The sequence below is a fragment of the Furipterus horrens genome, unplaced genomic scaffold (assembly GCF_987537825.1).
Source record: "Furipterus horrens unplaced genomic scaffold, mFurHor1.1.pri manual_scaffold_11, whole genome shotgun sequence".
Classification (NCBI taxonomy): domain Eukaryota; kingdom Metazoa; phylum Chordata; class Mammalia; order Chiroptera; family Furipteridae; genus Furipterus; species Furipterus horrens.
Genome location: NW_028327181.1, coordinates 11,929,625 through 12,051,520, shown reverse-complemented (window position 1 = coordinate 12,051,520; position 121,896 = coordinate 11,929,625). Strand labels below are relative to the sequence as shown.

Genomic DNA, 121,896 nt, shown 5'->3' with positions numbered 1-121,896 from the left:
CACTTCCATCACGTGCAGCAAAAGAACAAACAAGCACCCACTCTGTGCCAAGTCTCACACTGAATGCTGGGATAAAGATTTGTTTCACAGCCAGTGCCCCTAACTTTTTGGACATTCACAGCCCGCAGCGAAGATCTTCTGGAGCTAGAGAAATACGCAAATCTGTTCCCAGGCAGAAAGGTAGAGAGCACGGTGGCAAGAAGGTCAACACCTGGGGTTTAATTGTAGCTCGGTAATCCCTATTCATGCCTTCTCCTACCCAGGGAACACCACTCCCTCACCCATCGTGGTTGGGACTGGCTTTTCCCTCTTTGCCCAACTTGTTGACTTAAGGAACTGGGAAGAAATATGTGCGCACACACACAGCTTATCACACACCTGGGCTTTGCTCACCGTTTCCTTCAAAGGGAAGGGACATCTTACGAGGTCATAGACTTATATCTAACATGGGAGCCTGAGCAGAAGAGACCACGTTAGAGGCTCCTGACCTGCAGTGTGGTGAGTCTGGAAGGAGTTTAAATTTAGAGGTCAGGAGGGGGGGAGAGGAAAGTACTAACCAGGGGCCATATTCACTATTGTGTGTGTGAGGCTGCAGTGGCAGGAGGGGTGACTACCCATGCACCCCAGGAAACGTCTAGGGTGTTTGAATTTAACATCACTTCGGGCTTAGGGCCCAGTCAGAAGCCTGATTCCCTGAGTTTAAGCCCCTAGTCCACCCCTCACTCTGGCAGGTGTAACATTAACCTTCATTTTTGTCATCGGTGAAATGGGAACTATGGTTATAGGACTCACCACCCAGTGGCCATGAGGCTTATATGAAACCAGGTACTCCGGGTGTTTAGCGTGGCGCTCGGTGAGTGCTCAAGAACCGTTGGCCACCAGTCACAGTTAATGCTGAACTGGAGGAGAAAATCTGCAGTCCGTTGCAAGCTCCCTTTAGCTGGATTCCAGCTAATTGGGGCCTGGCCGGATGTGGTTTTGGGTTATAATGCCTCATTTAGCTTTCTGGGCACCTGGACAGTCAGCGTGATTTTCCCAGGTGACACTGAGCACATTATCTAGAGAACAAAACTCCTTTCAAGGTCAGAAACGCCCGCAGAGCCACTGGGGCAGCCAGAGAGACGCAAAATCACGGGCCTCAGTCAGCTCTGGGCTCCCCAGCTTCCTGGCTGGAATTACACCCCTTGGGATCCTGCCAAACCCCAAGGAGAGGCCGATTTTGGTGGAGGAAGGGATAAAACCCATCTTCCTTCATTCAAAGGGCCACGTTTCACTTGCTGGTTAGAAGCCATGAGGTTATTTTAATCCTGGGAATAAAAAGTCTATGCCATGTAACCCTGACCTATCTGCCCAGGTTTATCTCTCCCTCCTCCGGCAACACACATGTGATTTTATCCCCTTTAACCTTCACAACAACCCCACCCCCATTTTTCAGAGAGCTGAGGTGACATCCCCAAGGTCATAGCACTGGGAAGGGGAGGGTGTGGTCTGTCTGCTTCTTTCTACAACATCACTCTGCTCAGTGATTGAACTCAATGCCACCTGCCCCTTGGGATTTCTAATCTGCTTTCACAGATGGAGAAACTGAGGCCCAGAGAAATGGGACAAGTAGGCCCAGTCACACAGCTGGGAAATGGTAGAATGAATGGCTGGCTTCCGAGCCCAGGAGTCCTGCCATGTTTAAATCACCGGCCAGGCTTAGCGTCCCAAAGTGAAACCAAGGTTGAAAAGGACTGGATCTGGGAAGTCTGCTGTGTAGGTGCCCTTGGCTGCGCTGGCAGCTCAGCTGCTTTTGACCTTGGGTGCCCTTGGGTAGGCTCAGACCATCTGGGCTCACTTCTGGCTAGCAATGACAGCGTGGGCATACCACCTTCCTGCCTCTTTATTATGTAGGCAAACCTTTACACTGACTCACTTTTTCGTTAAAATGAATTTTAGTTGTACAGCCAGTACCATACCAAGACATGAAACAGAACCACCACTGTAAATACAAGGAAATCCAACTGCATCCTCAGACTCTCACTGACTGCTTGCTCAAGGCTCCCTGTCTTTTTTAAAGGGAGAGCCTGACAAATGCTTGGGAGGTTTTAAGACCAACCAGCTTCAGCAGAGACTTTGTCTTTGACGTGGAGAGAGAGAGTGAAGGGGATAGAGAACTAAATAATTCCCGGCATTTTATGATTGAGTGACATTGAAGGCTGTGTCCAGGTGCCACCTGAGTATCTCCCCCAAGGGCCACCTGAGGCACCGTGGCATCCACATTCTTCATCTGGAAAACTTGAGAGCAGTTATTCTCCAGAGGCCCTTGCAGTGCTAGGTTATGTCATAAACCCTTTGTATTTGTTGATGTGTGTTTGAGAGGTTGTGCGTGCACGCGCGTGTGTGTGTGTGGAAGGGTGTCATGCCCACCCCTTCAGGGAGGGGTTGAGGGGACTCCAAGGGGTGAAGTGTTGGTGAATTAGTGGGGTCTCACCTCCCCTTTGAACAGTTTGCACTCTATAATCTCACTCTCCCTGTCCTCTTTGCTCGTTTTCAGTTCCCCGTCCATCACTGGGGTCCTTCCCTTCCTCCCCACCCTTCTGCTTGGGGAAAAGCAGATGTAGGGATATGGCTGCGGGAGGATGGGGTTCTTCTTCTGGGGCAGGAGTACTGGCTTCTATTCCATTTTCCCCTGATTATCCAGGGGATCATGGGCAAGTCACATAACCTCTCTGGGTCTCCATTTTGGTTTTCATCTGTTAATCCCAACTGGTATGAGGAAGCAAAAATAAAAGGCATGTAAAACAAAACTACAAATAATCAAATAATCACCACCACCATCACCACTATAACCATCACCACTACCATGGTCACCACCATCACCACCACTGTTATGATTTATTGGGGAACTACTGTGTGCAGGGCACTTCACAAAGCACCTCCTACACATTCTCATTTAATCCTCTCAAGAACCCAGGAGACAGGTACAGTACAAGGCTTGGTTTACAGGTGAACGAACCGAGGCTCTGAGGCTCACACAGCCGATACCTATGAGAGCCAGAAATGGACTCTCTCTGGTCTCCAAACCTGTATGCCTCCCCAAAGTGAGAACATCGTTAATTGCGATGTAAACAGTTGGGACACTGGTTCGTTCCTGGGACTTTCAGAGACGCGCTGGGGGGTGGTCTTCGAGCAGTGGAAATGAAATTCTTTGGTAGAAGATGACATCACCAGCCCAGAAGAGCTTTCTTGGCCTCACGAAGGTAGCAGCTGCCCCTGAGCCAAAAGGGACAAATATTCAGCCCTGCCTGGGAAGGGAACCAAGAGCTGGGGAGAGGAGGACAGCAGGAAGACTAAAGATTGGGGCTGAATGAAACCGAGGAAGGAGACGAGGAAATAATATACCTAAGGGCACAGGTTTAAGTGTAGACAGATCTGGGTTAAAGTACTAGTGTTCCACATCTTAGCTGTAAGACCCTGGGCAAGTCCCTTCGCTTCTCCAAGAAGTCACTTACAATAGTGCCCGCCCCACAGCAGGTGGATGGTGCATGATAACTATTAGGATCATCACCTTAGGTCACTCATGAAGGGACCGCTCCCGGGCCTGCATATGAGTCCCCAGCCCACCCCCTGTGTCCTTGAATTCAGTCGCCCATACCTCTCTGAGCCTCGGTGTCCTCCTTCGTAGAACAGAAGGACATAGCCCCTACCCTCTGGGTAGCTGTGTGGCCCAGCAGACCCACAGGCCAAGAGGGGCCTCTCCTCCGGCCAACAAAGATGAGCTCACTCCAGTCCTCTGGGCTTGCGGCCGAGGAACCATGGAGCCAATGAGTTGTGTGTGATGTGTGTTAATTCCCTGGCGTGTGATGGTGTGTGGACAGTAGTGGCTGTTATTACTAGAGAGAATGTGCATTGGTACAGCCATCCTGGAGAGGGACCCAGGATTTCTCATTCAGTAGACAGGGACATGCCCTCTGAGACAGCGAGTATGTTCCAAAGTGTACACCCCAGGGACGTTCCTGCATAAGTCCAAGCCCCGGATGTTCATGGCAGAGCTGCTCAGTAGAGGGAACAGGAGGCCCCCTGCCCTGCAGCAGTGACATGTGGAGGGTGCGTGCCATGGAATACCACGTGGCAGCTGTCGGTGACAGTGCGGCAGGTTCGGTCAAGGTCTTGCTCTTTATTTCTCGTCCTTATCACACCACTGCACATCAGCGGACTTCTGTCACCCGCGCTGCATTTTATTGCCTGTGGATTTTCTATTCCTGCTGGAGCCTATCTGGCCCCCGCACTGCTGCGGCCCACTGCCGGGGACATTGCCCAATGGCCAACAGGAGCTGGTGTGCAAGGACCACAGCTCCCTCGGCTCTCGGGAGGGATAACTCCGAGGTGCTGCTTGTCCCCCAACTCTTAAAAGCTCCAGGTGTCCCACAAGGACAGCTGGCTTCATAACACTTTTAACTGGCTGCCTTCTCCTCCTGTCTCACCTCCTCCTCCCCAGTAAACTACTTACATCCAAACCCTGGTCTCAGGATCTGCCTTAGGGAATTCAAATCATGACAAAGGGAACAGGCATACACACAAGCACATGGATTGACCCTAAAGACATGATGCTTCGTGCCCCAAGCAGTAATGCAACATAGAAAATCATGCCATTTACTTAAATGAAAAGTACGTGCATACTGATCGATACCGATTTTGCAAAAATACCTCCAAACAAAATGATGCGCATTAAATGACTAAAATGGTCGCTAACTGGCAGGAGTTCATGGGCAGGGTGGTTGCTAGAAACACAGCATCTCTGTGTGATTTAGAAAGGTGCCCCCTCTGGGTATGAGCAGTCCTTTTTGAATAGTGCAAGGCCTGCTGGGTAGAAAGAATGACTGCATGAACAAACGAGGGAAAGAAAGAAACAGAACTGAGAGGGGCTGTGCATGGAGCACTGATGATGATGTACAAGGCAGGGTACGATTATTCCAAGGTTTGGGGTTTCCACTCCCAGAGCCCATTAGGGCAAAACCCTTCTCTACACCAGCTGTTCACATCTCCTGCTGCACCACAAGGTCAGAGAGGCTGATGACCTGGGCTAACTAAGAGGGTTAGGGACGCCTCTGAAGCCCCCGTTTCTCTCCTTGCCCTGGAAGTCTCCGCCACTAACCTTGCTTGGTGACCCCCAGGTCACTGACACTCGTGATGGGGGCCAGCGTGTGGGCAGCTCTGGGACTCTCCCTCACGTGCATCTCGGCCCTTAGCCTCATCTCCCCTGCCTGGTTCCAGAACCCCGTCTTCTCCTTCGGCATCGTCACCTACTGCTCCTGGCCTCAGGGTGAAAGCTGGAACCAGAGCTGTGGGACCTTCAGGTCCCTGGATGATATTCCTGACTTTGCCTGGAAGGTGAGTCCTCAGCTCATCAATTCACTGGGACCTCGGGGGCACTATCAAACCCACGAGAGCAAAACAAGGCCAAGTTCTGCACCCCCACCCCTAATCCCTCCCAAACCCAACCTGAACCTCTGACTCTGGAGAAGTGGGGCGGGGTCTGGCTATTTGCATTTTACCTAACACCCAGGATGATTCTAAAAGCAGCTGTCAACCCATATAGCACCTTTGTACACATTTAGAGAAGTTGCCCCTTCATCAGGACACTATAGTGCCATCTGATGGAGAATTACTGTAATCAATACACAAATCTAGGATGATCTGCACACACCTACCTGGCCACCCTGTCAGCACTGCTAAGGTGTTGGAAGTCTCTGTTAATGATGCACGTTACCAAATTTGACAATGGGGACAATGGGTCAGGACTCCCAGTCCAATACCTCTAAGGGAAATTATACAGCCTTCAAAACTAGTCATAATTACAAAGGTGCCTCTCCTGGTGATCCCACCATATATCAGGTTGTCAATACAGGAAGGGTATGGTGGTTGTAGATCTAGATCTTAATTCTGGCTTTACGACTCATTCAGTGGTGCACCCAAGGCAGATGACTCTATCTCCTCAGACCTCTGTTTGTTTTCATGTAACACGGGGACAGTAATAGCCCAGACCTCATGGGGTTCCCAGAACTCAGCGGTTGGTCAATAAGCAGAGGAAGCATCTCCTGCCCCCACCCCACTCAACGCCCTCTCCTCTCTCTTCCCGGAAGGTCTCAGCTGCGCTTCTGCTTGGAGGCTGGCTCCTGCTGGCCTTAAGTGCAATTCTCCTCCTGTCCTGGGCCCTGGCCCCCAGGGAGCTGTGCCCAAGGAGGGGCAGTGGCAGAATGCTGGGGCTGCAGGCAGCTGCAGGTAAATCCACTGTCACAGAGTAAGCACTGCAGACATGTTTGTGGAGTGAATGAATGATGAATGAAAGAAAAAAACAAACCTGTGAGCAGAGTCTGGCCTCCTGGGTCAAATATCAGAGATAAACCCTAGGATTGTAGACTATTCCTGGTCCTGTAGCAAGCCAGAAATGGGGGGAGGGAGGAAATGATATCTTTAACATCACCCTCACCTGCCCTTAGCTGAACCCAGTCCTAATAGTCTGCCCCCCTTTACTCCTTTCCTATCCATCCACTGTGCATCTTTACCTGGACCACCACACACAGTCGGGCAGGGTGCCCAGCTGCAGGCTGATATGCTGAAATTGAGCCTATGCCCCCCCCCCCCCAAGCTGTGAGGCTGCAAGGTTGCATGTGCCCTGAAGGGTTGCTTTTCTCCAATTCCCGCTCAGTCTCTGGATGGCCCAGCCCAGGCCTTGATGGCGAGCCTCTCCCAGTTCATTCCCTACCATCTCTCTCCTGGGCTGGAACAATACCACCTCGTGTCTCCCTGCTGCCACCTTTGCCCCTTAGCATCTGTTTGGCACACCCTGGCCAAATGGGTCCTGTGAAAGCTGAGATCAGATCCTGCTACTCAGGTTTATCCACCCTTCACTGGCTTCCTGTTCCACTCAGAGCAAAATCCAAACGCCTTACGGTGGCCTCGGAGGCTCCACCTGACCCAACCCCCCTTCTCTCTCCAACCTCCTCTCTTCCCTCTCTGCCAGGCTCAGCATGCTCCAGCCACCCTGGCTTGCTTTCAGTTGCTCCTAGGCACCAAGCTTGTCCCCTCTGCCTGGAATTCTCTGTTCTCAGATCTTCTCCTCTTGCTTCCCCACTTCATTAACACCTGGGAGTTAGCCAGATGCAGAAGGGCATTTCAGGTAACGGGAACACCAGGGTCAAAGGCATGCAGACAAGAGAGCAAGGCACGTGCCGGGAACTGCAGGCAGACCAGTGTGGCTGAGCAGCAGCAAGGGAGGCGGAGGGTGCATGTGATGCTCCTGCTCTGGGAGTGCCTAAGGGCAGGGGTCCGTCTCTTTAGTATCATCAGTGCCCACCACAGCACCTCGAATGGTTTCCATGAATGAACAGTGGGTTGGTGAATGAGTGAATGAGTGGGTGGCTGAGCGGATGAACTGAGAGATGGATGATGGATATATCAGTGGATGGATGGATAAGAAAATGGGTCGACTGGAACATGGTTGGATGAATGAAAGATGGGGGTTGATGGACGGTTATGGGGGACAGGTGGCTAAATGGGCGGCAAGGGATGGGCATCTGAATGAGCAGGTGGACAGGCAGGTAGAGGGATGAAGCGAGTGAGTTGATTAGAATACAGCTGAGTGGATGGATAAGGTGCAAGGGTAGTTGAGTGATAGGTGGATAAAGATGAATTATTATGATATTAACTTCGCATGGTGACAGATGGTTACTAGTCTTACTGTGGCGATCACATCATAAAGTACATACATGTCAAATCACTATGTTGTACACCTGAAACAAACATATTAAATGTGAACTATACTTTAATAAACAGAAATTTTTAAGGATAGATGAGCTGATAAGTTAAGTGAATGGCTGGGTGGGTGGACAGGAAGGTGGGTAAGTCGGTGAGTCTTGGGATGGAAAATGAGCCCGGAGCCCCCTGACCGACACCCTGGTTTTCCTTCTTGCTGTCTCCAGCAACCAGCACCGTGGCGGGCCTGCTGGTCTTCCCCGTCAGCCTGGCCTCCCCATTTGCCAAGGAAGCCTGCGGAACCTCCTCTGTGTACCGCAGTGGACGGTGCCAGCTGGGCTGGGGCTACGTGACCGCCATCCTCAACGCAATCCTGGCCAGCATCCTGCCCGTGATCAGGCGGCCCCGCGCGACCCAAGGACGGGGCAGGACCATCCTCTTCTCCGGCGACACTGAGAAAATCATCGTTATGCCAGAAGTGAGAAAATAAAATTTTCCCAGGAGGAGCAAAAAGAGCCCCTATGACAGCGATGTGAAATTACCACACGCCCGTACTCAAATCCCCGCTCTGCTACTTCCTTGTGACCTCAGGCAAGCCACTTCACCTCTCTGTACCTCAGTGTGTTCTTCTGGAAAATGGGGGCTGAAATACTACCTGCCTCATCTGGTTGTTATGATGGGAACTCGGGGAAACTGAGGTCACTAGGAAATCATCCCCATCTGGGGACCCCTCTTGTGCATGACTGAGGTACATGGTGAACACTGTTTGCAAAATGGCCTCAACAATTTCCCTTCCTGTATCCGTACCTCTTTTCAAAGCCTCCCATCAAGTGGGGAGTCTGTTTCCCCATTCTCTGACTCGGAGCTCAGCCATGAGCCTTATTCTGATGGAGAGAATATGGTAGAAATGACTTCATGCCAATTCCAAGCCTAGGCCTCCTGAGGCCTTGCACACTTCTGCTTGCTCCCTTGGACCCTGCTACCGCGGCCATGAAAACAAGCCTGGGCTTGCCTGTAGGAGGACCCTTGGCCGAGCCTCCCCCATGGCCCCAGCCCACAGCCAGTCAAGCGTCAGGAGCCACGTTACCCAGCTGGCCATCAGCTGATTCGGACACACGAAGACGTCCAGCCGGGACCAGAAGAACCTCCCAGCTGAGCACAGCCCATGTTGTTGACACAGAGAATCACAAGCTAAATATCTATCTATTTTCAGCCACTGAATTTGGGGTGGTTTATTATGCAGCACTACTCTTGGAAACAGCGAAGATACAGGGGTGAGAAGCGATCCCTCTGCCCTGAACTCTGTGGGGAAAGACCAGGCAGCTGCTGTGAGACTCTGTCCCCACCCAGGCATGAGTCACTGCAGCAGGAGTGGGAGGACAGAGTCCCAGAAACAAACATTTCTTTCTTCCAAATCAAGAAAGTTCCCCCAAACACAGAAACAAAAACGACTCAGATTCACACGTTTCTCTGTTTATATATATTTTCTCTCCTTAGAGACATAACTTTTCAGTAAACAGGTACGAGATATGCTGGTAACACTGAGAAGAGGAGGGCACTCCGAAGACAGAACGACTCCCACACAGCCGACGCCAGGACACAAGGGCACACAGCACACGCGACCTGAAGCAGCGCAGGAAGCTGAATAAATAGGAGTTATTCTGAACCACGACCACGGACGATTCTCTGCAACACCACAAGAGAAGGCAGAAGGGAAATCTTGTGCTATACTGTGACTAGTCTGTCAAAAAATAAGAATCAGAAGATCCAGGACCTGGGTCTTGCTAACATTACATCCCCTGTAAAGAACAGCTATGTGGCAGATACACTTTTCTCTGGAGGGGCCTTCTGCACGTTTCTTCCCATCTAAGGAAGCTCGGGGACCAGGGTGAGAAGGTGTGCAGTCTTCAGAAGCAAGGGCCACCTGGGCCTCGCCCGTCCTGCCCAAGCGGCGCCATCTGGGGGAAGGAAGGTGGGGATTCAGACATGGCGGCAGGTGCTGCAATGGCGGCAGAGCCCTCGCCAGCACGCAGGGCAGGGATTTCTCGGGTCCTGGTTCGCTCAGGGTTGCAGGACTAACGCTCCCCCGTGCGAGCGCCCCATGTGCTTTACGTGTCTCCTCCCCTCGCCACGGCCCAACCTGCAGTTCCTGCCCGACGCTGCGTCTCCCGATTCCGGTGCATCCTCGGAACAGAGTGGGCAGGACTGCTTTCCTGAAGCACAGGCGGGCAGGTGAACCACCTAACCCAGGAGCTGTTTGTGAGTTGGCGACCCTTTGTGAGAAGACGTGGCGGGGACCGTTTCCAGGCCTAGTTGCCATGGAAAACACACACACATCCACCCTGGCTGACCTCTGTCTTCCTCCTCCGTCCTGAGTGAGCAAGGGCACTTGGGGAAAAGCTGGCCTCCCTGACCACATGGCTTTCACCAACACACGCGTTCCGAGCTTCTGGAGCACCAGAGCCAACGTGTGGAAGGAGAGGCAAGGTCTTTGCCAGGGGGCGGGGAAGGGGATGAGGGTTCTGCCCCGCCCAGGAGGCTCGGGCCAGACGCAGAAGAGCCTCTGACTGTCTCATGCCTGCAGATACTTCTCCAATTCCGAAAACACCTTTCTTGACAAGAAGAAAAGTCGTCTCTTCTGGGGTGAAACGGAGGAGAAAAGAGAGAGAATACGACAAACGGCACCCCCAGCCTCCCGGGGAGAGGTGTGCAGGGCTCCCGTGTGCTTTTCCTAAATGGGAGGGAGCCTCAGGACACAGGTAGCTTAGGCAGAAAGGGAAGGGGCTGGGAGGTACATTGGCAGACCCTCCTCCAAGCCAGGAGGTCCCAAATGAGGACATCTGGCAATATCTGGGTTGTCACCCCTGGGGCGGGAGGAGGGTGCTAGTGCCACCTAGCCGGTGAAGGCCAGGGGTGCTGCTCTACTCCCGACAATGCATAGGACGCCCCCACCTGCCCCAAAAGAATGACCGGCCCAAATGTCAATAGTGCTGAGGTGCAGAAACCCTGCTCCAAGCCCACTTCCAGCCGTGCTCTGGAACATCGCCAAAGGCCCCTCTCAGAGCATAGAAGTAGCCTCAGAGACATCTCCTACACCAACTTCTAAAACAATTCCATCCCCAAGACTCATGTGACCAGACAGTTTGCAGGGATGGGGGAAACAAGAGAGGGGAGACCACTCTGGAGACCTCGAACAAAGATGTTCGCCCCATCCACCAACAACTCCTGCAAAGGAGAAATCCAGACATGGGCAATCTTTGGTCAAACAGGAAAACGTAAGGCTGAACTCAAAGGACCACCCTGTGACCCCATCTGCCTGGCGGCCAATGTCGGGCAGTTTCTCTTTGCACAGAAGTCCACGCTTGTGAACAGACACCAGGACCTCGCTCCCGGGGCGGCCGGGAGGAAGAGTGGGGAGGACAGGCAGGTGGAGGCTCAGCCGACGCCCTCACTTGTTCTCAATCAGAGTCTGCACCTTGTACACGAGGTCCCGGGCCAGCTTCAGCACCTGCTTGGTGTTGTGTCGCTCGGCCATTTCTGAAAGAGCAGAAGGCGACACCTCATGAGCCTCCCTTTGTGTCCACCCACAAGGCACACTACCCGCTCCTGGAGGAGTCTGAAGGGTGTCCCCATCATTGTTATCTGGCATCATCCCCAGAGGGGCCCTGGAAGCACAGCCCTTGGGGAAGGCCAGCACCCCTGGGCCTCAGTTTTCTCATCTGTAAAATGGGGGTTGTAACAGTACCTACTTGACAAAATTACTGTGAAATCAAAGGAGATGATGTTGGTTCGGTGTATGCTTAAAAGTGTTAGGTCTTCCCATCCCCTTGCTACAGAAACAATGACTGGGAACTTTTTAAGAAAGCAGTGTTGGGCACATAGTAGATGCTCAGAAGTATAAAAGGAAGGAAGGAACAGAAGGGGAGGGGAGGGGAGGACAGAAAGTAAAAATAATAATTTTGTCAAAAGTCACACAAAATGATCAAAACTTTAGGGCAGAATAACCCTACACGAAGAAGACGTGGTATCATAAAGGAGTCAGTGGAGCGAAAAGGCAGCAAGACCATGGTTCCTGAACTGGGTGCCGAGGCCCCTCCCCACGCCACCGAACTCACAGAAATGTTGAGGGAAACGCAGCGATACCCACATCGGCGGGGCCTGGGCGTGAGCTCACAGACAACCTCACATTCCTGCCCACGACTCTCTAGCTTCGCACAGCCGGGTTTTCAGCAAGCGGCTGCTGTGACACACAGCAAGCACCACGTGCGGTCGCCCAGGCACAGGACGCGGCGGTGGCGGTGGCCACCCTGACTCCAAGGTTCAAGAAGCCGGGTGAAGCCCAGCAGGGGCACACATCCCATTGGGAACTGCACTTATTTGAGAATGAAATAAACATCTTATTTTCTTTTGCGTTGTACGTACCATTTTTTCAAATGGCTGCTAGGTTGTTACGGGGTGAATGCTACAGAGTCTGGACTCACGACGTGCTAGTGGAACGTCTGGCCTGGAGTGCCGTGAACTGAATAGTGTGAGGGCCTCTACAGTGAGTTAGGAGTCACTGTGGGTTCTCGATCACACCCTCAAACTGATGGCAGCCTAGATGCCCAATGGCAGGGGGGGTCGGTAACTTTTAGACAGTCACTTGAAGCATATTCTGCAGTCTTAAACACTGATTATTAAGAAGCCAGTTTCAAAACAATTAAGTGGGGAAAAAAACTAGCTACAACTGGATTCGGTGATGGTAGTAACATAAAAACATACAGGACTGTGGAAAAGTCCGAGTGGAAAATCTTTTCTAAAAACGAACCTACTGAATGTAACGTGGTTTCCTGGGTTGGATCCTGGAGCAGAAGAGGACATGGAACAAAAACTAGGTGAAATCAAATAGTCTGTAGTTTAGTTCCCAGTAACATATCAGTGCTAATTTCTTAGCTGTGACAAGTGTGCTAGGATCAGCGAACATTAACGTTGGGGGTAGCTGGGTGAGGGTATTAGGAACACTTTGTATTCTATTTGCAACTTTTCTGTAAATCCACACTTATTCTAAATTAAAAGTTTATTTATAAAAAATGCTTCCAGGGGAAGGTCTCAGAAAGCTTTTTGCTTCTTTTACTTTTTCCCAAAACCTTCTTTAGTTTAAAAAAATTAAAATAAGAATAGTAACAACAGCTTCCAGCTGTGGGGCCCCTCATATAGGCCAGGTATCACGTGATGGGCTTTATTCGCCTTATTTAATTCTCCTGATGTCTCTGTGATTGAGGTCTTAGCATCATTTTTAGTCCCTAGGAATCTGAATCCTGAATCCCAGAGGCATGAAGTCACTTGCTCAAGACACCCCACCTCCCGAGGGGCAGAGCTGGACTCGGAACCCACATCCCATCTGATTTCCAAGGCTCTGTCCCTTTCATGTCACCTCAGCTGCCTTCCTTTGCCTGCTTTGCCTATACATGTCGATCCTCTGAAGCAGACACTGCTACCCCATTTTACAGATGACAAAGCAGATATTCAGAGAGGGGAAGTGACTTCTCCATGGGCGGAGCCAGGGTTTGCCCTGAGCTTGATTTCAACACCCATGCTCTGTCTGGCAGATCCCAGAGAAAAACATGTCCTCAGCATTTCAAGATGTCAACCCATCCATTTGGGAAGAGACACAGGGAGTGGGCAGACCCCCCCGCCACCATCCCCTTCATTGTGTATCAATCTCAGTAAATCTCCATCCCTGCTGAGGCCCCCGAAAGGGGCCCGCTAGAAGCCCACACCCCTCAGATGAGGCCCTGGTCGTGTGGGTACCGTTAAAGAACTTGATGATGTCTGTGAAATCCATGTTGTTCTCCAGGATGATGTCCCGATAGACCTCCACCAGAGCCAGAGCGATGAACAGGACGTAGTGGGCGGACGAGACGTGTTTGGCTGCCCAGATGGTCTCCCAGACAGAGAAGACATCATCGTAGACGAGTTCTGCCAAGACACCAACGTGCACACGCGCAGGGAGGGTGTGAGCCACAGAGCTCATGGAGCTGCCCGTGCTCTGGGAAAATCCCAGGCCAGCTGCGCTCTGAGCTTCTGTCCTGGTGCAGCAGACAGAGCTCAGGCCAGGAGCTGGGAGACCTGGACTCTGTCATTTGACCATCAGAAGCCTCCGTTTTTCCTATCTGTAGACTAGGCCAAGCAAATAAGGTGAGTTATAAGTTTCTAGCTCCAACATTCTGCAAGTGGAAGAACTGAGCATGTGCAGGTTTGACCAATACTGACCTGTCTTTGCTCCGCCCCTTGACCAGTGTCCCCCTCTCTCCCTGTACCCACCTCTACCTCCTGTAACACCCATGGGCAGTATCTCCCCTCCCCGCTGCACACAGGGTGGCTGCTGCCTCTGGGTCTAGTGAAGAGATAGAGCAGAGCAATAGTTAAGAGCAAGGCTCTTTGTGTCCAATAGACTCAGTTTGACCCCTAGCTCCATCACCTGCTAGCAAGGAGACCTTGAGCTAGTTACTCTCCCCCCTCACCTCTCATGGGGTGATGCTGACAGGAGTAAAAGACTAACGAGATAATACATAGACATGGCACAGCACTGTGCCTGGCACTAATAAACACCTCCATGTGTGTTAGGTATTATTCTTGGCATCACCCCACATTCGCACAATAGCAATGTACTGTGTTATACATGATTTCTAAGTCCCACGTGAGGCATGCTCCATGGACAGCGTAATAGAATGGGAGGGAACTAGCCTTAGGAGGTAGACAGAGCGGGGCTCAGATCCTGATTCTATTCCTCCTAGCTCTGAATTCGATTTTTCTCAGCCTTAGTTTCCTCATCTGTACAATGGGGACTATAACAATACCTGCTCCATGGTGTCACTGGAAGATAAGGCAGGTGAACCAATAACAGAACTCAACACATGGGTGCTGCTCTCTTCCACCAGCTCTTGCTCTGTGGTATCTTTCCCCCTGAGGTTCTGCTACAAAGAGTCAGGGAACAAGGCCCCAGTTTGAAATCCGTACCTCGCTTGAAATCCAACAGGAACCAGCGGTAGCAGAAGTAGAAGTGGGTGTAGTCCCCATTCTGATGCATCAGCTCAAAAAGCTCTGAGTCCAGGATCTGTCAGAGGAAGGAAAGGTGGGTATCAGCCTCCTGGGAAAAGGCCAGACCCAAGGGGGCAGCTGAAATCCCCCTACCGGACACCATATAGCCCTTAGCAACTAGGTAAAGTTAAAAAGAAAACGGGCAAAGGATTTTAAGTGGAAATCAACCTAGCTCAACGTTGACAGTCGTTTCTGCAAAACAGATATGCAAATCGCCAATAAGCACATGAGAAACACTCCGTGTCATGAGTCATCAGGAAAAAGCAAGTCAAAACCCTAAGGAGATACCACCTCACACCCACAAGGACGGCTAGAACAGAAACAACAAGGCAGACAAGTGTTAGTGAGGAGGCAGAGAAACTGGAATCCTCGCACGTCGCTGGTGGGAATGTGAAACGGTGTGAATGCAACTCCCCTCCTAGCTGTATCCCCAAGAGAAATGAAAACATATGTCCACTTAAAAACTTAAACATGAATGTACAACGTTATTCATAATAGCCAAAAAGTGGAAACAACCCAAAAGTCCACCAACAGATGAATGGATAAACAAAACGTGGTCTACCCACTCAATGGAATGTTATTCAGCCGTAAAAACGAATGCTGTACTGGCGCATGCTCGCTGTGGATGAACTGTGAAAACATTACGCTAAGTGAAAAAAGCTTGACACAAAGCAACGTACTGCACAGACTAGTGTTTCTAGGAGCTGGGGAGAGGGGCTGATGTTCCTGGGTATGGGGTTTCTTTGGGGGAGGATGCAAGTATTCAGAAACTGGGTAGTGATGATGGCTTCACAACTGCAAATATTCTAAAAACCACTGAATCGTACATATAAAAAGGGTATATTTTACGGTACATGAATTACATCTCAATAAAGCTGTGTGTGTCTGTGAGCACGAAATATACCCAAACATTACTTAGAGGAAAAGGACCAATACAATCAGACATCCTTTTAAGAGCCAGGGCTGCGTGTTGTTCGTTGTGTGGTCAGAGTACCTGGTCTGAGTAAATACTCAGTGAGAATGAATCTGGTAGGACCGACTGGAACTCTTGAGTTAAGGTTGAGCTGAACTGAGTTTTTCAGTTCAATTCAGAGTTTTTGAGTTCAACTCACTCAGCTGATGAGTTGAGCTGATGAACTGAGTTAGGGCTGAGTTACTGAGTTGACTTAAACTAGGCGTGGCTATTCCGCTGACCTGAGGTCCATTGGGCTGAGTTGGAATAAGTTCTGTTATTGGATGGGACTGAATCATACCTGGATCAGTGACCTCATGTTGGCAAAGTGTGTGTCCATGGCGCCCCCGTGGGGGAAGTTCTGGTTCATTCTCTTCATGAGCTCCGTGAAGCAGCTGAAGGCAAGGGCCTCTAGGGAAAGAGCACAGGAGAAACCATCAACTCCGCTACTGCCCAGGAACCGGAGGTCCCAGAGGGATGATCTAAGGCCCCAAGCTGGTTCTCAAGGTCCACAGACAAATGAGGAACAGACAGACAATGCAGTGCTAGTGCATTCTATTTCAAGACATGCTCGTCAACCATTTTGCAGGGAGGAAAGTTGGCTGAAGCCCTATTGCTTTGGGGTGGGGGGGTGGATGGTGCTAAAGAGCTCTTGGTGGTAGGACCACTTCCTCTTCATCACAGGCCTCAAGGATGGCGGCCACGTGCAGATCCAGGCAGTACCTGTCCTTGCAGATCACGTGCTGGACGCTGCACAGGGTAGCCTGGGTATTCTGGTTGATGGTGGAACAAGAGGACTTTTTGTTTTACAAGGACCTTGATGAGTTCACCAGACAGGTCTTCTGAGCCCCTTGGAAGGGGACTCACAGAGTGAAGTTAACCACCCTCCCCTGCAGTAAGAAGGAAGCTGCACCCCCAGCCCTTGAGCAGGGAGAACATACTCACCGTCATCCAGAACGACCAGCAGTGGAGCCAGGAGGTCACACATGCCCTGGACATAGCCGATCTCAATGTGTTGCCAGATGTAGCTGCGGGAGACACAGTGGCTCAGTGCAGATACACACATCCTGCCTCTCCAGCCCACTCCTCCTCTGCCTCCTCTGCGGTTCGGTCCCTCATCCCTCAGCTGGACCATGCCCTCCACCTCCTGCCTGCATCCCCATACCCAGTCTCACGCTCTTCAAACATCACATGCTCAGCGACCAGGATGACCTTCCTAAAGTCCTGCATGCTCAAAAATCTTCACAGGCAGCCACTGTGTGACAGGACAGTGCCCAAACTCCTTAACTGGGAGTACAAGGCATTTACAGTCTCTTCTCAGTCCCTCTTCACATTCTCACCCATCACTTTCCAGCACGTCTTCCTCTCCGGCTACACGGAGGTATTTACCTTTGTACAGATAAAGCACACACTCATGTCCCTATGCTTTTGCCCTAGCAGTTCCCCTGTCTGCAATTCCCATAAATGATAGCTAATATTTAATGAGCATTTACTCTCTATTCAGCCCACTACACATGTATTACATCATTTAATTTTCATCATCATCCTACAAAAAAGGATCCCATTTCACAAATGGACACAGGCACAGAGAGATACGTGACATGCAGAGTCACATGCCTAATAATAATCGACAGAGGCATATTTTGAACCCAGATGACTTCACCCCAGGGTATGTGCTTCTAACCTATAGGCCAAATGGTTTCTCCAGTTTCTCTTAATTTTGCCACAGTCCACCGTGAATGTCACCACCTCTCTGAGGCCATCCATGATTTTCCGCGATGCCGTAACCAGGCAAAAATCAGTCTATCCTTCCTTCTCCCCAAGCACTTTTTCACTTTAATGTAACATTATATTTGAATCTCCTAGACTAAATTCTGAGAGGCAGTGATCGCGTAGTTAAGAGGTGGTGCTTATTCATGAGTTAGAGCAAAGTTTAGAAAACCTTTTCCGAGAGGTTTCCAGCTTTGTAGGTCACGTGTTCTCTGGCTCAACTACTCAACTTTGCAGAAGCAATTGTAGACAATATACAAACAAATAGGTGTGGCTGTGTTCTAATAAAGCTTTATTTACAGAAACAAGTGATGGGCTGAAACAGCCCATGGGCCATCATAGTCCTTTGCAAACCCAAGTCAGAACAGAATGGAAAGGGCCCAGAATGTATATTATTGAGCGTGAAAAGCAAGTTGTAGAAAAATAGTTTGTAGTATACTCCCATGTAGGTAAAAACTTTAAAACATGTATGCTACTATATTATATATCATATAACAGCAGCCCCCAACCTTTTTGGCACCAGGGGCCAGTTTTGTGGAAGATAATTTTTCACGGACCAGGGTAGGGGGGATAGTTTCAGGATGATTCAAGCCAATTACATTCAAGCTCACCTCCTGCTGTGCAGCCCAGTTCCTAACAGGCCCGGACCACTACCTGTCCGTGGCTCCCAGGCTGGGGACCGCTGTCATATAATATACCAACTGTTCTATAGTATATGCTTTATACTATATATATATATAGCTTTGGACGATTGTTCCCTAATAGGTTAGCAGCAGTTACTTCTTCTGGGTGACTGGCACATGGAAGAAGTTTCTCTTTAGACCTATGAACTTCTGGTTTCCTTGGCTGATTTAGGTTTTTAATATGCATGGGTTACTTTCATATTTTCAGAAACAAAAGGAATGATTTTTAATGAAAAGTAATAAGCAGCCCCAGATCTTGGCTTAAAGAAATAAAGCATAGATTCTAGAGGCCGAGAGATGCGGGAATGAGTCCCCGCTCAGCCACTGCCCAGCGGAGAGACGGAGCAATGCGGTGGCCCTTGCACCTCCACCCCTGGCCTGTGAAGGGAGCCAGTGCTTCTCTCACGGGCTGGTTGTGAGGACTAAGCGAGACGGTGTTAGTAAAGGGCTCAGGAGAGAACTTGCTGTACAGTAAGTGCTTAATAAATGTCCTTTGTTATTATCATTACTGGGACGGTTGTACTGCTGTCCATGGGGGCTGGAGTCAGACCCCAGGGGGGCGTGGCGCCAGCCGCAGGGGCTGCAGTTCCCACCGGGCTCCCTGCCATCACTCTGCCATCCCCACCGGGGCCCCTACAGACCCAGCGCCGCCCCCGCTGCAGCCACCTGCACATGATGTTGCGCAGCTTCTCCAGGTTGCCGGGCGTGAAGTACCAGTAGTTGCGGTCACACCTCTGCACGTCCTTCTCGATGCGGTGCAGGTTCACCGTGTACAGGTCCAGCAGCTCCGGCTGCCGCCCGGCAGGGGAGATAAGAAGGACAGTTACACCCCAACTCCTCACAGAGGCCATCTAGGTTCTCCCCCAACTCCTACCCCTCTCCTCGTCTCACTGGAAACAACATCCTCTACCCCGGGCCAGTCCGGTGTTAGACGTGGTTTCTGCTGCTGTTTTTCACTTTGGATAGAACAACCTGTAAGGAGCGAGGACTTAATTTTCCCCGTCTTATAGATGAAGACACTAAGAGAGAGTTACTCCTGCAGCTGGAAGGAGGCCCCTGTCTGCTGAAAACTGGTTAAGAAGAATGGAAGAACTAAACAGGCGTCCAACTCTGGAAATGCACCAGGCTTGATGCCTTGACCCAGGGCAGGACAACAAGAGCATTTAAAGACCGAACATTAACCCCAGAAGGCAAGACAATACCAAAGCCAGCTTCTGCCTTGAGGGAACCTGCCAAAACGGGAAAATTTAAGCTTGGATTTAAGGGTGTTGTGGTCCCACACTCCTTAAGGTAAGCAATCTAGTAAGAGACCTCCCCATATTAAGGCAGGACCCCAAAGAGCCACCCCCCAGTGAGGGGAAACCAGAAAAACTAACATCCTGGGGTCTCAAGGACAGTTGCCCATCTTGATCATGGAAGCCAAATTAAGTGTAAAAGATATCTCCCTGGATAATTAACAGACTCAAATGAGGTTTATAACTTACGCAAGTTGATAACCCAAATCCCACTACCTAGGCAGTCTGAGAAGAGCAGAGGATCTACTTTAAAGCGGCCTCAGGTTGGTTATACCCCTGGGTTCTAGGAAGAAGCTAAAGAAAGCCCTCTCTCGAGGAATCCACCTTCCACCCAGGCCTCAAATAACTTAACAGATAAAAGTTCCAAGAATGTTTCAGAAGAGATTTAGGAAACGGGCAGAGAGCCTGGGGGTGGGGAATTAACAATATATATATGTATATATATATGCAGCAAACTAAGAAAAAGGAAGCAGAGACTGGAAAATGAAAACATTTAAGTAAATCACAATTTTTTACAGGCGAAAAAAAATAAACGCAGGTGGGAAAATGGTGCATACGTTATATTATTATAATGACAAACTACTAATTAGTCGTTAACTAATATACGGCATAATATGACATGTAACATTCAATGACATTGCACGGTTGGGAGTGGGAAAGGTTCCACTTATGTGCAAGGGCCTGGGGGTGGGGAAGGAAGAGGACTAAATGCTCTTCTTCCATAGCTGGCAGTCAACAGATAATGTCTAAAATGGAAGAAAAGCTAAAAAAAGATAAAAAAAATAGCAATACAAGCATGTTATTTACAGACACAAGGGTAAACCCCAGATAATCTGGGCAGAGTAACTGCCCTTGCCTGTGGGGAGGGCACCCGGGGCAGTTGGGACAGACAACCTGTGGCACGTTTGTACCCAGCCTCAACAGAGTATCTGGCCCTTCCTACTACCGCCGTGTGTACCTTTGACAGAAATAACAAGTCCTTTAATGGACGCAGGGGGTTCGCAAACCTCCCCTGGCTCAGACCTGAGTGTGAGGCAAGATGCTCCTCACCGACGTTGCTAGTGCTTGAGTGCTCGCTCTGTGCTAGGCACAGGGGCTGCGACTCAGTCATTTTGAAAACAACTCAGAAGACAGACTGGGAAACTGAGGCTCAAAAAGAAAAAGTGGCCCATATGAGCTGGTCACTTTGAACCCAGGGCTGTTTGACTGCAAAGCCCGTGTTCTTTAGTATCAGGTCATCTTCTCCCCCGAGTGGATTTCCACAGAGAGCACTCCGTGGTGGGAAGAAGCAATGACCCAGAGGTCATCTGGATAATGGAGGTTTGGGGGTGCACTCCCTCCCTACCGCAGCTGTAGAAAAGTGAGTGGGGGAGAACTCTAGACACTTACGGAGTAGGTGACGCCGCTGGAAGACACAGGGGATGCCTCGTTGTTGGCAGACGTGCTCACGGCCAGGGAAGCCAAGGCAGGGAAGAGACTCTCCATCTCAGGCTCCTCGGAGAGGTTGTCCTCACTGTCCCCCTGGCTATGCTTCTCCGCCTCACCGCCCCCCCAGCCCTCCAGCAGGGTGCCCTCCTTCTCAGGCAGAGCCACATCCATGCTGCCTGGGATGGACATGAACTCGTCCATGCTCTCATTGGCGAGGAGGTCACTCTCCAGGCTGTCCTGCACGACCAGCTCCTCACGAGGAGCCTCATCCCGGGACGTGGTGGCCTCGCTGCTCTGCCCTTCGTCCACACTGCTGTCCCCAGGTCGTAGCACCAGGGAGGCATTCCGCTGGGCGTCCATGACGCTGTCTTCTGTACTCAGGCTGGGCTCTGAGTGCTCCGAGAGGCCAGAGGAGAAATTGTGGGAGGAAGGATGGCCGGAGTCTGGGGAACAGGTGCCATTCACCAGGTTCCCATTGGGGATCTTAGGCTGTTTCTCTTCCAACCTGCCTTCTGTCTCCACCTGCTCCACTTCGTCCACAGACTCAAACACCTAAAGACAAGGTGCACAAAGACAGGTGGACTAAGATGAGCATTGGTGCTGCTTCCAGCAGTAACCTAAATATTCATCAACAGGGGACTGGTTCAAATGTGGAACGTGCATGTAATGGAATACTACACAGTCAGTAAAAAGGAGCGGGGCAGAACAAGCTATAATACATGCTCCCACTTGTGAAGAATAAAAAAGTGATCTCTATGCATTAAAATGCACAGAACAATCCAGAAAGAAACAAGGAAGCATTGCAGTTGACTATGGAGGGATTACTACGGAATTTAAATGGAAGGAGAATACTTTCATCCTATAAACTTATGTGCACATGATTTAAGTACAATATAGTCAACAACATAAGGATGAGTCTAAACAGAGTACATTTATATCCATGGGGTTGACTTTTATGGATCAATTTTCAAAAGTACTCCAATACACATATGACCCTTGACGATGTCGGGTAGGGTGATCGACCACTCGCACAAACTATCACATGTAACTTTTGGCTCCCCCCAAACTTAATACCTTACTGCTGACCTGAAGCCTTACCAATAATATCAACAGCTGATTAACACATTTTTATGTTATATGTATTATACACTGTATTCTTACAATAAAGTAGACTATAGAATGAACATGTTTTTAAGAAAACCGTAAGAGGAGATGTTTACAGTACTGTACATATTTGTTGAAAATAACCCACATGTAAGTGAACATGTACCATTCAAACCCCATGTTGGGTCAACTATACATAAAAATCTCAAAACATGTGTTTCTTTCTGTCCCCTGAGCGTATTTCATCCAAGGATAGACCAGATAAGACCAAGGCATCTGAAAGGTTTCTGCTCCGTACAGCTGTGTCACCAACTTGATTTACTTCTAGTTTCAAATGTATCTGTTTTTTAATTGCTTTCACTTAAACTGATTTAAATTATGTAAAAAAAAAAATTTACCTAACTCCAAAGTCAAAACTAAAAAACAAGGTATATTCAGGGAAATGTGGCTTCTTTCCTACCTCACGTCTGTAGGGAACCATCTGACTGGTTTTTGGTTTATCTTTCCATTTGTTTTTGAAAACAGATGCAAATACATGCAGATATTAATATTTCTTCTTTTGACACAAACAATGGCATAGTATGTACATTTTTTTTGCACTTGGCGTTTCTCTTCAATATTGAGGAAGATTCAATGAACATCCTTTTTCAGTGAACGAAGTGGAAAGTTGTTGAACAATATTTAAGTATAACGGTGTTTACGTAAACATTTTAAGACTACGAACACTGCAATATATTGTCTACCTACCGTCTACGTATTTGTGTGCCTGTAAAGTCTTACAGAGGGTCTGGGAGGAGACACAGCAAACTGATAGCAATGTTATTTCTAGGGATGGGCAAAGCCAAATTTAACTTTCGCTGCAGCATTTTAATTATTTTCACAGGGAGAATAGATTCATATGTTACTTGTGTAATTAAAAACTCAATCTTTACCGCTAGTACAAAAGCAAAAACAAATAAACCAAAAGGGAACCCCCAGATGATGGATATCCAAGTCCATTACCGCAGGTTGGAGGGAGGGGATGGGCAGGGCGGGAGCGGGGCCTGGGGAAAGTCACCTGAGTGCTGCTGCTGGAGTCGCTGGGCAGGCGGATGTTCTGGGGGCCAGAACTGCAGCTCTGCGAGGACTGAGGGGAGAAGAGGCGGGGGGAGCAGGTGTGAGGCCACACTGTCCTGGCTCAGGGGCCCTGTACTGAGCTCAGGCGGGGCTGCAGGGCTGAGGGTCAGGAAGTCCTGTTTTATTTCTATTCCTGACTTAAGTCCCCTCTCAAGGCCTCAGGTTCCTATCTGTAAAATGACAGAGGGTGGGGGGGTCTCACTCCCTGCTCCCTGCAGCCTCCTTGGAGGCCATACTGGCCTCTGGGCTTCTGCCTTCCACTCCGGTAACCCCTTCTTTAATTGCTCTGTACTTGAGACTGCTAGCTAACGTTTTAGTTCAAATCACAGTAACTTGTACGAATGGTTCGATTTTCTTACTCCCTTGTTCTATACGTGTTTTTTGCTTCTAGTTCCTGCCTACTCTGATGCTAGGCTTGGCCACGTGACCTGCTTTAGCCAATGGGATACTAGCAAAGACCACAGGGCAGAGACTTAAATGCTTCTGTATGCCTGTCCTTACGACCTCTGTTCGCTGTGATAACATACCCAGGTGAGCCAGCTGAGGATGAGACGTGGAGTAGTGCCGAGTCACGCCAGGCATGTGATAGGGCCCCGTGAAGGTCCACAAAACTTCTAGTTGACCTTCACAGTTCAGAACTGCCCTGCTGACCCTGACTCAGGAGTGAAAGTAAATGCGTGTTGCTGGAAGTCACTGACCTTTGGGGGTGGCTTGTTACACGATATTAGTGTGGCAATTGATGGCTGATACGTCACTAGTACAGGGAATTAACTTTCTTCTCAGCTCCTGCTCTGGGCCACTAAACTAGAGATTCTGTGACAACAGGTATGTCTGAGTTGGTCACTGAAGTATTCCTGATATTCCAGAACATTCTTGACAGTGCATGGCACATGGCAGGCACTCAATAAGCATTTGTTGAATAAATGAAAGTCTAGCACTGTGGTAGATGCTTTATATACACTATCTTCTTTAAGCTGCACAAAACCTCTCCTTATAAATGATTATTTCCACTTGACAGATGAGGAAACTGAGGCCCAGAATATGAGTGTTTGCCTGAGTCCCCAGAGCTAGGAAATGGTGAGGCTGGAGTTCAAACTCAGGTGTGTCAGACTCTAGAGTCACCTTCCACCCAAAAACTAGGGGTGAGACTCTGTCCCAAGGTCCCAGATACTAGCCCTCACCGTTCCTACCTCAGCCTGATGGAGCGGATCCTGGCTCTCATACCTTCACACCCTACCCTCACCACATCCCCGCTCCGAGGTGACCCGCCCATCACCTCGTTGCTGATGGTGGAGTCCCGATGCATCATCCGGTGCAGGTGACCATCCAGGCTGGCCCCTGATGAGCATTTGGCCAGGGCAGCCGCATGGGACTCCCGCTCCCTCTGCCGCACAATCGCCTCGCAGCCCAGCCATTCAGCCATGGTCTGTGTGTAGCAGGCATGAATCTGCTCATCCACCTGCCAGGGCAGATACAAGGTCACCTGAAGTGCTGGGACCCCTGGGGAGAGTCAACTCCACCAGGAAGACCAGGTGGCTCTGACCTGGGATCCTGAACCCTGGGAACACCCACCCAACATTCATAGCATAACATCCCACAGACATTAACTGAGCACCTACTATGTGCCAGGTACTGGCTAGACCCTAGGGATACAGAACAGTGAGCAATGCTACTTCTTTCTTTTGATCCTTCCTCTCTTCCTATCTCATTAATAACTTTTCTATTGCTACATGTTGACTTGACAACATAGGGTTAAACAAAAGTATATTATTAAAATTAATGTCACTTTGATTAGAAGACTCACACATGTGCCACACACATGAGCAGATGCAAAGACTGGTGTTACTAATAGAGTGTATTCTAGCTAGTGATATTCTGTTGATATTCATGTCCTGGTATGATAATGCACTACAGTTCCATGTTTTCATTGGGGAAAGTGGGTGATTCCCAGTGCCTTAACTAGGAATTGAACTGGAGACTCCTCGGTTTACAGGACGATGCCCAACCCATTGAGTCACACCAGTCAGGGCACCTCTATGATATTATTATTACAATGTGAACTTTTAATTATTTCAAAATAAACATAAAATTATTGTGTATGTTTCATTTTACTTTTAAAATTGCAAAAGTTTGGCAGTTTCTTATAAAACCAGGCCTGCAAAAACATTTATAAGTTTCTTATAAAACTAACCACAGGACCCAGCACTTGCACTCTTGAGCATTCATCTCAGAGAAATGACAATTTATGCCCATATGAACACCCATACATGAATGTTCATTGCAGCTTTATTTGTAATAGCCAAAAAACTGGGAACAACCCATCTACCCATCGACAGGTGGAGAGGTAAACACGCGGGGTGCACCCATACCATGGAACACTACTCAGCCATGAAAGGAAACCAACTATTGATGCATACAACACCTCGGACAGATCACCAGAGAATTATGCTTGGTGAAAAAGTCAATCCGAAAAGGTTGTATACGGTAGGATTCCATTTACTATATATAACATTCTAGAAATGGAGACTAGAATAGTGGTTTCCTGGGTCAGGGAGGCAGGGCTGAGTGGGAGGCACGAGGGCCCTCGCAGCACCAGAAGTGCTCAGGGTGTTGACTGTGCTGGTGACACACAAACGTACACGTGTGATAAAACTGTAGAGAACTAAACACGCACACGTGCGCACACACAGACAAACGAGCACCAGTCAATCGGGGAGCCTAAGTGAGATCGGTGCATCGCACCAAACCAGTGCCCTGGCTGTGACGCTGGGCTGTCTAGCTTCACAAGGTTACTGCTGCGGGAAATTGGATGAAGGATACATGACATCTCTCTGCATTATCTCTTAACACTGTACGTGAATTGACAATTATCTCAAAATAAAAACTTTTTAAAAATGACACCTGTGGCTTGTGCTGTATTTCTACCAGACAGCGCTGCCCTCGTGCTTCCTTCCTGCCCCCCGCCCCACCTCCGGCCCCGCCTTGGTCCAATGTGGGACCAGAGCCCCACAGTGCCTGGCTCCTTTTGATGCAAAAGACCCCACTGTCCATTGGGGGGAACTAACCTCCTTCCTTTCTGTTTCTGTCATCCCAAACTGGTAGTGGCCCAGCAGGAAGGGCCACACAGCCTTGCGGATCTCGGGCTGGATGCCCCCGTAGTAGATCAGGCGCAGCAGCTCCTGCTCCTCGTAACTCTGTAGTGGGGGCAGGGGGAGAGCAAAGGGTCTGGTCAACAGAAAACTGGGGGCAGACTCTGTGACCCAGCAGTTCTGCTTTTCAGACGTCACTCTTAGAGATCCTGGCATGAATGAGCAAAGCTGTATGTCCCCAATATTCACTATGATATGCTATGGAAGAACAAAACCCTGGGATCCCCTCAACTGCCCACCAACAGGAAAACAGTACACCCCTAACATGGGCCTATCACAGAGTAAAAAGGGCAGCGGGTGCACCTATTAGCACCTACACTAGGAGATGTTCAATGTGCATTGTTCAGTGGAAGAAAGCGAGATGCAGATCATGTCTAGTGTGAACTCATTTTTGTTAAAAAAAATAAAGCAGCCAGTGTATAATGAACTTATATTTCTAGTTAATCTTCAGTCAATTTTTTATACTGTGCTTACGTGGGAACATTGTCTTGGAGTTTTTAATCTTGACTAAGCTCTAAGAAAATTGTTTTAAAGCAAATTAATCCACAACGAACATTTGCAACTTGTTCTGCATACACTAATAATTTGGGAGTGCACTAGGATAACATTAACAACTGTTCTATCATGGAGCAGATTTTTCTCTGCTATTTTTTAAAAATTCATTTTCAGGCACAAGCTTTGCAGGTACAGTCAGTGAAGCTGAAGGACCAGTAGGTCGTGTGTGTGTGTGTATGTGTGTGTGTGTGTGTATGTGTGTGTATGTGAAGCACCAGTGACTGCCGCAAGGCTGCTCTGAGGGCACTGGGATCCTGTTTCCTCTCACTGCTTTACTTCACATTCCAAGATTAAAAGCATATTTCACATCTTAACGCTAGTCTTAGATGTATCCAACCACAAGGGCAAAGCCAGCCATTCTTTTCAAAATTTCCGCTGGGAATTTTGGTTTGTATTATGTAGACAACCTTGTCAAAGCTGTTTAAAAATCAGAGAATTGATTTGTGGCTGAGGCTGTGAACTCTTCATCAAAAATCCACGTCTATTTTTCCAGGAGTCCACAGCTGGACTCCATTTCCCAGACTCCCTTGCAGTGAGAAAAGGCCACGTGCCTGGGTTCTGACCAATGGGATGAGAGAGGAAGTGATGTCAGCTATTTTCAGGCCAGGGCTTGGAAGAAGCAGGTGTATTTCCCTCACACTCTCCATTTCCCCTGTGCTGCCTGGAGGTGGAGGACCATGAGTTCCTGGAGGATGGTGGGGCCACAAGACTGGCAGACCTCGCTGGAAGGTAGAGAGGCACCCACTCAGCAGGAATGCCCACCCAGGAGTGTTAAGTGAGCAAGAAATAGACCCCAGTGGTATCAATCAACTGAAATAGCAGACTATTTATTTTTGCAGTTCAGTCTACCCTAATAAAACAATGAAACCAAGAACAGGGAAAACATGGCAAACAGGTTGTAAAAGGACTGCAAAAACATTAGATGGAAAATATTCATTTTTGACTAATTTATTATTTCAACCAATTTGTCCTCAAACGAGTACCTCCCAAACTGGGGAGATCATTAGAAGTATTTGGGGAACTTTAAAAAAAAAAAAAAAAAACAACTCTTGGGCTCCACTCCCAGAGATGCTAAATCAGTAAAGCTGGAGTGGAGCCCAGAAGTCAATAAATCTTTTAAACTCCTCGGGAAATGTGTACTCTCATCGACTGCGGGGAGTATGAGCACCATGACCTTTGAGGAAGCAGGCTGGCACATCCATTTAAATTTTAAATGCACATGAATCAATTTTATTTCTAGGAATCTACTCTCAAAGCACCCATACAGGAAGGATTATGCTTATAAAGATGTCAACTACAGCACTGTTTGAAATAATTTTTTGAAAAGGAAGAGGAGAGATGGCTATCATTACGGAAAAATTAGAATTATGGTTCACCCATATATGAAGTGCTAAGGTTCTAACATTCGGTATTTCACCTAGAGATTTGAAAATACAACCTTAACACAGAAGTAAGCTGGTCACTTAAAAGACAAATATGTCACCTCCTTTAAAAGAAATAAATTTACAGATACATCTATATAGATATATCTATGGATGTGTAAGTATAGAAAATGTACAATAGGGTCTATGCCAAGGTAATCCTATTCAATGATTCAGGGGATGAGAACTAGAGGAATGCAGCAGAGGTATGTATTCTTAATTGTATTGTAAAAGACTCCCTCCTTCAGAGTCCAACTTCAGGCAAGCTCCAGGGAGCCCTCTTTTTGACTAGACTTCATCCTCAGGCCCTGTCGTCCACCTGCCCAGGTCCGTTGTAGCAAGAATCCTGTTGTTAGTTTAGTGAGAATCTGCACCTTGATCTGATCAAGATCCTCACCCCAACACTTTATGTACAGATTATTGGCCTGTTTTTAGCAAGAATCCCCCACCTTTGATATCTCCTGTTAATAAGTTTCCATCCACTGGCCCCCTCTCTCTGCTCATTGGCCATCAATCAACAGCTATCTTTACTGTATTTGGAATTGAGCTAAACTCTATTCTGATGTCTCTTTCCCCTCTTGCAATAGTACTGAATAAAATTTGTCTTTACAGCCAAAAAGTAAAAATAAAGGTACAAATTTAAAATACTAAAAATGTGTATTCTATATATAAAATTTGTATTCTTCATTCTTGGAATTATTATAGTACATAGGCATTCCTCCTGTACAGAAAAACAACTGTTTTTGGCAAAAACGTAAACCAACCCTTCTGTTTGTCCAGATTTGGAAACTAGTTTGTTTTTCTCACCAAGCCCCCCAACAATCCCAGATCGGTACACAGAACAGCACCTTCCCCCAACGTGGGGAGGCCAGTGAGAACCTAGTGCTCACCAGCGTGGCCTCCCCAGGTCCTGGGTGGAAAGGCACAGGGCTACCTGAGCCACCAGGTTTATCCGGCGCGGAGGAAACGGATATGTCCTCCAAATGCCTGCTCTTGGCAGCTGTTAAACCAGTGTTTTTCAAAGTGGATTCCACCTTCCACGACCCATGGGAGGTGCTTTTCTAACAAAGGCTTCTGTAGCCAAATACATTTGAGGGAGTGTTTGACAACCCCCCCTCCCCCCACCGCCAACACCCCCAATTTCCTGAGAGTGACAAGCATATTAGCATAGTCAAGATTCAAAGAAGTCCTTCAGGATACTGAAAGCTTTTTAATCTTATTTCCCAAACTATTTGACTATGACACTTTCTTCAAACGTAAGCATTTTCCTTTCAAGGACATGTGTATCCTAATAAAAAGTCTCAGAAATCTATCTCTATGTGAAATATCCAAATGGTAGAATCTCAGGTGCTAACACACAGGTGGGAGAGAGTTTTGAGCAGCAGTCTTGTGTTCTTGGTCGGGCTGTCTCCCTCTAACTTAGCTACTGTCAACATTCTAAGTAGATGCAACTGGATTATACATTCCTTCCCACTGGGGACTCACAGCACCTTGTGCAGGACTGAGAGTACAGCTGGTGCTTAATAAATGCTTACTGACTGATTGATTTTTACTCCTTCTAGATGAGCATGTGCATTTTCCATTGTCCTTGATCCTCAGGCCATGGGCCTTGGAACTCTCAAGAAGAGGAGGGGACCTTCAATTGGGGTATGCAGAACTCAAAGATCACAACATCCGAGTCCCCACAAGTAGGTGGGTCTATTCCCTAGATGACAAGATGCCCTCCCCACGCCCTGCAGTCTGTCTGTCTCACCGCAGGCTAAGCCAGACCAAGCCTTACTGTGCTGTCCTGAAGGTACTGCTCCCAGATCCCGGCCGTCAGCCCACGTCCAGCATCACAGGGCAAATCTGGAGACACAATCCTGTGGTTGACCAGGGCTGACAGGTGGGTCCTCACGGTGGACAGGTGTCTGCAGTAGGCAAGCCCTGCAGGGCAGAGGGAAAGGGTCACCATCCACCATCCAACCCTCCTTGCCTTGTTACACGGAGTCTCCCACGGCCTGTCCACAATCTTACAGAGCCCCCACAGCCCCACCAATTCTCACCATCCCGTCCTTTCCAGGTAAGGAAGGTTAGGCTCAGAAGGCTAAAGTCACTTGCTGGCTCTGTGACCCTCGGGAGGTCCTATCACTTTTCTCAACTTTGGTCAGGGTGACACCACCTCCTCTGCTGGAATCCAAGGTATTTAACTCACAGGCTGGAGGCAGAGAAGGAGCAGGCAAGAAGGGGCTAGGGATTCTGCAGGTGTATTGTGCTTGGGGGTGAGAGAAAATGGGAGCGGTGGAGCTGAAGCAAGAGGGTCCTGGCAAGTCATAACCGAGAAGATGCTGAGGGTACCGGTCTGCTTTCAAAGATAGGCCTGCCTGCCAACCTTCACCCAATCCATCCTGGGCACCTGGAGGGCACAGAGCCCGGCACACAGGCTCCTGTTTGTGTTGACTGTGTACCTCTCTTCTGGCTCTCCCCACCATCGCATCCTAAACTCCCAGAGAGGGCCTGAGGAGTCAACCCTACCAACAGTGGGGTAACCACGATGATGATGGTGATGATGATGATGATGATGATATAATGACGAACCCTTACACAGCACAGATTATGTGCCAGGGAGTTGTCCCTGGAGCTTACACAACCTCACCTAATTCTCGCCCCAGCAGGTGGCCCCACTATCTCTATGTCGTAGATGAAGATCAACTGAGGCACAGGCTGCTTTCATCATTTGCTCAGGCCACACTGCTAGGAAATGTAGACTTGGGATTTGAACCTGCCTGGCCCCAGAACTTGAGCTCTCAACCACCATCAGGGATGAGCCACGTCGCGTATGATATCATTCAAGACTTCTCTCCACCCCCGCCCCTTCCTCCAGGAAGCTCTTCCCTTTGGGTTCTATAACTGCTCACCCAATGCCTGCTCCATGCCTGGCCCTGCATCGGGCACTGGGGATGGGCGGTGACAGAACAGGCAGAAACCTAGATCTCAGAGAGCTCACGCTCTCCCTGCCTCTCCAGGCATTCTGGGATACGACCTGCATGGCTATGTCACAGGCCAGTATAGGATGTGTTCATACTTTTCTAGAATCTTACACCTGCCATGAATTTATATGGCAGAGTGGAAAAAAACAGAGCCTTTGCAGTCAGGCAGGCCTGGGTTTGAGTCCCAGTTCTGTTGTTTATTAGCTGTGTAAACTTGGGCAACTCACTGAGCCTCTCTGTGCCTTAGTTTACTCATTTGTTAAAATGAGATCATCGGAGCACTTATATTATGAATGGAATTTTTAAGTTATTGGGGAGATATCAGGCCACCCTTCTCTTCTGCTCCTGCCCAGAGGAAAAGCACATGGACAGTTACTGAGCAGCTGTGAGGTGCAATGCTAGGTGCTAGGGGCTTTATTCTGCTTGTCATTCAGTCTTGAAAACAAACCCTCTAAGGTGGGCACCAGAAATGTGACAGTGATTAAACCAAACCCCTGCCACCAAGGAACCCCACTGTTCACTGCCCTCTCTTAGGACCAAAGGATAATCTTCATCCTCAATCTGTAGATGAGGAAACTGAGGCTCAGAGAAAATAATGTAACTTCACCAAAACCGGGCATCTAGGAAACAGAGGAGCAGAGGTCCAAATGCCAGAGCCAGGCTCCCTCCCATTATTGCTGGCATGTAGCCAGCACTCAGTGAGTGCTCCCGGGGGACCACAGTGACAAATAAGGTCAATACGCACATCCATAGAAGGCTCTGGACAGGATCTGATACTTCATGTTGTCACAGAGAAGCTTCAGGGGAGCCCTGCAGGTGGAGGAAAAGGGAGACACTTAGAGTAGATCCGCACGCAGCCCAGGTTTCCCGGGGAGGAGCACAACTCGTTATCTCTAGGAACAGATTAGAATGAACGGATCAAGGGGACTGTCAGGGCATTGTTTCTACCCATACAGTATCACTGCCCCTTCTGCTATCAGCGTGGGAGTCACTGCCCAACTCTGTCCCTGTGGTTTGGGTGGGGCTGATTCTACCCAGTACTTGACTCAGACTGGAGTTACAGAGATTTGGTCAGAGGTGGTCATGTGATCCAACCTAGGCCAATGAGAATCAGCCCTGGGATTTTTGTTTGAACAACTGGGAAACAAATGCTCTTTCCCCTGATTGTGTTCCTAAGCCAGTGGGATATGGGGCAGTGGCAGCTGGGATCCATTTTTGCTACTGCATAGAAAGACCTGCCTGAGAATGAACCATCATAGTGGCAAACAGAGGCAAGAGATAAAGAAACAGAGAGGTTCCTGTTTTGAGCCACTGGACCCAGCCAGACCTGAAGCCACAGCACCTATGGATTCCTCATTTCTGTCAGCAGAGTTTCCTTTTCACTTGAACCAGTTTGAAGTTGGTTCCTGACACTTTCAGAAAGAGTTCTGACTTCTAAAGTCACCCAACTAACCCAAGCAGAGCCAAACTGGGATTCAGAGTCTTTGACTGCGAAGTAGGTGATGCCTCAGAGATTCCCCTTGCTTGGGAATTTGGAGGGTGGGTGGCTTTTTGGCTGAAAGAGGAGAGAGGAATAAGACCCCAGCATTGCTGGAAAAAAAGAAGGACTCCTGAAGGGAGTGTTGTGCATTCTTGCAAAGAACAGAGTAGAGCAATATTTGCTTATGTATCCTTAAGACATCCAGGGGACACCCAGCAAAATCCAGGGAGACTGAGGAGGCGGCATGGCTGAAGTCCTCTAGTTATACACGGAGGCATTAAACTTTAAAGTCTCCCTCTTTGTGCCCTCGGGTTGGTGAGGCTCAGGCTTGCTCAGATTACATACGAACAGCATCTCTCTGACAGCTGTCCCACAGTGTACTTGGCTATCTGCAAAGTGGTGAGCTCGCTGTCACTAGAGGTGTGTAAGAAGATTCAATGAGAGAGGGTACTAGGTTAGAGCAGCATTTTTCAGTGGTCCATGGACTACCAGTCCATGATCACTTGGAATTTCTCTAGCATGTAGATCCGTAGGCCCCACACAGACCTACTCAAGCAGACATCTAGGATGTAATCCAGGAACCAGTAGGCTTTGCTACCTCCCCCAGGTGATTCTGATGCACGTTAAAATGTGAAACTATCCAGTGATATCAATGCTTCTCAAACTTAAAAGTACACACATATCTTGGGATCTTGCTAAATGCAGATTCTGCTTCACCAGGTCTGGGATGAGAAACTGAGAATCTGATCAGGTAATAATGTTTCCACAGACCACACACTGAAAGCCAGGGCTTCGGAGACTTCAAACATTTAAATCTAGCCCCCACCCTTTATGTTCCTACGGCTGAAGACTGACCACCCACTGGGGCAGAGACCCGGCAAGAAAAAATGGATTCCATTCTCCCAGGCCAGGCAGGCTGGGTCAGGGGGAAATAAGACCATTCTCATAAATGGGCTGACTAGTTCCAAAAAGACCAAAGCTCTATGTGCACGGGAAGAATTGAACTGGGGAGTTAACTTTATACAATAAAACAGTGCATCATTTATCGAACATTATCGTGTGCCAGATACCACATGTTGGTCATGTTAAACCATTATCTGATTAGTCCTTACAACAGCTATAATAAAGTAAGCATTAGTGTCCCCATTTGGTGGAGGAGCAAACCGAGGCATGTGTGGTTGTCATTAAGTAATTATTTCTGGTTTCTGCCTTCTAGGGGCACAAGAGAACTGCACTTCCTGGTCTCCTGTGAACAGGGCCAATGAGCTGTGAGTGGAAATAACAGCGGCCCCATTTGGGCTGGAGCACTTAATTGCTAGTTTGACTCCCTCCCAAGTCACCTTTCCCTTGATCACTGTAATTGGCAATATTCAAAATGGTGGTGGCTCCATCAGCGGGGACCTTTCATGTGGACAAAGCAGAGTCCCCAATGGACCCATAGTAGACACATGACATGCATGACAAAGAAACCTTTGGTGTAACTGCCACTGAGATTTTTAGGACTGTTTGTTACTGCACCATACCTTGTTTATCCTGACTGATACATGTAAGGAAGCTCTGACAGCTAGGACTTCACAAGAATGGGATTTCACCCAGACCTGGATGATTCCAAAGCTTCTAAAGTCAGTGCAGGGCAAGTAACGGGTACGTCCAAATCTTTGGTAAATCCTTCCATTTCCTCCATCCACAACTCAAGCCCCTCATACCTCTCATGGTTGCAGCCATTGGTTGAGCTACCATCAGCCGAGCCACTCTGTGAACAGGATGAGCAAGAGGTTCTGCGAGGACTGGGCTGCCACAGGGATGGCAGGCTGCTCACAGAGACATCCATCAGGTCCTGGGGCACTGTGGTGGGTAGAAGAGGCAGAGGAAGAGCCCTGGTTGAGCCTACGTGTGTCACAGGAACCTCACCCCAAAACAAGCAGCTCACTCCTAGGCCAGCACAGGGATAGGAAAAGTCCCTGAATGTCACAGTAGGAAACAGCAACCCCAATCATTGTTTGACCCAAGTCCTTGAGCCCACCTGATCCAATGAAAGCCACCACCAAGATTTGGGGCCCGCAGAAAATGGGTAGAGCTGGTGACAGTGAAGAGAGAGAGGAAGAGAACACGGAGAGACCAGAGCCAAGAAAGGAGGCCCAATCCCAGAGCAGGAGGCCAAGCCTCACACCATGTTGTCATTCAGCTACCCTCACAGGAGGCTGACGTGAAGGACAGGGAGCTGCTGGGGGTTTCTGGGGAAGCCAGAGTCTCCAGTCCCCAGAGGTAGACTCTCTGGGTGACAGAGTCTCTGGTGGTGAGACAGAGGGAGCCTGACTCATCTGATGAGACAAGGCCCACAAGGGCAAGAACCCAGAGGCGTCCTCCAGGGATGTGGGCACCTGCGCTGTCCATGGTCCTGAGCAACACAGCCGCTCCACCAGCCGGGGCTCATGTGGGAGGCTTGTTAAAAAGCCGTAAGCCTGTATCCCACCCTGACCTACTGAATTAAAACCTTCTGGTGACACAGCCCTTGAGTCTGTATTTCAAAAACCATTTTATGTAGCAGCCATGCTTGAGAACCAAGGAGGCACAACTGCTCTCCTAACTCCTGGACTTCGGTGATGCCTGACCAGCTGCTCCCAGGCCACGGCACTGACAGGTTCCCTTACTGCTTTCTCTCCCAGCTCCATGAAAACCGCAGCATCTGTAATGCTGCAGAGCAAACATGCCGGGCACATATACATTATAATTTCTGCAGTTTAACTTCCTGGCCGCCTGGCAGATTGAGACAGGTGCCAAAAATATTATTTTCTCTAGGACAGGGCTCAGTAAATATTTTCTATAAAGGGCCAGGAGGAAAAAATTTGGGGGTTTACGAACCATTTGGTTGCTATTGTTACCACTCACCTCTGCTGTCACGGTGCAACTGCAGCCATAAACAAAATGCCAACAAGTGAGCATGGGTGTGTTCTAATAAAAGTGTATTTACAGGCGCTGAAATGTGAGTGTCATATCATTTTCACCTGTCACAAAATATATTCTGCTTTTGATGTTTTTTTCAATTTTTAAAAAATGTAAAAACCATTCTCAGCTCCCACTGTCACATGAGGCTGGATGTGGCCTGCAGGCCCTAGTTTGCCAAGACCTACTCCAGTAGGTCAGGGGGGTGCCTATGTGCCCCAAGTGCCACATGTCCTTAAGGACCCCTGGTCTCCTCCCTCGGGCTCCAAGGGGGTGAGGGTGTTGTGGACTCAGCCCCACTTGTCATCTGGGCTCAATGGCTGCCCACCTAATGGCAGCAGACAGCTGCCTCCAGAATAAGGTTTTGGGGGCCACCAAAAGTGGCTCGTTACCCTACTCCCCCTCCCAAGCAGACTCACCAATGAGCTCGCCGAGAAAGACCAGCAAGCACTGTATGTTCTAGAAAAATGGCCCCAGTTCTTAGTCAGTCTCAAGGAAGTATAGGTAAGCTGTGCCCACATGTGGCAAGCATGCTCTTGCCACCCTGCAGATGTCACCAATGGGTCCCTTTCCTACCGAACCCACAACACTCCACGCTGCACCCTGCAGGGGACAGGCAGGACAGCACAAGGACATCGATTTGTCTTTTGCCTCCATCTCCCTTGGGACCAGCACTCAAATGACAACATGGCGGAGGTGGCCGGCACCCAGACCAGGGGGATGGGGGTGTCCAGACATTACTGGGGGGCTGCTGCTTCAAGCTCGGCGTGGGGAGGGTGGTGGCCCGTCTGGTTTGTGCCCACTGGCTGCCCCTGGCCACCACCAGCGTGGACCGGCCCGCAGGAACCGCCATCCAGGCAGGGCCCATGGAGACGGGCGACGTGCGGCCCAGTGGGTCGAGAACAACTTGAGACATAAAACAGAAAGCACCAGTGAGAGGGGAGGTCTGCGGTGGCAGCACACGGCAATGACCAGAAGAAACACCTCCTTGGGCCTGACCCTCCCCGCGCCCCCCCAGCTCCCGGGTGTCACGCGTGACTGATTGGAGGAAGAAAGAACGGTGATGTTTATGAAGGGCCTCCGATGTGCTGGGGCAATGCCAGGCAGAGGCGTGCCTTACCATCCTTAATGGCCGGCTCAGGGGTGCATTTCCTCTCTCCTTTTGTAGAAGAGAAAACTGAGGCTCAGAACGATGGCACAACTTAGTCTCCCAAGGTCCCCCAGACGGTAACCGGCATAGCTGGGCTTCCTGACTTAAGTCCCCGCTCTCCCCTTCCACTAACAACAGCTACCGCTTACTGAGCACAAGTGCTACCGCTGCCCCCTTTTCCAGCTTAGGAAACTGGGGCCGGGAGTATTTAAGCAGCGTGCCCAAGCCCAGCCAGCTAGTAAGTGGGGGAGCCAAGATCCCAACCCAGAGGGTGAGACCCCGAGATCCTAGCCAAGCTCTCAGTGTTTCCCCTCGGCTGCCATCTCTTCATACTGTCCTCCCTAGACCGGCAGTCCTCGAAGGAGGCAACTTTTGTCCCCCCAAGGGACATTTGGTGATCTCTGGACATCTTTTTGGTTGTCACAACTTGGGAACCAGCTAGATGCTACTAGCAACCAGTGGAAGAGGCCGGGGATCCTGCCTAACACCCTGTAAGGTATGAGACAGTCCCCACCTCCACACTAACAGCTCTTCAGCTCCATCGTCAACAGAGCCAAGGCTGAGAAACCCTGCGCCAGGCCAGCGCTACATGCATAATTTAAAATTTTCTAGTAGCCACACTAAAAGGGTGAAAACAAACAGCAGGCTTCTGCAAACTCTTTCTCTAAAGGGCCACGCCGTAAATATTTTTGCCTTTGTGGGCCATGTAGTTGTCACAGCTATTCCACTCTGCTGCTGTGGCGTGGAAGCAGCCACAGACAACATGTGAATGAATGAGTGGGCTTGGCCATGTTCCAATAAAGCTGTATTTACAAAAACAGGCCGCGGGCCGCACTGGGCCATAGGATGGGGTTTGCCGATTTCTGATTTAGGCACTTCCCCGGAAAGAACTTTAACCCTCTCACATAAGCATAAAGATTATTGTTGTTAACTCTCTGTGGCTCAGGCCGCTGAGAAAAAAGCAACCAAGAATGGGGTCACCATTTCCACAAGAGCTGAAGCTGACCTTGAGGATGAAGGGAGTGAAACCAGACGGACTTCTCCTCCCCAAACAATCTGCATGGAGTGGCAGTCAGAGGCACATGCTCTGGAGCCAGACCACCTGGGTTCAAATCCCAGCCATGCCAAGGATCAGCTGTGCGAGCCTGGACCAGTTTCTTAGCCTTTCTGTGCCTTAGTTTCCTCCTCGAAAATACGAGGGACAGTGATGACAATGGTACCTGTCTGGGGAGCTGTGGTGATGATTAAATGAGTTAAGACACAGGCAGCACAGAAGTGGGCCTGAAACACAGTGGCACTCCATACACAACACCTACTACTGCTCATTGAGCACCTGTCACGTGTCCCGTTAGGTGTTTGATGTATCATCGCACTGACTCCTCAGGATATGAACCTGGGTAGGGGGCACTGTTCTATTCTAAAGAGAAGCAATGAGGCCTGCAGGTGCCAGGACACTTGGCCACACCGCAGTGGCAGAGTTGAATGCAGTGATGTGAGCTTTTCTCTACACCAGTGGTTCGCAAGGTGGGCAATTCTGCCTGCAGAGGACACTTGGCAATGTCTGGAGACTCTTCTGTTTGCCACAACTTGGTGGGGAGGGGGCAGATTTGCAGCTCGGCACCTAGTAGGCGGAGACCAAGGATGCTGCTCAACATCTTATAATACACAGGACACACTCACCACAAAGAATTGTTCCACCTGAGGAGTCTTGTTCTAAATACACTGACTTGGCTGGGGTTTCCTCAAAGGCAGGCAAGGACTGGAGCACATGTAGTTTATCTGGGAGGTGTTCCCAAGAAGCATGGGTAGGGGAGAGGTGAAGTGAGACAGGAAGGGGAGGCGGAGAGCCAAGGGTTGGTTCCTACGTAAGTTACCACCACGGGCAACTCAGGCTTGGTCTCCTGGGGGGCCTCCCGGAGTTGCGCAGAATACACACTTCATTCAGAGTGTTCTCCCTGAGGGTGAGTGAGCCGGGCACCGGTACACCACCTCCTGCCGGCCACTGGCCGAGGGCTGCTCCAGGGAGCACCGATTCCCTGACACTTCCTTGTGTCTCACCCACGGGCAGAGGAACCTTGGTGGCCAGAGAAAGTCCTCAGGCAGAGACCCTGAGTCTGGGAGCTAGCAGTGGGGTGGCGTGCACCGAAGGGCGTGGATGGGAACAGCTAGCGTCTCTCCCGCTGGCACATGCTGGGTCCTAAGAGGCTAATATTGATCTTCCCCAAATAAGGGACATCCAGCACCCAGCCTGGCTTCCAACAAGAGCCTACAAGAAATCTGTTGGAGGATGAGCACCTATGGAGAGCGTTTTCTGGGAAGGTGGCCACAGGGCCATCTGGTCCTCGCTGATGCATCAGCTCTCTGGTGGGGCTGCAAGCCACGGCCAGCCTGGGACGGCTCCAGACCCTGATCCGGGGCAGGAACGGACATGGTGATGAACACTTCAGGACACTCTTTGGTTCTTAATGATGCAGCCACACAAGCATTGGCTCCCAACTGGCCATAAATGGAAACACACTAACTCAAGCCACGTGAGGCCTTACAGCCCCACACCCCGGATCCAGCTCTGTGCTGGACAAGAGATGGGGTACTAAGAGGCCGGGCACAGCCAGTTCAACCTTGCCAGGAAGCACATCTGCTCCCAGAAGAACCTCTCACTGCCCAGCCAAGGTCACTCAAGCAAAGGGAGGCTCAGAGCCATTATCCATCAATGGGACCAACGGGGCCGCAGAGGGTGAAATAAAATGAGGTTAACAGAAAGAACCCATAACTTAACCCTGATTTGTTTAGCAGACATCCATGTAGTGCTTAATAAATGCCTGATCTCCTTCCAAGAACTTTTCAAATATTAATTCACTTAATCCTAACAATAGCCCATAGTAACGATTATTTTAATAGCAACAGTCTCTACTCACTAAGCATCTGTTTCACGGTAGTCACCAGCCACGTCGTTGGGATATATTAATAGAGTATCATCTCCTGTGCTAGTGCCAAGTGTCTGCTTCCCCTCCGTGGCTCCGTCATTTAGTGAGTGCCTACTGTGTGCAAGGCCTTATTCTACAGGCTTCACGCTGATTACTTCAGTGTCTCATTGGACCCTTACAAGAACATGCTGAAGTACAATAACTTACCAGCAGGTAACATTTGAGTGTTCTCTGTGTCAAGCACCTTATCTCATTTAATCCTCCCCAAAGGACTATGAAGTAGGTGCTATCAACATCCTCATTTTACAGATGACGAAACTGAGGCACAGGGTTAAAGTGACTTGTCCAAGTTCAACCAGGATTCCAGAGCCCATGTCACTGCCACTACCCCATGCCACCTCCTGGCCGGAGGCATCGTTATTAGCTAGGTAGAGAGTGGGTATATGTTCTCATTTGGGGTAAAACCAATGCCGCCAAGATATAAACTTCCTGATTCCAGGCCCCCCTGTAGGTCCCAGAATCCAGAACTCTTGTCCTCTATTTCCAGCTGCCTCAGTCATTTTCAGGATCAGCTAACTGGTGGCTCCCAGGACCCAGGAACGGGCCAGCTTACCGAACTCGGACTGCAGGCTGGGGTAGATGATCCTGAACACGTAATCTGTGGCCTCGTCGTCCTCCTTGTCTGAAGACGTGGACTCGGCAGAACCCTGAGGGCTTCGCTTGCGCAGTTTAGGGAATACTTTGCCCTGAAAGAACATGTCCCAATGCACAGTCCCTGGGACACACCCGTCCCCCAACTGCATGGCCTGAGGGTCTCGATGGGGTGTGCAGGAGCCCACAAAGCCACATAAGGGCTCACAGGTAAGAATGACCGCTGCCCATGGCTGACGCCCCCCCCCCACTCACCTTCCCCCGCTGAGACCAGAGTGGGGGGTCCAGCTGTCCATGAGGGAGCAGCCCGTTCTCCAGGCACGAGAGGAACTGCAGGAGGTGTCCTCCCTTGGGGAAGTGGAAGGGCGGCCTCTGGATCCCATCCTGGCTGACCAGCACCACCGTCCCGCCGCTGTCCACTGCCACCGTGACCCAGTCACAGAAGACCCAGCAGGAAGTCACTATGAGGTATGGTGACGGGGCCCTCCCGGCCAACACATCCCCCCAGGCATGCCGAGCCAGACACGTGAACCTGCTCTGAGGCTCTGGGAAGGACCTGGGCAAAAGGCCAGGGACAGTTTTACCTCCCGAGTCCCTTCATTCCACCTACCATCGCTGTTGACTGGGGACTGCAGGACATAGTCAGGGAGAGTGCGGCTCGCCACCCTTCAGCAACCCACCAAAGGAAAAGGATGCCCCCAAAGCACCCCATGCCCCTCAAGCACCCTCTACAAATGTACCTGACCTATTTTTGTGCGGAGGCTTTTAGATCTACCCCTTCTCAGGGCAGTAATTATCTATCACTAGCATGTACTGAGCACTTACTGTATATAAGCACATCATGTTAAAGGTACAATCTTATTGTAGTACTCAAAATATAAGACATGTTATTGCCTATTTTATAAATGATAAAACCAAGGCTCAGAGAGGTTATGTATCTTGCCAAGGGTCACACAGCTAGTAAGTGGCAGGGCGTGCATTTGAACCCAGGCCTATCTCATTAAATAAGCTTAAATGTTTTGTGCCTCGGTGGGCCACAGATCCCTTGTTTTCTAAAGCAGGATAACTCTCTGCTTGTAATGAATATACTTCCTCTGAGCTTTAAAGGGGAACTCTAGTTATTAATCCCAGATCCGCAGAGCACTGACTTTGGAGTGACAAAGACCTGGGTGCAAGTCCAGACTCTGGAACTTACAGGTGTGTGTCTTTGTGCCGCGCTGCTTCCCCACCTCTGAGCTGGGCATGACAGAGCCCCTATCACGGGGTTGTCGTGGTGATCAAACAACAGGCATGTAAATTTTCAGAACCATGCTTGGCACATCATCAACACTGAGTATTAGCAACTACCGCCGCGGGTTTGATGTTGAGCTCTTACATACATCACTTGAGCCTCACGCTAACCCCACTGAGAGGAAACTGAGGCTCAGAGAGAAGTCACTTGCCTGAGGTGGCACAGGCAATAAGAGGGGGAGGCGGGCAGGGGATCCAGATGGACCAGCCCAGCCCTGTGCTCCCCACCGCAGTCCCTACCTTGCTGGTGGCAGTGCAGATACACAATCTCCTCCAGGCGGATGGTCATGGCGTAGTCCCAGTAGACGCTGAAAGGGGAGGGGAGGTTAGACCTGCAGGATGTCTGCCCACTTCAGCATTCGGAAGGGCCCAGGAGGCCACAAGACCACACCCATAAGCTCCCCTACCATTCTTACCAGGACACACTTGTCCCCAACATCTGTATCACGGTCTTCCCAGGCTCTTATCTCCCCTTCTTTAGGCCCAATTTGCTAAGGACTCCCTCCTCCCTTGCCCCCAGGCCATGTGGCTGAGGCCGACCTCACCCAGGAATGGCCACCTGACTGAGGTCTGACCAATTAGCACACGCCCCTGCGCTGGCTACAGCGATTGGTGCAGAGATGGCCCCACGGCACAAGCAGAACCAGTAAGATTCTGTTTTTGGATTTAGGTTACAATTACTGATAAAGAGATGCTCCTTTGTGCTGGGAGAGCAGTGGTAAGGATGCTAGAAGCCCGGAGGAGTGGGGGGCCGTGACAAGAAAAAGCCTGCCGGAGAATGGCGTCAACAGTCAGGGAGCAGAGCCAAGAGATGGAGAGTGTCCAGGTCTTCCTCCTTCAAGTCCCTGGATCCAGCCCTACCTGAAGCCACCGCCCCAGGGTTTCTCAGTTTCCGTGCACAAATGCTTACGTCAGCTTGAGTTTGGTTTCTGGTATCTGAGCCTGGACTAAGTCTGACCTAACTTCAGGCCACTCCATGTCCATGGGCAGGAGTTACGACCGCCACTCAACAGCCTTGACTTCATGGGCCACAGCAGTGTGACTTGAAGGCTTCTATGAGCTTCAGTTTCCTCCTCTGAAAACAGGGATGATATTAATGCCTACTGCATAGTGTTGCTGTGAGGACTGAAATGAATCATGTGCTGGAAAGGGCTCCACACAGCACTGATACCTTAAACAAGCACTTGGTTACTGGTCCCTGTGATTTACGTGAGGTTTGCCATTTCCAGCCCAAAGCCTACGGCTGTCTGAAATAGATTGCTTTTCCCCTCTGAACACAATGGGAGGCGGGGCCACAGGAATGCGGGCTTGGTGGCAGCCACAGGAAGGCACGCTTGGGTCTCCTTCATGAGACCTCGCTGTGGGGAGCAGAGGTGGCCAACAGCTGCAGAGGCCACCCTCTGGAGGCCAGCATGTTTGTGCCAAGGTGACACTTGCTCTCAGCCAGGACTGGGCACGCAGAGTTGCCAGTGTCGGCCTACTGCTGTGGGACAGGGGACTCCAATGGATGTGGCCAAACGCTCTGAGAACTGTGCTGCGTCTGAAACTCTTCCTGCCCAGCCTGCCTTCCTTGCCCCACCCCCCTCGCAGGGGTCAGAGCGGCTCTGCAGGCTCAGCGCTCCCACTGCCCCTCCTGCACATCTAATCCCGCGTAGTGCCTGCTTCTTGGAAGACCCAAGCACATACAGGCTTCGCAGTCAGACATGGTTCAAATCCCACTTCTGACACCTACACCAAACCCTCCCTCCTCTCTGAGCTTCAGTCTGCCCAGCTGTGAAGTGAGGAAGCTGGAACATAAGCTCTCTAGAGGCTTCCTGAACTGGTCTGTACCAGCATCAGCCTCATCAGGGTCCATGGAGTGAATGTCCTTGTCGCCAAGTGTTTTTAGAGTAGCAGCCTCTGCCAAGCCCCTCCCAAGCCCAGCCTTGGCCAGGACCTTCCCCGGGCTCCCACGCCCTGCCTATCACATAGGGTTGCAATTGCGTCTTTTCTTCTCTCTCCGCAAGGGGTACTGAACGCTTGGAGAGGCACTGTCTTGTTCACCTCTACAAGATGCTCAGAGAGTGTTCGTGTTAAGAGTGAGAGGTGAAAGCCAGGCCCTGGGATGCCTAGTGAACAAAGCAACTTCCCAACTACTGGCAGCACCAGCAAGAAGGAACTCTGTGGCCCCAGGAGTCTGCATGATGCAGAGGGCTGTCCGGGAGCCAGGCTTCCTGCCAAGGGCTTTGCGTGCATTTTCTCACCGACTCCTCCGCACCTGCCCATGCAGAGGTTCCAGGACCACATCACCACGTTACAGATGAGCAAACTCAAGCTCAGAGATAGAAAGCTGATTGTCCAAGGTCATTCAACCGGGAAGGAATAAGAGCAGAGTTTTTGTTTTACGTGTTTTAACAGCTTCCTACGGCATCACAGGCTAAGGACGTGGTATAAGAAACTTCCAGATGGGCTTGTAAGGTGGCTGTCCCATCAGCAGTGCATGAGGGTTCCAGCTGCTCCACGTGGCAGGGCTGCGACTTCAGTCAAGTCCGCCTGACTCCAGAGCCCAAATATCCACCTATTTGTGACATCGCTTCTCCAACAGCAGGGAACCCAGATGGAAGTTATGATGATCGTTGTGCAAGAGGGAGAGCTCACTGGGAAAAAGAGGTCTTAAACCTCTTCAGACGAGGAATATACCCCTTATCTTTGTTGTCCTGTGGTCCCCAGAGATGCTGAATCCCCTGGGCACCCACTTTTCCACATGCTAACACCCACATTTATGACCCCTAATTGCTCCTCCTCCCTGAGGTGCAGGTGCCAAAAAGGGTACCAAGGGGATATAGGGGCTCAGAGCCCAGGGCTGGGGAGGGCCCTCACCCCATCGGCAGTGACCTTCAAAGTGCAGAAGGGTTCCATATGCAAGTGGCTGCACTGTGCTTGCTCCCAGAGGAACGGGTGATGCAGAAACATGGAGTCCGATGACTCGGGCTGAGAGGGGAGGGGGCTTGGCAGTCATGTGGCCCCAGTGCCTCTCCCCAGACAGTCTCATCACAAGTTTCCTGCCCCACAGTCCTGGGCTTACGTCCAACCAACAAACAGGGTCCTCAGGCTTTGATGTTGGCAGACACTTCAATGTTTGAGGCGCCCCTACAAACCCTTTGGGAACTCTCCAGTTCTAGGGAGATCATCTTGTCCAGTCCCTGATTTGACAGAAAGGGAAAACTGAGGCTCAAAGGCGGGGGGCGGGAAGGTGATGTACCTACCCCTGGTGATCCACAGAGGCGAGGACTAAGCAAAAACTGGATCCCGTAACATACACTGGTCCATTTACTTATTTGCTGTCTCCTCCATTACAATGTAAATACAATGTAACCTCCGAGAAGGTAACGCTTCTCCTTTCCTTTTATGCAACTCCTGTCTCTCTTGCATCTAACTCAGTACCTACCACATAGTAGGTGCTCAGTTAACATTTAACGAATGACGCCAGGTGCCCTGACTTCCCTGCCTTGTTTCACAAAGAGGATCTGGGCGCTTGTGCCTCAGTCTATGGCCGGTGCTGGGAGGGGACATTTGCAAGACAGAGCCTTTGCCTTCCCGGGGCTGAGACCTGGAGGGCAAGGCAGGCAGGACATGAGGAGGCACAGTCAATATGTGACTATGATTTTGTAAATGCTGCGAAGGAGATTCAGGCCTCTGTGTGCTCTGAGCTCAGCTGGGATACCAAGGTTCCAGGCCAGGAGCACCTCCTCGGACGCACGCTAGGGGTTCTGGCTGGAGCAGAACGATGTGGACCAGCCTAGGACCAACTGCACCTGCCACCGACCCGCTCTGAGGACAGAGGGTGACCTCTGCTCAGGGAGTGACCAGCTTAGAGAATATCAAGGCCCGGGGTTACTCGCACTGAAGCTTAACATTAAACAGAACACAGTAATCGTGTTCTGGTTCTGCTCCAAGGAGAGTCCTCATTTTCCTTAGACATAGATTTAGAGATGAAACCCTGACGTGTGTGGGCTGCTGCAGGATAACTTGCACAGAACAGGGAGGGTGGGTGGCTATGAGGGCTGGGTGACAGGTACTTAGGTCCCACCTATTTCTACGCTGGAAATTCTCATAATCAAATGTTTTTAAGAAAGCAGGACAATGTAAAAGAAGAGTAAAACCAGATGTGGACTCAGAGTAGCAAACACCATGGCTTCTCCCCCCCACCAGCTGCCAAGACTCCTCAAGCTGAACTTATCGGGCCGCCAGACCATGGCCCAATGGCTTCCCTTGGCACTTCCTCAAACTGTCCCTAATTGTGCCGGGACACAGGGCATTGCAAAGCCTTTCCTGGGTCTTAGGAACCCCAGGACATCAGACAAGACACAGCCCTGGGCCAGATGCCCACCAACCAACACTTCCTGCTGCCCTTTTCCACTGAGTGATGGGAAAGGTGGCAGCAGATGGCGGAACATTTGCCATTTGTGGGCTTACAAAATCTTTATTAAGATATTTCTGGGTTGACTTTTGGCCAGGGCTCTGCCCAACGTCCACACCCTAAGATTCTTCCAAGTCAGTTTCCGGATGGCCCCCAGTTCTTGAGTTACCCATGAGGCCACCGCCACCGGGAGGCTGGGCCAAGCGGCTGTCACAACCAGATGGAGCAGTGGGACACAAGGGACAGGGCACAAAACTCCCTGTGCCCATGGGAGGGGAGGGACCTGGTGGCCTACCTCTTCTCATAGTCCAGGTCTCCCACGGACCCATTCATCAGCTGGTTGGGGGTCCACTTCAAGGTCATGACGTCAGCGGTCTGGTGCAAGGACAGGTACCCCGGGACAGCCTCCATGTCATCCCTCTGTAGAGAGAGAAGGACTCAGGCCTGGTCACAGTCAATAGTGAACATTAACTGGAACCAAGAGCTTGGGTCGTTCCCTCCCAGTCATGGCATGTGGAAGGCCTAAACCTGCTTCTAAGCGGCCATGGTAAGCCAAGCCCTTTGCAGCCAGCCACCCAGGGTGGGTTTTATAGATCCCGCTGTGAAAGCTGCCCACCATCACTCTGACACTCACACTTCCCTTCTGAGGTCCAGGGGCCCTTCTGCAAGGGTGGGGCTGGCAGGGGGGTCCCTTTAGAACCAGGAAGGAGCTCTATCCCTCTCAACATCACCCTTTCCGAGGCAGAAGACATTTACCTACCATCATTTTAGCCAGTCTTAAGGGAGTAAACAATGGTAGCAGAGATCTCCGTCCCATCCCCGGGGCATTACCCAGAAGCCCCTCCCCAACCTCCCCGCCACGCTCCCCGCTCCACAGCCTGACCCTGTCTCCCCAACCTGCCTGCAGTCTCGCACCTGCTCTACATTATCCCAAGTGGGGGCTGGTGGAGCGGGGTGTCTCCACGCCCCACCCATAGAGGTGGCAGCTCCTCCACCAAATTCACCTCAACGACATTGGAGACAGCATTTACTAAGCATCTGGTATGTATCCAGCATGGTTCGGGGGCACACACACTGTCTCAATTTAACTACCCGAGCCTGCAACCCCAGCAGGGAGCACGGTGCAGCCAGTCTTTCATCATTCTAAGGTGCACCTTTGCTTTCACGTTTTAATGTACCTGAAATGAGGGTGCATCTTATAATCAGCAGCATCTCACCACTGTGATGTTGCCATTGGTTATGTTGAAAAACATTGTATCTTAAATTCACGGCTTCATAGGTCTCAGGAAATAGGGTCTTGTGCCCATTATGATGCAGATGCTGAGGCTCAGAGAGAGAAGTGACTTGCTCTGGGTCACCCAGTGATCGTAACTGTGACCACAGAGCTAGAGTGGCAGACAGCTCTCCCTCTACCTCCTCTCAGTGGAGCCCAAACACTACACTGACCCCAATGTTCCTGGGCAGGGGACAGCAGAGGAGATATCCGATGAGGGAAGAGACTTCATATACTCATCACCAGTCCCTGGGGCCTGGCCCAGTGCTGTGGTACAGGAGGTGACTGGTAAGTGGCACAGACTCTGGCATTAGCCAGCCCGAATTCAAATAATAACTCTGTCCCTTACTCCACCTGTAGGAGCTGTTATTTATGATAACAGCACCTGGTTGTGGTGAGCTTTAAATGAGTTGATACAATTAAAAGCACTTAGCCCAGTGCCTGACACAGGGAAGGTGCTTAATAAATATCAACTATAAAGGTGTTTGTCTTGATATTCTGAGCATCTAGCATTAGCAAGTTCCGTACAAATGTTCACTGAATGAGTGAGAACTAACAAGAGAGACTGAATGGATAGACAGCTGGGTGAACAGGTAGACACAGATGGATTGGAATATAAATGGACAAATGGATGGATGGAGGGGTGAATGGATATAAATACAGGCAGGCAGATGAGGACTGGTGGGAGACGCAGGAAGAGAGGGATGGCGGACACAGAGACCGGAAGACCAGTGACTGGCTGGCTGGAGATACGGACGGATGGGTAGATGCGTGGGTGGATCTGATCAAAGGAAACACTGGCATGTGGATGAATGAATGGATGAAAGGAAGTAGTGGCATGTGGAGAATGAATGGAGAGGAGGTACTGGCAGATGGGTGAAGAGATGGGTGAGGAGGTGGATGGATGGAGGGATGAATGAGCAACCAGGAGCCAAGGGAAACGTCCCTACAGCAGGGAGCCAGACTCCCAGTGGAAGACCTGGGCCCGAGGTGAACCCTCACCGGCTGAACGAGGACGTTGTTCTTGCCATACAGCAGGGTGGCCCGGGAGTTCTGGTGCAGGGACTCCACGTAGTCACGAGCTGAGAGGGAAGGGCGGTCATCCATGCTGCCACTCGAATGCCTCTTCTGGATCTGGCAGTGAGGGGAGGCAGAGCGTGAGGTCTGGAGTGACCCTCAAGGCCCCACCCCAGGTCAGGAACTCAGCCTGACTCCCGCACAGGGTCCCCCTGCCCACCCGACTCACGCAGAGCGCTGGACGCTTGGTGGGCGAGTCCTGCCGCAGGTGCGAGCTGTGGATGCGGTGCCTCTGGACAAGCTCGTCGGCAGAGGGATCAGTCCAGAAGTGATCCGCCGTCTTCATCTTGGTGTATTCCAGGGCGCAGGGGCCCACTGCAGAGCACACAGGGCTGGGACTCTTAGCCCCAGGAGTCTGCCCTCCTGTCTACCACCAGGTGGCTGCTCATTTCCCTGCCCCTCCCCTCCAGCCAGCTAGGACGCCCCAGGGTCCTGCTAAGGAGAGGCCAGCACAAGACCCTGGGAGTAAGAGACAGGGAACACGTACGTTTTGATGGGGGACACAGGAGGGAGGCGAAGAGGCCCTTAGGAGGTGCCCCGTGAGCCAAGACCAGAAATTTAAATGAAGCTCAGAGGACCAGACCACTTACCCAGCAAAGACGCAAGGATGGGGCCATCCACAGGGTCCATCAGGAGCGCTTCCTTTTCATAGTATTTACTAGCAAGAGAGGAAAGAGCACGCAGCTTTGGATGGTGACCAGCAGAAGGCGCACAATCCACAGTGGCCTCGTGGTTAAGAGCAGACAGACTGGGTTCAAACCCCCTCTTGTCACGTGGTTACCTACGTAAGCTTCAGCCGCCCCATCTGTAAAATGAGGATACTAATCCATCTCATGGGGTTGCTGGAAGGACTTTCGAGGGAGGCAGTTAGTTTAGCATGGTGCTGGGCACGTAACTGCTTAATACATGGCTGTGATAAAAGCCTTAATGAGGTAATGGGAATAATAATTGTATAAGGCTGCTGAGGCCTGGCTGGTTCTGCTTCTACCACATCTTCCATGTCAGACAGGAAGTCATTTAGAGGCACAGATGGTATCTACCCTTCTAATATTATTGAGGCAATAAAATGCTTTGTAGCTGTGCTTACCCCAAAAGGCAGTGTTAGTTATCCTGTCCAGATAACTAATGTGGACAATGCTGGTCTGGCACACTCAAAACACGCCCCCCTGGTGTCTGACTTCTCAAAATAACATGTGAAGCTGTCAATACTACAATGTTTGGGCTGAATGTTTTTTGTTTGTTGTTTTTTTTTTTTTTTTTGAGTTGTGTAGTGGTTTCTAAGTCTTTGCAAACCTCAGACAATCTAGAACGTAACAGAATTTCAGCACTGGGAAGGACCTGGTTCTGACCTCCTGAGGGATCTCAGCTCAGAGAGGGTAAGTAACTTTCTGGAGGCCACACAGCAGGTAGGTGCAGGTAAGGGCTACAACCAGCTGGCCTGGCTCTTCCCATTCTATAGCTGAGGGTGCAATTCCAAGGATCTGGAGTCACAACACCTGAATGGGAGCCCAGCTCGGCCCCTCTCTCCACTGTCGTGTGCCCCTGGGCAGGGGACTGGCCTCTCTGAGCTTCAGCACAAAATGGGGGGAATGACAGGACTCACCTGCCCAGGCTGTTGGGAGGATTAAATGTTAGCCTGCATGTGTGGCAACAGCACAGATTCTGACACCAGGAAGGTCTCATTAAATGGTCGCAGCATCATGTAATTTTACTTTGGTGTCAGATCTGAAGATAATACTTCGAGACGCTTTCCACTCAATCATTCTGTTTCCCTCCCAAAACTCAGAAGTTACGTGACCATAAACCTTGTAAATGCTACCTTAAAAATAGGAGGAAGGGTTGGGAGCAAGATGTGACTGTAAAGGGTACCTGAGGGAGTTTGTTTGGGGTGATGGCTTTTGTTGAAACAGTTCTTCATCCTGAGTGTGTTGTTTATATGAAATGGCACACGTATTAACATTTCATAGAACTATATAGCAACAAAAAAATGAATATATTTAAAGACTGGTGAAATCCAAATGAAGTTTATAATTTAGTTAACAATACTGTACTAATGGCAAGTTCTTGTTTTGAGACTTGTATTCTGGTTATATAGAATGTTATCATTGAGGGAAGGCAGGAACTCCCTGCACTAAATTTGCAACTTCTGTGTGAACTTAACACTCAAACTGAAAAGTTTAATGAAGCAAGAGGATGTTACTAGTCAAATAATTACTAATTCCTTTTGACTGATTTATACAGTAAGAAAACACAAGGTCATACACCAAAGGCCAGGCAGGGGGCAGAGATATGTTCCGATTTGCAAGAAGGTGAAGAAATTAACTGGAGCCCCAGGGCCCCAATTTCTTTCTGCTCCTCTCTTGCCTCAGGGCCTTTGCACTTGCTGTACCTTCTGCAGGGAATACTCTTCCCCACCCTCTTCACTTGGTTAATGCCTACACACCCTTCAGCTGGAAGCTTAACTGTCATACCTGCCAACCTGCCATGACTACTGGGAGATTTAATGCCATCCACCTGTCTTTGTAACAACTACTTGGCTGTTTTCCCTGCCACAATGTGAAGTTCATGAGGGGAAGGACCTTGTTCTGTACTTTCACATATATTTGCCTTGCAAACAGGCAAAGAATAAAAGATAACAGTACCTACTGTGTGTGAAGATGTAATTAAACAGACACTTTCAGATTTCTCTCTGTCTCTCTCTCTCTCTCCCCGGCTGAAAAGAAGTGCTGGCCGTGAGGAGTCTCAGATTACAGATTATTCAGGGGTTCCCCACTGCTCCTGGCGTAGTATAACAGGTGAGATCAATGTATCCCCAATATCTAGGAGAGTGTCTGGCTCTTAGTATTGTAGATGATCACTACAAATTTATTAGATGAAAACATGGATGAATGCTTGCCAAGAGGACTCATACTATAAAACCTTTACATTAGGTCACTCAGAGCTAGGAGAGAAAATGTAAAGAGTCACTGTGCACTTCCAAAATGCTGGTACTCGCTAGCTACTCTCTTCATCCTTCTCCGGAGTGGCGGCATTCCTATCCCATTTACCAAAAGAGAAAACAGAGGCACAGAGAAACTAATGTGATTTCCCTACAGCCACATGGTTAGTGAAAAGACTGGGGGCTTAATTCACTGGAGAAGGAAGATCCTCATACCCTACTCCAAATGCGAAGACCCTTCATTGCTGTTAACACCAAGAGTCTAAGCTAGCGAATTCAGATGCAAATATCCCTGCTCAAGGGGGTGAAATTCCCAAGACTGCCAGCAGGTGGAGGCAGAGTGCACCCAACTCACCTGCTGTTTTCCACAAGGTAATGCACAATTTTGTCCAGGACCTTCTCAAACAAGGCGGTGCGGATCCACAGGTGCTTGATGGCAAGTGGGGACAGGTTGGGCAGCTTTGGCAGCTTCCGCACATTCTCCTGGAGGCCCTGGATCTGGTTTCGCCTTTAAGATCAGTAAAGGAAAAACGATATTCACTAAAAGGAAAATTAACAAGACCAATATGCGAATGGAAAAACGTTCAACCTCTTTAGGAAATAAAAAAATGGCAACTAAAACACACTATATTGCTCCTGGTAAATGGGTAAACAGTTGAAAAAACAATACCCAGTGAGCGTGAAGATGTGGTACAACAGACAATTTCATACACTGTTGGTGGGTAAGCCAGAATCTCATACTGATTATTTCTCTCTCAATATCTATCTATCTCTGCTAGAACGGAGTGCTGGCCAAGAAGATTTCTGGATTATAGATCCTTCGGTGGCTCCCAACTGTCCTTGAGAAGCAAGCTTAGCATGACAGGCAGGGCACTCCACGACCTTTCTCCCATTCACCTCTCCATCCATCCCCCCATCCCTCTCCTTTCTGACCCCATGATCTGCAGATCCCTAAGGCCATCAGGCTCTTATCTGGACTTTCCCTGAGCTGTTGCTTCTCCCTGCTTTCCCTCCCCACCCCATACCCAGGCTAACCCCTTCTCACTCTTTAGGTCTGAGCGAGGACACTCCCTCCTGCAGGAAGCCCTCTCAGACCAGCCAGGCAGAGAGGAGGGGGTGCTCAGAATCTGAAACATAACTTACTGCTCACCTTTCTGTCTTCTCCTCCACATGTGACCTTAAGGCCATGGACTAAGTGATCCAATTATTTTTAAAACTATAATGCTTCCTGAGAGTCTGCCACAAGGCAGGAATGGTTCCTCTTTGTGTCTGTATCTTAGGGCCTAGCACAGTGCCTGGCATACAGGAGGGGTCAGGATATATGTTCATAAATGAGTGACTGCATGAATGAATGAATGGCTCTCCTGTACCACCTGGCATAGGCAGCACTAACATCTCCATTAACAAGTCACTCCCAGTATTATGGAAGGTCCATGGAAACCCATCCCTTTAAGAAGTCATCAGCTACATCTGGGAATTTAGCAGCTGGATGAGAAGGCACTTGAAGACCAGGTGGCTGAGGATTCAGACACCACGTAGGGGCTGGTACACCAAATCCAGAGCCCTGCCCATCATGCAGTTACGGCAGCAGCCCTGGTAGGCAGGGCCTGAAGGTGGCGGAAAGGCCATTTCTCATCGAGTGAAGAGGAGTGATCACCACGGCAGAGGTGGTGAACACGTGGCACACGTCTCTCTCCCTTACCTTGCCCATCACAGACATGGTTAATCAATCTATGCACTCTTTTCCAAGAAGCCCAATCACAGCTTCTGAATTTTTCACAACACAGTCCTCCAGGCAGCCACTAACAGGAACCGGCGTGGAAACCTATCTGCCATCCTGAGCAGGCTCCAGGCTCGGGGTGTGGCCAGGCAGTCAGGACTCCAGGGGTGACTGTGGTGGGAGGTGCTTATGTACAAACGTCCAGGCCGTGAGCCTCCCCGAACACATACATTCAGCCACCAAGACGAGTGACTGGAGCCACGTTTCCCCTTTAGTGGTCGCCTCGATGTAAGTTTCCACGGAGGCCGTGTGAACAGAGACCGCACTGGCTCTAGGACACTTGGGTGCTGCTGCATTCAGGACCCAAGTGCCTCCCCTCATAGGAGGCACTTACTCAACACTCCTTTCTTGGGCATTTACCAGGTGCTAGGCTCTCCCAGACCTGGGGACATACTGGGGAATAACACAGATGTAGTCACCTGGCCTCAAGGACTTCAGTTCGAAAGGGGAGACAGGCAACAATCAAGGAAATCGTAATCAAACAAATAAATGAATAATTAGAGATGGTGAGAGCAATTTGGAAGAAAATAAACAAGGTGATAGGGAAGAGAAAGGGGGTGAGGGTTGGAATTTACCGCTCAGTAGGGGAAAGCCTGAATTATGACAAGGAGCCAGCCATGGAAGAGAAGGGATGTGACCCAGGTGGAGGACAGAGCATGAGCAAAGGCCCTGGGGCAGGCCTAAGGAGCAGGAAGGCAAGCGGGCAGAGTGCTGGGAGGCACGACCTCACACAGCCCGGGGGCGAACATGGACTGTCTGGGGGCTGCCCCAGCCGCCCCCTTGCTCGGCACTCACGCGTTCTCGATCAGCTGCTCCAGGTCCTGGACCTTGCGGCTCAGCTCCTCGGCGGGCGGGAAGCTCTTGCCCACCTTCATGAAGAGAGCCGCGATCTTGTTGCTGCGCAGGAATCCAGCCGCCCGCCGCCGCAGCCCGTGCAGGACGCAGGCCTCCACGGCCGCTGCAGGGACACAGTGGTCAGCAGGCCCTGACCTGCCCATGGCCCATCATGCAGCTCGGCTAGATGACATCTTGGAGAGCCAGGGGCCCCAACATCCCAGCCTTGGGACACCTTCAAAGGGAAAAGCACGCATGCCTCTCCACCTTCCACCCTTCAGAGCGAGAGAGAGCGCTTAGTGGCTGGTCCCCGCTCACAGCCCAGGTCACACCATCTCCCTGCAGGTCCTCTCCCGGCCCCGCCCCAGCTGTGTGACCTGGGCAACGGCTTTGATCAGAGTTGGCACTTTCTATTCCTGTATGTCTTTAATTGACAGGTACGTTAGTTGGTCCTGAAATGGACATGCATACTATTTGCAAATAAAATTGTCCAGGTGAAAAAAAAATGCTGAGCATATATATATATATACATCCCCTATATTTATATTTATATTTGTGTGTGTTTATACGTATATATAGAACACACCATTGTCATATATATATGCATGTGTGTATAGATACACATATATTTGTAGGGGTCTATATATCTATATATACACACATACATATATATTTAAATAAACATATTTCACTTAAAAAAATAATAAGACTTTGCCAAGTTCACTAACAAAAAAGTGACAGAGGTGGGATTTGAATCCAGGTCTGCTGGCTGCAAAGGGGCTGAAACTGACATCTGTGGGCTCCCAGGTCATGGTGTGTGCTTAGCATGTCACAGGCCCATAGGCAGTGTCCCCAGACATCTAGACGGAAGCTGATGGGCCTCTCCATGTGGCCAAGATCATGGGAGGGAAATTACAGCACGTCCTTCATAATGAGACACTCCAGTCATGAAATGAATAGCTTTTGGGGGAGGAAAAAAGAAACACGCCCACTTATATGTACACACGAATTATGAGCTGAATCCTGACTTCAGGGACACGCAACACACGTGTCTCTCTCTCTCTTTAGCCATTAGGAATGTCCAGCGAGAACCTGGCAGTGCGGTGCTTCTGGAACCTTGTGAGTGTGGCTGGTTCAAGGAGAGAGGCCTGAGTCTCGCTCTGAGCCCTGGTCCTGCCTCCTTTGCGGATCCAGCTGGGCAGGACCCTCAGGATGTGAAGACGGCCCTTAATTCCATTTTGTTTTCTTTCATTTTGTAAGTCCCCATCCATCCTCTTCCTTTACTTGACAACAGTCATAGCAGAGCGATGACAGGACGTGGAGCCCATTTCTCAGACGCGAGACCACCGTCGCTTGGGGCAGGGTCAGTATGAACTGAGCGCACAGGAGGGGAAGTCAGGCCTCCCCCACGTTAACCACGATCACCGCTTCATGGGGCACAGAGGTCATGTTTAATTTCTTCTCTAGACTTGTCTGTATTTCCCAGGTCCCTAAGGAAGTCCCTTAGGAATCTGAAAATAACTTCAGCGTGACAAAGCACATAAATGATGTGAGGATCCTTGCTCAAATGTGCCACTTCCCCAAGGCAGCCCACTGAGAAAGCAGCCCCTTTTCAAGGTCATGGGCCACGGACTCACCACAGAAGGAGATGATGTGGCTGCTGTCTTCGTGGACAAACTTCCGTGTGACGGCCTCCTCCATGATCTGCTTCACCTGGAAGGCAGAGGCAGTTGGTGGGAGAGGCCACTACGACCTGGTTGCAGACACCCCCTGCCCCCAGGGCCTTCTCAGGCTGTCTGGGACATCTATTTTTTATTTTTTTAAAGATTTTATTTATTTATTTTTCAGAGAGAGGAGAAGGGAGGGAGAAAGAGAGGAAGAGAAACACTGATTGGTTGCCTCTTGCACGCCCCCAACTGGGGACCTGGCCCGCAACCCAGGCATGTGCCCTGACCGGGAATCGAACCAGCGACCTTTTCGTTCACAGGCCAGTACACAATCCACTGAGCCACACCAGCCAGGACTGTCTGGGACATTTTGACAACTGCTTTCCTTCCATACCCCTTTTACCACGTAGGTCCAAGGCCTGTGGTCTGAGATAGTTCCACCCTTCACACTGTGCTGCGTTATTCTTTCAGGCTCGTTGCACAGCAGGCTTCTTCTCGGGTGTCACATAAATGCCATCACCCTCCCTGATCACGTTATCTAAGGCAACCCCCTCCACGGCCTCCATCCATCCTGTTAGACTTACCCTGTTAGAGAATTCTCACACTATTCCTGTCCTACATGTTTGTTCACTGTCTGTCTCCCTCTTCTGGAATATACATTCCCTGAGGGCAAGACCTGTCTGCCTTGCCACTGCTGTATCCATGGAGCCTAGAACAGTGCCTGGTGCATAATAAGTGCTCAATAAACATTTTTTCAATGAGTGGATGAATGAACGGATGAGTGAAACAGGTGTATAAAAGAATCAGGAGGGTGTCATGTAAAAGTTCAGCCCTGGAATCTGACAGACCTAGTTTCAGATCTCTACTCGGCAGTTACCAGCTGGATGTGTGATCTTATTTTGGGAAACAGAGGCTCAGGGAAGTGAAGCAACTTGCCCAGAGAAGCGGAGCTCGCCCCGAGAGAAGCTAGAATTCCAGCCTGCGCGCTTTTCCTACTACAGTCAGTCCCACGGCAAATACTCGTCGAGCACCTCTGATGTGCCAGATGCGGGGACCAGTCCTGTGAGGGCAGCCATGCCCTGCTCATGGAGTTGACACTACGTTGGCCTGAACACCCTCCCGCTCTGGTGGATTCTGAGGCTTCAGCAGTGTGTCTCTCCTCTGGACCTCAGTTTCCCCACCTTGAGGCTGAGGTCAGAAGAGCCCATCTCAACGGGCTGGTCCCAGCTCTACATCACGGGCGCTGTGATGTGGGGGTGAAGGGAGCAGGGTCTGAATCCCCACCACCACCGCCCCCCTAACAGGCCCCTATCCCTCCCTGGATGCTCTGTGGTCCTTCCAGACTCAGCCGGACTGGCATATCACTGCACCCACGCGAGAGCAGCCTCTGGCTCTCCACGCCGCTCTCCCTTCCTTCTGCTTCTCCTTCATGGAGGGGATGACAGACCTCAGAGCATCCTTGGCCACGTTCCCCAGAGAAACACATGGCAGCGCCCACCCCAGAGCAGGCACATCACCCCTGCTGACCACCACCACGTCCGCGCCCTCCCGCAAACAGCTGCTGACCTCTGAGCTCAGCAAGCTCCACGCTGGGCTTAGCCAGAGCATTTCTAAGTCTGGTTTATCCAGCCAGGCCCGTGGAATTGGCCCTACCTAGGGACGTGGACGTCGCGGCCCAGGGAGGCCAACTGGCCCCCCCAGGTCCACACAGCCAGGAAGCAGCAGAGCAGGCATTCCGGCTTATACGTTTTTTCCATCGTGGCCCCAGCTGCCATATCCTGGCCCCTCTAGCTGTGTTTCCTCAGGCAAATCACATCACCTCTCAACCTCAGTTTTCTTATGGGGTAAAGGGCGGGTCAGAACGGGACCTCTCTCAGGGGGCTGCGAGGACTGAACAAGGTCACGCAAACCACGTGCTGAGCACGGGCGCACAGGGTGCTTGCCATAAACGTTAGCTGCACGTGTACAGCGCCCTGCCTGGACCCTCGCCTGGCCTCCCCTATGGTTATTCTGGTCCTGGACGAAACAGTACCTGCTCCAGAAGCCAAACTCCCCTGCTCCGGGTCCCACAGCGGCTGCTTTTACGACACCCATTGGCTTTATAATGACATCGTCAACACCCGCCCTCCCTGCCGGGCTGCGGACCCCATCTCCCTGTCTTACAGCTATGCCTCTGCACATTGTAGGTGCTCAGTCAAGTTCTCTCTGAGGAATGAATGCCTTGAAGGATCATGATGAAATTCTGCTTTGGTAAAATATTTTAACTTAAGAACGCTTTCTTGTCACCGTAACTGTGGACAAAGACGGCAGCAGCATTATTATACCTGTTTGTTAAGGGAGGAAATAGAGGCACAGAGAGGTGGCATAACCTGCCCAGGGTCCCACAGTGATGAGGTGTGGCATTCGGGCTTGGACCCCGGTTCATCTGGCTCCAGGGGTTGAGCTCCTCCGACAATATGCCGTTAAGCCCACAAGGCCTCAGGGCCTTGGCCCACCCGTCCCCTCCCCAAGTGCTATCCCCTCTCTTCCTTTGCTCCTGAGGCAGGATACAGTGATGCTGGCCTATAACCAGGGCCTGACAACCTGCCAGAAGGGGGCCTGCTAAGTGCCCTGACCTGGGCATCCTCCGGGGATAGCGAGGCAGAGGGAGTGAGCTCAGGGTAAGTAGCAATGTAGCGGATAGTGTGGAGCCATGGCGGGAGTGGGTGGCATCCAGGGAAACCTGGGTCACCTGGATCTGACTTTGCCAACCACTTCCTGACGGGGCCTGTGGAGGCAGGGCATCCTCAAAGGTCAAAGCATTCAGGAAGCTTTCATCCCTGCGTGGCATCCGTTCTCAGGAGCCCTCCAACAGGTGCCCACGTTCTCCCATGACAGGGCTCTCCCTCCTTCTGGAACCAGGTGAGCTCTAAGGACCGAGGTCAGGAGGCAGCAGAGGGGCCCGGAGGCCTGAATGCAGCATCACTGCCCTGGGGCAAAGCCTTGGCCGCTATCTGTGGGGTGAAGGACCCGTTGCCCCATCTGGATGATGATGGCACCCTACCTCCCGGGCCAACGCGAGGCTTGAATGCGGTCCTGGAGGCAGCACCTACACCTGGCTGGCTCCTAGTAGATTCACAAGCAGTAGCGACTCCTGAGCTGCCAGGAATGATTCAGTTCGTTGCCTGGCCAGCAGTGGACATTCCAAGTCAGGGCCTCCCTCACCTCTCGGCCTGGCCCGCCCCCTCCCCCCCCCACCTCAGACCTCTGAGTACCTGCCCACCCCATCTCTGGCCCCACCCTGCAAACCTTCTGGAAACCAGCCCCGCCCTCCTGCTTGCTCTCCCTCTCCCTGCAAATATTTAAACAGCATAAAAAGAGGATTAATTTCAGGAGGGAGTCAGGCAGGGAATCCTGGCCAAGCTGCGAAGCAGGAAGGGGGACTCCTGGGCTCCCTTCCCCTCCTCGCACCTGCCACCTGCCCACACCCAGGTACCCTCATGCTGCCCACCCTGAACCCTGCCTGGTTCCAAGTCCACTTGCTACTCCCCCTGCCTCCCCATACCGTGCTGTGTTCATGTCCTCTAACCCGCGGAAGGAACAGACATGGCCCAGTGCTCGGGCCAGCGGAAGGATTACGGGGCATGCAGGCAGAGGGCCTCAAACACGAGACCCAGCACCCAGCTGGCACCACGTACAGGGAGCACTAGGGCACTGAGTAAGAATGTGAGCCTAAGAGCTACCAGGCCCAGGTCCCACGCCAGCTCCGCTGTGAGTGGCTTCAGGCCTCAGTTTCCTCATCTGTGAAAGAGGGGCAATACCCGCACCACCTCTCAGCGCGGCTACGTGAGAATCCCAGAAACACGTGCTGAGCTCAAACAAGGGGCAAGGGCTCAGACCGCCCTGTCTGAAAGAGCGCGTCTGGCTTCACGCTTGTCCTGGCAACTCACCGCGGCCTGACGTGCACTCTGCACCTGTGGTTTATCCATGTACTGTCTGTCTGTCTGCCCGCGTAGGTCCTTAGCCCCCAGAATGGTGCCCGGCACACAGAGGGCGCCTGTGCTCACTCTGATTACACTAATACTACTAACGCCAGCAGCTAATGCTCTCTGTGCACAGTCCTAGGCCCCTCAGACACCCGATGCCGCTGGCTCTATGTGTGAGGCTGGGGTGGACAACTTTTCTGGTAAAGGCGCAGACAGCAACTACGTCAGGCTGTGAGCTAGGGCTGCCAGATAAAACACAGGATGCCCAGTGGAATCTACATTTTGGATAAATAAGGAATTTTTTTTTTAGTATAAGTACAGACTAAACGTTGCAAAGAACACACATGAAAAGATTATTTGTTGTTTTTCTGAAATTCAAATTTAACCAGGCATTCTGAATTTTTGTTTGCTAAATAAATCTGGCAAACCTGTTTTCAGGCCATATACAGTGTGTTGCAGCCTCTTGTTTTTACAACCTTTAAGGATATAAAAGCCGTTCCTGGCTCAGGGGCCGCACACAAACAGGATGCATTTGGCCTCCGGACCCCTAGTTGACAGAGCCCAACACAGTGCCTGTGACGCAGGGCAGCCCTAAGTACACGCCACCAAGGCCTGCTGCCTCAGTCTTGGCTCAGAACGCCCACACCCTGGGGGCGCGGGTGGTGAGTGCCGGGCAGTGCGTGCAGGTAATGCTGAGCCAGCACTGGCCTATGAGACAGGGCCCCCAGGCACCCTGACAGTGCAGAGAACGGTTAAATCAGGATGCCTGGAGCACCTTGGATGGCTTTAAAAATAACTCTCAGCATGTGAGGAAAGTGGGCAAAAGGGGCGGGGGATGACGCACAGGGCCCTCGACAACCACTGAGGCAAGAGGGGTTAGCCGAGGATGGCGGTGCTGCTCTGCAGGCACCCCAGCTGCTGAGAACAACATGCACATGCCTCAACAGGCCAGCATCTCCAGCCCTGGTTCAAATCACTGATGCTTGAACACAGGATGCCAAAAGTGGTGCCATGGCTCACCTCCTTGCCTTTGATTACATGGCGCCTTCTGCCAGGTGCTCCTCCATGTGTGCTCCAGCTGGCTAACTGCAACTCAGGCATCAGCCAGGTGTCACCTCTTCCAGGAAGCCTTCCTTGACTATCCATACCCCAAGCAGGAATAAGTGTGCCACATCCACATTCTACTAACATCTGCCTTCCCAGCATTTATCCTGAACCAAAATGTTGCTCATTCATTTAACATTTATCAGCACCTCCTGTGTGTCTGGCACCAGGTGGCAATCAGATAAAAGACCCTGTCCTTATGAAGGTCACAGTCCAGCAAAACGTAAAGACATTAAGTAAATCACACAAGTGGGTAATATTTGCAAAGTGAGACCAGTTCTCTGCAGTAAAAGAACTCAGTCCTGTGAAAACAAGTAACAATGAAACTGAGTGGGTAGGAAGGTCATGGGGAGCTTCCTGGAGGAGGCGATACTCCAGATCTGGAGTACAAGTAACAATGAACTCTCTGGGCCTCGGGTTCTCCAACTCTAATGCAGAGGGAAAACACTCTCCCCTGCGACTGCCCCACAGAGTCACCTTTGAGCTCAAAGGAAGGAGCAGATGTAAGAACAATGTGACAGAGCAAAGCACTAAATGGAAATAGCTGGTGGCTTCGTATGTTTTAATTTGTTATGGGTGAGGCCTGCGGGAGGTGAGAGTTGGCAGGGGCTGGAACAGAACTGATTGGGGGCGGGGGAAACGGGAATACTGTGGGCAGCTCCAAAGCACAGACACAAATAGACATGGTCCGGGGGATGGGGGAGGAAGGTGCCACCCTGCAAGCTGTGACTGTTTTCATGGTGTGGTCCAACCTTCCGTTCCTGCCAAATCTAGTCCTTCCCCTTCCCACATCCTGAGCTCTGGTCACATGTGCCATTCCGTCTGTGTGACCCACGTGATACCCTCACCTGGCCTTTGCTTGCAAAGTCTCTTCCACCTGGTATTCCCACCCATTCCTACCTCCATCTCCAGCTCTGGAAAAACCATGCAATCCTCCAAGCCTGGTGCCTCCTCTTCGCTCCCTCCTTAGGCCTCCTAAGTTGTGTGATCCCTCCTCTTCCGAGCTCCTAGAGTAATGCCCACTGCATAACTATGAGCACTGGGTTCTGGAGTCTAACTTGCAGAGTTCAAATCCCAGCTCTTGCACCCAGGATCTTGGGAAAACCATGCTCCTTCTCTGAGCCTCAGCATTCCCATCAGTAAAATGGGTGACACAGTATCGGTATCTGCCTCACCAGTGTAAGGTAATACATCAAAACCATTAAACGCAACAGCAGCCCCTTAGTAAGAAACGTATACCTCTAAGTAATGACAACCAGCATTTACTTATGAAGTTTTCACTGTGTGCTAGCACCGCACTTACGGGCATTATTTCACCTAATCCGCAGGGTAATTAGGTGACGTGGGTAGTTACCCTCCGCATTTAACAAACAGGGAAGTGAGGTTAAATGACTTGCCCAAGAGCACACGGTTTCCACAGAGCAGGGTGGAGATTAAACCCATGATGGTCTGCCCTTTACAGTGCCTGGCACATAGTAGGTTAATTCATTCACCCAACTGACACCTACAAGTGCTTCCCACAAGCCACGTAGGAGCTTTACATACACAAACCCGAAGAATCAGAACGACTGCGCTCTGTGGGAGTCATGGTGACGAGTGCCACTTTCCCAGGGAGGCAGCTGATCTGGGAGGGGCCCAGCTCATCTTGCCTATGAAGAGGCTGGGATCTGAGTCACGGTCTCCTGCTCCGTTGTCCAGCATCAAGGTGGGGACCCAAGCTGCCAAGTGGCCAATGCACCTGCTCCCTTCACCCAATTCAGCCAGGTGTCAGAGTCACAGCCAACTCCCTGCGCCCAGAGCCACGGTCCGGCAGCGCCTGCCAGCGCCACCTCTGCCCCAGCCGTCAGCTCTTAACATCTTTCATCGTCTCTCGCAGGACACCAGTGCCTCCTGGCTCCCTCTCTCTGTCACACGTCATGGTAACAAAAAAAGGTCCAACCTGAAATGCTTATTGCAAAGTGAAAGCAGCCAATTTGAAAAGGCTGCATACGGTATGATTCCAACTATATGACATTCCGAAAAAGGCAAAACTGTGGGGACAGTAAAACCAGTCAGTGGTGGCCAGGGGGTGGGAGGAGGGAGAGATGAAGAGGCAGAGCCCGGAGGATTTCAGGGGAGTGAAATGATTCCGTGTATCACAGTGGTGGGTATGTGTCATTATACATTTGTCAACACCCACAGGACGGACACCACCAGGAGTGGACCCAAGTGTAACCGTGGACCTTGGGTGATAATGATGTGTCAACACAGCTTCAGGACTTGTAACAAATGACCCACTCAGGCACAGGATGCTGACAGTGGGGGAGGCTGTGAGTATAGGGATGGGGTACATGAGAAATCTCTGTACTTCCCGCTCTATTTTTAAGGTGAACCTAAAAAACTGCTCTAAAAAAATGAAAAGGAAAAAAGTCCTTTCCTCGCTCTGCCACTAATGGAGGATGTCCGCAGGGACCTCAGCCTTTCAGCAGACAAACCAAGGGCCCCTTCCAGCTGGCACCTCCGCACCCTCAGCCCGTTGTGGCCCGCGAACGGCCTTGGGGCCTTCACAGAGAGGGGCGCAAAGGTGTCTGGCTCGTGTGACAGTCCAGAAGCTCAGTGACCACTGGTAAGTGGCTCCAAGCTTCCTTTCCTTGACTTTCCCTCGGTTCCAGGACATCTCGTCCCACCCTGCCACCCCCGCCCACACACTTCCATCCTGCCTCCACGTCCAGGCAGATAGGTAACAAAAGTAAAGCCACACGAGTGTCCCCCTGTAGCTGCATCCCTGTGATGGGAGTGAGCTGGGACGGGGGAGGACACCAACGATAAAGCAGGGGCATGTGGATCCTCCTCCCTCTTAACCTGCCCTCCACGTGGCCGGCCGAGGGTTGGCAGAAGACAGGAACGCCCCCAGCTCAGCGGCTGCCAGCCCGGCCCTAGTGAATCATTTACTGATGAGCTATAAAAAGGCGCCAGGCATGGGGCCCTACAGTGTGAGGACCGGCTAACCTGTCACGACCAGGATGAAGGGGTGTTCTGGGGCTGGAGAGTGGGGTTCCCATAAACGGGCCTCCCATCACTGCCCTGCACAGGTGCCTCAGACACCCCTTGACAAGGGGGTGCCTCCAGTGCCTGATTCTGGAGCATTCGCCTGGGGACACCTTGGCAAAGGTCCTTCTGGCCAACACTCTCGTGCACAGTCACCGCTGGAGATGACAGGGCCATGACCCATGGCCACCACACTCCCAGGGGAAGCGGCCAGCCTGTTTCACGTTCCCAGCCCACACCCTGGAGGCCAGCCAGCTTTATCCTCCTGGGTGTGCTGCCCACTGTGTAGGGCGGCTCCCCTGGCAACGGACCCCACTTCCACAGACCCACGTGCCTCCTGCACGAGGCACGCCCCCACAGCCTCTCAAGCATACCTAGATTCTCTGGAAGGCTGCCCAGACTTTGGGGGTCGGAGAACTACAGTAAGGAAAGAAATAAAATTTCCAGATGGTTGCTTAAAACACACACAGCGTGAACCAGAAAAGCTCTACCCAGGAGGTAAAGCAGTTGAATGGTCTCAAGACTAAATTAGAATCCTGACTCCACCTCCCCCTAGCTGAGTGACCTTGGGCAAGGGACTTCACCTTCCCTGCACTTCGTTTTACTCACCTATAAAATGGGATGAAAAATGGGATCTACCCCTCTGCGGTTTTATTCTTTTAATTAAATGTTAATGAGTGTAAAGGACTTAGCACAATGTCTAGTACACAACAGAACCTTCTGGAAACGCTCTAACCCTGTGTTGTTCAACCATATCACTAGCCACAGGTGGCTCCTGAGTATCTGAAACATGACTAGTGTGACTAAGAAAGTATTTTTAATTTATTTTACTTAAATATAAGTAGGCACATGTGATTCGTGACTCGCATTGGACAGTGCAGGTTTGGAACAGAGGAGGTGCCCAATAAATGCTGGTTGAGATTATTGCTGGGGGTTGTTAGGATTAGAAGGCTTGCTGGGTTAGAAATCAGGAGGCTCCATTCGCTTCTGACCTGTGCGTCCTGGCACCTTGCAGGATGGTTCTGAGCCGTGTCTGTGTACCTGGTTGCAGAAAGCATGGAAGTGCTGCTGGTCTCTGAGGATGCCCTCCCCATGCAGCACGTACAGAGTGTTTGCACAATTTCAGGGCTTTGCACCCGCCCAGAGTAGAACTCTCCCATCCGCAGACACCTGGCACACACAGGTACCCAGGCAACCCCTGGGACCCCTGCCAGGCACAGAGCGCAAGAGTGGGTGCTGCCCCTGTGGGAGGCTAAGCTCCAAAGGCGGCCACCTCACTCCTCTGAGATAGACGCGTGTGGCCTCTCTGCCTGGTTTCCGTCTTCCCGTCTGGTCCTTTCACCTTGACTCTGCTCTGGGACCCCTCCTTTGCTCTCAGAGAGCTGAGTCCATTTAGACCCTCGGGCTGGGCCAATCAGAGCACTCCATCCCACGGTAATTGACACAAAAGCAGCACATGATCCAGGCTGGTCCAATGGGACCTAATCCTAAGACGTTTGCAAGAGCCAGGGAAGGGGTAGCTTTCTGCTGTGAGGCCAAGCTGGCAGATTGTGTCCTGGGAGCTGCTGGGCAACATTCTGCCTCCCCACAGAGAGAGGCAGAGCACAAAGCTAACACAGAGGAAGGGAGCCCAGAGAGCTGGAGAGAGACGAGGGGTCCTAATGACCTCATTGGACCCCCTGGATATAGCCATACCTGAGGCTGGACTCACTTCCAACCTCCCCAAAACCTTGACCCAGTAAATCCACTTTTTAGTGTCTCTTTTCCTTTTCACTTTATGTTGACATACTCACTTGTTGGTCTAGTTAGTTTTATGAGCAAGTTATTATCTAACTTGAAAGGCATGGAGCTTGCTAAAATATCCTGTTCTGCTGCTTCTCAGCTATGTGACCTTGGTCCAGTTTCTTAACCTGTCCGAATTTCAATTCCCTCATCAGTAAAGAGGAGTTACTATTTGTACTTACTCTACAGGAAGACTGCGTTGTGAATTAAATAAGATAAAGTAAAGCAAAGTAGTGTTTAATAAATGGTAGTTGCTAAAATTCTAACTTATTTAGTAAATTAAACATAATTCAGTAAATAATAATCAAAGAATTCATTCAGCGCCCAAGTGTCACCAAGTCTCTTGAAGTCTTGGGACTTCAGTTATCTGATTTTTAAATGGGGCCTTACTGAAAAAGGGCCTGTTACTGGCCTTTATAAACACCCATGATCTGAGTTCCTTCAAGATCTTGCAAAGAAAAGGCACAAAAACCTATTCATCTCTGACCTCCTGGCACTACTGAAAGACAGACAGACACACTGCTTCTCACTGGCACCCTTCGCCACCTCGCCCTGAGGCTCCCAGCAGGCTCTGGGGGACTCTGACCTCCTTAGGCTGAGGGACGGCCTCCGAGGGGCCAAAGAGCAACTGGCCCAGAATGAAGATCCAGCTGCCCACCCAGGATGACCATACAGCCAGTCAAGCCTCGGCTCTCCTGATTCTGTGCAAGGGCTCATCCCTTTGGGCCCCAAGAGCCCTTCCCAGTCTGCAGTGCTGCTCCTGTGGGCAGGGTACCCCTGGCCCAGGGCTTACCCAGGGGGAACGAGACCCCACGCTGAGGGCACCTGCAACTTCAGATGGGACCAGAAAGGGCAGAAAAACATCCTTACGGAGCTGGGTCCCTCTATCTGGTGAGCCAAGCACAGTGCCCTGCTCCCCCGGGGCCGGCAGGGAAGGCGTACTAGCGCTGATGTGTGGTAGATGCTGCTGCCAGAGTCACGAGCAAACCGAAGCCAGAGAGGCTCACACAGCTACCAAACGACAGGCCCACAACCCGAACTTGGGACTGTCCAGTTCAAAGCGTCGGCCCTTTCCCGACCCCACTCTCAGCACGGCTCATAACCAGGCACGGGTCACCGAGTTGGGCTCCAGAGCAATGCAGAGCAGCATTCCAGGGCCAGACAACCCCCCCCACCCACTGTACCACGGACCAGCCCTGTGCCCTCAGGCAAGTTACCTGCCTTCTCTGTGCCTCAATTTCCTCGTCTTTAAGGGAGGGTGTTTATCCACCTCAGGGGGCATTGGAATATTTAAATGAGGTCACCCATATAAAATGCTCGGGACATGCTGTTTAAAAAAAACAAACAAACAAAAAAAAACTTTATCCCTTAGAACGGCTTTGGCGGAGCCCTCGGCTGCCTTCAGCGGAGTAAAGGCTCCCAAAGGGTCTTATCAGCTGGAGAGCTGTAATAAGTCTTAAATACAGACTTGGCAAATTCAGAGACAGAAAATATCAGGGAAACTTGGCTCTCGGGGAGAGCTGTCAGCCAAATGAGATGACTCGAGGTCCTCAGAACCCTGGAGCTGGTCCAGCCTCGTCACTTAGAAAGCAGGAAGTGAGACGGGGGCAGAGCTGGACAAGGACTCAGGTGCCCTCGTTTCTCACGGTGATGACAGAAGTGTCCTTCCTACCCACGCACCAGTGACAAATGCTACCGCCCCTCTCCCGAGCCCCCCATGAAGTTACTGCAGTGGGGACCCAGCCAGGCTGCACGGAGACTGAACCCAGAGGCAAAGCGGGGGTCCCGGCTGTCACATCGAGCTGGGCGCTAAAGCCCAGGCCCTCCCTCTCAGAAGCTCCTGGAAGCTGCATTGTCAGTGGCCTGAAAAAAGCACCAAACGCACTGACAGCTAAGGCTGCATTATTCATGAAGAGGAGTTCTGCCGCCTTAAGCCCAAAGCATGACACACAGAAGCTGTTTGAGTCAACCCAGCCAGCATCAGAGAGCCCCAAAATATCTCGCCAGAATGTCTGGATTCGTTCTGCAAAGGTTTTTGGAACCCCTACTTGGCCAAGCAGGGGAGTAAATGGGGCAGCTGTGATTTCCAGCCCACGACCTGAAGGCTCAAAGAACAAGAGACATTTTTCTCTCTCGCGTAATGACTTCATGGCCCTGCTCCCTGGTCACCTACTCTTCCTGCTCACCCTGCAGCCAGAGCAGTCCACGACATGAATGAGGTCATGTCCCCGCTTGCTCAAAACCCTCCCACGGTCCCCATGTCACTCAGAGTAAAAGCTGCAGCTTCCAAGGGATGCCCGGCCTCCTGTTCCCTCTCTGGCCGCATCCCTCCTTCGAGGGTCTCATGAACTTCGTCTGACCTCACGGGCCCCCTCGCTATTCACTGTTCCCGACTCAAGGCTTGTAACTGCTGTTCCCCATGTCAGGGACACCCTTGTCACTTCTGACATGTGTCTGTTGTTTATCACCTGTTCCCCAACTAGACTGTATGCTTCCTGAGAGCATACATATGCGCAGGGATGTTGCTTTGCTTACTTCTCAATCTGCAGTTCCTGGAACAGTGCCTGGCACATAGTAGATGCTTAGTAAACATTTGTAGATGGAAAAAAAGGAAAGGAGGGAGGGAGAGAGGGGAGAAGGGGAGGAAAAGAGGGAGACAAAAGGATGAAGGAAGAAAGAATAGAGGAAGTTTTCTTGTTAAGAACTGGCAGAAAGGGTCCACCCTGTCCCCTGCTATCAGCTGAAACTTCCCGAAGTCCAGTTCCAAACAAGACCCTCTTTGCTCATAAATCCGCCACACCTCCCCACTATCTGACGGAGCGAACACCGCAGCCTGGCAATTACGGCCCTGCACAAACTAGAACGAACAGAACTTTCCTGCCTCGCCTCCTTTCCCCTACCCAAGACTGACCCCCGCGGACTCTGCTGAAGCTCCTGGCTCCCCACCACTGCCTCCGGGACCAGGGTCACAAAGCCGCCCTGCAGAGCCTGACAAAGCGGGATCCGAGTCCTGGCTTCTCCGCGGACTGCCTGCATGACCTTAAAGCGAGCTGCTTGATGCCCCCGTGCCTTGGGTTCCTCATTGATCAAGTGAAGGGCTGTCCTGAGAGTCGGGGGGAGGTGCTTGGGGGGCACCTGGCCAGTGCCCAGCACAGAGGCTTCTCAGACTCAACAGCAGGGCCAGGATGGGCTGGCTGCTTCTCTGTGGTGAGGCCACCCTGTGCGCCGCGGGAAGGTGAGCAGCATCCTCATCTCTGCTTATTAGACGTCAGTCATAACCTCAGTTGTGACAACCAAAAATGTCTCTAGACAGTGCCAAGTGTCCCCTGGGGCAAAGCTGCCAGATTTAGCAATATATACACATACAAAAAATCACTCATCATCTGAAATTCAAATTTCGCTGGGTGACCTGTATGTTATTTGGCAACCCTCCCTGAGGGGCAAAATGAAGAACCTTCATTAAGAACCACCAGGATCCTAATAGAAACATCGATTTTTTTCTGTCACCTTCCTCCAAGCTTTTCAGCATGTCCAGCAGACCTCCCCAGGCCCAGGTCCTACCACCCAGGCAATGGGAGGCTCAGCAGCCCAAACATGCCCAGCTCAGCGCTCACACTAATGGCTCCCGTGAAAGCCCTTCCACCAGCTCTCGCCCGCAGAGCTCATGCAGCTTCCTCTCCAGCACCCACTTCAACCCCTTGTCTCCTTACTGGGGTCTATCCTCCGCCAGCAAGCCCTCCACCTTGTCCCCTCCAATTAAGAGGCGCAGTCTGGAGGCAGGAAAACAAGTCAGTTAGCCACTTTGCTTCCCTTATCAACTCAAGTCACATGGCTGGTGCCTTTAATGGACGTTGTCATGGCAACAGGAAGCCAGTGCCTGCTCTCTCTGGAAACCAAAACAAAATTAAGTGGCGGAGGTGGGGAGGGCAAGGCAGGGAGGGTGAAGGGAGTCTGGAAGGAGCCTGGATACAGCCGGCTGAATTTAAGGAGGAAATCATGCTGAGGCCACCCTGTCTCCAGCTTTCCCTCGGTGGCACTGTGGAGACGGAAAAAACAAGATGCCTGCCCTGCTGAAGCTCAGGCTGACATGGTGGGTGTTTTCACGTTATTTATCCTGACAGTTGAGTAATTTTTATCCCCATTATGAATAAACTGAAACCCAGACACTTGTGAGGGTAAAGAGGGTTGCTCATCCAAGACTGTGCAATTGACAAGCAATCAATTTCAGCTCCTCGCTCTCCTTTCCGTATTCCTGAGGTCCCCCAACTCCCTCCCTTCCTCCTTGCTTTTGTAACAGGATCAGGTGCTCTGTCCCTGATGTAGCAGGACCATTCTCTCTCTTGGGACTCCCCCTACTTCCAATACTCCCATTCCTCAAGTCCATAATGCTCCCTCCCTCCAGCCACAAGGTTTTTCCAGATTCGGTTCCCTCTGCCAGGAATGGCTTTCCTCTCCCGCCCCCCCCTGCCCCATTCTTATCTTCCTCTAAAAGGTCTACTCATTCTTCACATACCTTCTTAGACATGAAATACGTTTACAATATGTAACTGCACGCAGTTACTTCTCCGCTGTGTTCTTGTGCTGCCAAGATCCTCTGCTTCAGACCTCGGTGCACAGCCTGTAATTATCTTTTTAATTACACTCGGAATGTCTGTCGGGGTCTGTCTGCCATCCTGGAATGTCAGTCCCAAGAGGCAGGGCCTATCTTGTCCAGAGCCCTCCCTAGCCTCTGGCAGACAGATGCCCCTCAGTAAATAAACGCACCAGCATTGGAACCCAGCTGCGGCTGACCCCAAAGCTCCTTCCTGACCTGCTTCACAGTGCTCGGTCACAAAGCCCCCCCCCCCCCCAAGTCAGCACTGGACAGAGTCTCCAGACACACAACTCCCACTGGCCTTGGGGCTTCAGTCGCTCAGGTAAGACCTGCAGACCCACCTGGCTCAAATACAGAAAGCGATTGATAAGCCGCCTGCGCCAGAAAGAAGGATGTGAGGCGCCTCTGGGCAGGCTGTGACAAGCCGGGATGTGGCTGCTCTGCACCCAGACGGGGAGGAGAAGGCACACCTGATTCGACTCCCAGATTGGTACGCATTCCACCGGAGACTGGCTTTCTGATATTAGGGGGAGATGACCCCCAGAGAGGAAGGGACGGAGGTCTGCTTTGGAGGGAACCTTAGGGGGCACCCATGCTAGACAGGCAGGGCAGCTCACAGACGTAAGACTTGAACTTGTTCCCCTTCACTTGTCTGTACCTTTGAAACATCACTTATTCTTCCTGGGCCAGTTTTCTCACCTGTACAGCAGAACTTATACCACCCACATCTGCCCGAATGATGGCGCTGTGAGGATGTGGGTGGGCATGTTTGTGATATAGGGGGGAAGAGCCCGGCATTTGTCAGACAGACCTGGGGGTTAGGTCCCCAGCTCTGTCCCTTCTTGGCTGTGCGTTCTTGATCAACTCACTCTTCCTCCCTGAGCCCATTTCCTTATCTGTAAAATGGGGACACCTGCACTCACCTCATAAAGTCCCTGTGCACACAGGGCAGGACACAGGGTAACCCCCAGGAAATGGAAGCTCGGGTTACTAAAACGATGTGCCCTAAGAGATGCAAAATTTAGAAACAGCCACCAGGTTGGGACTGTTAAGCCTTGCCTTCTGATCGCAGGTCCGGGTCAGTGGGCACTGGAGGCCCTTTGTCCCAACTCTCAAGGTTCTGCCCTTGTCCTCATTAGGTACCAAGAAGGATGCCAGGAGGTCCCTCAGATCAGATGACCTCGGCCTGAAGCCAGGCAGAAAGCTCATTCCGTGCCCCGAACCCAGCCCCTCCCAGGAGAAAGGACGGAGGCTAGACCGCTGGCTACCAGGGACAAAGCGTTCCCCCAGCCTGGCCAATAACCCAAACTGGACAGATGTGGTGTGACCGCCAAGGGCACCAATGCTTCCTTCTCCAGATGTGGAAACAAGAGTCCTTGAGAAGGGACTTGTCCAAGGCACCAATGCAGCCCCACCCAGATGCCTTGCTGACAGTCTTCTGCCTGCTGGTTCCCCTCCCAACGGAACTAGCCAACTAGTCCCTTAAAAACAAACGCATTCCAGGTGAAAACATCTGGGGAGCACAGATTACCTCTAGGTTTGGTTAAACAATGAACAAAAAGACTGCAGGTTTTTAACCTGAAGGCTTGGGCAGGGGATGGGGGGGGAGTGTCTCTACATACCCTCCCCCCAAATAGTCATCAGAATGCGTAAGTCTGTAGGCTTTGTTGGAAAGAGGGTCTAGACAGAGTTTTCTTCAGGTTCTCACAGGGGTCTCTACAAAGGCGGAGCTGAAAAGTTCTGGGCCTTTCAGAGGGATTCCACGTATCCTGTGTGCTTCCTTGTTCAGAAAGGCCAGAATGTGCAACCCGCCCTGCAGCTGATTCTTGAAACTACATGGGCACATGGGCATGCCACACACGCCCACACACAAACACACACCCACACTCCATGAGGAGGGCGGGGCAGCAACAGGTCACAGCCTGGAGGCTGCCCTTCATGGCTGTCTGCCACCAAGCAGGGAGGGGCTTCTTGGTGTTCAGTGCTGACAGCAGGTGCTGACACCCCGAACACACACAGCCGCACAGGGATCAGGCCAGCCCCGAGGACTGCAGGCTAAGGACTCAAGATACACCAGTGATGCCGGCTCCGCAGCAGTGGGGTCCCAGGCTGAGGGATGTGGGTGACATGAGGAGAGCAATACACACAGTCACGGCCTCACTCATTCACACATCACATACACACAGATACACACATAGTCACGGCCTCACTCATTCACACATCACATACACACAGATACACACACAATCACGGCCTCACTCATTCACACATCACATACACACAGATACACACACAGTCACGGCCTCACTCATTCACACATCACATACACACAGATACACACACAGTCACGGCCTCACTCATTCATACAGCACACATACACAGATACACACACAGTCACGGCCTCACTCATTCACACAGCACACACACACGGATACACACACAGTCATGGCCAAACTCATTGACACAGCACACACACACGGATACACACACAGCCACGGACTCATTTACGCATCACACACACACACAGAGTCACAGCCTCACTCATTCACACAGCACACACACACACAGATACACACACACAGTCACGGCCTCACTCATTCACACCCCCCACACACGGATACACACACAGTCACGGACTCATTCACACATCACACACATGGATACACACAGTCACAGCCTCTCATTCACACAGCACACACACACTCAGAGTGACAGCCTCATTCATTCACACAGATTCTTGCATCACAGATACACATCATACTAAAAAATACAGATAAACACAGACACACAGGTACATGTACACACATTGCATAGAGATAACACAGGTATCTCCAGACAGATGCAGAGACGGTCTCAGTTGCACACGCCCACAGCCACAGGCCCTTACCCACACAGGCGTGTTACATACACACACGCACAGGGTCCAGGGATCTAAATGTCCAAACACCCATCACTATAGATTCTCCCCTCTGCAGGAAGTCATGGGCTATTACCTCTAAAGGCTGGACTAGGCTCCCTGCTGGCCCCAGGGAAGATGGGAAGAGGGGGAGAAGGGGAGAGGGGGAGAGGGGGAGAGAGGGAGAGGGGGAGAGGGGGAGAGGGGGAGAGGGCGACAGGGGCAGCAGAACTCTGTCTGACTCTCATCCCCCTTCGCAGGTGGAGGGTGCGGGGCCCCTCCCTGCCAGGAGAATGTGGGCACATGCCCACAACTGGGGTAACCCACTGGCCAAGGACTCTCAGGAAGGAAGTCCCCCGGCTCCGGGATGGCCCCAAGGGCTGAGAATTCAGAAGGGGGAGCATGGGGACGTGGGGGTTGGGGAGGTTTTATTTTCCCAAAGGGTTACCTTTCCCCATTCCTGAGATCGGGTCCTCCTGCAGCCCCGCCCGGACTCCCCCCTCCACGGCCTATCAGCCCCCCCGCTGCCTGTCTCCATGTAGTGAGACCCACGCGCCGCTCCTCCAGGACGGGGGGTCCTACTCAGGCATAGGCAGGGGTGCCCCACAGCCTGAGAGCCCTCAAGCTGCACCCACGCCGGCACACAGCAGGAAAACATCCAGCGCTTCCCCCATACCTGGAGCCCCCTCCCCGAAACTCACCAGCCTCCAGTCTAGCGGAGGCAGGTACCCACCTAGGTGAGCCCCACAACCAAGGTGGCCATCCCCACCTCTGAGGCTCTTTCCCCGGGGGCGGGGAGGGGGGGGCCGGCTACGACTGTCCCCTCCCCCAGAGGTTGTGCCCCCCCTCCCCCTCCCCCTTCCCCACCTCACTACCTACCTCCTTCTTGACGGTGCGCAGCAGCCTCTGCCGGGTGTCCGCCCCTGTGGGACAAGACGGGAAGGCGGCTGTTCAGCTCAGGGCTGGAGCCGGGATCGGGCTGCCCTCCCGCCGCCCCCGCGCCCCGCGCCCCCTCACCCGCGGGGCCCGAAGCCATGGCTGCGCGCGCGGCGTTCCGAGTCCCGGGCGACGGTGGCGGTGTCGGCGGCTCCTGCTCTCCGGGCTCCTGAGCTGCGGCGGCGGTGGGGCGGGGCCGGACGCCCCGTGACGTCAGGAGCCGTCCCGCGCGGGGCCCCGCCCCCCGGAAACACACGGCCCGGCCTTCCAAGTTCTCCGCCCGAGGATGCGCACCCTCGCTCGCTCACCTCCAGCACCCGGACCTCCCAACGATCCCCCACCTTCCTGCCCCAGCCAGGGCCCCAGCCTCCTTATGTGGGGCGGGAAGGACAGCATCACTTACGCAGTGTCCGCTATGGGACAGGCTCGAGCCAGTGGCGGGAGATGGGGGGGCCCACTCTCCGACCCTCAGTTTTCCCATCTTTACAATGGGCATAATATGATTACCGCATGGTGATGATAGAGACCATTGAGATACTGAATGCAAAACGCTTAGCACCGACCCGGGGGAGAGAAGTCCAGAACCCGGAAGGGGTCATTGCACGTTGTTTGGCTAATCTCTTCACCTTCTTCCGTCCAGCCCCCCACCCCTCCCCTCTTAACAGCCGTCAGTCTGTTCCATGCACCCATGCCTCTTCTTTGCCAGGCACTGTTGTATCCCTTGGCGAAAGAGCAGGGAAAGCACAGTGAAGCCCCTCCCTTCATGGCCCCTACATTCTGTTGGGGAAACACCAACAATAAACAGAGGTGTAACTATAAGTGCCCAGGAACAAACCGATCACATGACCTGGAAAACCCGAGGGCAGAAGAATTGTACGGCTTTTCTGGAAGGCATTAAAGAAGACCTACTAGAAAGAGTCCCAAGCGCCGTGAAGAAGGAGGTACCCACTGAGACATGCAGTCCAGGTGTGACTCATGCAGACTTAGGCAATACTCACGAAGAACCTGCTACACCCGAAGACTGGGCTGGACTTGGGGCAGAACACCGAATGAGTCCACAAGCGACGTCTCGGAGGATCGTATCCAATCCAAGACCCCCAAATTTTCTCCTCCTATCCTCTTCTCTTCTCCCACATCCTCTCCCCTGGGTTCCCCCCATCACACAAACCAGAACACACAATAGGCTTGGCCACTACCCCAGAGGCACCCGGGGCCGGGTTTCACAGCTAATCTAAGCTGTCACCTGCATCTTCCTGGGAGTCACTTATGAGCACAAGGATTTTTCCGAGAAAATCTTAGTGAGACTCTGCAACTTGGAGGAACTAAATTAATGTCTAAGGTCAGTACAACCCCAAATTAATGGACAACAGAATCTGTTATATTCTGGAACTCAATGTAAAGATTCTAAAGTTGTTTTGAAAGAATAGCGAAGAATTTTTCTGTGCTTAGCAGATCTAGCTTTTTCTAGTCCTTAGAAGTTTTTTCAAGATATAGCAAACTAAACATTTCCTTGCTGGTGCACATGGACAGTGCAGAATGGAGTCTAGAATTAGAGCTGAGGGCACATGCAGGTTTCTATGAGATAATACTGACTTTTTAGAGCAGTGCGTAAGGTTAGGATTACTCAAGAAAAAGTATCGGATAACTATCTATCTCTTAATTTAAATGGTCATTCAGTGTGTGCCTCAAAGATTTAAATGTGAAACAATGCAATTATAAAAATATTAAAAGAGCCCTGGCTAGTGTGGCTCAGTGAATTGAGTGCTGGCCTGTGAACCAAAGGGTCGCTGGTTCAATTCGCAGTCAGAACACATGCCTGGATTGCAGGACAGGTTAGAACACATTCCAGGTTAGAACACATTCCTGGATTGCAGGACAGGTCCTTGGCTGGGGGTGTGCGAGAGGCAACCAATTGATATATCTCTTACACATGGATGTTTCTTTCCCTCTCCTTCTCCCTCCCTTCCCTTCTCTCTAAAAATAAACAAAATCTTAATTTAAAAAAAAAAAGAATTTTAAAACTATTGAAAGAATTGCTGATTTAAAAAACATTTTTAAGTAGCAAGGCCAAAGAATCATGGAAGTAATCAACAAAAAGATTGATACAGCAAATATAAGTTTGAAAAAAAATGATTCCAAAATACTTCAAAGTTTATAAATCACTGTGAATCCACTTGCAGGACTCTGCCCCGAGGATTACGGACGACCTACATTTGGATTTAAGTTTATTCACAGCAGCTACAATTTGGTTCTGTTGGCAAATGGCAGGGGTTTGGTCGATTAAATGGTGAGGGCCTATGTTTCTGAAGTTCCAAGTGTATGTCATTTCATAAGGTCACCTGGCAGATTAATCCAGGGACAATCCATGGGTGAGATAAGGTGGGCCAAGAAATGGGGCTGGGGGCCAGGTTCCCACCCCATTGAGACTCGTGACCCTGCCGGATGCAACCCAACCCCAGTCTCATTTGAGCCAGGACAGAGGTGGAGACGGAAGAGCCTGGGCTGGCAGGGTTGAAGTCGGGGTACACGCAGCACCTGCCCTTCTAAGCGTGCAGAGCATCCTGCAAAGCTGCCAAGCTGGACTTGCCTCCACTGCTCCCCACCCCTATTTGGTGTCAGTTGCTGGGCACAAGGCTGTCACCCTCTGGGAAAGGAGCTTTTCCCCTCAGGAGCCACAGAGGAGAGGGACTGAAGGGCACAGGGGACAGTTGTATCGCGCACAGATCAGCCTAATTCTGGAGGTGGGAAGGAGGTCGGTGAGCTGTGTGAGAGGAGCGGGGCGACCAAAATTGGAGGTGGGCAAGCAAAGGACGGTTCAGGTTGCAGTAGCTCAGGTGTTTGAGTGAGTGAGTGAGTGTTTGTGTGTGTGTGTGTGTGTGTGTGTGTGTAGGGGGTCCCCAGGGGACCCCTAGGCTTCTGAAGAACCCAGTACACACCTGGCTCATACAAGCAAGCGCTCTGACCACAGTGTCTTGTGCATTTGACCGTGGGGAAAAGAATCAAAATCTGCAATTTTCTTCAATTTCTATGAATATTTACCAGGTCCCCTGTGGTTTGTTATAGAACAATTCTGACGGCTTAGGAACAATCTATCTTGTTGGTGTTATTGGAAAATGTGTGTAGTTAGTAACCTGATGCCTTATTTGAAGTCATAGTTTTAAAAAAGTGGCCAGGCAACTGCCTACTCTAACTGTTCTTAGGGGCCTGTCCCCTTCAGGGTCATTGCCTTCAGGACAGCAATGAGGGGCAGGGCCAGGATGCCAGCCCGGGCCAGAGTGCTTGGTTGGTGGACCCCCAAACCTGCTATACCTGGACCCTCTGCAGCCACGAGCACTGTTTCCTTTATGCAAAAGATTCCCTTTGAAATTTTTTTTGATTTATTGGTTTTTGAGAGAGAGAGAGATGATTTTGTTGTTCCATTTATTTATGCATTCATTGGTTGTTTCTTGTATATTCCCTGATCAGAAATCAAACCTGCAACTTTGGCATATCTAATCTACTGAGCAATCCAGCCAGGGCTATGCAATCCAGCCAGGGCTATGCAAAAGATTCTGCCTCGGCTGAAAAGAGAGAAAATTGGTTCTTGAGCACGTATACCTCAGGTGTAGAGTTCCCTCCTGACAACAGAGCTAACACATTTCATAAGAAAAGTCATTCTACAGATGCCGGCATGGGCAGGCATTATCTACATGGATACCTTCCTCCTCCACTGCTTCCCTGTCACGTACGCAGAAAGACTTACTTTTAATTTCAAGACGAAAGAAAACCTTCTACACTTCTTGGCCTCAGCTAATGACTCCTCTTTAGGAGTGACTTCAAATTAGGCATGGGCCACCTTGTTCTTCCTTGGACATTTTTACCTGAGAAACTTTGCTCTCTTTTGCCTTCACCTTCATGTAACCTCATTAACTCACTCATGCCTTCAAGTCTTTGATTCTTGCTGAGACTCTGCTCTGATTAATGCAATCAGCCCCCTTCACATTCCACCTTCCCAGTAATTCCTCGTATTCCTTACTCTTCTATTTTTTCTGCATTTCCCTAGCAATGACCACACTATGGCTATATACATGATTTGTTATTTTTATTATGTCACTGGGATGTGAAATTTTCAAGGGACAGTCCTTTGCTTTAAGCCAGATACTTTCTGGTAGATGGCAGACGTACAATAATTTTGGGGTGATGAATGAACATAGAGATCACACTACTGTTTATTTCTGTCTCCAAAAACAGGCAGACCCAGCCAAGCTGATCAAATCCAGCCCAAACTCCAGCCACTGCAAGTGGAAAGCCAAGCGGCTGAGTCTGAACAACTAAAAGTGACATAAAATAGTATGAGAACCTTTCCCAGTAGCTGTTAGTAAAAAGAATAAATACATCAGTGATTCTGAATCAGAAGAAAAGCCAGTTTCATGGAATTGTTTATGCGCTGTTCCTTCAGTAAGCACTTGGACGCCCTCTAGTGGGAAGAAAGTGTGGCGCCAGGTGAGAAGCTTATAAAAATGCAGACACAGGGAACAAGATTCCTGCTTTGAAGAATCTTGTACTCTCAACGGGTAACTGATGAAACAGGACAGATCTATTAGAGCAGGGATGACTGAGGTGCTCAGGTAACCGGTGATAGGGACCAGAGACTTGTCGGGAAGGGCTCATGGGTAACATTCTCCTTTTCTGGTGACCGGTTACTAAAAGACTGTTGTGTGGATCCTTTCAACATCTTTTCTACGTCAAACGACCTTGACAGTTTTACTTAATAACTGGAGTTTGATATTAACCTTTCTATTTACATTTCACTTTTTATTGTATGCATTCGTGGCTTTCACATTTATTTATACATAGAAGAACTTCAGCTCTCAACTGGAATATCGACCGCGTTGCTAAAACGGCGGAGGGGTCGCCGTGGAGTTTTTCGAGGCCTCGTGGAGAATACTCGGCCGTTCTTGGACCGTGTTAGAGAGTCGAGGCAGGTGTGCTGGCCATTTACAATCCAGTTTTATGGAGTTGTTCATTTTTAACCTCTTGCTAAGATGCACGTTTGTGTCTAAGAGTCTATGAAGCTTCATAGCACCACTGTAAGTAGGGATACCCTCTCACTTTTTCTTGTAATAACACTCACTTTTGCAGAAAGGAAGACTTATTTTATTTTATTTTTATTATTTTATTAGAAAGAGGGGGAGGGAAGGAGAAAGAGAAGGAGAGAAACATCAATGTGTGAGAGAAACATCAATTGGTTGCCTCTCTCACGTGCCTCAAGTGCCCCAGCCGGGGGCCTGGCCTGCAAACCAGGCATGTGCCTGACTGGGAATCGAACCGGAGACCTTTCACTTTGCAGGATGACACTCAACCAACTGAGCCATGATGGCCAGGGCTGAAGACTTATTTTGGAGTCCAGGATGATCTCTCCATTTTTCTCTTTTCCTTTTATGACTACTAATATAGAATGACCCAGTTCTTCATGCTGAGATTTATTTTTTTAATAATCTAAATATTAAAATATTCCTTTTAGGAAGCCTTGTGCTGCAGAGATGTTGTTTGCTTTGACCTCTCTTTATTGTTGTTAAATATGTTAATCTTATATTTTAACTTTCTAAATGTATGCTTGCATAAGGTGTCACCTAAATTGATGTTAGGCATTCTGGAAAGCAGGCATTAATATAATATTCAGTGTCCACTATCATGGAAAATGTTATTGCTAGGTCAAACTTCAGATCTCCTTATCACTAGCTGCCTGAGAAGCCACTTGAATCAAAGTAGGACTTAGGAAGATGGATCTCGCAGTTTGGTGTGAACTTAGAACACCCAACAAACTGATTAGATAGGAATTATATTCAGATGCGACAAGAAGAAAGCCAGCGCCACACAGTGACTGGGAGCGTGGGCACCTGATGGCCTGAGAGAAAATCCCATTAAAAGCCACATGTACCTGAGACTGTTTCTTAGTCCTTCTGTTTCTCAGTTGCCTGCTCTGTGATATGGAAATGTTAATGGGACCTTAACCTGCTTATTAATATTCTAAGGCTCCAAATAAACACAAAGCCTGAAGAGAACCGATCAGTGCTTCCTAAGTACCACCTACCTAAGTGTTCAAGCATTAAATGTCTGAAGAATAAGCAAGAAATGTAGTAGCAGCTGCCTCCAGAGACGACTACAAGACAGAGGATGAAACCTTCCTTTTACACACTGACATGTTTTAGAGCTCATAGAAAAAAGTCTGTTACATCTCGTACTGTTTACATCAGCACTGTAGGGTGAGCAGAGGAGGGCTGCGATCCATATTTTATGGCTCAGGACATTGCAGCGTAGAGAGGCCAAGTGTCTTGCCCAGAGTCACAACACTGATGAGTAATAGGTCTGAGGCAGGGGATACAGCTGTCCCCAAGGGCAGAGATCCCTGAACATAAGATCCCTGGACATGAGTTCACGCCCTGGACAGCAGAAATAAGAGCTCTCCTTACTAGCTTTTTCACATCCTCCTGCCACAAATTTGCTGCAGGGAGACAGCTTGTGCCGGAGCAGGTGCCTGGCTCATGAGCATGAGAATTGCTCCGATCCCAACTCCTGGCTCTGTGTTTCAATCCTTGGTCCAAAATACAATGCCTTCTCTCCCAATGAAGACCTTCCCTTTCGTGAAAGATCGGGGGATCCAAATCTGTGTCCATGTCTCGCTCACTCCCCCCAAACCCAGCACTTGATTTGATCAGCTGCCTTGCCATGAGACTTCCTGGCGCTCAGGTGACCACCCTGGACGGCCAGTAGTCTGACTCCCAGTTAACTCAGAACCTGGGATATTCCAAACCAACTGCCCATGTGACAGTTGCACAAAGAGTGAGCTTAGTCTTCAGCCGACCAAACCTGGACAAGGAGCAGTAAACATCAACCCCTGGGAAAGGGGTCTGCTGGGCTGGTACTTCGGTGGCTTCATGGATGACGTCTGCATGCCCCCAGGACCTCACTGACTACTGAACTGAGCAGCCCACACGGAGGCCTAATATAAGAAAATTCAGATAGAGCCTAAAGAAAAATGACAAGGGCTTTCTAAGTGCCACATAAGTGTTCCAGTATTAAGGGTCTGAAAGAAGAAGCAAGAAATGACAGGGGAGCTGCCTCCCTTGGTGGCTGCAGAGCAGGGGAGGGCGGAGGTCACTTTTCAGTCTACACGTGGGGGTGGCGCTTTGTCTCAGTGCGTGGGGAGTTTCCATTATTCTCTCCTGTGGTCTCCACGTAACCCTTGTGGGGTGGGCACAGAAGGGGCTGTGACCCTTAATTCATGGTTCACGGCACTGAAATGTAGAGGCATGAGTGATTGTCCCATTGTCACAAAATGGTGACAGGTGGATGGAGGACAGGAACGTAGTTGGTTCCTTGGCGACAGAGATCCCTGAACCCCCGAGTTCTCTAGATCATGCCCTGGACTCCTGAACCAAGGGCCACCCCCTCCACCCCCCACACTCCCCTGCCCCCGGGTTGCCGGGGGGGAGACAGGCAGCGTCTGAGCCAATGGAAGGACACATGCCTTACCCAGCTTCTGCCCATACCTTTCAATTCCAGGCCCCAAAGCTATGACGTTTTCTTTAAAGGAAGTCCCTTAAAGGACCAGGGTGTCCAATCTGTGTCCCTCCTCCCTCACCATCTTTACTCATCAGCACCTTGAGGTGCACCTCCCAACGTCTGACCAGTATTTGTGTAGCTCCCATGGGGCTGAGAGGCGAATTCATTAGCTTGGCCTTCAGGGACAAACCTTGATAAACAGTTCATGCAAATTCATGAGGACAGTGAGCCGTTGGGCTAATGCTCTGGTGGTTTCATGGATGAAGCTGGCGTGCCCCGGTGTCTGCCAGCTACTGGCGTGAGCAGCCGTGTGAGCGGCCTGGGCAAGGGCCTGGCTGGGAGCAGCCGTGGCTGCCCTGGTTCTGAGTGGTCCCTTCCCTGCTCACTCCTTCCTCACTGCAATCCTGTGTTTACTGACTTCTCATCCCTCCCTAGACCCTGCCCTGGCAGGGGACAGAGACCCCGTCCTCGTAGAGGGACCTTCTCTGAGAATCTCTCAGACCCTCCCTAACCTCTGTCACCGAATGTTAACTCCACCTGCCCGATGGCACTGTCCCTTCTCGCCACCCTCCCAGGCAGCACACCGACCCCCAGCAATCCTGTGCCCTTTGACCCACAGAAATCCTGCTGTGGAATCCCAGGTCCTTTCCTTTCTGAGAATCTCGGGATTTAGACTGCTGATGTTTGGTCTCAGATTTGACATTGACACGAGGAGGGTTGACTGTAATCCCCTTTTCCTGTCTAGTCCATTGCAGGTGGTATCCAGACCCCTCTGACCCCATGGGAACAGGGTGGTGTGTTCCCTCTGGATCTGCCCCTCCGGAAACATGTTTTGAAGACTGACATTACAGTATTCCCTCACTTATCGCGGGTATTATGTTCTAAACCCACCCCCCACCCGCGGTAGGTGAAAATCTGCGAAGTAGGAACCTTACATTTATTTTAGTATTTATATATATTTTAAGGCTTTATAAACCCTTCCCACTCACTTATAAACCGTTCCCATTCCCTTATTAACCTTTCCACACTTTTATAAACACTACTTACATTCTTAAACATATTCTACACTCTTAAACCTATGTAACTTTAACAACATATATATACAGTACTGCAAAATCCTGCGATATAGCAAAAAATCCATAATTAAATATAATATTTTTAAAAATCCCGCGATACAGTGAGGCCGCAACAAGTGAACCGCGATATAGAGAGGGACTGCTGTATTTCTATCTTAAATATTTGGTCGAATTCCAAGGAAGGGGAGGTTGTCTCACCCGCTGCTGGGGACTTGGCACTGGTGAGTCACCTTCCGGGTTTCTCTGCCAACTTTGGTCCCAGCCTGTACAACTTTCTCTTCCTTGTAACACCATCCATTTTCTTCTTCTCCACTAGATGCTGCTCTGCACCCGCCGAAGACAACTACCATCCTGGTTCCTGGGTCCCCGTGTGGCTGAGACACAGAGGGGCTGTGGTCAGGACTCCTCATTTTCCAGGAGGCGATTGGACACCTGAGCACTCACCAGAAGTCACCAATGTTGTGGTGATAATATTAACGCCAATGGCTGTAACTTGTCGAGAACTCAGCATGTGCCAGGATCTTTTCACAGATTTGCTCCTTGAGGTCCCTCAAGATCCCATGATGTGAGTTCCCATCCTACCCAAGAGGAAATTGAGTCTCAGAGAGATGATGTGACATGCATGCTCAGAGTCACACAGCACAGATGTGGACAGGCTACTATTCGACAAAGTCCAAATGCCAGAGACATGATGTTGTCTTGCTGCCCATAGCAGTTGCTAATTAATGAGCTCCTACTATGTGCTGGGCACTGTGTGCTCCTACTATGTGCTGGGCACCATGTGAGGCTTGGAGAATGCACAGATGAGTAAGACAGACACATCATGTGGGTGGTCTGCCATGGGTCCACTCTCCTGGGAACGTGTCCCCAGCACCCAGCGCAGAGCTTGGCACGGAGCGCGACCTCAGTGAATGCTGGCTGAAGAAATGAACAAGCTGCTGCAGGCTCTACATCAGACACTTAAGATGACCGCAGCTAAAATACTTTCTTCCTGGAAATGAAAACAAACCTTCAGCCATCCTTTTCAGTACATAATGCCGGTCAATTTTCCACATGCAAATCGTTAACCTGACCTCAGACTCATATCCAAAAATCAGTCCCAGATTTATTGTGGACGTCATTATGCAAAGAAGAACAATAAACTTTTTGACTAAAAGAACAGAGAGAATGTTTTCATGATGTTGGGCACGGACAAAGATTACATAACTAGGATGAACGGTGCTACGCCTAACGGGAAAAAAAATGGACTACTTTAAAAGGAAGAATTCTCTTCATCTGTAGGCACAATGAAGAGCATGAAAAGATAAGCCACGGTGTGGGAAAGCGCTTTGCATACACAGATCCAACAAAGGATTCATGTCTAGAAAAAAGAAAAAGAGGAAATGGGCAAAAGATGAGAATAGACGTCTCACAAAAGAGGATACATCCCTTGCTAAAACTCAAATACCCATGTGCTCAACCTCCTTAGTCTTCAGTGAAATGCAATTTGACAACCCGGTGCGCTACTACCACGCATCGCCAGGACGCCTAAGATGAAAATTGTCGGAGTCTAGCGCTGCTGAGGACGTGGAGGAGCTGGAACTCCATGCGGTGCTGACGGTTGGATGCACCCCTCTGGGCTACTCTGTTCATCTCTCCCTAAACTGAATACATTCAAACCCTGGGACCCTGCCATTTTCCCTCCGCACAGTCCCAACGCAGAGGTGTACTTACGCTCACAAATGCACCCAACCTGGACTGTCCATAGCACGACTGTCCCTGAGAGCCCCAGGTGTAAAACTATGCAAATGCACGTCAACGGACGACGGGATCAAGGGGGCTATATTCAGACAGTGGGCACCACACAGCACTGAGGATGAGCAAACTATATCTGTGTGCAACACGAGGGACGGATCCCACAAACACAGAGCAGACACACTCAACACCACAGAGGACCGATGTTCGCCAGATACGGCAGCCCCCCTGGCCTGCAGGGGCTGTGCTCAAAGACACCCACTGGGTGCCTGACACTGTGGGTAGTACCAAACACTACATACACAGACACACCTGTCATACAGTTCATGGTTTCTCTCTGGCGTATCTGAATCGCCAGCGTCACTACCCTTGAGTGAAGTAAGGGTTCCTGAACACAAGCATGGCAGCCCGGCACGACAGTCCGCCTGATAACCCAGATGGCCACCAGGGGACGAACGGGTGAGTGGCATCTCCAGTGCGGATACGCTGAGCAAAGGGGAGCCTGACGCCCTGGGCAGGAAGGAGAAGAATAGCGAGAGATTCCATCACCTCACTCAGAACGGTGCGCAGTTGAAAACGTTCAAACTGTTTATTTCTGGAATTTTCCATTCAATATTTTTGGATCACAATGGACTGTAGGTAACTGAAACCTCAAGCAGTGAAACTGTGGGAGGCGGGTGACTACTGTAACATGACAAGCAAGTTACACACTTTATCTCACTCAGTCATCACAAGACCCTGAGCTGCGATGATTATCCCATTTTACATACTTTCCCATGTAGGGATCCTTTAAAAGCATGACATAAATATTAATCAAAATATTCGGCTCATCCAACCATCCTATTCCCAGTTTACAGAAAACCTTAGTGGTCACAAAGCATCTTGCTCACAATGCTTACTCATCCCAGTCATTATACAGAGAATAAAGTTGAATAAAGGCAAAATCTCAAGTTCAGCTCCTTAGGGTTGCCTAGCACAGTCTAATAAAATGATAAACAGAACAAGGTACAGGGGTACCCCGACTGACACAAGAGACCTGGTCCTGAAATTAGGGTGACCAACTGTCCCCATTTGCCTGCGATGGAGGAATCCCCTGACTTGAGACATTGAGTGCTAAAGTCCTTTGCAAACTGGACACATTGGTCTTCCTGCTTAAAATGATACGGGCTGGTCAGACCCTTGCAAATGGGCAGAGCCCTCCCGCCAGCTCACCCAACACTACATGTGAACCCTGACTCCTTTCCATCCTAGATAGTCTTCCTCTTGTCTGATCCTGTATCATTTGACCTTTGGTTCGAATGTTGGTCCCGGTTGGTGTCACTGGTTGGCACCATCCAATAGACTTTTTATCTGTCTCCCCTGACCCACTGCAGCCCCTCTGGCCTCTTACCCACACTACACCGAGCTTTCAAATCAAAAATCATGTCAAGATCCTGTCCTCCAGTGCCAGGGACTGAAGATCCTCCAACAATTCCCCAGTATTGTAGTTACCAGTCCATTGGATGGTACCAACTAGACAGTCACATTGATTACGACCAATATTTGAACCAAGCGCCAAATTAGTCAAGGTCCTGGCAAGATGAAGATCATCTGGAATGGAAAAGACTCCGTTCTCACATAAAGTATCAGGAATCAAGCTCTGGGATAAAGAGCAATCCCTGGGAACCCACACAAGACAAGGCTGAGCCTCTGTCTGCTTCCTACCCGAATCTTGTACCATGTTCTCTCTGCTCATTCTGCTCTGCCTCACCAGCGCTCTTGCTGATCTCATGCCCATCATTCTCCCTCAGGCCACAGGGCCTTTGCTCATGCTCTTCCCTCTGCCTGGAATATTCTCCAGGCCTCTATCCTACCAACAGATTCCTGTTTGTCCTCTAGATCTCAGCTCATGAGTGGCTTCCTTGGGGAAGCCTTTCCTGACCTCACGGCCCACACAACAGCCCCCTGCCTCACAGCACCTCAATGTCTTCATAGCTCCCAAATTCACATGTGCGTGTTTGTGTGTATCTGGTTCATTCTCATCTCCTCCATCAGCTCCTTAAGGGAATGACTATGCCTCTTTCAATTGACGTTGGATTTCCAGCACTACCACCAAGCCTAGTTACTGGTCTCAATGAACAGTAAGTGTTCGCTATATATTTGAGTTGTTTTTTTGATGGGGCAAAACGTTTCTAGGGCTCAGTACAATAGCTTGGTCTTCAGGAGACCTTGTATTTGGGGGGCCTGAAAATTGGTGGGGGTGGAGGGGGGAGAAAAGGGCATAAAACATCAAAACTTTAAAATTTTGATTAACGGCAACAACATACACACACCCGCTGTTCTATAATTTCATAAAAGAATGACCACCTTAACATCTAAAAAACAGGAAGGACTTAACTTCAGAAAATAATAATCATAGCCCTTCCCGGGCAGGGACAGTTTGTGTCTTTACACTGATATTTTGCTACAGTATTGTCTCCAGCACTTCCTAGCTGTCTGACCTTGGGTAAAGCCGCTTCGCCTCTCTGCTCCTCACTGCCTCCTTCTGGGGGTCACTGTGAGGATGAAATGATTTAACCTATGCAAAGCCCTTAGCACACGCCATACGCCACAGAGACTGGTGCAGATTTAGCATCCGCGTCATTCGCTAGACAACAGCGCCACCTGGTGGGATTACATCCCAGGGTGCAGACAAGCGGCTTCTGCAGAGCAGACACGAGGCATCCGCCCGCAGGAGGGCTTGAGGCGGAAGCAGGGAGAACAGCCATAAATATTCATGGCTTCATTGAAAGCTCAGGCCTGTCTGTCTTCCCGAAAATAAAGTTTGTTCCTTGGAAGCTACTGTCCAAGCTGTCAACTCTGTAAGGGGAGAGAAAAATGAAATCTCTCTCCCTGGCCCCCCAACCATGGGGCTGCTTTTTTGGGGGTGGGGGTCGCTGTCTCTTCACCAGGGGCTGACAGAATGGTGGAGCCTCTGCACTCTGCACTGTCGCCCACCGGGTGGGGGCTGGGTGGGGGCAGGGTGGGGGGGTGTCGCTGGCAGTCACAGCCCTCCCTGCCTCTTGCTTTCCTGCGAGGTCTGAAGAATGAAAAAGAACCAGCAAACTGAATGTGGAAGTCTTTTTATGATGGTCACAAAACAGGGACAAATGGTGAGCTCTGCACCCTCACTGATAAGGGTCACGCACTGTGGGAGCCATCAGCCCTTGGAAACAGTCCTTTGTCCTCAGAAAAGTCATTGCAGGAGAGTCTGCCAGATCTGAAGGCAGACTTGAGCACGCTCCCTTTTCACATTTCTTCCCCAGTGTGAGAGCTCGACACTGATTTTCCTTTCCTGTCTCTGCTTGTAGATTTTCATTTAGCCTGCAAGCCTGGGAAGGAACCTCAGCAAGGGACAAAGAAGGTTGGCTCTCAGAGTGGGTAGGCTTGTGTTTGAAACCTTGTTCTGATATTTGCTGGCTGTGTGACCTTGGGCAAGTCACTGTCGCTTGAACTTGTTTCTGCGTTTGTAAACTGGGAATGATAACAGTATACCCCTCAGGGTTTTGATGTGGGACTTGAGTGCTAATCTGCTCCACGATCTGATGTCTACAGGGCCAGACAGGCATGGTGAATGAGAGAAATGGGTCAAGTGCGGGGCAAGAGGGAGTGGTGGGGACTGCTGTTAACCAGGAGAACAAACCCCAAGTAAAAGGGACAGCTACTGGCCAGCATCATCTGATCCAGGGCATTACAGATAACCTCAAAATTCCAGAACACAGGGGGTTTTGCTCAAGAGTCTGTGGTTGGAATTTGGCACGGTGGGGCTTAGCTCACCTGAGAGAATACGTTTGGTTAGCAGTGAATAGTGGTAGAAAGAAATGCAGGCCCGTTGCTGCCAGTGTTTTGCAAATGTTCAAGAAAAACACGCAATCGGCTCCATTTTTCAATGCTGGCAATTAAGCATTTTAAAAACAGTGTACCATAATCCAGACAAAACCCTGTGTTAACTGTGTGACCTTTGGCAAGTCTCTTAACATCTCTGGGCTTCTGTTTCTTTGTGAAAAATAAGGGTAAGAATATACCTAGCTCCTGATCTTAGCAATTTTTTGAGAAATCAACTGATAGTCTTACCAGAACTCCCCTGCGGGTAACTAACTTCTTTTCTCTTGCTGCTTTTAAGATCCTCCCTTTATCTTTCACCTTTGGCATTTTAATGATAATGTGTCTTAGAGTAGGCCTCTTTGCATCCATCTTGTTTGGGACTCTCTGTGCTTCCTGGACTTAAGTGTCTATCTCCTTCACCAAATTGGGGAAGTTTTCTTTCATTGTTTTTTCAAAGAGATTTCCAATTTCTTGCTGCTTCTCTTCACCTTCTGGTACCCCTATGATGTGAATGCTGGACCTCTTGAAGTTGTCCCAGAGGCTGCTTATACAATCCTCATTTTTTTTGGAATATTTTTTCTTCTTGTTCTGATTGCTTGTTTTTGTTTGTTTGTTTTATTTCCTTTTGTTTCAAATCATTGATTTGATTCTTGGCTTCATCCACTCTATGTTGTTTCCCTATAATTTGTTCTTTATTTCAATTAGTGTAACCTTCATTTCTTACTGGATTATTTTTATGCTTTTGGGGTCCTCACTAAGTTCCTTGAGTGTCCTTATAACCAGTGTTTTGAACTCTGCATCTGAGAGATTGCTTATCTCCATTTTGTTTAGCTCTTTTTCTGGAGTTTTGATCTGTTCTTTCATTTGGGCCATGTTTCTTTGTCTCCTCATTTTGGCAGCCTTCCTGTGTTTGTTTCTGTGTATTAGACAGAGCCACTGTGTCTCCATGTCTTGGCAGTGTGGCCTAATACAGTAGGTGTCCTGTAGGGTCTAGTGGAAAAGTAGCTTGGGTACACCCATGAGTTGGGTGGGGCAGAGTCTCTGGGGATCCCCAGGGCGGGTCAATCAGTGTTAGCCATGTTGATAGGGTCTCTCATGTGGCACCAGCTTGCCGGCTCTGTGGCTCTGAGGGGAAAGGGTTTAGAAAAAAACAATGACCTCTGCTCGCCTTGATGCCAGACACTTCAGTCTCTCCCTGTATGCCACTGGGGCCCTTCAAGCTGCTACCCCGGTGCTGGGGTCCAGAGGGAGTGAGTCTGAGCAGGTGAGTCCATGTGTGGATTCTGTAACAGGAACTGCTTGGGCTCCAACAGTTTCTTCCACCAACTCAATCCTTGCTGTTTTTTTGCAGCCAGAAGTTGTGGGGTATCTTCCTGGCACTGGAACCCTGGGCTGGGGGGCCTGCTGATATCACTCTGGAATTAGTATCCAGCACACGTGGGTGAGAGACTAGCCCGTTCCGTGTCTGCGCCCCTCCTACCTGTCTCAATGGATGTTGTTTCTTTAATTCCGCAGTTGTCAGACTTCTATTCGACTTGATTTCTGACGTCTCTGGCTGATGGTTGTTCTATATTTTAGTTGTAATTTTGATGTGGTTGTGCGAAGAGGTGAGCCATGTCTGCCTACGCCAGTTATATTAATTACTTCACTTAATATTTCCCTGAACACGATAAGGGAAGTGTTACTATTATCTCTCATTTTTCACATGAGAAAGCAGAGGTACAGAGGAGCCAAGTAACTTGCCCAGAATCCCACAGCTAGTAAGGGGCAGGGCTAGTAAGTGAGCCTTTAGAATGAAATAGTGCATGCAAAGTGGTCAGTGTATACTAGTTATTTTTATGCCATTGTTGTTATTATTACGGTTATATTATTAACACAAATGGTTCAAAGGTTAGTTCTTTCTTAATTTGATGGTCAAAGTAAGCTGCTAGACTTTGACCTGTCAGACAAAGAAAGACCAGGGCCAGCTCTAAATTACGTGGTCTGTATTTTAACCAGTAGCTCTTGGACGAATTAATAGTTCCTTTTCACATAGGCATTGGGCCACCCCGCCTTTGGGTGTCCTGGGATGGTAATTAGATTTAGACCCCTGGTACAGTTGATAGATTATCATCTCAGGGTGAGCAAGCCAATCATGACCTGTAATTTACAGCCTGAGTTATTCTGAAATCAATATAGATTTGTTCTTCATCGAGTGCATTGTACACCATGGGTGACAGATGGCCCCCAAAAGCAGTTGACATGGGAGTGGAAAAATTGCAGCAGCCTGTAGGCGGGTCCGGTTTTTAGGGGAAATGAAGCAGAGAGCGGAGGAGGCTGACCTCTGTTTAGTGGGCTGTGGTCAGAGCTGGCTAGGGTGCCCATTGGGACCTGCTCAAGACCAAGTCTTGTTGAGAGAACAGATCTGATTGGCGGTGATGTGTGTGAGAAAGGGAACCAGTTTGGGAGATGGGCAGAACTGGATTTATATTTCCACTGGGCAATTTCCTACCTACGGTACTATGGGAAATTGGGCTCCACTCCCTGACCCTTGGTGTTCTCACCTGTAAAATGGGCAGTCAGCTGAACTGATCACTTGGATGAAGATGAAATGCGTCTACGTTTGCAGAGTCCTTGTTTTCCTACAATGAGAAGCTAGCGAATTCAGTCATTAAGAGGCTGTGTAGTCAGGTGGACGTGGGGTCGAATCCTGCTTCTTTCACCTCCAAGCTCTCAAGATAACTTTGGGTTGAGTTGCTGGACCACTTGAGCCTCGATTTCCTTTTCTTGGACTAATCACAGAAGCCCCTGCCCAGGAGAGGTGGGGTAATTATATTAGCTAATGCACAGAGGATAAGTTGGTACCGTGCACAGAGCACATGGGCTCAGCAAGAAGAGGGCATTGTTTTTGTTCCCCTGATTTTCATCCATCACCAGCTGGGCACAGAGGAGCTCGCAGTGAACCCCGACTCCATTGCACAGGAAATTAATTGTGTTCTTCAGGAAACAGATGGCCTCCTCCAAGTGGCTAATTTGAGGGGAGTTTGATAAAAAAATTTAATGGCACTAAAACATATTTAAATAATAAAATCGCAGTTAAAATTGCACATACATGGGCTGTTTACGAATGTGTGGACCGGGCATTGGAAAACCAACATGGGATAGCGCTATAAGACAGCACTGGGCCAGAGAGGAGCCGTTACCACCTTGGCACACCCAAGACAATAGCTTCAGCATGTCTGTCTCTTCCTAAGCCCCATGAAACAGAAAGAACGAACATCCCATACCGTTTGTTAGGGCTCGACCACGTGACTTGAGTAGGCCAATGGAACAGGAAGCAGAGCGTGGTGTGAGCGGAGGCTAGAGATGTGCTTACATGGCGTGGCTCACCCTCTTATGTGTCTGTCATTTGCCACCAGAAGAATGTGTTCCAGGAATCCGTTAGCTTCAGGAGGAGGAAGAACCCAACTGGCAGCCTGGATGGAGGTCCGCTGAGCCCAAAAGTACCAAAGGTGACCCACAGACCCATGAGCAGGAAACCAGTGCTTGCGCCTATAGTCCTGAGATTTCGAGGTGGTCTGTCATGTAGTAAAACTGGCTAATGCCCGCCTCTGGATTAGGGAAGGCTCCTAGGATCAGCCTGTTGGTGGTCTGGTGCCGTCTACCTAGTGAGCAGCCATTCAGCTCCTTCTGTTCTAGAGATGTAGGTATCTGCCAAACCCTGGGATACCTTGCAATTTATGAATTCCAAAACGTGAATATACTTTTATGGGGATCAAGTCAATGAATGTAGGCTAGCCTGAATTATCTTGTAGGTCAGCGATACACCATGTAAGATGACACAGAGGAAAAGTAGAGAATGTCTAAGGTGATGACAATTAGATGGGAGAGGAATTACTGTCTGTTTCCGCTCACCTATCACACACCCACCCACATTCACCACCAACCCAGCTGCTCATCCCTCCACCCCCCCATAGAACCCCAATACCCGCCCTCTTCTCTATCCATTCATTTCTCCACACACTCATCCCCCTTCAGACCCACCCATCCTGCACCATGCACAAGCCACAGTCATCCATTGATTCATCCATCGTCCATTCACTCACCACCCACCCACCCCACCCCACCATCCCAGGTATCCACCTTTTCACCCATGTATCCCACCCATCCAGCTATCCATGCATTCACTCGTCCACTAACCACCTACCCCATCCCCCACACCACGCATCCACCATCTCCTACCCCCCCCCCCCCCCGATCCAGATATCTGCCACCCACCGACCCTGGACTACTGAGTCCATGGAAACTGGGAGAAACTGTGTGTTATTTTAAGCCAGTAAATTTGAAGTCATTTGTGATGTGGACACAGAGAATTAAGACATTAACTTGCCCAAGGTTACAAAGCTCTTTGGGGACAAAGCCAGGGTTCAGAATAAGAGCAAACTTACTGAAAAACAGCCAGCCAGAGGACTGAAAAGGCAAATGATTTTCTGATTAGCACTCAATTGGTTGGAAAATTCAATTAATCAGAATCTCTAATTCCTGGACCTTACGATTAGCCGGGGGGGTTTCTGGATTTGAAATCGAGTTTTCTACGGCAATTGGGGCAAAGACCGTGGACGCCCGATGCTGCTGGAGAAACGCAACCGCTGTGGAGTTGGGAGAAGCAAGTCCTCCTTTGCGTGTTACGAAAAGGTCGCAGACAGACGGGTAGACGGAAACCAGGATGACCATCGGGGGAGGGGGTCATGGTGAAGGGGTAGAGGGCTTGAGCAGAAAGGAGGACTCAAGAACAGCAGTGTGGTGATTGCTGGGAGGAGCGGGTATCAGGGGACTAAATGGTCATGGAAAAAATACAATAAAGATTAAATGAAAAAAAGAAATGAACACTAACCAAAACAGAACAACAACAAAAGAAAAGGCTGATTCAGACAGCCAGGTGCGTCCCCTTTGCGGCCGTGACGGGGGATTGCGCACTGAGCGGCAGCCACCGGACTGCACGCGTCTGCTCTATTTCTCCCCGTTGGAGCCGTGGACCGAAACCCTGACATTCCTGGATATATGATGTATTCCCTTTAAAGAAAGAGATGGACTCTGTGGGGTGGTGGCCCACCAATCAAACAGCTCCCACCACCGCCAAAATGACGGTAGCAGCTCATTCATTCAGACTTCAGGGAGCCTGACAGTCTCCAGCTGGGACCTGAGGGTCCCCCAGGAGGGCTCATAGTCGGAACCCTTCAGAGCATCGCTCTTCACTGTGTCTTCATCTAGGTCTTAGGGGGCAGGAAAACTAGGTTTCTATTAATAAAGTGACTTTTTTTTTCACACTCAGGATTAGATACCTCACCCAAACACAGCAGAAATGGAGAGAGAGTCACATCTACTCATTCACACCCTGGGGCCAGCACAGGATCAAGGACCTGAGAACCGAGAACTTGAGTAAAACGGTCCCTCCTCTTCTCTATTCCATCTCCTCGCTTCACGTTTGGTTTACAGCTTCTTAGGGGACATATTGAAGGAAGCGACGTTTGGATCAAGAGATACATCTCATTTCCAGGACCGGGCTCTGTGCTATGTATGCAAAGCCCTTCCCAGACCAGAGCTGATGCTCAGACCCGTGTTCCCGTGTCTCCTGTGCTCTGTCTGACTGAGGGAGCGTTTTGCCAGTGCTGAGAGTGTGTGAACCGGAGGTGACCCGCCCTGTATTCGCCCCAGCGATGCTCTGGGGCCTCCTGCCTGACTGGCTTGTCCCTTACCGTGGTCCATCTCTGCAGAGCACTTTGAATCACTTATTCTTTTCCTCCCCACGCGTTTATAAAACAGGGCCTGTTACTGGCCCCTTTCTCTTGAGGAAGAAGCTGAGGCATAGAGAAGGGAGCAGATCTGCCCAAGCTCAGACAGAGCTCAGGTTTAAATCCAATACAGGCTGCCCCCGCCCAGAGCCTGCGCTTTATTCCCCACCTTGGAGGCTCGGCATCGGAATCCAGCTCTGTGTGGTGCGTGTGTGTTGCTGTTGAGGAGTGACTCTATCCAGGGCGAGTCCCCAGCGCAGCCAGTAGGAAAGGAGAAGTGAGCTGTTTGTGGGGGGAAAGCAATGCAGGGAAAAGGCATGGGGAGCGACCTGAGCCCCTGCCCCAGGCAACTCACCCACTGTGAGGCTGAAGAGCCTCCATGGTGAATTGAACAAAGTCCCTGTTCTCGTGAGGCTTGAATGATAACATAAATGCAAACCAAATCAGCAGGAAAACCAAGAAAATAAGTAGTGTGAAGGAAGCTGATGGTGATGCAACATAGAACGACAGCAGGATGATTGCGGAGAAGCCAGAGAAGACCTGTCTGAGGAGAGGACAGCTGAGCTGAGACTGCAGTATGAATGGAGAGAGGGAGGCAGCTAGACCAGGGCCTGGAGAAAGGGCATACCAGACACACGGAAGAGCAGGTGCAAAGGCCCTGGGGTGGGAACGAGCAGGGCCCAGATGGAAAGGAAAAGGAAGGTGTTGAGGCTGAAGCATAGCACATGGAGAAATGCTGGGAGGCCTGGTGTGGCCTGAGGTCATAGACAAGGTCCACACAGACCTTTAGGGTAAGAAAAGGAACTTGGGTTTTCTCCTGCTGGCAGCAGGGAGCCATAAAGAGGAGCAGCAGGATCCAATTTATATTTTGCAATGATCCCTCTGATGGCTGTGGGGAGAATGGAAAGAGAGCTCCAGGAACAATAATACAGAAAGCAGGCAGAAGACCCTGCAGCAGGAGACCCTAGCCCAGGACGTCCTGACGGGTTTCTTGTTTCACCCCCCACCAGCCACACCGGGGTCCTTGCTGGTTCCTCCAAATTCACCCAACTCTTCCTTGCCCCGGGGTTTCACCCATGACATTCCTTCACCTACAATCCTCTTCCAGCCCCTTCCTCTAGCTGACTCTCCAGCTCTTGTTTAAATCCTCTGCTCTCATGGGTTTTTCTCTGGAAAGCCTTCTCCGTCCAGGTGAGTGTTCATGGCAACCACCTCTTCCTCTTAGCAACACTCATGAGTTTATGAAGCCCACGGACCCCTCCCTTCACCCTCATGAGGCCGAGGAAGGCAAGAACCTATCACCACAGCCCCCACGCAGAACGCACGGCGGAGGCGCTCATCAAAGCTATTATTTGATGAAATCATAGTGACGTTAGTGGCCATTTGAGATTTATGCTGCTGCCCCTAAATGATTTTTAAACAAGTAGAATCAGTCTTTCAAACAAATGGGTGTCTGGAGCAAAATCCATGAATGCCTTGTGTGTGCTAGGAACAGTGCTAAGCACATGAAATCCCCAACTCATTAATCACCCAACCATACGGCCCCCATTTTTCAGATGGGAAGCAGAGGATGGGAGTGGTTAAGTACCTTGCCCAGGAAAACCTTATTACTAAACACTGAGGGGCCAGTTTGGGTCCACAGCCACCCTGATGCCTCTCACGCTCTTCTGACCAACGATTCCTGAAGACAAGCACAATTACTCCCTCAGAAAGTATTGGCCGAGCGTTAGCGTGGGAGCTGGAGGACGATTGATGCGTAATTAGCCAGAGTTCCTACCTGCTAGGAGATGCGTGCCTGATAGAAGGGATGAGACCCGGAGAGGCATGTCTGTGTATGTTATAAGGCAGGGATCCATATGGCTGAGTCTCGAAAGAGCACCCCCTAACCACCCCAGCAATAATTTCAAAATGACTCACACTCACTGATTGTAATTCTCCAACGCTGTGAAGGACGCTCATAGTCCACACACATATTTCTAAAACCTCCTTACTATCCCAGCCTTACCCCAAACCCACCTTAACCAGTACTCCTCTCCCTCCTCCTCCTCCTGCCTTTTACATTAAGATTCCACATCACTGAAGCTCCAAACAGTTGACAAAACCCAGACCAGCCCCTTTGACAGTCTAATCAAAGCCATGGCCTTTCTCCCAGAGAGATGTTCAAGTGCACGTACGAGCGTGCAGACAAAGCCTCACTGGTTTGTCTGTCATTTCAGGGCGTCCACAGACCCCTTGAATCTTACCAACAGTGTCTGAGCGAGGAAGCCAACTGCTGGTAATCTGAAAAGCCTTCAGCTCCCTTGCACGTGCCAAAGGAAAAGAGCTTCTCCTCGTTCCACATGCATGAGAAAACTTCAGGAGTTTATGTAAAAATAGATGCATCCCAACCAACCAAACCCCCATGCCTGCTGCTTCAGGAGCTTGTCTTTCTGCAGTTTCCAGCCTGTTCCCAGGGAACAGGGAACTCTGTAATTCAGAAAGCAGGTGACAACGGCCTTAGCTGGTGACATGCTGCTGGGAAGAGCTGGAGCCAACTTTTTATTTTTTTTTAAATCTGGGTTCAGGTTCTTGATACCCAGGGTGTTTTTAACCCAACCACATGCCATGGGTCTGGAGATCCACAGTTGTCACCCCTGCAGCGCATTTGTGCTGGGTGGCCATCGGTTAGTTAGCAGGGATGTTGGCAAAGAATTTGAACTATTAGTGAAACACCAAAATTGGCAAATTATTTGCTTAAGAAATAAATTCGAGAACATTCACATTTCTCCCTAAAATGGTGCTGCTCTCAATGCCCTGTTTACAGATTCATTTTACTGCAGGTGGGGGATGCGCAGGGATGCGCAGGGGGGACAAGCAGAAAATTCTGAATATCCCTGGAATGGGTGCATGACTCACTCTTACCCATCACGGTTCCTGAACTGTTTTGAATGTTTAGAAAGGTCTTTGCTAACCTCAGAAGTTTTTTTTTTTTTTTTTTTTTTTTAAGATTTCCTTCATTATTTTTAGAGAGAGGGGAAGGGAAGGAGAAAGAGAGGGAGAGAAACATCACTGTGTGGTTGCCTCTTACGTGCCCCCAACTGGGGACCTGGCCCGCCTCCCAGGCGTGTGCCCTCACTGGGATCGAACCAGCAACCCTTTGGTTCACAAGCCGGCACTCAATCCACTGAGCCACACCAGCCAGGGCTAACCCCAACATTTTTTATTCACTGCTTTTCTCTTACTAAGACAATGCCTCCCAAACCCCAGTTATTTTAATATTGCCTTCAACATTTTTGCCCTATCCTTAGTTATAACATTATTTTTTTTTAAAGATTTGTTCTAACAGTCAGCCCTCTATAGCTGCAGCCCAAGCAATACCATTCATGAAACCAAGGGATTGATGTTTTTGTTATTTCTCCTCAAGACACATGAACATAAGTGCAAAGCTTTCAGAATAAAAAACACTATCCATATGGCATCAAAAATCATTTCCCCTCAGTGGTATTGTTACCATTGTTACCACATGTTGAGGACACACTGTTCTAATAATGCCTTTATGAGTTTTAAAAAAATTAATGTTCACCCATTATTCATTTGTAAATTCCATTCCCTCTTTTGAAGGTATCTGTTACGTGCTTACTATGTGCCAGACCCTGCCCTGGACATATGCGTGCTCATTATTTCATTTAACTCTTGCCACAAATCTTTGAGGTTGTTATCACTGTTCCCATTTTCCAGATGGAGAAAAAGAGGCTCAGAGAGGTCTGAGGGTCTTGCCCGAGGTCACACAGCCTATGCCTTCCCATTGACAAACAACTGGCCACAATAAGAACACGGGGTAACCTCCTCAAGTACTCAGGTTCAAGGTTTCTAAGGCGGCTCCAGGTCCTCTAAATAGTCAAACCGAAGTGGGGACATTTGTTTGTGAAATATGTCACTGTGTTCCAGCAACCTAGAATCTTTCCAAGAGTTTCTCAAAATCTGAGAGAATAAATATCAGATTTTTTATTGCCTACCACATCATAGGAATACAACTTATTTCCATTGGAGCGCCAGACTTTTGGCAGCTGCCATAAATCTGGTGCTCCAATCGGCTCCATATGCATTGAAACAAAACCCAGCCCAGGGAGGGGGCGGTGGATGTAACTGGAATATGGAATGGGGCTTCTGGATTAATCACATTCTGAATATTAACTGTGCATTATGCTGATTTCCCTGTAAATATATTCAGAAGCCCCGGCACGCGTACCTGACTTGGGTTTATACAATCAGAATAGCAAATGTCCTGGATTTGGGTTGGAAACAGTCCCCACTGCAGCGGACAAGGCCAGGTTTCATTTCCCCAGAGAGAAGAATGTCTCGGTCCTCTCCAGGAGGGCTCATACCACAATGTATGGCTTTCCGACTCCAGGAGAAGAAGCAGTGTTTGTCTTTAACTACCTGGTTCAGAATGCAGTTTGCCCAAAGACCATCAGGTAGTGAGTTCTTGGAGGATTTTTTTATGGCCTTGGAACCTCTTCAGGATTAAGATTATCTCTACTGGGTAGGCAGTGAGGTCAGAAGGTCGTGGAGGAGAGGCTAAGATGGAGAACTGTGTGGCCAAGGGTTCAGGTTTAGAAGAAAAGTCCTGAACGACTTCTAGATCTGTCAAGGGCATTGCCGGGGTGACCTTGCTGCAGGACAAAGGACAACATCCTCAGGAGTCCCAGGGTTCATCCTTCAGAAAGCAAGACTTTCCCTGCAGGGTCTTGTTTGGCACTCACTGCAACTCTAAGAGGTAGGTCCTATAATTTCCACTTCACAAATGGAAAAAAGACTTGGACAAGTTATGCCCCGAAGAAATATGAATAAATAAGTCACTGCGGAAGGGCACAAAGTTAAGGGAGCACCAGAAAACTCAGCAATCAAGAACAATCATGTTTCAGTGCCATCTTCTGAAAAAATTACTGCAAAAAGTCCATGGTGAACAAAACATCAGAATTTTAAATAAATACAGGATTTGCTACATTTAACAATGCTTTGCTGAGTTACATTGCAGCCTAAGGCAAAAGGAAATATCTGGGAGACTCGCCTGTCTTTATCTGGATTACAGAGGTTTTCTCACTTTTTAGATGTTGTGCCTGAGGTGGGCACCTCACTTGCCTCAACGTAGTCCTGGCCCTGCATGCACGACTCTAATTTAATAATCTCAAAAACCCATTGTTTTTATTTTGTAGATGAAGAAACTAAGGCTTAAAAGGCTGAGTAACGAACCACAGCTATTATGTGGCGGAGCCAGGATTTGAACCAGGGCGGCCTACCTCTTCACCACCCTCTTCATTGCTTCCTGTGTCCTCTCTTTCTTGTTGTTAGCACCCCAGGCGAAGACTCCGTACCCTTCTGAGGCAGCGAAGGCCTTGTTTGCAGCCATTTGAAAGTCATAATTAGAAAGTGGAAGTCATCTTTATTAAATTCTACATCGTAGCCAGTCGGATGTAGAAATTTCACAATTCCAATAGTTTGAATGTCTTCCTTATCCCGGCTGGTGCCTACCCCAAATTAAAATCCCCTGAAGGTACTGCTGTCTTAATTAACAGTTTGCCTTGTTAACACTGTAAATGTTTCCCTGGCTGTGAAGAAGGCCATGCCAATTTAAAGGCGCAGATGTGAGCAGGAGGGCGACGTGTGCGCGTCTGGGGAGCCCAGCCTTCTCACGCCAGCTGTGGCTCCATCGTTTCTGCTGGGAGGTCACCAAGACAGGGGGCCCTAGAATAACAGGTGCTTCCATAGAATAAGCAGCTTCCACATGCTATGGGCCACCCATGGAGGCCGGGAGCATGAATTTGGAGCCATTGAGATGTGGACATGTGTTCTGGGCCCTAACTGTGCCTCAGTTTCCTCAGCAGTGCTTACCTCATGGGACGGTACAGTATTGAACTCATGTGCTGCCGTGAGGCTTGAGAGAAGTGACTCAGCACAGGGCTTGGCCCTTAAGGATGGAAGTTCTCCTCTCCCCTCCCCACCCTGCTCTAGCAGGTATGATGTATTTATTTATTTATTTATTTTGGCCAACCAGCATCATTATAATGTTCTACCTCTTCGGATATATTTTCCCTTGTTCTGAGCTCCACCCCACCTCCGCAGCAAAAAGCCAAAAAATTCACTTGTAAGCATGTGGCCCAATCCTGGGACCTGATTCTGGAAGACTTGGAAATGTTTTGGAAAACGTTTTATTGAAGCATAACATACATATAGAAAAATCACACGAAGCATAAGTATACTGCTTGTTAAATATTTATAAACTGAATATATTCTTGTAAGTATACCCAAAACATGACACAGGACATTACCAGCTCCTCCGGAGATTCCACTGGGCCCCTTTCCAGTCCCTATTCCCTAGGTAGCTTGATTTCTAAAGCATAGACTAGGTTTGCTAATCTTTTAACTTTATATAAATATGATTATATAAAGTTTTATATATATATGTATATATATATATATATATATATATATATATATGGAAATTAATGCAATTTCCATGAATAGAATCCATGGAATTCCCATGAACAGAATTAATGGAAATATAAATGGAACAGAAATATAAGGAAATGAAATTACATCAAAAATGCAAAAAGCATGTATTCTTTTACACCTGGCTTCTTTCATTTAACAGTTTGTGAGGTTCCTCCATGTTGCTGCAGGTAGCTTGGTTCATTCATTCTCATTTCAGTGTAGGATCCCAGTGGGTGACTATCCCGAAGTTTAATAGTTTATTCATTCATCTGTTGCTGAACATTGGCGTTGGTGCCAGGTTTTAGTGAATGCAAGTAGGGCTGTCTGAAGAGACTTGAACATGTTTCTCAGTGAACACATGGATGCATTTTTTCCTTAGTAGAGTTGAGGAGTCAAACGTGATAGACATGGTTGGCTCTAGAAGACACTGTGTTTATTCCCATTTACACTGCCACCAACCATATATGAGAATTCCCGTTGCTCTAACGCTTGGTGCTGACTGCCTTTTTCATTTTAGCCTATTATGGTAACAGTGAGAGCTATTACACTATAGATTTAGTTTGCATTTCTCTGATGTTTAAGGACCTCTCTTCGTGTATTTATTGACCAGTTGGACAACGTCTTTTGTGAGCTTCCTGTTCACGTCTTTTGCCCATTTTTAGTTTGCGTTGTTTGTCTTATTACTAATTCATAGGAGTTCTTTTTATATTTTGGATAAAAGTCCTTTTGGAATTTGCAAATATCTATTCCCACCCTGATTTATACTGGTTGTTTTTTATTCCCTTCATGGTATCTTTTTATTACTATCAGTGGTTTTAGCTATAACCCAATTTATCACTATTTCTCTTTAGATAGCACTTTTTTGACCTACTTAAGAAATCTCTGCCTACCCCCAAATCATGAAAACATTCTCCCATATTCTGCCTAAATGTTTTATTATTTTACCTTTCACATTTAGCTGTACAATCTCTCTGGAACTGATTTTTGTGTATGGTGTAAGGTAGGGTTCAAGATAAATTTTTTCCAAATTGATATCCAACTGACCAAGCACAGTATTTGGACACAAATCCTTTCCCCTCTGCTTCCAGAGAACCTTTGTTATAAATCAGGTGATTGTATGTGTGGCAATCTATGTCTAGACTCCTTATTTTGTTCCATCAGTTTATCTCTCTAACCTTTAGGAAACTTCCATCTGAAAGAGATTTATAAAGAAGTTCGGGTAATGATCGTGGGAGAGGAAAGGAGAAAGTCATCCCGTTTCTGGAAGGAGCAGTGGCGGGGGCCTGGAGCCTTGGTGGCAGGAATTATAGTGTCTGGGGTCTCAGTGGCATGGGCTACAGGGTCCACCCCAGGGCAGTCCCGGGGTATAAAATGGGCATTGCCCTTGGCCATGAAGACTCAAAGCTTAATTCTCTGTTCCTTCCGTAAGACTGGATGCAGAGTCTGAATCCTCTGTGCCTGTCTTCCCTTGAAACCAATTTGCCCCTGCGTGCTGCTTCCCCAGTAAGCTGTGAAATGCAAGGTCTCCTTGTGAGACTGTTATAGACTGTTTGCTGCAGTTTAATATATGAGACACTGCATCATAGTCTGGAGGTTCAAAATTACCTCAAAGTAATCATTTCCTAGAGGGCTGGCAGTAAACATTCTGTCACACAGCTATAGGTTGTCGCTGTCGCTATCAATCAGCCCCCGGGGAGATATCAGGGGGAATGATACGGGAATGAATCGGGAACTGTGCGCACAAGCTGCCAGGTCTCTGCAGAGGGAAACGGGCTTGGTGGTCTGCGGTGGGGACAGGGGCTCTGTCTGCCCCCAAACCTGAATGTGTGGGTTTAAGCCCTGGTTGGCCTGTTGGGATAACTCAGCTCCAGGGTCCTGGGATTGATCCTTGGGCCCTAATCTCAGCCTATCATTATTCACCCTAAAGGCTTTATAACAAAGCCACACCCCTGTGTTTGCAAAATAATAGCAGCCATTTCTAAGCACTCATTCTGCTCCAAGGGGTTTGCTACTCCTTTTCAGGCATCTCCTTGTGAATATTCAGAGTGACCACAGGATGGGGTTAAAATATTAGCCCGTTTTCCAGCTGAGGAAACCAAGGCTGCAAGATGTTGGAAAACCTGCAAAATCAGTCAGCTGGTCAGTGGCAGGGCTGTGTTTTGAATCTGGATGTTCTTTTTCTGAAGGCCAAGTGCTAACTCACTACCTACTGCCTCTGTTAAACATCCAGCTCTGCACTGGGCCCGTTAGTTTGTATCTTCAATGAACTGTTACGCATGTTGTTCTCGCCCCATTGGACAGATGAAGACACGGAGGCTCTGAGCGGCACAGCAGCTCATCCAAAATTAGCAAGAAGGTGGTATTGCTGAGGTCCCACTCCAGGGCCCTGTGGCCACACACCTAAAACACCCTCCTTGGGAAGGCAGGAGGAGTAGAGGTAAAACATCACCGCCTGCGGAGTGCTGGGTACGTGCAGGTTCTTCTAGTGGACCTCATGGCTCGGTGAACTTTGGCCCAAGTCCCCAACAGGGCCAGATCAGGTTTTGGGGGACGGAAGCTTATGCTATTTGGATGACTTCCAGTCAAGGTGGGCAGGTAAACGTGGTCCTCACACCCTCCTACAACCGCATCAAAATGACAACTACTCTACACAACACCCATCACTGAGAACCCCCTGAAATCTAGCTGAAAAGGCTCCTACCGCTAAGGGCATAAAGAAGAAACCAAGGCAAGACTGGTAGGGGGGCAGGAACGCAGAACGAACCAGTCGCACACCCACGTGCGGCGGTTAGAAGTTGGGAGAGGTATCTGAACTGCGGAGTTTCCCCTTGAGAAGTGAGGGGGCTCAGCCCCACACCAGGCCCCCCAGCCCAGGGTTCCAGGGCTGGGAAGATAAGTCCCCATAACTTCTGGCTGTGGAAACCAGTGGGGGGATCGTGGCTAAGTGGGAAGGGCTGCTGGAGTCCCAGGTGTTCCTCTTAAAGGGCCCACCTGGACTGACTCAGACTCACTGGCTCTGAGCTCCAGGGCTGGGACAGCAGCTCCCGAGGCGCTAGGGACATATAGGGAGGACCTGAATTGTCTGGCTTCGGGTAAGGGCTGAAGGGCCAGCTTTTTCCTGGACAGAAGTGCTGGCAGAGGTCATTATTCCTCAGTGGTGTTTTACCCTAAGTTCCCATTCGGATCATTGAGGAGGTGTGTTGGGTCACCTCAGAGAAACTCAATCAGAATCTCTAGGATGGGACTTTGGTGTCAATGTTGTTTAAAAGTTGCCCAAGTGCTTTTGCTGCTATAATGCTGTGAAACAACCCCCAAATCTCAATGATTTACAATAACAAACATATTTTACTCACTTCTGTGCCTTCAGATGCACAAAGGTTTGGCCACTTTCAGGTGAGTATGAGTTATATATCCAGATACTCTAGGCTGTGTATCTCATTCTGGGACCAGCAGCATTTGAGGCATGCCCTTCTTACGGTCATGGCAGGAGTGCAAGGGATCAGAAAAATGCGGTGCCTCCCGAAGCTGAACTGTATCACTATCACTTTCTCCCACATTCCACTGGCCAAGGCCAGCCCTTGGACCGAGGAAGTGGACATTCCCCCCAGCCAAGCCACATGGCAGAGAGCATGGTTGTATAATTCTGTTGAGAGAGGATGTGGAGTGGGAACAACAATCCAATTTACCACAGCTGATAACCACAGATACAAAGAAAAGAACATAGAAAATGCCTGGTAAGAGTAGGTGCTCAATAAATATTGTGTATTCTCCTAGAGAGCAGGCTCCCTTGGAGGCTATTGCGTGGGAGCTATTCTCCCTCCATGGCTAGCTCCAGGGATGAGCTGACTTCCCACCCTGGCATTAAGTCCGTTTCCGGGGAGAAAAGACTGTGCCATAATGCACCAAACACTTTTAGTAACTGGGAAGGAAGATCCCAATTGGAGGCTGCAAGAACTATTATCAGCTGCTTAAATATCCATTTGCCCATCCACCGCTCACAAAGTGTTCTATTTATTTGCTCACTCTGTAATATAGCAGCGGAGGGAGAATTCATTAAGGCAAATTGTGAGGGTAGCTTTTAAAAAAATTCATCCCTCTGTTTTATGCAGTGCATGGTTCCCTGTTTAATGAGAACTCTGCAAGTCCATTTTCCTTAAGGGTTTAATAAAAGTATAATTTTAAAAATTAAGACAGATGGGGAAAGTGCTGAGGGAAGCTATTTCTCCCATTAAGTCACAGAGCAGACCTTCTTGATACTGCAAGGTGGGCGGGGAGAAGACAGCCCCCAGAAGCTATCAACAGTTCTTTAAGGTCACATAAAACTCCAGCCTGGGTTTATGTGGCTCGGGGACTCCTGCTGAACAGATATGAATTAGATTTATTTGGTTGAGTAAAGGGACTTTACTAGCTGGCAGTTTAATTAATGCTGATATAGGAGCTCTGCTTCTTCTCAGAACTTGAACTACAGAAGCACTGAGAGACTGTTTCATTTAAAAAAATTTTTTGAGTCATCTTGGTTGCTTTTGGAGCAGAGAGGAGAATGAGGGATAGGGAGAGTCGTTGGGGGTCAGTAGCCAAGGTCTAAGCCATTCTCAGGTCCCTGGTCTATCAGGGGCAAATTGTTCACCACAATTTGGTTTCCTTCCGCCTTGCTGCTGCCACTGGCCTCTTGAAGCAGGGTAAAATCTGAGCTACAATTTTTAAAAAACGACTCCGAATTTTAATTTTAACTTAAAATATAAAATTGTGATGATATGACTTACTAAAGAAGATAGGAATTGATACTGCTTACATTTTTGAGGGCTTACTTCGATCACTTTCACTGGGAAGCTGGTGCTGTTATTGCCATCCGCATTTTACAGACCCGGAAACCATGGCTGAGTCCCACAGAATCGGTAGAGCTGGGACTCGGAACCTTGTCCATGTCTTAGACCCTGGGCTACCCTTTTCTATGTGACAAATGGACCAACTGAGTCCCAGAGAAGTGGGCTCATATTCCCAAGGCTGAAGAATGAGCACAGATGGAGGACTAGATTTCTTATCTAGCAGCTTTCCCCACTATGTCTCTCCAATTTAATATGGGAATTCTGGCTCTCTTTAATATTTGTCTGTGGAACACTCGTTAAGAAATATAAATATGCTGTCGTCCATCATCTCAGAAATGGTAGCAAACTCACATTGATAGAGGCTCACTGTGTTGCAGGCACACCGATGGGTGCTATATGTTCTTTATTTCATTTAATCTTCACAGGACATGCTGGGGGGAAGTTACGTCACTATTTCCACTTTTGAGATAAGGAATCTGAGGCTCTCAGAGGTTAAATGACTTGCCCAAGGTCATGTAGCAAGAAGTGGCACAAACTGGATTGGGACCCAGGCCTGTTTGACTCTCGAGCTTTTGCACTGAACCCCAAGGCTACCTAGAAATGACTGTTGGTTTGTTTGTTTGTTTTTAAATTAATTTATTTGCTTATTTTATTTTTAGAGAGAGGGGAAAGGAGAAAGGGAGAGAAACATCACTTTGTGGTTGCCTCTCACTTGCGCCCCCAACTGGGGACCTGATGTGCAACCTAGTCATGTGCCCTGATTAGGACTGCTGGTTTTCCTTTACCTCACTTTACCACTGTCCCAGGCTGCCCCGATCCGTGATAATTAAGAGGTGACTGATTTAACGCAGCCTGTCACACTTGGGAGCTTTTAGCAAGTTTCTATATAAATCCCTCTTCTCCTATGTCAGGAAGGAATCTGTTTCCTCGATGTGCTGTGTTGTGATTCAGGAGGCTCTCGGAACTCGTTGAGATGGACATGGGTCCTTCGATCAGCAGTTTGAAAAGCACTCTCTTTGCCTTTCTTGGGCTACCATTCATTAGATGATTCTAGAGAACCAGATTTGTTTCTGACCAAGAAAATGCCTTTGGTTTACCCTCAATGTCCAATTCAAAAGTAGTTGAAAGCAAGTTTTTGTTTCTTTACCATGTTGCAGAACACATTTGAATTGATGGACACAGGTCCAGAGAATGGAGAGGATGACTCTTAAGTTCATGATCACATTGACAATATTGGTAACTGGTTTCAAGTAAGCTACGTTGCTCTCTGGCTTGACCACAGAAAACAAGTGGGCAGGTTTTAATTTTGCCAGGATACTTGGACTTTCCATTTAGGGCGCACAGAAGTGACTTGTGCATCACAGAGGCCCTACTGGTGTTGACCACCTAGCTGTGACGAGCACAGACGGGTTTCCCACAGAGAGAGGCAGCTCTAAAACTCACAGGGAGCAGGTGGAAAGGATTACAAACCCTCTGAAGGCTTCACCCAAGGAGTGAACACCTGCAAACTGAAGCGCCTTACACGGAGGCCCTGTGGAAAGGCCCCTGTGACAGCTACATGTCTAGCCTCACCTAATTTCCATTAGCTTCTCACAGAGTCAGGCTTACCAAGTTTTCCCATAACACAGGAATTTGGAGAGCACTTTGGAGAGATTAGGTCCCTCTAATCTCACCAGGCACAAGAAGAGTTGGAGAGACGTGAAAGGCAGCAGCTATTTATTTCATAAATAGATAACGGCAAGTCATTTAGAGGGAGCAGTGGCAGGAAGATGAAAAAGCTATTCGTACAGTTGGAAGCTCATTTCTTCTGGAGTGGTCAGCAGCGAGCGAAGAGGACAAAAATGAGAAAATACTGCAACGGGTGCTCCTGACAACATACATTATTCAGGAGATATTAAAGTGCACGGTTCACCCTCGTCAACATTTTTTACATGTTTATGATATCTGCTCAAAGGCATCTTGGTAGATGAAGCCCAACAGCACGTACAGGTGTGCGCATGTGTATGTGTGTTTGCATTTCTTTTTGTTTTCCTTTCTTTCTTTGTTCTGGGTACTTGCCTTTCTTTCAATCTGGTACCCTTGGTACATCACTTTTTTGAGCTGATGCACTCAACAGTGGCTCGGCTGGGCCTCCCTAAGGCAAAGTGACGTCCATGCCCTGTCCCCGGGGTAACTGCACTGCTGAGGTCTGCTGTGCTGCAGCTGGGACTCTGGGGACCTGGGAGCTGATGTGAGGCAGACAGACACAGACGGGGACAGAAAAAAAAAATGCTCTGAATCTGGGAGGAGATAAACCAGGGGGAGCATGCAGATGAGAAGGATGTGGCAATAGTTCCCAGTGTGTGTTGGGGGAAATTGTGTGTTTCCACGGAAAGAGGGGCCCCTAGGATCAGGACAGGATTTGGGGAATCCTTGCACTTCTGACCCCTGTGGAAGAGTCACGATGGATGGGACCCTGTTCAAGTTATGCGATTCTTGAGATAAAGCGACCCCCTTGGCTTAGTGCTATTCTTCCCGGTCTCTGATCATAGCCCAACACCTGCCACACTCTGGTTCCTTAGAGAAAGCTTTCAGAAATAGGACTTTTAAGTAAGCAAAGCTGTTAATCGCTATAACTAAGATGATGACAAATACACACGATTATTAACTCAATTATTTTAAATGAAATGACTTGTCAACTCAGTTAAGAAACTGACCAACTTAGGCAATCGTCTAGCTTGATCAATGTTTTTCCCCACTTTAATTAGTTTACTGTTGGATTCAGGACTCATGCATGCAACCACTTTAACTGTCAAGCAGTGAATTCAGTTTTGAATCTATTACCCAACCCATTACCCAGTTCCGCAGGCAGCTTGAGAGTCAGGTGTACCAGGGTTAAATTCTGGCACCTTTACTTTCTGGAGGTTTAACGTTGGGAAAGTTCTAAGCCTCTCTATTCAAGTTTCAGTTTCCTCACCTATGGAATGAGAATAATAATAATTGGACCTATTGAATTGGTTTGTGAAGATTAATTGAGATAATGCAGATAAAAAGCTTAGCACAGAGCTAGCACATAGTGAGTTCTTAATAAATGTTGGTTAGCATCATCATTACCATCATTATCATCACCATCACCAGAAGGAAGGTGTTGAGGTTAACAGGTGAACTGTAAATCTTTCTTCCAGTCTCAGGGATGCGTGAGAAAAGCTGGACTCTCTGTGATATCAGTGTACGGTATGTATTGTAATATATTCATTGGACATAAACAACAGTCTTGCTGGGGTTGGTTATATGCTGATCACTGACCCAACAATGTCCCCGAGTACACTACTTGGTTGCCAAGTTTATTTATCACATAGCCTATAGCTTATGGAATGCAGCTACTTAAGGGCAGGAGCGTGACATGCACCCCTCCAAGTACTCTGTCACTAGCAAGGTATTCAAGCTGTGGGATCAGAGACCCTGAAGCTTTCCTATGCTGATGTGACCCACAGATGGTCCAAAATGGTCTCTCTGCTGGGCAGCCAGCAGAATGAGTCTGTATATCTTCAGTGATGAAAATCCACGAGTGACCAAAGTACAGAAAAGTGCAACTCCTTATTTTCACCACCAAAACTTACCAGAAGATCATATCCTCCTCTTCATTTACTAAAGAAAACATGCCACCCAAGAACTATGTCAAATCTATGAAGGAGACTTTTCAGACAGCTCCAGGGGACCCAAAGACACAAGGGATTTTAAGTCCTGGCATGAGCAGCAAACTCGAGGCTGGCTTTGCTCTGGATGGCACCACTGGATTAAAAGCTCTCATCAAATCTGGACCCAGAAAGAGAACCAACAGTTCACCAAGGAAGTGGACACCAAAGCGACCAATGGAAGTCTCCAGAAACCAGCATAGGCCAATGCCGACCTGCCTCCCAAGGATGTGAGACCAGCCTCTGAATACATGTTCCAGCTCCCCTGGCTGGACTGGACCCCTCAAACGTTACCCAGACCCTGGGGAGTATCGAAAACCAAGTGGCATCTCCAGGACAAATATCTGGCAGCCTTGAGCTAGCCTTGGAGGAAACATTAGTTCTTATTCCTAGATAAAAGCCTTTATCAATCTCGAAATACGAGAAGATTGGGTGGCATCCCAAGACAGGACAGGGGACCCACACAGAACGTGGGAGAAAGCACTCAGAGTCCCTGCTTCCTGGGCCAGGCCTCCTGGAACGCTTCCAAAGGGGCCTGCGGGGAAGGTCCCCCACTGATCTGCCTGGGGGACCTGGCCTCCCAGAGGATGAGCAACCGGACCACCAGTCCTCAGGAGGAAGAGGCCTGGGGCCACATGGAGGACTTTTGGAGGAGTAGCCCAGAGGCTAGAGGTTGACTTCTCTGGCCACTGCCAGCAAGAAGCGCCCCACTCAGGGAACTGGGGTAGAGACCAGCCTCACCTCCCTCAAGGAGGAGACTGGAGGTAGGTGAGGGGTCGTTCCCCCGCCCTGGGGTCTTACAGCCTGGCCTGGGACCCCCTGGATGACGCAAACTTCTATCGTTTCAGGGTGGCAGAGAAACCGGGTCCCCAGAGCCAAGCCACTGAGCACTATGCCTGTCACGCAGAGCACTCACCTCCGAGCTGGCGGTGCGTCTGGCCGTGTAGATCCAGCGGGGACCCAGGAGGGAACCGCGAATCCTTTGGGCGCATGGGCCCCCCCAACAGTTGAGGCCTCGCCGGTTGAGTCAGCGCCCCCTCCTCATAGGAGCCAGCCCTGAGCCGGCCTGCGTGAGGGTCCCCCCCTGACACGGGCCCAGGCTCTCTGCCGGCCCAGGCTGCTATTTGGAGCGGATGGGACTTCCTCTGTTGAGGAGTCGCCGCAAGGAAGCAGCCCTGAGACTGGAGATGCACCCGGTCCCGCAGGACAGCAGGCAGAGAGCGGAGCCGGGCCTGAGACCCGCAGCGCGCCGCGCGCACGCCCTCCCCGCCAGCAATCCGCCCGAGGAGCTACTGGTGGGCCCCGCTGCCTAGGTGCTGGGGGACAGGCGGGTGCCCTCGCCCGGGGGTCCCGTCGTGGACACGCTGCAGTACAGCCGGGTGGGTGCGCAAGGGGCGGTGGGAGCAACACTAGAGGACTGAACCTGTTGCCGAAGAGCAGGTGTGCGTGAGGCTTCCATGCGAAGAACCTGGAGATGGGGAAGGTCAGGGTCGGCTTTGAGGGAACGGAGCCCCAGGTGATGGAGGGGGCTCCGCAGCAGGAGGAACTTGCCGAAGCCCGAGTCCAGAAAGTAAAATAAAAAGATCAACTTCCTACACACCTGAACCCCATGGAAAAATCTTTCTCTAACCTCTTCAAGTGGTTTGAGAAGCAGAAGGTGGTGGAAAGCTACCGCACCACGAAGAATCAATGGAAATGCGCGCTGAGGATTACACAGTAAAGACTGGGGAGGAAGGCCAGAGACACCAACGCTGCGGGCCCGCGCAGAACGGGAACTTAAGCAGGAAAGGGAGGGGATGGCCAGGCCCCACCAAGACCCAAGGGGGAAGGCCTTGGCCTTCCAGGTGAGCCCCGGGAAGGGGTAGGGGTGCATCCACTGGCTGGAAAAAACCACTGAGCAGAGGACTCAAGAAAACAATGCATTGACCAGAATCTGGGACGGCGTCATTTCCGAGCTGGAGAAGATCCGATATCTAAGTCCCTGACCAGTGCTTGTCCTCCCTCCTGTCTGTCTATCCATCTGTCTGACTCTGTTAAGATTTCATGTTCTTTTTTTTTCACTCTTGACCTCAACTTGTTCTGAAACTAGATTACTTTAGAAAATAGATTGAAATTTCCCTTCCGTTAAAAAACAAAAGACCAAAATGGTGATTGGGATTTCGACGTTGGCTTGGGATGTCCAAGGCCTTTATGATATGATTAGCCTAATCTGCTGCTCCGCTCCTTATTCTGTATCCATCCGTAACGTGGAGTAAAGCTCATGTCTGGTAACCCTATTGTGCATGTCTCGTGATGACTTTCTGGGACAATCTGAACCCAAAAGCCATTCCAGTGGTCTTGAAAGTACTAGGAGATTTGTAGTTAAAAATACCTGGACTTGGTTGGGCATTGCCACTTATTCACAGGTAACGTTAGGCAAGGTACTTAATTTCCCTGAGCTTTGGGTTTATCGTCTGTAAAATAAGGACAAAAACACACACCTCAGAGAGTGGTGATTCACTAAGTATGATAATATAATGCGAAATGCCTAGAACAGTGCCTAACCCCCAACTGACGGATGGTTGTGTAAAACGCCCAGTAGAATGTCCTGTACTGGGTCTAGGAAAGGCGATTTTTCTACAGACTTCTCTCCTGCTTATCAAGGACCATCTGGGTCAGAACTCAAATTCCTAGTTAGTTAAGAAGTTGTTCCTTGCCCAGCATTTAACTCTCTCTTGATTCTCATTAGGGTTGTCTTAATCTATAAATTCATTTCATGAGAGCAGAGAATATCTAATTCGTGTGTAATTCCCTTCCCTATTTTTTGGTGAAATGCGGTAAATACCTATGATTGTATGCTTCAGATATAGGACATATATTAGAGAGTTGAAGCCATCAAACCTGCATGGGCATAATGATGTCCTGGACTGATGGCTAGACTGAGTGTGGACTCCCCGCTATGTGCAGTGGGGAGCCATGAAGGCCTCTGAGCAGGAGAGTGGTATGATCAGTCGCGTACCATATTTATAATAACAATGATTATATTATTGACATCAATGACAATGGTGCCAATTCCAGGGAAATTTGACCTCTTCCTTGGTACCCAAAACTGGACTAAATCCTTTACACCCATTGTGGTACTTAATCATCACAGTGATCCTCTGAGCTTAGAATATTGGATAATTGGCCATGTGCTGGATGGACTGAAGGGCAGACTGACTGGAGTCTTTTGAGACTCAACACAGACCTCAATTAAGTGAGGACAATGAAAATAGAGTTGACAAGTTCCCAAGCACACAGCACATATTTATCAATTGTACAGGTCAGCAAAATACCTCCCCAGTTCAGTAAAATGTTCAACCAAATTAATCGAATCCCTTATGTCAGAAGAGTCAAAGAAATCATGGCTTGTATAGAAAGAATCTTATTAGGTTTTAAGGGAATGGTGTGCCTCATTTGTAGCTGGGTCATAATGTCCCCAGAGAGGACATTCTGAGATGTGACTGTGCAGGTGCTTTGCACAGTGTAATGCATGGAGGAGCCAATTTGGGGCAATTTTCTCCCAGCTACAGGCTGTGCCCTCCTGATTTGAGATGTTTTTCTCTTTAGTGAAATCTGAGGACTATCCTGAGACTTCTGGTTGGCCACTGGTCATGTTACTTCTCTTCCACAATTCCAGTTCCACATGTCGCCACCATTTTCTCACTTAAGTTAGAAGCCAGCATCCTCCTAGCAGCCCTCTCTGCCCAGTCCTATCCGGTCACCAAGCTGGTCAAAACACATCCCCCAAAGTTTCTACATTCACCCTCTTCTGTCCATCCCACAGCCACCACCACCCAGGGCTCCTTTATTGCCCATACAAGGACAGCAGTGGTGTCCTACATGAGTCTCCGTGCCCCTGGTCTTGCCTCTTTATCCTGTTCTCCACATCGCAGCTAGAATGCTGTTTCAAAGATTCAGATCTGATATGCCATTCTCTTGCTTCTAAACCCAAACCCTGCCCTGGCTCGTGTGGCTCAGTGGATTGAGTGCCAGCCTGTGAACCGAAAAGTGGCTGGTTCGATTCCCAGTCAGGGCACAGGCCAGTATTGCAGACCAGATCCCCAGTTGGGAGCATACAAGAGGCAACCAATTGATGTTTCTCTGGCACATCAATGTGTCTCTCCTTCCCTTTCTCTCTCCCTTCTCCCTCTCTCTAAAAAATAAATAAATTAAATTAAATATTAAAAAAAATAAACCCAAACCCCATGTCCTGGCGTTCAGTGCTAGTCATAACCTCCCCTTCCCCCTCTCTCTGTTCTCACGCTGCCGTGCCTTGCCTGCCCCAGCCATGCCACACCTTCATGTAGGGCACCAGGCTCTCTCAGCTTCCTCCAGGGAATCGAGCCCTCAGCCTGACCCCGCACACCTGACCCCAGTGGGCGACCCCATTTCTCCTGCCTCCCGCTCCCTTTTTCATTCCCCGTCAGCATTGGGGCTGGTAAACAAGGGCCCTGGGAGGCTCCTCTAGGGCTGTACCTGAAGTTCCAGCTGAGCTTGATGGCTTCCCGAATGACGAGGTTCCTGGGGACATTTATTGACATGTAAATCAAAGTCTAATTTATGTGAAGGGAAAATCCCAGCTGGTTTACATGGCAAAATTAGGAAAAGGTTTTGTCTTGTGCACAGCCTCCTGTAGGGTATAAAACGAATTTACCTTCCACGGAGGAAGCTTGGCTTTGTAACGTCTGCTGGCGTTTTCCTGGTGTGCCCCTGGCCCTGGGTTCAGTGGGAACACTTCCCATATAGATGCCATTCGGAGGCTGCCAAGCTTTGCCAGTGGTCTGACTGAAGGGAGAGAGGCCGGTCACATGTACTGAGCATCTGCTGCATTCCAGGCGTACGCTACAATAACAGTTTAAGTCTCACAGCAATCAGCAGAGTACTTGACCTCATAGTGAAGGCCTTACTCTCTCCCACGTGGCTGTCTTTCTGTTCTCTCTCCTAGAGGGTGTATTAGTTACCTGTTGCTGCATGACAGATTGCCACACCCTTAGCATCTTACAGAAACTCACATTTATTATCTCACCATTTCCGTGGGTCAAGAGTCTAGGCACAGCTTAACATAGTCCTCTGCTCAGGGTCTTACAAGGTTGTAATCCACATGTTGGCCAGGGTCGTGGTCTCATCTGAGGCTCAACTGTGGAAGGATCTGGTTCTGAGCTCATATGGTTGTTGACAGCAGCCCTTTACAGAACCAAGGATCTCAGTTTCTTGTTGCCTTTTGGCCAGAGACCACATGGCCTTACTGATATAACACTTATTCCAAGCCAAGGAGGGAGAGTTTTCAAGCAAGATGTGTTACAGTTTTATGGAACATTATCACAGAAGTGACAGCATTCTATCATCTCTGTCATATTTATTGGTCAGAGCCAGTCACAGGTTCTGCCCATACTCAAGGGAAATGGGTTATACAAGTCACAAGTACCAGGAGGTGGGGACCAAGGGGGACATCTCAAAGTCTTCTTGTCCCAGAAGAGTTAAGACATTCAAGGTCACTCAGCTAATTGTTTGTAGAGTTGGGATTTCACTTCAGTGGCCACGCATAACATTTGGATGTCCCTTCAGCTGATTTCTGCTGTGAAATCCAAAGCATAGTTGTTCCTGGGAGAGTTACCTTGACAGATGAAGCCTGGGGTCATCGTTCATCTCTGGAGATGGTGTGGCTCACCAGCTCCCAAATCATAAAAACTGACGTGGAAATGAGGTAGTCCTAAAAGGACAGCTGGGGGATTAGTGCCCCAGATGGCGAAAGGACCCTAAGCATGCCTTCTCCAGATGGACATAGACCTCCACAGGCTGTCTTATAATGGAGAACACCTTATCAAATGGTGCTCAAGTGATCCACTGTGGCCTTGAGGAACTCACATGGCTGCTCAGGGGTAAACGCTATCCATCACAGGTCTCTCTCCTGTGGTCACCCTTACCAAGAGAGGCCTTCACCATCTGGCTCAACAGAGTATTGCTTCTGTGTTTTTATTTCCCACCAGCACTCAAGTTGGATGTTTGCAGCTCTTCAAACCCTTGGGTTCTGACCTGGACTTGGGCTAACTCCTGCGTGGCTGTCATGTGCGGTTGTGTGGGTTGGGTACTGAATAAGCAATGCCTGGCTGAGAGGGTAAGCAGTTCATATACAAAGCCGGCACACTGAGACTATGGTTCCAAAGGCAGCGAATGCACTCAGCACCCCTTCCCCTTCTTTTTAGTAAGAACACCCCAGGAGTGTTTGTTGTGTAAGGAGCCTCCTCCCCTCACTCCTCCACCTTCAGACCACTCGTTAAGCCAGGAAAACCTGTTTCTACCCCAGGGGAAGAGGCACCTTTTCCCAATTCACACCCAGGGATCCATCTAAGGTTGCAGCAGCCTTGATGACTGTTTTCAGGATAGAAAGCCTTTTGCTGGACTAGGGTCGTGACATAGTCTTCCCAAGCTGGCTTTGAGAGCAAGCAACTCACAGTCTTTAAAACCATCTGACAGCTGCCCAATCCTGGTGAAGAGTCTCCTTTATCATGCTGCACCTAAACTCCTAAGTCCATACGTTGAATCACTTAACTAAAGAATGAATCGCTCCAGCTGTCATGTGCCTTTAACTAAACCTGAAAATCGCCACCCAAGGTTGGGCTCAATGTTGATTTTCAGTCATAAAGGCGATGCTAGGGGAGTGAGTATTGAAAAGACACATTAAATGTATGCAATCAACACCAGCTGTGGGCCAATTAAATGCAACTGATCACAGGTGTTTATACAGATTACACACACACACACACATACACATGCACGCATGCACACACATGCACACACTTTCTCTAACAACACACATCCTTTAAAATGTGGTGTTTGGAAAACATAGTGAGATGTAGTTTATGGACTAGTCACACTGAAACCTTTCATAAAAATGTAGATTCTCTGTCCCACCCTAGAGCTATGAATCCAACTATTTTAGGAAAAGGAGCCCAAAGATTTGAATTCTAGCAAGTACCCAGGGCAGTTTTATGCCTGGTACCACTGAGACCAACCCCTGCGCAAGGCTATGCAGTATTCTAAAAGTTCCTGGATTACTGAGAGGCGCTGCTCTAGTAAAGTATTCATATTGTTTGACAAGGTCCAGATGATTCTAATGCACAACCACATAAGATTCATGATGAACATGGAGGTTGACTCCAATTTGTTACTGTCACAGACGATCCTACCAAATGAGCTTCTCCCAGGCAGATATGATGTTTGATTCATGTCATTTCTTCCGTGTTCAATAAATGTTGAATTAAAGGAATGAATAAAGGACTTAAGTAATGAAAGGGCAGTCAGTGCTTGTTTGTGACATTGGACCAGGTGGTAGATTGCAGATGGCCGCAAACTCCTCATCATGCCTCCGTGGAGAAGTGGGGTCCAGTCCTCTTCCCCTGGAGTCTGGACTGGCTCTGTGACCTGCCTGACCAATAGAACGTGGTGAAATGAATGCTGTGTGGCTTCTGAAGTTACACAAAGCCCGCAGTTTCTGTCTGGGTCTCGTGGAATGTTCACTCGTAGACGGATACAGCGCCAGCTGCCCTCCCAGCAGACTTCTGGCACTAACTGCCTGCTAGTGCCAACTATAGCCATCTTGGCTGGTTAAGCTTAAATGAGCCTGCTCATGAGTGCCACCACCTAGGGACCAGCTGACACCATGTGAGACAGAAGAACCCCCTAGGTAACCTATAGGACAGTGAAAGATACAGAATTATAAGCTACTACATTTGGGGTGATTATTATGCACCACAAGATAACAGACAGACAACCAGGATATTAGTTCCAGATGATGAGAAAGACTCAGCAACTTCTTTTTTTTTTTAATTAATTTATTTTTTAACAAGGTTACTTTATTTTTTATTATTTTATTTTATTTATCTATTTTTAGAGAGAGGGGAAAGGAGAAAGAGAGGGAGAGAAACATCAATGTGCGGTTGTCTCTCATGCGCCCTCCAACTGGGGACCTGGTGTGCAACCTAGTCATGTGCCCTGACTAGTACTCGAACCAGTGACACTTGGTTCACAGGCCAACACTCAATCCACTGAGCCACAGCAGCCAGGGCAGCAACTTCTTGCAGTCATCGATGGAGAGCTGGTCCTGGGAGAAGGTGAGTAGGCGTTTAGCCCCTAGCCCTTTCCGTTCTGCAATGAGACGGAGCAGGCTGGATAGGCAGAGGGAGATTTCACACCAAGAACCAGATGGGTGGGTGGCTGGAAATCTGTCGGCCGGAAATGGTAGGTGGTGAGGACTATGGGGATTGCAGGGGGCACACTGGCATCTACTGTCTAAGGAGGCAGCTACTCTGTTCTAAATATTTGTAGCCATGAAAAAAGATGGCTCAGAGTTATCAAATCTTGTGACCGCAAGAAAACTCCAAAGGCTGGGTCTCAATATGAAATTTCATGATTTTTGAAAGTCGGCAACTAATTAAAACAATTTTTTTAAACAGGCACACATTTTCTTTAAAAAAAAGAAGATTTTATTTGTTTATTCATTTTTAGAGAGAGGTGAAGGGAAAGAGAAAGTGAGGAAGAGAAACATCGATGTGAGAGAGAAACAATGATTGGTTGCTTCTCATATGTGCTCATTCCAGGAACCAGGCCCACAACCTAGGCGGGTGCCCAGACCAGGAATCGAACCTGCAACCTTTCACTTTGTGGGATGATGCCTAACCAACTAAGCCACATCAGTCAGAGCAAATTCAAAAATTAAAAAAAAAAAAAAAATGTGTGCACCCAAGTCCTGCAGGCCAAACAAAAACACGTGTGTGGAGCAGATGTCTCGATCAGTACAAGACGGACAGGAGAGCACACTGAGCCGATGTAACAGTTCTTAGAATGGGAAGATGTGGCAAGACAGAAGGAGGTGGGTCATGAACTTAACCTTAAATGACAGATTTAAATGGGTGTGGCTTTCAGGCAAGGGAAGCCATGTGGATGTGGGCCAAGGAAGTGACGAAGTTTGTAGGATTGCAGGGACAGTGGCCGGCTTATAGTGGAGGTTAGTAGCTACTACAAGGGGAAATAACATCAATCTTACATGTAGAAACAACAGAGAAGATGTATGCTAATTGGCCACATTAAATGCATATGTAATTTTTACTTCCCTCTTAGGAGCTTATTTTGGCAAGAAATGTGCACTAAAGATTATAATCTCAGAAAGAAAAACAACTGTTTATTGGTTGGGATCCTGTTTGTTCTTCTGTTGGCTAGGCTAATTATCTAAATGTGAAGTTTTACCTTGACTGTACCCACAAGTAAGCAAAATGAGTTAAAATGTTTTGATTGTATTGAATATCCTATATCCTACATTTCGTAGCAGGGGATCAGGTAGTGACTACAAAGCCTACACTCAAGCAAAATGACTTTACTAAACCTAACCCACTGGCTGAGTGACCTTGGGCAAGTTACTTAAACTCTCTGTGCATCTGAACGCTCATTTGAAGAGGGATGAGAAGAATGGTAACAGCACCTACTTTGTTCCATGGCCGAGATGAGTGAGATATGACCTGTGAAGCCCCTAGCACAATGCCTGGTACAAATCCTTGATAAACATCAACACTTACAGATTCTGAGCAAATCTCGCCTTCGACACCTGAAGTCCAAGGAGAACTACCAATTTATGAATGTACCCCATGTTTGTGCCTGACACAGACATGAGTTACTGCTCACCTTTACTTCTAATCCACTTCCCAGAAGATCATATAACCTGGAAATGGGAACTGGTTCTTCCATTTCTTTCTGTAAGAATGATTAGAGGCCCCTGCTGGGATAAGTGTCCTAGAAGGACTCTGGTCTCTCATCCTCCTGCAGGCTAGCCCAGGCTGTTTGCATGGCAGCCAGGAAGGTTCCCCAGAGAGAATGCATGGAGGGTGTACAGTCTCTCGAGGCTTAGAACTGTCACGGTATTCCTTCCGCTGTGTTCTGTCGGCTAAAGCTAGTCACAAGGTCCAGTGCAGATTCCGGGAGTGGGGAAACGGGCTCCCCCCGCTTGATGAGAGCAGCAGCAGGTCTTATTGCCAAGGGCATGGGCGCAGGTGATGGCAAGAGACCTGTTATCTTTCTAAGCCCAACGGGAAACTTACTGAGACCTGCCCTTTCCCATGAGGGATTTCACTTTATCTCTCGTGGCTGCTGGGTCAGTCAATTTTCTCCCATTCCAGTTGTCTGACGGTGGCCCTCCATCCTCTTTGTTTCACCCCAGGACAACAGCCTGGGACTCTCTGCACAGATGTCAAAGAAATAAAATGTCATTGGAGTTCCCTGTGAGTCTGGAGGCCAGTGCTCTGCCCCTTGTTTTCCCATCTCCTCCTCGCAGCTGCCTTGGGCAGGGCTGGTCTGCACTATTAGTAAGCCTTCCCCTCAGCATTTTCTCCTGGGGGATGACGTCAGATAGGCCCCATCTCTCTCCCAGCCTCACTCCCCGCAATGGGAAAGAAGGTCTCCTGACATGGAGGTAAGAAATCCCAGATGTCACTGCCATGTAGGGGAAGCTCGGGGTTCTGTATGCCTAATGAAAGGTCAAATCACTTCTTCTGCAGTGATTGGAAATAAAAGGGCCAATGTAATGTGCCTCCTAAAAGCCAGCGGCCTTGATGTTCCTGATAAGGAGAAGTCAGTGAAGGAAAAGGATGGCTCAGGAGGAGAGCTGACATCTCATTGCCAGTGGGAGAAGTAAATCATTTTTAATAGCTCATGTTAAAAGCTGTGTTTAATTTGATCCTGCATTAGGGTAATGCAATTATTCCTGCTTTAGAAAAAATCCTGCCTTCTTGCACTGGATACAAGCAATAATAATCATTCCCCCGTAAGAGGCTTAGGAGGCAGGGCAAGCCAGTCACAAACTGGGCCCATCAGCTTTTTGTTCATTTATTCTTTCATCGCATCTCTACTGAGTGGCAACTGGCATGGGGGCTGCAGGAGAGGCAAACAGCATAGCATGCTGTCTAATCAGAGAGCATGACATGCCAACAGACAGCAGCTAGAGAGAGTGGTGTCAGTACAGGAAGCACAGCGTGTTGCGGAAGCGTCCCCATGGGAAGATCTAGGGAACGTCATCTCGTGAGTTCCTCCCTGAAGGAGTACAGGGTCCAGGGAGTTAGGGGCCAGGTCTGGTGTATTCATTCCTATAACCTTGGTACCTGGTCCTTTGCCGGGGTTCATTCCTATTTGTTGGTCACCTTAGTGGTATGCATCCTGCATTTTCACCCCATGAGACCACCAGTTCTTCACATGGTCTCTGCTTTCTTACACCCGTGTAGCCTGGCAGATATCATCTGGGATCTAATTCATTCTCACACTTTAGCACCTAGAAAACTCTTCTGCACCCACCAAGACCCAAACCAAATGCCCTCCTCTCTGCAAAGTCTTTTCGGATCTGCTGATTAGAACCCACCTTCTCTCCATAATCCTCTAAGAACCTTGTTTATAGCTCAAATGTGGTCCTTATCCTAAAGGACTATTTTATTGTAATTATCTGTTTTTGAAATCTTTCAGTTCCTTCACCAGATCATGGGCTTCTTTGGAGCAGGGTCTGCATGTTAGGAATCCTTGTATCATCTGTGCCTGCCTTACAATAGCAACTTAATGAATTTTCATTGGGTGGATAAAAGCCTGCATGTTATGATTATGACCATCAGGATGGTGCTTTGTTAGTTGAGAGAATATTGGGCTTCCAGGACTGTAAAAAAACAGTTCTTCTGGACGGCTGGAAAAAAACAGCTTAATTTACAGGGAGGTACTGCGTATCTCATAGAGCCCAAGGCCTCCAGAAGGACTAGAAGAAAGAAATGGAAGGCTGTCAGGACCTGCAGGAAAGGGCTGTCACTAGGATGTGTGGGTCCGAGAGAAAATATTTTCTAGGGATTTCCTATCAATATAAAGAATGTGAGCCGATCTAAATTAGTGGGTCAACACCATTCTGTGGACAAGTTGCATGCAGCATCATTAAAGAACTACCATATTGGCTGGTGGGAACCATCAACTCATGAAACACCACCATGTCCTAGGACCACCCCAATCTTTGGGACATCTGGTCGACCTGACCATAGGATGAAGGATTCCTGCAGGAAAGGAATAGACTGGATCTCATATGGGCCCTGGTCCGAGCTTAGGTTGTCTTGTCTAAATGGCACTGTTAGACCCAACAGTTTCCAGGTCTAGAGAGGGGACTTGGAAGGTTTCCAGGAAAGCAAGAAGGCATTCTAAAATGCAAACCCTCCCATGGGATGGTGTGGGGGACAGACAGGCACGGGGAGATGTGGGAAGCAGACAGGCTTGGTTTAAAAGACTCTGACCGCTGTGTGGGGCCACCCCCCGCTGGGCCCTTTGCCCGCAGGTTGTCTTCCAGGCCTGCTCTGAATCCCTCCCTCCTGGGGATTTTAAAGATAGAATAGAAACACAAAGTGACTTTTAAGGAAAAGGGAACCTGCTCTGTCTTTCTCTGTATAGCCTCAAATCCTTGTCAGTAAAATGTGAAGAACAGAACGATTAAGTAAGAGGCAATGCTTTTGACCTTGTGTAAAATACCTGGATGTTTCAACCCTGTATTGATCTGCATTTCCCTTTCACTCCCTACCACTTGGGGAAGGGCTACATATTTTCCTTAAGTACTTCCTCATGTGCAAAGTGGATAAAAAGCCTGGCTAACAAAGAAATGGGGGCGATTTTCCACCAGAGAAAACCTTCTCCCTTCCTTCCTCAGATGAAGAGTGTCTGAGTAGTTTCTGCATCCACTCCGTGGGACCCAGAGTCTCTCTCAGGATGGAGGATGGCCAGGGTCCTGCTACCCAAGTTCTGAGGTCGGAGGTTCTCTGTTTCTTTGTCTCTATCTCTGTCACATACTTCCTGGGCCCCAACTTTGTTTTCTGTTTTATTTTTCCTTCTCTCAAACTGTCTTCAGATTGGCTTCCCTGAGGAAGGCACGTCCTTTCTCCCCTGCAGCCTTGGCTGCCCAGCTTATAC

At 49.5% G+C, this 121,896-nt stretch overlaps 2 protein-coding genes across 2 annotated transcripts; one reads left to right on the top strand and one right to left on the bottom strand.

Annotated features, from left to right (window-relative positions):
• Positions 1-394: 394 nt before the first annotated feature.
• On the top strand, positions 395-8,312 carry LHFPL7 (LHFPL tetraspan subfamily member 7). Its single transcript, XM_090257316.1, has 4 exons — positions 395-498; positions 5,157-5,373; positions 6,126-6,264; positions 7,965-8,312. Exons 2-4 carry the CDS (start codon positions 5,173-5,175, stop codon positions 8,225-8,227), a joined length of 603 nt encoding a protein of 200 aa, XP_090113442.1. The 5' UTR covers positions 395-498; positions 5,157-5,172; the 3' UTR covers positions 8,228-8,312.
• Positions 8,313-9,194: 882 nt separating this feature from the next.
• Positions 9,195-74,146, bottom strand: SGSM1 (small G protein signaling modulator 1). The gene is made up of 26 exons (XM_090257315.1): positions 74,051-74,146; positions 73,913-73,956; positions 55,636-55,711; positions 53,960-54,122; positions 51,740-51,892; positions 49,037-49,104; positions 48,616-48,761; positions 48,372-48,503; positions 46,392-46,516; positions 41,938-42,005; positions 40,663-40,826; positions 40,370-40,502; positions 36,424-36,588; positions 34,446-34,584; positions 32,005-32,069; positions 30,071-30,216; positions 26,231-26,359; positions 24,442-24,624; positions 23,107-23,175; positions 20,907-21,497; positions 18,889-19,013; positions 16,715-16,797; positions 16,071-16,180; positions 14,737-14,833; positions 13,528-13,695; positions 9,195-11,274 (listed from the first exon to the last, which is right to left on the bottom strand). The coding sequence occupies exons 1-26, from the start codon at positions 74,067-74,069 to the stop codon at positions 11,186-11,188; spliced, it is 3,450 nt and encodes a 1,149-aa protein (XP_090113441.1). The 5' UTR covers positions 74,070-74,146; the 3' UTR covers positions 9,195-11,185.
• Between the last annotated feature and the right edge of the window lie 47,750 nt (positions 74,147-121,896).

Coding starts and splice junctions, on each gene's coding strand:
- LHFPL7 (XM_090257316.1), top strand. CDS start 5,173: ATGGGGGCCAGCGTGTGGGCAGCTCTGGGACTCTCCCTCACGTGCATC. Junction 5,374..6,125: donor TTCCTGACTTTGCCTGGAAG/GTGAGTCCTCAG, acceptor TCTTCCCGGAAG/GTCTCAGCTGCGCTTCTGCT. Junction 6,265..7,964: donor GGGGCTGCAGGCAGCTGCAG/GTAAATCCACTG, acceptor TGCTGTCTCCAG/CAACCAGCACCGTGGCGGGC.
- SGSM1 (XM_090257315.1), bottom strand. Junction 34,585..36,423: donor CTTGAAGCAGCAGCCCCCCA/GTAATGTCTGGA, acceptor TACCCACCACAG/TGCCCCAGGACCTGATGGAT. Junction 32,070..34,445: donor AATGGCTGCAACCATGAGAG/GTATGAGGGGCT, acceptor CTCCACCTGCAG/GGCTCCCCTGAAGCTTCTCT.